A 144,179-nucleotide genomic window follows, 5' to 3' on the forward strand; every position below is an offset into this window, starting at 1 on the left:
GTGAGGTCCCAGCAAACAGGCAGAAGCTCACACTCCCATGCACTGGACCCCCGGCCCTGAGGGACCCTCAAGTGACTGCAGTCCCAGACGACACCGGAGGCCAACCACTCCAGACACCCCGAGCAAGAACTGTCTAGACGAGTCTTCCACAGATTCCTGACCCAAAACGTTAGGAGCAGAAGGAGGGTGGTGTAAGCAGTGGGCCTCTGCCGCTGCTTTTTCCGTCGAATCGTCACTTTCTCTAGAAAGATACCCCGATTCTCCAGGCCAGCGTAGGTTCACAGTGCAGGCACCACGCCGGCGTCATCGTCACCACAGATGTGCTCGTCCAAGTGGCAGCTGTCACACAGGCTCTCCAAGGCCAGACTTGCGGTCTCTCTCACCCCTGGGCTACCCATCCATTTATTTCTAGCATTTGCCGGCCGAGTACCCACCTTGGGGTCAGAAAGGTTGGTTTTTATTTGCTCCGGGGGGCATCCTGTCTGTCTTTTTTCTTTCATGTGAAAAAAACCACCCCAAACACTGGATGAGAGAACAATGAAAAATCAGCCAACAAGAGGTCTAAAAAGAAAGAAGCAAAGGTAGGAAAAAAGAAAGACGACTCTCTCCTTTGTAACGCTTGTTGCTCAGGGGGCTCGCTCACTGGCATCTGCATTATGGGGTCTTCATCTGTGTCCCCAAAATGGAATGGCAAGGAGGACGTGCGGAGCAGGCTGCACAGGGGCAGAGCTGTGAATGACACACTGCAGCCTCGCTGGGGACAGGCCTTCCTGCTGGCTGACGGGAGGAGCGCGACAGGCTTTGTTTAACACCCAGGAAGGTCACTTGTGACGGGCGGCCATTCATTTTCTGACGTAGAGCACTTTTTTTCCCCCTCCTTCTAAACTGGGATGATGATTCTTTTATGTACTTTGGCTTTTCACTCATTAGCTTCTCGGGGATGGCCAGGGCGGGCTGCGAGTGACAGCCGGACTCGGAGCGGGGAGGGACGCTCGCTGGACTTTGGAGGAGGGATTCCGTCCCTGGCAGGCGGCCAGGCCCCCACGGGGCTCCGGCAGGCCTTGTGCTGGGGAGATCTAAGGCGCACAGCTGAATGCTGGCACAAAGAAGGACGAGGTCTGGGTCCCACTCCCAGTGGAGGAAAGACCACAGCTCCTTCTTGGCTTCTGACTTCCAGAATAAGCCTCTTGTAGTCATCATCGTATTATTAACAGCTCGTGCCAGAGCCAGTGTCCTCGGCCCTTCAAGCCGTTTTACGCTCAGAGTGTTATTTCGGTGCCAAGTGAACATGAGCAGAATCGGCCCCCTGGTGGCCAGGTAACAACGTCAGCACTTCCTCCTGACTGTGTGCGCGTGCCCACGCGTGTGTCTCACAAGTGAGCTTCCCTCGGCAGGACCTGTTTTCTCCAGGTTTAGCGGTCACCCCTCAAACTCAACCGTCTTTTCTCTCTCGTCCTCACATAGCCACGAAGTGACCCTGTAGCCCTCATTTCATGGCTGACAAGGATAATTCAATGCATGACGTTCTCACGGTGGTGTGGGATGGAAGGAGCCAGTTTTCAGGGCTGGTGGGCGGGGCACCCTTGCGGATTTTCTGGAGAGTGACAGTCCTGAGCCCCCTCTGTGCTTTCAGCGAGACAGGGCTGGGCTGGGGAAGAAGCAGAGCACAAACCACCCAGTCCCTGCTCTGGGGAGGCTTTTGTTCACTTCCCGTTCATGACTATTTTCCATGGTTCTAGAAAATATCATTGCAAGAAAAATGGTTTATTCCGCGGATGAAATAAATCCCGTAGCCATTGTTTTTCCTCTCTATTGCAAAAAAAAAAAAAAGCAGGAGGCACAAGTTCAAGGTGCATCCTCACGGAACATGATTAACATCCACGCCACACATTAATTAGTATGCTGTGAGCGACGACATGCTAAAATGCAAGATTTTAAAACGAAAACCGTGGCGATGGGAAGAATTTTTGAAACGGTTTTGAAACATGAGTCAATAGTTATTTGGGTTAATAGATCTGGGACTGTTTCTCTTTCTTTTCCATCAAGAATTATTTCTCTTTCAGTCCGTTCCAGTCCTGTAGTAGGTCCAAATACCTGTGATCCACAGTTTATTGTTGTTCATAATTATTAAAAGTCACACGTGCCAGGATTGAATAGCTTGGTATCACCTAAATGAAGTCGTTTTGCATCTTAACAAGACAGTAAAGAAAGGTAGTATAAACTGAACGCTTACACGAGGAACACAGAAAATGGGATCGTTATTCCCACCCCTAGCCCGAGTCTTGGCCCCTAACATCATATCCGTTCTCGTACGGTGACCCCAACTGTGTGTTCATGTTTCCAGGATGTTTTTCCGGTGTTGTCATATCATAACTGCAGCAGACCATTCTGCGGAGCGTGGGCCCAAACCCCAGAGGCAAACATTTACTGCCAAGTAACTTCCTAAAAACCACACTAAACCTTTCTAGGACCCATGCGACCAGTTCAACCACTTTTGCCCTTTTCATTTGCAAATATCCCGCTTCTATGATGTGATTAGCAGCATGGGCTCCTTTGTGTTCTGTAAAAGGGAACCACCTAAAGCAACCTGTGCATCGCAAATGAGGACCATCATGTAATGTGCTGAGAAACCTAATAAAGGCTGGTCCCCCCCCTTGGGAGAAAAGCCATGCTGTCCCTTTTCCTCCACCGGACTCGGTAGTCCGTGTAAACGTCTCATTTCATCCATAATGATGCGGACACTGCAGGCCAGTGTCCGCATCAAATAATACCCAACCCGATTGCCTCACCAGCTTAGAAAGAAACCCTGAAGTGCCACAACAATTTGAAATATAACTGGCTAAAAGGGAAACTAGTTACCCAGAACCCTGACTGGGTATTCCAATGGTCGCATGTCAGCTTCCCATCTGTACCTGTTTACTGGCATCTGCACTTTTACCTAACACAGATCCCACTGACAAGATGTCTTNATGACTATTTTCCATGGTTCTAGAAAATATCATTGCAAGAAAAATTGTTTATTCCGCGGATGAAATAAATCCCGTAGCCATTGTTTTTCCTCTCTATTGCAAAAAAAAAAAAAAAAAAAGCAGGAGGCACAAGTTCAAGGTGCATCCTCACGGAACATGATTAACGTCCACGCCACACATTAATTAGTATGCTGTGAGCGACAACAAACTTCCTAAAAACCACACTAAACCTTTCTAGGACCCGTGCGACCAGTTCAACCACTTTTGCCCTTTTCATTTGCAAATATCCCGCTTCCATGATGTGATTAGCAGCATGGGCTCCTTTGTGTTCTGTAAAAGGGAACCACCTAAAGCAACCTGTGCATCGCAAATGAGGACCATCATGTAATGTGCTGAGAAACCTAATAAAGGCTGGTCCCCCCCCTTGGGAGAAAAGCCATGCTGTCCCTTTTCCTCCACCGGACTCGGTAGTCCGTGTAAACGTCTCATTTCATCCATAATGATGCGGACACTGCAGGCCAGTGTCCGCATCAAATAATACCCAACCCGATTGCCTCACCAGCTTAGAAAGAAACCCTGAAGTGCCACAACAATTTGAAATATAACTGGCTAAAAGGGAAACTAGTTACCCAGAACCCTGACTGGGTATTCCAGTGGTCGCATGTCAGCTTCCCATCTGTACCTGTTTACTGGCATCTGCACTTTTACCTAACACAGATCCCACTGACAAGATGTCTTGTCCACTTCCCTGTGTTTCTGAGTAATCGCTGTCATTGTCATTTCCATGGGCTGTCATGTCATTTTCAAAGGAATTCAGCTATTTTGACAGCTAAGAGCTTTTTGGGCTTTTAAAATATTTTATTTATTTATTTTTAGATACAGGGGAAGGGAAGGAGAAAGAGTGGGAGAGAAACATCAATGTGTGGTTGCCTCTCATGTGCCCCCTACTGGGAACCTGGCCTACAATCCAGGCATGTGCCCTGACTGGGAATCGAACCAGCGATCCTTTGCTTCACAGGCCCGTGCTCAGTCCACTGAGCGACACCAGCCAGGGCGAGCTTTTCGTTTTTTTTTTATATTTAAAACAGGAGAAAGGTACAAGGTTTATGCCAATTAGATACCAAATCACCTACGCAGAGCTGCCGGGGAGATGAAGATTTGGGCAGACAGATTAAAATGCTAACTCGTCTGCACTGAAGTGGGACTTTTCTCCAATCGACACCCATAACTACAAATGCCACCTTCCCGTCTGCTCAGGTCACTAAAAGTAAACATTGTCTTGTAAGCCCAGACCCTGGGAAGGAGATTCTATGACCTAAGTCTCCCTGTAATCTTTACAAATCTATGAAAATGTTTTAAATACATTTTGAACTATGAGGATGGCTATTAGGATTATTATTCTGTCAACATCCAAAACATAAATCAGTGACAAAGAAATGAGTAATGTTTTCCTTGAATATGTTCCCTTAAGCGTGGGAAGAGTCGCTTTGAATGTTTCAGCGCGATTGAAAATGTATCCATTCAGCCCTGGCTGGTGTGGCGCAGTGGATTGAACATTGGCCTGTGAACCTAAAGGTCGCTGGTTCGATTCCCAGTCAGGGAACATGCCTGGATTGTGGGCCAGGTCCCCAATAGGGGGCGTGTGAGAGGCAGCCAATCAAGGTACTTCTCAAACATCAATGTTTTCCTCCCTTCCCTTCTCCCTCCTTCCCACTCTCTCTAAAAATAAAGAAATAAAATCTAAAAAAACTGTTTACAAAATTTATCCATGCAAAAATATATTTTCGTAGCTGACTTTATTAATATTTCAAAATTAAAATAATTGCTGTGCTCTACTGATTATGAGACATAAGGCTGGCTCCATCACCCTGGTCCTCACTGGAATGAAAGCATCACAACATGAGCTCTTTAGGGGCAGAGTGAGCTGTGAGACAATAAAGGGAGGTTGGCGTAAACCGGTCATTCCTCTCTCCCTGCAGGAGCGCGTCCTGTGTGTGCAAAGAGTCTGTGACAAGGGCCAAACTGTCCAAATCCTGTCCTCGTGGAGCTTAAATATTTCAAGTGAATCTCTGGGAATCGAAGCCTGTTGGGAATGGTAGCAACCACATTTTTCTGTTACGTATGACAGGATTTAGGTGGGCACAAACAAAAGAAGATAATAAATATTTAATTCTTGTTTACTTGTACCAAGCGAGGTCCTTCCTGTGAAGGCCTGTCAGGAAAAGGAAGATCTCCAGATGCAAATATGTAAATGTTTTGCATGGGTCACACTGCTCCATGGGGATGCGTAATCTCAATTTGCCAAGAATTTCCACTGCGTGGCCGCACTTGGCTCCTGCGGAGATGGGCCCGTGGGTGCCCGAGCGGTCAGCTCCAACCACGTGAGCTCAGCGCGGCTCCTTTGCAGGTGGGCGGCGGAGGTGCCTGGTCTGTGGGGTGTGCGCACAGAGGCTTCTTTGCTCACATGCCACAGCCGTGCTTTGCCATTTTAACAAATGTTCTCCCATGTGTGTATCCACACGGGCAGTGTGGCTCTGACCCAGGAAGCTCCAGATTCGTGCCAAGAATGGGGACAGCGATCATCTTCTCTGTAGATGCCTGCACCTTACGCCCTGAGGTCTGGGGACCCAAGGGCACCGTTGTTCCATTTTCCTACTCAGGTCAAGAAGACACTGTTCTGTTTGCAGTGCTTCCTGTGACAAGTGTGTCCCACCCACTTCCACATGCGTGAATCCCTCTTCAAGGGATGAAGCTAATTATGCTCCACATGTTTTTCTTACCGGATTCGTAGCCGAGGGAGACAATCACACAAATACCTTCCTCGGAGAAGATCGGTGTAGGGGACCCCCCTCACCCACTGAACCCCGGCTCTCTGTTACTTTTCCTCCTCTTGGTGAGTAAAGACGTTCAGCTGTGACTACACCACAACGCAGCACCGTACGATCGGGGGTTACTGGATAGAACGTGTCTGAGACGGTAGATGTACCTGTTCCACTAACGAATTCATCTTTTTTTTTTCACTTTTTATGTCATGCTGCACCTGGTTTTTCATGCAGGTATCTGTTGTCTATCTAGAACTCCAGACAGAAATAAATGAAGTATAAAACGCGTGTCTCCCAAGAGAGCTCACATTTTAGCTGAGACAGGCACGTCTACACACCTACTCAGGTGCCCTACTACAGGCCCCCCTGGAAGTCTGGTTGTTTGCAGCTTGGGTGAGCTGGGGACACCTACATGGACACGGTTCCTTTGTCTGAGTCAGAAAGTCCAGTGCAGACATGTGGGACACACCTGGAAATCCATCTGCTGGGACCTCCGCTGTCTGGGGTCACCCTGTCCCTGAACAGAGTCACTGCCATTGCAGTTAACCCCACAGCCGCCGCCTGCTCTTTCTGCCTCTCGTTCTCCCCATTCCGAGCTGAACCTGACCTCTCCACCCTGAGGCCCGAACAATCTTTCTAAAACATGTCTGATTCTTGCCTGTGCTCCCCGCTTAGAGGTGCCCCCAAATCCCACCGCTGTGGCCATAGAGGCAAAGCCATGAGCGGTGCTGGTCTGGTTGCCGCCCGCCTCTCAGGCCCTCCCCGCTCACTCCCCCGGAGTGCCCCACCCTCCAGGAGAAACCAAGTCTGGCGGTTGGCAGGTCTTTGCACAGGGCTCCTCCCCCTCTGCAGTCTTCCCACCTGGCTGACGGCCTCGGGTCCACAGTCTATCTCAGGTGGGGCTGCAGTTCATCAGACATTTCTCACCCAAACCCCGAACGCCAGGGCACGCTGCTGGCTCCCGGCAAGGAGGGCGGCGGTCTGAGGTGGAGGATGAGAGGCCGCGGGGTCCCTGAAAGGGGAAAGCAGGATTTTTGCCAATGCCACGGCCGCCCCTCCGAATTCAGAAACGGAAGGACAACGCAGAGCTGTCCAACCACAAGGGCCGATGGCGAGAAAAACACAGATGGAGCAGAGATTACTGCCATGCGTGGCCGAGGCCACCGCCAGGCCGGTGCGTGGTGCCCGGACCCAAGAGCAGGAGGCCCCAGCGCCACCCGCCACAGGCAGCCGCACACACGCCTACCGGAGGGCTGGGGGGAGGTGGCGGGGGGGGTGTACAATTGGCATTTAAAACCGGCAGATGGAAGAAAAGTATGTAATCAAAGCTGACATTTTCCTTTACTCTCTAGGCTTGTTAATTCTATTATCATTCGCTGGGAGATCGGTGCGGAATGGTAATCAGCCCGTGGCAGCTTGCAGCTCCTGCCAGGGGGGACGCCCGTTCCTGGGGGCCGCATAGATACTAATGATAAGCAGCAATTAATCAACCACAAGTATGTCACGGTCTGGAGAGGTGTGGGGGGGGCATGACACGGAAAGGTGTGACATGTGGAATCTAATGAACGAAATAAACTAACAAAGGAAATAGAAACAGACTCATAGATAGGAGACTGGACTGGCAGCTGTCGGGGGGAGGTGGGCTGGGAGTCTGGTGAAAAGGTGAAGGGATTAACAAAAAAATACCCTGGCTGGTGTAGCTCAGTGGATTGAGCTCGGGCTTGTGAATCCAAGGCTCACGGTTCGATTCCCAGTCAGGGCACATGCCTGGGTTGCAGGCCAGTTCCCGACAGGGGACACACCAGAGGCAACCATACGTTGATGTTTCTCTCCCTCTCTCCTTCCCTTCCCCTCTAAAGATAAATAAATAAATATTTTTAAAAATACCGATAGACGCAGACAACAGTGTGGTGATTACCAGAGGGAAAAAGGGGGGTGTGGGAGGTAGAAGATGGGAAAGGGGGGGGGGAAGGGTGACAGAAGGAGACTTAACGTGGGGTGCTGAACACACACACAGTATCCAGATCGTGTGTTATAGACTCGCACCCCTGAAACTTACGTAACGAACATCACCCAATAAATTAGATGAAAACGAAGGTAAAGCTGAATGTGTGGAGGCTCAGTCCACATCGGGCCACGGGGATTTTTCAACAGCCTTCTCCTGGAGCTGGACATTCCAGGAAAGAAAGGGAGAGATGGAAAGAGGAAGAAAGAGAGAGATTTTCTGTTCCACTTTGCTCCTTCCTGTTGTCAGAATTCTCGCCTCTGTGTCGGGAGTGAACCAGTATTTTCTTTCCCATTCCTCTTCTCTGTTTTAATCAAAAAGGCAGCTTTCAGGCAGACAATTTTCAGCCAAAGCGTGGCTTGGAGGCGGACCCCTTCGCGCGTTCACCACAGGTAATGAAACACGAAGCTGAGGTTANCTCCTTCCCTTCCCCTCTAAAGATAAATAAATAAATATTTTAAAAAATACCGATAGATGCAGACAACAGCGTGGTGATTACCAGAGGGGAAAAAGGGGGTGTGGGAGGTAGAAGACGGGAAAGGGGGGGAAGGGTGACAGAAGGAGACTTAACTTGGGGTGCTGAACACACACACAGTATCCAGATCGTGTGTTATAGACTCGTACCCCTGAAACTTATGTAACGAACGTCACCCAATAAATTAGATGAAAACGAAGGTAAAGCTGAATGTGTGGAGGCTCAGTCCACATCGGGCCACGGGGATTTTTCAACAGCCTTCTCCTGGAGCTGGACGTTCCAGGAAAGAAAGGGAGAGATGGAAAGAGGAAGAAAGAGAGAGATTTTCTGTTCCACTTTGCTCCTTCCTGTTGTCAGAATTCTCGCCTCTGTGTCGGGAGTGAACCAGTATTTTCTTTCCCATTCCTCTTCTCTGTTTTAATCAAAAAGGCAGCTTTCAGGCAGACAATTTTCAGCCAAAGTGTGGCTTGGAGGCGGACCCCTTCGCGCGTTCACCACAGGTAATGAAACACGAAGCTGAGGTTAAGATCTGGACGACTCCCCTGCTCCCAGAGGGCCGAGTCCCTGCGGCTACCGTCCCTTCCTGCTCGGGAGTCCGGGATCTGTGCGGAGGGCGGGGCCTGGGACCTGAGCTGCCCAGACACGCCTGCGGGCAAAGAGAGAACTGACATTCCCTCGTTTCTCTAAACATATTCGGCACGCTCATTTTAAACTCGATTCCCAGCATTCCAGGCATTAGCGCCTTCGGGCCTTCTCTTCTGCAGACTCCAGTCTCTGTGGTGGCTGGTTCCCTGGGCCTCGGGGGGGAACTTGACAGTGACAGGGACCATACCTGGAGGCCTTTCTGCTTGGGGAGAAGGGGTGCTTACCTCTGTGGGGTGCTGGGGCACCACCAACCGTGGCCACTGGAAAATGATTCTTAGGGATCGTATTTGGGGACCACCGAACAGAGTCCCATGTTCTGAACCCAGGCTTGTGGTTCAGTGATCTCGGGAAAGTGCTTTTCTTTTCCAGTGCACTCAGAGGTCAAGTTCACTCCTGCCCTCAGGGCCCTGTACCAGCCTTCTCCTATGCTCCAGGTGTTCCCATGGAGGGTCTTTCTTACCTGTCACAGCTTAGCCCAAATGTTGCCTCCTTGCTGCCTGACTGAACACAACTATCCAGTCGCCCTCTGAATCCACGGGCACACGCGTGTGGCTACTCAGCACCCACCTGTAATTACACCAGATACATAACACTTCGGCCTGTGGTCACACCGCTCAAAGGAGACCCAGGGATTTTCACCGAAGTTAGAGACTGTGGCCTGACTCTGGAAGGTGCCATTACCAAATGAACTTTGTGGAGTGTGATCTTGCTCACACATTTCCACTCAATGTCCGCTCTCCTCTCGCAGACTGTCAGCATTTTTGCGACACAAGACACCTTAACTGGTTTCCTTCTTCTCAGACCTGAGGAGAAAAGCAAAGGCGCAGGGTGTCCAGCTCCCCAGCGGAGCGCCCTGAGCTCCCTGCAGGGGTCACACCTGGACGTGGGGACGGACTGGGCCAGCTCGTGAGTCCTTGCACACTCGCGCCAATATTGCAAAAGACATCTGCCTGGTAATTGTTTAGTGAGGAGAAAGTAAGTGCATTTTGATACTGCTCTCCCTACGTGGAAGATGATTCGGCCGCGTGCGCTGAGTGTAGGGCGTATTCTGACCACCCGGGCCTTCTCCGGACCTCTTCCTCGTTCACCCTCCACCTGCACGACCCGGAAGTAGCTTAGAAGGTCAAGTTACCAAGTCCCGTTCAAAACAGCATCGCAAGTTCTTTTTTACAGTCTGTTATGTCAGCAAACGTATTTTACCTTCTGAGTCGTTTTGCCTTTTTTAAAGTTTTCATTGTTTTCTTAAATTTTGTGACTGAGAAAGCACCTGGCAGGTACAGGAAAGGTTCCAGGTTTAGGGGAAGGAAACCCCTCTCGCTCCCGAGGCAGGACTGTCAGCTCCACCTGCGGACGGCAGGCGACTGTCGTGGGCTGTTCGCAGGGTGGCTGTCACCTGTTGCAAACCCTCCTAGGAGACCGAGATCCATCCGCGGAGGCCAAGAGGGGCTTGTTCTGTTTTTGTTTTCACCCCACAGTGCGCTCCTCTGGGGCAGAAACCAAACTCTGAAACGAGCCGACGGAAGCAAGGCTTGTGTGTCAGAACCTGACCCAATGGCCCAATGACCCAATGGCACCTCGTCTTTGATGCCCCTTGTACACTGATGCCCCCGGCATCCCCCCACCTGGCTCTTTTCCACCCCACAGGGTCCACAGGTGACCCTCCGAACCTGACGGCACCCTTCTCCAGAACCTGGGCAACACGTTTCACCATGCTGACCCTTCCCCGTCGGCGGTCAAGAGGCCAATGCACCAGGCCTATCCAGGGACACCGGTTACATTCTCACACTTCTGGGCTGGTGGACATGGGGGTTGGGTCTAGCGGCGTGAAAGGAAATGAACATGGATGGATGAAGGAAAAAGGGTCCGCACCAGGGGGAGGGGGAGAGGGTCCCATTCAGGTGGAAGTGTTGAATTGCCCTCTGATGAGCTGAGTTCTGGGCCCTGGAGCCCCCCCCACCCAGGGGCCTGTCCGCCACCCTGTGCCGCCCCCTCCCCCCGCCCCGTGGCCTTGCTCATCCACTGAGAACCCCTCAGGGGCTGCACGCACACGCTGCTTTATTTGTCGAAGATTATTTAAAAAACCGAAGGCCCCGAATGAGGTGTTCTTATTCCTACTTTAAGAATTAGGGAACCAAGGCTAAGCCGGGTTCTTCTCAAAACGTCCCATCTCGCTGGTCGTCAAAGCCAGGCCCGTCTGGCTGGGGAGATGGAGGCGTCTCAGCCCGAGACGATGAGCAGCCTACCTAATGAACCCAGGTCCGTCCGTCCGCAGATCCCCCGGCGCTGCAAACGGCCGCGCTAGCCCTCCTCGCGAAGGGGGACCTGCACCCAGGTGAACCGTGGTAAGCCGTCACCCACCTTAGCCGGAAGCCCAACTCCGAAGAAGAGAGTCCCCAGAGGCCGTGGACCCCTGGGGACCGGCCAATCGTCCCCATATAAGTGACACTGAGGGAGCAGTGTTGACACCGTGCAACACATGGAGCTCAACGCGCTTTCTGGATGACTGTGGTTCTCGCTTCCACCCGGTCCGAGGCAGAGGGGTTCTGTCATGCTGGTGTTAAAGTGGAGGAAAGAGGCTTAGAGGGAATCAGTAATTTTGACTGAAAAGCCAGGTCTTGGAATCAGGCCTTCTTCATCATCTCACTTCAAGTCACACCTGTCCAGGGGGAGGGCTTTAATGTCACCTTTTGTGATGCGAACTCTTTAGGACCCTAGTACTTGAAACCTTTGGCTCTTACCTGGGACCAGAATCTTGGGTGGAGACGAGCAGGTGGATGGAGCAGCCTACAGCTCCTCCTAGTGGCCGCGAACATTCACTGCCGGGTTTCAGCTGTGGGAACCCAGGACGCCAAGCAGCACCAGCTGGGGCTTCCTCCTGAAACACCTGCAGTCACGCCCATCCTGAGCCCCAGGCCCATTAGACATCTGACGTCTTGTCGCTACTGGGGTACATTAGCAACTGGGGATGAGCATCACGCAGATGAAAATGATACAATTACCCCCACATTTGTTTGGCAGAGGTGGGAGCAGGGACGCCGGGAGCTGTGTTTTCCAGTCTCTTCCCCCTCTGCATGGCAGGACGCCTCCAGGCTTCTCATCCCCGCTGATGACACAGCTGTCCCTCACCGTGGAAGCTTCCTTCCCCGGTCCCTTCTGATGCGCCACATTCTGACGCATCCCCGGTAATGACCGGCTTCCTCCCCTTGTAAGAACAGAGAGCTTCCAGACACACAGCTGATAGTTCAAGAGGAAGAGCCACTCCATCCTCCAACCGCGATGTCTTGTAGGGTTGAGACGTAGGGCGTGCGCTGATGCCAGGAGTTGGCTGTCCGGACCCAGTGGCTGTTTCCAGAGCTGTTGACAAGACCACGATCTCAAACATCTGTCGACCAGCTCCGACCGATCGCCTCCTGCTCGGGAACAGGGAGGCTCAGAGACAACCTCTGCGGGAGCTGGTCCATCCGCCCTGTAGCTGAGTCCCCGCGCCTGCCTGAGTCTCAGGAGAGTAGCCGCGGAGCCCCTAGACCAGGTGTTGGACCACGTGCTCCCAGAATTAGGTACGAGTTGTCGTTCGTGTGGTCAGAGACAATTTAGCGCTGAATGGAAAGCATCAGAAAAGCTGGCAATCTGGCAACGTTCACACGCACCGGCTTTCGGAAGGGTAGCAATTACAGCCTTGGGCTCCTGGGGCCTGCTGACCCTTCTTCCGGGGGCCCATTCCAAGCTCGGTGAAGGAATCACTTAGCTGTGGGTTTTTTTAAGGACGACTCAGTGCGTACATCAACTCCATATTGTGCACTTAAAAGCTATCGAAGACAGTCTTTCCAAATTGCAAGTGATTTTTAGCCATGAGTTCATTCTCTCGTTTTTAAAATGCACATTGCACCCTGGGTGGATGATGTCATCAGCACTTAAAAAGCGAGGCGTCAACCTGAGGGGTTGGTGGGTCCAGGATGACAGCCACGTGGCCCCCAGGCTGCCACCTCTCAGATGGACTGAGGGAGAACCTCTCACACCGGGAAGGTCAGTGCCAGGGGTGGGCCTTGGGAACCGTTATTCTCCCTGAAGCAGGTTCCCTGGAAACAAAAGCAGCAGGTGTTTTCGAGGGCTGCGGATTTGCAGTACGTGAGTGATAGATTGCACATGTGTCCTCGCGTATTTTTTTTCTCCAAAAGAACAGTGGTTAAAGAGATCCAAAGACTTGCCCGAAGCAAAGAGTGGAGACTACGGCATCACACCGATAAACATTTACCGAGAGCCTACTATGTGCCAAGCAAGTGCAGTTCTGCTCGGAGGTGCACTGGCACCAGCAGCCTGTGCCTCGCCGCTTGTGCATNCATGGCCTTGGGCTCCTGGGGCCTGCTGACCCTTCTTCTGGGGGCCCCTTCCAAGCTCGGTGAAGGAATCACTTAGCTGTGGGTTTTTTTAAGGACGACTCAGTGCCTACATCAACTCCATATTGTGCACTTAAAAGCTATCGAAGACAGTCTTTCCAAATTGCAAGTGATTTTTAGCCATGAGTTCATTCTCTCATTTTTAAAAATGCACATTGCACCCTGGGTGGATGATGTCATCAGCACTTAAAAAGCGAGACGTCAACCTGAGGGGTTGGTGGGTCCAGGATGACAGCCACGTGGCCCCCAGGCTGCCGCCTCTCAGATGGACTGAGGGAGAACCTCTCACACCGGGAAGGTCAGTGCCAGGGGTGGGCCTTGGGAACCGTTATTCTCCCTGAAGCAGGTTCCCTGGAAACAAAAGCAGCAGGTGTTTTCGAGGGCTGCGGATTTGCAGTACGTGAGTGATAGATTGCACATGTGTCCTCGCGTATTTTTTTTCTCCAAAAGAACAGTGGTTAAAGAGATCCAAAGACTTGCCCGAAGCAAAGAGTGGAGACTACGGCATCACACCGATAAACATTTACCGAGAGCCTACTATGTGCCAAGCAAGTGCAGTTCTGCTCGGAGGTGCACTGGCACCAGCAGCCTGTGCCTCGCCGCTTGTGCATGTTTGGAAAATTCTCTCCGTGAAACGCAGAGCTCTGCTCCCCCTGGCTGACAGCCGGTCACCAGGCCAGCCTCTGAGCCGTGAGTTTTAGTCATTGTTGAAGCAAGAAAGTGCCACCCAGAGAGGCGAGTGACGCGGATGGGTCTCGTCCAGAATGCCAGGAACATGTCCCACACACACACAACACACACATGTGCATACCATGTATAACATGCATACCACACACAACACATGCAGGTGTGCAGGCGTGAGCCTGATTTTTGACGTCATTCCCCAAACCTTCTCTTAGGATATTCAGATAAATTAGTTTCTTCATTTAGCTCCCTCTCTTGAACAATATGTATGCATAGATATATCCTCCCCCAAGGATGTTATTTTTCGTTGCTTTTAGAGAGAGAGGAAGGGAGAGAGACACACATTGATACAAGAGAGAAGCATCAGTTGGTTGCCTCCCCTATGTGCCCTGACTGGGGATCAAACCCACAACCCAGGAATGTGCCCTGACCTGGAATCGAACCTACCACCTTTCGGTTATGGGATGACACCCCAGCCAACGGAACCCCAACCAAGCCCCGACCAAAGGCTCTTTGTTTTCTCCCAAACACAGGTCCTAGGAAGGAACATAACTTCAAGCCAACAGAGACCTGCAGGATTTATAATGGAATTTTTAAAACACATGCATTTCCAAACACAGTTGTGGGGGTTACAGCAACTAATAGAAATGCAGAGAGACAGGAAACTTGGAGTGGAGACAGGCCCTGGGGAACCCCCAAGGACTTCGCTGGAGGGAAAGACCCCGCTGGTTCAGGGGTGGCAGGCAGATTAAAATTTCCTCCCCAGGCCATGTGGCAACGAGCTCACAGTGTTCATCCCTCCTCCTGTTTCAAAGCTGCCGACGCGCTGCTCTCTCATTATTTCTGGAAGCGGGACACCTGCTGCCAAGCAGGGCGCGAATCCCGGGGTCGTAGGAAATGCGGCGCGGGATTTGCAAACAGCGCACATGACAAGATTTGCCTTGGGAACCTCAAAATCCGTGGGCAGCGGGTGGCAAGACGGAACACAGAGACAGGATAAAAAAAATTCGAGCACCATTTGGGCTCTTGAATCTCAAAAAGTGTACGTGTTTGTGGTTGGATGAAGAGTTTCCTCCGGGGAGCCATCTCCAGCGAAACACAGGCAAGTTATCGGGTAATTCAGAAGAAGATTTTATGCGCTGATTTATTTACATCAGTGCACCATTGGACAAAAACCTCCGAATGAAGCTCTACAAAATCTTCATCTACAGTGACTGGGAGATGCCTGATGTAGGTGGCAGGTGACGTTCTGAACTACTCACCTCAAAAGAGACCGTGGTAAAGGAGCACACGTTTGAGAGACGGCAAATTTTCCAGATCTTTATTCTCCATCCGGTTCAACAAGGACTGAGTGCATCCCGGGAGTCCTTCTCTGGCCTCAGCCGGTTCCTCGCCCCCACGCACTCGTGGGCACTCTGCGGAGAAGGTGGGGGTCTGCTTCAGTCTCTGGGGGCTCCTTCCGGGCGGCGCTCTCCTCTGCAGCCCCCCCGGAGAGGCCGTCCCCACGCCTCCTTCTGTCCTCAGATTCTGGGCCGTGTGTGTCCCTCCAACTCAGATGTTGTCCCCGCTCGGCTTGGATTCTGCTCCATGTCTGCGGCAGTGAGCTAGGGAAATGACGGGGGCACACGCTGTCCCCCACCCTTGGGGCATCACTCCTGTCCTTTGCTGCCCGACGCTCGTGCCTTGGGAAGCCCTGTTCCAAGTGTTGCCCCTTTGTTTTCTTTTCCAGGTTCAGTGGTAGTTCTGGTCTGTCTCGGATGGCAGCGAACGTCCCTGAGCGTATTCATTCTGACCCCAAAGGACAGCCTGGGACCCCAGCACATGGGCAGTGAAGGAGCAACAGTGACAGTCACACAGTCCTGGTGACTCCCGGTTTCCTCCGCCAAGGAACCCGGACAAGAAGGAAAAGAATGTCTTCGACCCGAACGGATGCTGTCATTTAATGGGGCACTGCTCTCACTAAGTATTCTGTACTGGAAAATAATTTAAATATTTTTAAAATGTCTCCTTAAAATATTTTACACTGGTCTTGAGTAGCTATGGTTGTTACAATGCCATGTGCTGATTTTATTTTTTTCTGCCCGTTTAAAGCTGTTCTCAACAGAGTATAGAGAGATATCTAGAAGTTATTCATTTTACATTCTTCCTCTGTAAACTCAACCTCAGAACAATCTACAGGACAAATCAATGGAAATATTTCATAATAAAGGAAACACGATTTGTGTGCGGATAAAACATAACTTACGGAACGTCCTATTGATCGCGGACTGTACCTACAGGTAAAATCACTTGAACTGCATCGCCTCGGTTGGTGGCTTGGCTGTTTCCAACTCCCTAGCTATCTAGTTACATCGGTCGGACCATCACGGAACGTGAAACTGACGGGTTGTCCCATGGAACTGACTGGGTCAGACAAACACGGCCGAGCTGGTTGTGGGTGGAGCCACGGACCCCCTGGGAAGAGCACTCCGCTGAGAGGTGGCTCGGGGTCTGGGGAGCACGATGGAAATATTTGTGATTTCTCCCTTTTCCTGTAATGTTTTTCTCAAAGGACTTTGAAGTTGCAACGGTATTGAAGCCCCGTAGATCTAGGGGGCCTCTGTTGTCTGTGGCAGGACATCTGGGATCGCGGGCGTGTCTTGTTGGCGCCGCACAGAGAAAGAAAACCACAGCCAGAGTTTGGCGTCGTCCCACCCGCGTCCTAAACAGAACACCCAGATTAACTCACGGAAACATACACCAGAGGAAAGGAGCCTCCTGGGCACCCAGTGGCCACTGCAGAGCGGAAGTGCAAGTCTCGGGGGGCATCCCATAAGCGGACCTGTACCTTTACGCTGGGCTTCCCAAGTAGAGAGGGCACTTCTTGTCACTAAAGGGTCAGTAGGTGTCACACTACCAACAGGCCTGCTGACAACTTCTCAGTGGCAAGGACTGAAGTTTTTGCTTAGGGAACGATTTCGTGGATTAAGAGACGTCAACGAGGACGAACTTGGGAGGACGGCACAGCGCCCCTACCATCCTGTAAGAAAAAGAACTCGTGCCAGTCAGGGCACATGCCTGGGTTGCAGGCCAGTTCCCAGCAGGGGACTCTCGAGAGGCAACCGTACATTGATGTTTCTCTCCCTCTCTCCTTCCCTTCCCTTCCCCTCTAAAGATAAATAAATAAAAATCTTAAAGAAAAAGAAAAAGAACTCGTGGACAGGACCAGCAGAGTGATGAGGGTGATGAGTTGGGGGGAGGAGCAGGAGGATATGGGGGGGATGAATGGTCTCAGAAAAATACAATAAAGTACCTCACAAATAAAATAAAATAAAATAAAATAAAATAAAATAAAATAAAATGCTGTTGACCGTGGCCCCTTACAATTCTGGCTCTGCTCCTAGCTGCACGTTTTGGTTGAGAAGAAAGGGCACAGGCTGCACTGAGCATTAGGAGGAAAAGAACGGTATCGGAGATGGGGGCTGGGTGAAGCCTCATGGAAGTGCATCATTTTAACATTAGAAAATACTTTCATGCTCCCTAATTCGGCAGGTGTTGCAGGAGGGGCAGCGACTGCACAGGTGCGAGGAGAGCAGCCCACCCACTCGGACCTGCGAGTCTCACCTGGCCGGCCATCCAGCTGCCCACACTGTGACTCCCGACCTCCCCTGCACAGCAGCTCCTAAAGATGCCTCCGCCCCGCTGTCCATCACGGGGCTGATCTGGATGGGGGGACGCTGCTCTTCCTTACGAAGGGCGAACGCTTTGGGGAAGGGCAAAGGGACTCGTGCTTATTACAGATAAGCCCAGAAGGTCTCCAGCTGGGAGGGCCGTTCAGGGTCACGGTGACGAACACAGACTCTGGGGTGAGCCACCCAGATGGTCATGTGAGACTGTACAGCTCTGTCCCTTTTCCAAACCTTTTCCAAGTGGGGGACATGTGACACCCTTCAGCTGGGCTCTGCGTTTTCCGACCTTTGGGCAACTGGTGTCCGGTGGCTCTCATGCATGTATCACCACCCGCTCCCAACGAGATGACGCACTGGACTCTTTGTTATCCTGTCTGACAAAAGGTGTCTGAAAGCCAAAAGGAAGAAACTAACTCCGCTAAATCCGTGATGAAGTTTCTCTGTCGGATCGTTAACGCTGTTTCCACGGGGGTACGGCTAACCCAATCAGGAAGGAGACCCATTGCATCGCCTAACGGGAGGGCACGGCAAATTACAAAGGGACGTGTGACCGTTGGGGCTCGTCGCTCACACTGGCTCTGGACGGAGCATCGTAAACAGCGTCCGAGGGTGGGAGGTAAAATGAGCCTTAGAGCGAGTCTTTCTGAGCCTCATGTAAACACAAGCCTCGAAGGCGAAGGCACATAACCCTGGGAGTCCAAGAGCTCAGACTTTAGTGATCTCATGTGTAAGTTTTCCACTTCAGTGGTATTTTCGTGGTAAATGCTTATAATCAGAGATGATGTCTGTCTTCTTCGTCATTAACGTCACCACTGACAAGAGTGGCTGGCATCCACAGATATGCAGAAGACCTGTTATATTGAGCAACACCACAAAGACCAGTAATGGTGGACCACAGAGGTGTATATGGGTTTTGCAGAAGAGCACCAACTCCAATGCTAGGCGCAGGCTGGGTTTGCCAGGCTGCTTCGGGTCCCTTACGTCTCTGCAGAGTCACAAATGCCTAGTAACGTGCTTTGTGAGGGGCCTCCCTTTGCCAGGAGGATGAGTGGACGGATGTGCCGATTTTAAACATCTTCTACTTCTGAAGGTTCAATCTGAAATAATTTAACATCATGAGCACAGGCAGGCAGGGGGTGTATCCGTGTCACGCAGCGTGTGACCACAGTCATTATTCCGCTGTCACCTCTCACCATGCCATCCCCCTGGCCTCCAAGTCGCCTCTCTGTGTCCTCCCTTCCCTCCTACTGACACGTCCCCTAAAAGGCAGGGGAGGAGGTCTCTCTTCTCCGCCCAGAACTCTCCAGGGATTCGCCTCTGTCTCAGAATGCACTCGAAAGCGCTTGGCCTGCAAAGGCCCCTCCCACTGCGATCAGGCCTCTGTGACCTCCTCCCCACGGCCACCCCCCCCCCACACTCACCTGCCCCAGCCACGCTGTTTCCACTGCTCTCAGAGACCAACGCAGCCTCCAGGTTGGGGGGAAAGTCCATCCGCATAGTTGAAACCACCCAGTGTGTGGTCTTTCGTTGCAGCCCTCGCAAACCGAAACAGCGTTCTTATGAAGAAAAATACCAATTCTGATGCCCAGAAAAATTAATAAACATGCCCAAGGTCGCACAGACAATGAATGAGTGGTTAATTCCGATCCAGAGGTTGAGCTCTGAAGCCTCAGCCTCAGCCATTGGCAGGAGGGCGCCCGGCTCTCTGGCCCGCAGAAGTGGGTGTTCGATGTGCCCAGCGGGTCCCCCCAGCACACAGGGGCTCCGTCATCACTACCTGGGACGTACTATTGATCGGTCTCTTTGGAGATGGCGAAACGGATTAATGTTTGGGGTTACCAGGCATTAGAGGGAAATAATCACTCTGAGGTTACAGGGGACACGGAACGTGGGCATTTACGGTGTTTCTTGAGTGATACACACACGTGAGAACATTCTTGAGACATTTTTTACGTCATGAGGCAAATTGTGAAAGCTGCCTGTGATTTAGCAGCCCACGCCAACCCCGAGAAAGCCACTCAGCTTAGCAGTGGCTGAGCTGCGATTTACTCAAGAGGGGTAGAGAGAGCATTTCCACTCAGAATGGAAAATGGACAAAATTGTTGAGACCAAGGGGGAAGCAGGGAAAATTTATACCAGGAAAGTAAATTAGGCATTATCCCCCCTATCAATATATCATATATATCAAATATAACACATTACCAGTCTATACATCTCTATATCTATAATCTATATACCTATACATATATGTATTTCCCAGATACTGAAGACCCTTAGTTTTTAATTAAGCTTTTCCTCCCTAACTCACATAGGTACATCAAGATGATAAGTAAAAACTGTTTTAAATTTTTAAAAAAGGACATTCGTTTTTTAATGTTTTACATTAATATGTTGATTTAATTTACTTTTCCAAAAATCAAGTTTCTCAATTTTAAAAAGCAGTTTTCTGGGTCGAGGGATCTGTGACGACCTTGTGCTGAGGACCAGAACCTCAGGTGTCACCGCAGAGAACAAAGGGAGACCCTTTCCTCGTTCCCGCCACCGGCCACTTACTGGCTGTGACCGACGACAGTGACCTTTGGTACTTGTGGTCTATCTGTGGGATACGGGAAGGAAGCTATGGCAAAGGACAAAGGACAGTCACTTAAAACAATCTTTAGCCCCGTTTGGTGTGGCTCAGTGGATTGAGGGCTGGACTGTGAACCAGAGGGTTGTGGGTTCGATTCCCAGCCAGGGCCCATGCCTGGGTTGTAGGCCAGGTCCCCAGTAGGGGGCGTGGGAGAGGCAACCACACATTAGTGTTTCTCTCCCTCTCTTTAAAAGACAAAACCAAACCAAACAAAACAATCTTTGGATTAGGAGGTGAAAGTGAGGAGAGAGGAGACAGCTCTGATTCTGACTGTTTTCAAATAACCAAGACCGGGACCCACCACAGAATTTGCGGGGCCTGGCGCAAAATGAAAGTACACAAAATGAAAGTGCAAGGCCACTTTCTGAAAGATGATCGACTTCAAGCCGGACGTTCGCTGCCAGCCGGTCATTAAACCAAGGGCCGGGCCCACGAAGCCAGGATCCTGGAGGACCATCCAGATCCCGAGCCGTGAGGCCAGTTCTAACTGAGACCCCAGTACGTGGTTTCTTTGGGAACGCAGGGACCGAGTCCGCTGACCTCCAGGCTCCCTTGTAGCTTTTAGGGTTCTCTTATGACTATAAGATACTTTACGCTTCTCACATGAAAAGATCATAATGTTCACCTGATGGAGCAGAATGCTGCGGATTTTTTTCTCTAATCGGAATTAACGACCAAAATGTTTTCGATTATTTGTAGCCTTGACTTAGAGGAGAAAAACCCCGGAGCCCTAAATGGGATTCTTCATGACTCTCCTTCGTCCCAGGTTCCCGAAGGAACCCTCCGGGAATCCACCTGTCGTAGAGAAGGGACAGCGTAGGACCTGCGCGCGGAGAAGAAAGAAGAAAAGGCAGCTGCTGTCTTTTCGACCTTCAGGCTGATGAGTGGATGATTACGGGTCTTTCGCTCCCGCGCTCCATTTTAGTGCTTCGGAGTGCACCAAACCACCCCAATTATGCCATCAAGCCATCTTGGGTTCTTCGGGGTTTTGTGATGTAATAATTAAACAGAGAAGTGTGTCCTCCATGAAAGGATTGAGTGAAGCCCATTTCCCCCTTTCTCGGAATATCAGAATCTGACGCCCTCACAGTGGGAGGTGTTTCAGCACGACAGAGATGTGCAGGGGCTTGGAACACCAGGGTGCAGGAGCAGTGAGGGACGGGGACAGAAAGGGGGACACGTGAGTTACAGCGATGTCACTTTAAGAGGAAGCCTTATTTTAGAAGGAAGACCTTCCAAAAGCTAAATTAAGCGACCGCAATGATACCTTCGGAGAAACAAATAAAGGGAGAGATACCTGTGGGCCCTTCAGGAGTGGCTCTGGGCGGGGCGTGAGGTCTGAGACCAACCTGACAACATCTTGGGACACGCGGCTGTTCGGTCTGCGAGTCCCCACGGGAGACGCTGGGGAGCCGGGAGAAACGGGATTTCCATTCTGTCACCCACGGCTCTGACTCACTGCGCATGGAGACAGTTATCTGCCCCTACCCTGCTTTCCCTTGGCTTTCCTCCTGGGACACGGATCTTCCTCGGTGGAAGCTGGGTACACCAATACATGTGAAACCCTGCAGTCTCCCCTGAAACTCCAGCAGGTGCCCGGCCACTGGGTTCCAAGCACAACTGTGTACTCCAGTTAGCACGGATTCCCATCGGCCGGTGGAGTAGGTCCATTTCCTGTACGTTGGCGCTGAGGCGATGCGCTTTATTTGTTTTATTTCCCCTGCAACTCTGGCTTCCTTAGCCTTCAAAATTCTGTCCTCCCCCCTTACATTTTAGCAGCTCCTTTCCAATTTTTGCTGCCTCTGCTTTAGTTGAAATCTCAGTAATCTCTAATCTGTGCTATAGCAGCGTATCCTCAATTAATCTCCAGCCTCGGACTCAAATGCAACTTTTCAGTTTTTTACACACAGAATCACCACATTCTCCCTGATTGCCTTGAACTAGCACGGAATAAGAGCATGGGAGGCAGAGTTAAAGAATCATTGTTATTACCGTGACTGTGTTATTTCCGGTTGTAGACATGAGAACTCCAGGAACCGTGGGACNTGAGACCAACCTGACGACATCTTGGGACACTCGGCTGTTCGGTCTGCGAGTCCCCACGGGAGACTCTGGGGAGCCGGGAGAAACGGGATTTCCATTCTGTCACCCACGGCTCTGACTCACTGCGGATGGAGACAGTTATCTGCCCCTACCCTGCTTTCCCTTGGCTTTCCTCCTGGGACACGGATCTTCCTCTGTGGAAGCTGGGTACACCAATACATGTGAAACCCTACAGTCTCCCCTGAAGCTCCAGCAGGTGCCCGGCCACTGAGTTCCAAGCACAACTGTGTACTCCAGTTAGCACGGATTCCCATCGGCCGGTGGAGTAGGTCCATTTCCTGTACGTTGGCGCTGAGGCGATGCGCTTTATTTGTTTTATTTCCCCTGCAACTCTGGCTTCCTTAGCCTTCAAAATTCTGTCCTCCCCCCTTACATTTTAGCAGCTCCTTTCCAATTTTTGCTGCCTCTGCTTTAGTTGAAACCTCAGTAATCTCTAATCTGTGCTATAGCAGTGTATCCTCAATTAATCTCCAGCCTCGGACTCAAATGCACCTTTTCAGTTTTTTACACACAGAATCACCACATTCTCCCTGATTGCCTTGAACTAGCACGGAATAAGAGCATGGGAGGCAGAGTTAAAGAATCATTGTTATTACCGTGACTGTGTTATTTCCGGTTGTAGACATGAGAACTCCAGGAACCGTGGGACATGACGTACCCCATGTATATATGGCCATTGAATTTTTGACAAAGGAGCCAAGAACACACAATGGGGAAAGGACAGTGTCTTCAGCTAGGGGTGCTCGGGAAACTGGCCCGCCAGCCACAGGCAAAAAGGATGGAATCGGACCCTGTTGTACACCATACGCAAAGGTCCACTCCAAATGGATTAAAGGCTGCAATAGGGGCCTGAAATGGTAAAACTCCTGGGAGAACAGGGGTAGGTTCCCCGATACTGGTCTGGCAATGATGGTTTTTTTGATTAAAGCAAAAATAAACAAGTGGGATTATTTGCAAACCACATATCTGATAAGGGGGGTGACTATCCAGAATGTATGAGCAACTCATACTACCTACCTAACCTCAGCCGAGTTCTGCTAATTGCTCACAAGTCTGTAAAAAAATTCTGATGAAGTCTTATCTCGAGACCCCCTCCCTCTCCTTCACTCCACTCCCCACACCTGCCTTTCACATTTTACGGTGCATCAGGCTTTTCCCCACCCCAGGGCCTTTGCATGTGCTGTTTCGTGCAGCCCCCAAAGTGCCCCCTTGGCTTCTTTGGTTACTTCTTATTTTCTGGGTGCTCGGTCGTCCTTCCTGTTTACTCAGCTTAAAATTGACACTCCATCCCTGGCCGGGGGGCCAAGTTGGTCAGAGCATTGTCCTGTACACCAAAAGGCAGTGGGTTCGATCTGTGGTCAGAGCACATACCTAGGGTGAGGGTTCGATCCCTGGTTGGGGCGCATACAGGCAACAACGAATAGATATTTCACATCAATATTTCTCCCTCTCTCTCTAAAAATCAATAAACATATCATTGGGTGACGATTTAAAAACATCGATGCTCCACGTTATTCTCTTCGTTGTCTCTGCATCGTAGCGCTCACCAGTTTGCAGTTTTGCATTGTTATGGGGTGTCCCTCAGAGAGGACATGCTGAAGTCCTACCCACCCAGCACCTCAGATTGTGCCCTTAGTTTTAAAATAGGGTCTTTACAGAGGTGGCCCAGTTCAAACGAGGTCCTTAGGGTGGGCCCTCATCCATTATGACTGGTGTCCTGTGCACAGAGCAAATCTGGACACAGAGACGGACGCTCAACAGGAACATGCCGAGGGAGGAGCTGGCCCCGTGCCTGGGGAGACACCTCCATCCGAGGGACACCAGGGACGGCCAGCCAACACCAGAGGCCGGGAGAGGCGGCGGGGGGGGGGGGGGCGCTCCCTNTCAAACGAGGTCCTTAGGGTGGTCCAAACGGCCCTCATCCATTATGACTGGTGTCCTGTGCAAACGGCCCTCATCCATTATGACTGGTGTCCTGTGCACAGAGCAAATCTGGACACAGAGACGGACGCTCAACAGGAACATGCCGAGGGAGGAGCTGGCCCCGTGCCTGGGGAGACACCTCCATCCGAGGGACACCAGGGACGGCCAGCCAACACCAGAGGCCGGGAGAGGCGGGGGGTGGGGGGGAGCTCTCCCTTACAGCCCTCCCAGAGAAGGTGGTGCCGCTGACACCCTGACCTCAGATGTCCTGCCTCTGAAACTGCGAGACAGGACATTTCTGTTGGTTAAGCCACTTCACAATGGCTGCCCTAGAGATGAAGGGTGCATCCACTGAGATGTATTTATGGGCGAGGCTGGTGTTTTCATGCCACTGTGAGCTCACCGAGGGCAGGTCACCTTTCTCTTATTTACCGAGACTGTTCTCACTGCCCAGGTGACGGTGTCTGACCCCTACCGGTGGTGGGGTATGTGGATTAGCACAGGAATGGATGCGTGAGTGGGGATTTTCAAGGCAAAGAGGTCCAAAAGATTTTGCAATCTCAGATGGTTCCAATGTACCACTTAAAAGTGATCATTTAATCTTAAAATCAGTAATCATAATACTTCAACCAGAAAGAGAACATCTTTTGTGCATAATTATCAGATGCCTCATTTAAGCAGCTCTGATGAGCTCTTTAAATTGCACATTCCGGGATGATTCCCCCCCAAACGAGGAAGCATTGTTCTTCTGATCTTACCCCTAAATTACCCTGTTATGCTTTAGAATAAAAAATACAAACAATCTCTTCAATCTTCACGGCTTACATTAAGAGAAATATAAACAGGAGCTGCAGAAGCTCAGTTCTGACCTTTGGAATGTATGTAATAAGAGTGTCGTCCCGAGAGGCCAAGGTTGCATGTTCCATGCCTAGTCAGGGCACATACAAGAATCAGGCAATGAATGCGTCAATAAGTGGAACAACAAATTGATGTACAGTTTTTCTTTCTCAAAAAAAAGATCAGTCAATAAAAAAAAAACAGTTACATTTTGCTGAGGATGGTGAACGCACACACACGGCTGCCCTATTTGAAAGGATCTCGGTGCTCAGTAACCTGACGTCGAGGACCATCAATGCATCGTTAAACCTCGCAGAGCTGGGTACACGGAAAGGAGGCGGGACCGTAAGAAGCAGTGTGCTTGCCGCTGGCTTCCTGTGTTGGGGACCGCTCTGCCTGGTTTCAGGAACTGTAATTGCCCCCCATGGCCAAGGATGAGTGAGCAACCTCTGAAAGGTGAGCCACAGGAGACAAAGCTTGTCTCTGGCAGCAAGCGCTGCTTCTGCTTCTTCCCCTGCCCACAAAGCTTGGTCGATGTCCATGACAGGTAATATTCCTCACAGTGGGGGCAACCTAAGCCAGACACGATCACTTGGGAGGCCATTGTGGAAGGACTCGGGGGGCTGCAACAAAGAGGGAGTGATGGACCCTCGCCCCCCCTGCTATTCTGACATAGCCCAAGTCCCCATGTTCTCTGGGAGAAGTGCTTCCTGGCTCTAATCCACTTAAGCCTGAAAACCTGATGGGGGGTGGGTACAGCTCCTTGCCTGCTAGAGCGAATCCGGGGAAATCTGGCATCAGAAAGAATTCCTTAAAATCCTGTGAAACCTGCTTTGCTAAAAGTATTTTCATTCATATGTTAAGCGTCCAAGCAGGAAATGAGTATGTCTCCCAAAGTTTCTGCAAACCCTTTTCCTGACAGACTCTGACTCAGACTAAGCCCTCAGATTTCTTCGAAACGTTATCTACTGTTTGATCCTTGCCGCCCTGTATTCCTGTGTATTAGAACCCAATAAAAGCCCCTGGAGGAAGGGGCTCGAGGCCTTTTTCCTCTGAGAAGCTGGCCACCTCTCCTCCCCAAGCAGATCATGTCTTGGTAGTGTTACTTCCATCCATGGCGGATGGGGGGACTTGCGGGCAAAGTCACCCCCACATTCCTGCTCCAGCGATTTCTAATTCCCATGTCTTTCCAAGAATCACCACACACCCTGACACACTACACATGCACACACACACACGTGTACATAAATAAGAACTCACATATGTGTCCATGTTTATTTATAGTCACACGTATGCATTCTATGTGGAAACTTTTTTAAAATATACCTTTGCTAGCGATGACCATTAGCCTGCTTTATCTCGGCTTGAACTCATGGGTGGGATCTCAGCTTGAATTCATGGGTGGGCATTGGGGTGTGGGCAGGGAGGGGAACACGGGGAAAAGCCGATGCAGAATGTAATCCTTTTTGGCGGGGGGAAGTCAGAGTGAATAGCCTAAGTCAGCTGTGTATAATGTATTCTCGCGCGTCCCAGCAATGTACATCTGGCAGATTAATTCCCCCTTTCCACAGATGGGAGATCGGGGCTCCGGATTTCAAATGCTAAAATGCCTTTATTTTCTTTTTACAGTACGCTCAGAACTTAATTCTATCCAAAGCTGTTATTAAACACCCGGGACCATTATCTCCACGTTTGTGAGCGGGATGTCAGAATCGTGCTGCAGGAAAGGCTCCGCCTCCAGGCAACTTCGACTTCTCTCCGAAGGCGGCCTGTCACCCTACCCCCGGTTTTTAAAAAGTGAGACATCAGGACCCTCTCCCTGATCAGCTGACTACTCCGCTGGGGGACAGGAACTGGACAGAATGGGCTCTGTGTTTTGGGAAGCAGCTGTTGGAAGAAGGCACGTGTTGAATGAGAGGTGCATGTCATCGTGAGGGCCGATCTTTCTTCCAAGTAAAAGGCAAATGGGTTATTCTGTTGTGGTCACAACATGACAGAGTTCGATGCCGAGGTGCCCAGTAATCATATTTCATGTTACTGACAAGGCCATCACAGCACGTGTCGCAACCGGTTCAGGAGACCTGAACGCTGGGCGCTGCAGGGACCTGTCCCCGGGCTGCAAGGATGACAGGCGGTCTCCCCAGCAGATGGCGCTGGGACAGGTGGGTGTCCACATGCAAAGGGACGAACGTGCACCCTTCTCTCACATCCTGCACCATCACTAACTCCACGTGGGTCCAAGTCCTGAACCTGAACATGGAGGCTCTGAGGAGAAAGCACTGGGTGCCTCTGAATAACCTTGGACTTGGTGGTAGACTGCTAGACACGACACCAAAGGTCTAGACAACGAGAGAAACACCAAATACACGGAACTTCGTCAACATGAAAAACATCTGTGTTTCAAAGCTCACTCTCCAGAAACTGAAACAAAAACTACTTGCAAGTCGTAATCTGATAAGGCATTCAGATCTAACTATATAAATAACTCACAACTCCATAATAAAAAGACACAACTCTAAAAATGCACAAAAGATTTGACATTTCTCCAGAGAATGCACAGGATGGCCAACAAGCACATGAAAAGATACAACAGGAAGGGCCACCAGAACAGCAGGGAGACATCCCGCCACCAGGATTTTGATGACAAAAGAGCAGAAAACAGCAGGTGTGATGGGGGGGGTGCGGAGTCAGAGCCTCTCACGCGTCTGGTGGGAATGGAGAACAGTGCAGGCCCCTCAGAAACAGTCTCACGGCCCTGGAAAGAGGGGGGGCGAGATTCAACCCCTTAATTTCGCTTCTAGAGTATTCACAAATGCTGCAACATGAACGAACCTTGAAAATGTCATGTTAAGGGAGCAGGCGACAAAGGTCACGTACTATATGATTCCATTAATATGAAATACCTAGAAGAGGCAAATCTAGCTGGGGAAATAGACAGAAAAAGCAAAGGAGTGATTTCTTCCGTTGAAGAAGTTGGGGGCAGGGTGGGGAGTGGCAGGCAAAGCGTAGGTGATGAACAATTCCACACTGAGAGGGGGTTGTATAGTTTGAACTGCCTCCCGGAGCCGCACAAGGGCGCCCTCTGGCTGTCTTAGCAGCTGCCCCACGTGGGCGGGTGGGAGGGGAGGAGGGGGCGAGGCTTCCAGCAGCCAGCGGACACGGAAAAGGGAGCCAGAGTCGCCACTGCGAACCGTTTGACCTTCCCACAGGCCGGTATTGAAGGAGAGGGTTGAGGATTGTATTTGCAAATGTGCTCACGTCTCTTGTTTTGGTTAAGATTCTTCACACGTCCGGGTTTGTGTGGGTGGCACTCACTTTAGGGCCACTACCCGAAGGATGAAGTCCACGGGCAATGCCACATGTGGGACCCAACGCCTCCGGCTTCACTCAATGTCTGGAGCAGTATCTATTTCCCAAACTCAGCGAATATGCCATTACTATCACGAACTCGGTGTTCAGACCCAGCCATAGAAGGAACAGGGCATCACTGTGCATGGTCACGAGACCTAGGACGTGAGTCTGGAGGGCGGAGGAGGGCGCTGGGTCTTCCTCATCCCTGTGGATCCGAAGCCCTGGGACCGAGCCTCCCCAACAGGAGGCACAGTTATTTAGTTTAATAAATAAGTGGAAGAACAAATCTGATAAACGCCGTGTACCTTAAGAAGAAAAGCTAGATGGGAGTAGTGGAGACAATGTAAAAAAATACCCAAACAATTTGACGAGAGGGAATGTGATGGTGTAATGGTGACTAATAACCGAAATAATAATCTAAGCCTAGTTTGGCACCTTTTTGAAATCGTGGAAAACAAGTACTTAACTTTTAACGAACCAACTTTTGAACCGTTATCAGTGATGTTTAATAATATGAAACCGTTTTTATATTTATTTCCAATTCCTAATATCACAGGGACTCATAGTCCAGAGAAAACGATGATGAAATGAAGGTGAGTGCGGTTTCTTACCAGAACCCGCTCCCGAGGCCTGAGCTCCCTGTAGAAAAAGAACACGCCACAGCCCGTCCTTTCGTACGAAACTTTTTATTAAAATCGAGTCTTTATAATTTATTTAAAGTGACATGTCCCACAGACAATGACGCACGGAAGAAATTTCTATAGTTCATTATTGGCATACAAATTTGAGAACATAATTAAAACTAAGTCAAATATTTATACATATACATATATGTATATATAGACATATAGATATACATATCCGAAATACTTGAGCTCCAACTTGTTGGTTTTCCAGATAGCGTGAAACATCTCGCGCCCGCTTTGTCAAGGACACGACCCATCCGGAAAGAATGACTTTGGCTAATCCGTGCTGCCTCCCAAAGGTCACGGAATCTTCCGCAGGGTCAAGGATTCTCCTCGCAGGGCTCTTTGGAGGAGAGGTCGCTCTGCGATGCGAGGAAGGACTCCCACGTGGCGAGGCACTGAGTGAGGAGAACACACAGCAGGAGGAGATTACCAGCAGTTCACGGTCAGTGCCCACGGATGGAAGCCCTCCCCGATCTGACTTACGGCAACCTGCCGCCAGCTTGCCAGGGTGCTCGTCATTTTCTACACGTTTTCATTCTTAACGAGGGGAACTATTGCTCAGTAAGGGGGGACCCTATACAAGGGGAAAAGATTAGTGTGGATTCGTTGGCTGAAATGATACACTGTCACCCCACTGTCCAAGGTACACAGGGAGAGGCGGACCTTTGGGGTCGCAGGGGGCAGGCGCGAGGTGCGGGGCAGAGGGGTGGAGACTCGGGTACACCGTAATCAGACCCGAACCCCACAGGCAGGATGAGTGTGCGCCCGTTGACCATCTCTATTAGAGTTTCTGCAGCGATTGCTCAGGTTAATGGCAGTGTGTGCTAACCGTGGAAGCAATTGTGAGGAAAAATTAAATTCATGTCATCTGTATAAATCTCTAGGCAGAACGAACGCCCAGCACAAACCAAGTACTCAAAAACTGAGCAATTAGGGAATGGTGGTCTGCGGGGATTAGGTGCTGAGGCTTGGTTGATAACGGGCCACAGGGAGGGAAAGAGGGTCGGGAGAGACGGGAGACGGCGAAGGCGCACGCGCAGTGATGTGGCCCATCCGCCACTCTGCCCAGGGCTCATCTTTGCCCAGTGGCCTGGTCTCGCTTGTCTGTGGGACGTTTCTCCACAGAACGATCCGAACAGTCTGTGTTTTATACACAGAGGATGAAAGACGAGGGCCACAGCACTTCTCGTCCAAAATAATGTGGGACGAAAGTACAGCAACATTTCCAAAGCGGTAGAGGGAGCAACACTGTGAACCCAGCATCTCCCTCAAAGACAAAGGGAGAGTAAAGACATTTTTAGACTTTCAAAAGCTACAGCATTTATCACCAACAGACCAATTTGTTTTTAAGTCTGTAAGGTGGAGAAGAAATGAGCAGATAAAAAGAAGGATCCGTGCAGAGGAATAAAGAGTCCTGGATACAATGACTGCATGGCTGCAGACATAACATTTTAGTACTTAAATATGTTTAATATATAATTGACTACCTAATTAATAAGAGTAATAAGATCTTGTGAGAATTATAATAGATATGAGTGAAATGTATGACAAATGGCATATAAAGGAGGAAGAAACGGAAGAATATAATTTCAGGCATGGAAGTGACAGGTAGGCGGCCACAGTATCACTTGAAGGCAGAGGAGAAGACTCACCCGAAGAGCCTGAAGGTAACCACTAAAATGATAAAACAAAGAGTTATACCTAACAGACGGACAAAAGACCTAAAATGACCTTGTGCAAAATTGCCTATTAATCCAAAAGAAGGCATAACCAGGAAAACGGGAGCAAAGAACAGAAGGAACAAATAAAAAATTAACAGCAAAATAAAAGATTATGCAAAAAGTCTCCATAAATTTAAGAACAGGCAAATCATATGAAGTTTATTCTCTGAATATCATAGAATTAAGTTAGGAACCAGTAGTAGAAAGATATCTGGCAAATCCCCCAATAGTTGAAATATAAACAGGACATTTACTAATAACCCCCTGTATCAAAGAAGAAATTAAAAGGAAATTTAGACGTATTTTGAACTGAATAAAAATGAAAATACAACATACGGACATTCGGGGATGGCACCAATGCAGGACACGGACAAACTTATGGCACTAAATGCCTACACGGGAAGAGAAGAGAGTTCTTCAATAAATGATTTAAATTTCTACCTTAAAAACTCCAAAAAGAACAAATTAAACCTAAAGTAAGCAGGAAAACCAACCAACCAACCAACCAACCAACCAACCAGAGAAGATGAGAGTGGGAATCAATGCAACATAAATGAGAATAACACAGACTACCAAAACTCACTCTGGCAACAACAGATGACCCAAGTGAATTTGAATGTGGTGTTAAATATTTCACACGTGCAACTCCAGGCCCAGCTGGATTCTATCAAACATTTAAGGAAGAATTCATATTAATTCTACACAGTCCTTTCCAGAAAAAACGGAAGGCACAGAAATGCTTCCAACTTACCCAAACCAAAGATATTACAAGAAAACTACAAACCATTGCCCCTCATAAACATGGATGCAAAAATCTAAACCAAATCTCAGCGCGTCAAATTCATGGCCAAGTGAGCTGATCAAATTGCGCCCTTGGATAGAGACAGATTCCCTACCCGCCTCTCGGAAACTCTCTGTTTCCATGAGCACCTCTGTCCTTTGAAGAGGACGGAGTTTCTTCTCCACGCCAGGCACACAGTCAGTACTCAGTAAACGCACATGACTACGGAGAAGGGTGCACTGGGCACCGAAAAACCTGCATTTTCAACCCAACCATTAATCAGTCCACACGCTGGCTTGTATGGCTCTCTAACTTTGTTTTCCCAGAAAGCCTGTCCCCCGCTCGGGGCGCTGATTAATGGATGGGGTTGCCAGGCCAGCGAAGGTGACGGTCTGACCCTGACGGTCTGAACCTGACGGTCTGAACCCGACGGTCTGACCCCGACGGTCTGACCCCGACGGTGCAGCTGCTGACGCTACCAGGTCTGTTTGGGAACTCTGGCGGCAAACTTTTTTACTAAATAAATGGGAACTGCCACCTCCTGCCAATGTTGACTATTAAGGCGTTACACATTTACCCAGTTAATACACATAAATCTGTTTCAAATAATAGAAGACAATATCTAACACTTGTCAATCTTTTCACATGCATGCTTTTTCGAGCATGACACAGCTAAGTAAACACTTAAGAAGTGGACCGTTTACACAACACAGGGAAACAATTTAGTTCAGTTCAGGACACTAATAACAGGAGGTTAAAAAGAATCATCAAAACAGCAACAACGAAGATCTAAAAGCCTCGAAAAAGAATCATCAAAACAGCAACAACGAAGATCTAAAAGCCTCGGGTGAGATTTGTTTACCACTGCAAATTACATTTTTAAAAAGCCATTATGCTTCTCCTTGTTTTCTATCAGGGACTTGGTGTTTTCCCACGTTTAAATCTTCACAATTGGTGAAGCGAGCGAACATCTACCAAAGTTAGGGTAGCACCGGGGGGTCCCTGTGTGACCGCGGCAGAGGCAGCCCCAGGAATCCCACTGCCAGTGGCGTCCACACTCGTCTGTTTGCTGCGGTGCCAGATGAAATCGAGGACCTGCACCTTACAGCCCAGGCAACTGGGACCCGTGGATGTCAGTGGCCTCTGCAGGGTCCTGTTTCCCGAGGACACACAGCAGGCCAGCGCATGTCCTGTGCATACTGCTGGGCATGTTCATCACAAGTCCCCCCTCACTGGGAATCCAGCACTTCTTCCCCAGGGGACGGCGCCAAGGGCCCCGGACTGCAGCTTCTCTTTGCAGGAGGAGCCCAGGAGCCACGCTAAGCCTGAGCTAGGGAAACAGACCCCGCAGGTGAACGAAAGCCCCTGGTCCCTGCACACCTGCTTTTGAAGCCCCTGAAAGACACAGACAGGACACTTAGACAATGCTTTGATCGGAAAGTAAGTTTAATTCTACATTTAAGAATAGTGTTTCCAAGCCGTGGGAGGTGAGGAGGTTCTGTCCCTCCACATGACCTCAGGCAAACCTCTGCCCCTCTCTGGGCCTATCTATGTGCTCCCAGTCTCAGGGGCTGGGGCCACAGGTGCCCATTACCTTTCCTCCTAGAGCCAGAGGGGCAGGTTCCCAGGGGCTGACTGATATCATCTACAATCCATAAATACGCCTTGCTCAGGGGGCATGACCGAGTGTGAATGCATCAAACGCAAAATTTTACTCCCCCCCTCGGTCTTTGATACCTGTGAGATAATTGTCATGATGAAGAATTTCCAGTGATTCATACACAAATGAGACATATTCTCAGGTACTGCGGTTGCTAACAGCAGTCGACACTCACTGAAACCTTCTCATGAGCTGGGCACTGAGTTGAGGATTACATGTATGTTATCCACTGAGCAGCTGGGACTCACTGGGTTGGCCAGGAAGCTCATTTATTTTCCCTGCAAGATGGCTCCAGGAGTGCTTAGTTGTCTTTAAGTTCATTGGAAAGAATTTTGTTACACTGTATTGTGACAGCTGTCGTATCAGCCTGCATTTAAAAAAATTGTATCAAAATTGGTGAATTTTTGTGTAGCCGTTTTAATATTGAAGATGGAAGAAGATAAGCAAGAACTCAGTGTAGTGTGCTTTATTATTTCAAGACAGATTAAAACACAACTGAAATGCAAAAAAAAATGATGTTGTGTGCAGTGTGGAGAAGTTGCTGTGACGGACTGAACGCGTCAGAGGTGGTTTGCGAAGTTTCACGCTGGAGATTTCTCGCTGGACGATGCTCCACGGTCTGGGAGACCAACTAAAGCTGATAATTTGATCATTTGATAATGATCAAATTCAGACATTTACTGAGAAGAATCAATGTTATACCACGTAGGAGATAGCCAACACACTCAAAATATCCAAATCAATAAAGTGATCGATGAAAATGGAAAATGTTGTCATTTATTTTACGGAAAAAACTAAGCGGACTTTTTGGCCAAACCAATACTTCTCATGTTGGCGGTTTCACGCTCAAGGGGAAGAAGTCCTGACTTAGAGGATAAGCTGAGGCTCCAGAAAAGTATTTCCGAGTATGAAAGAATCAAAACCAGTCATGTCAGTGACTTACCAAGAATACTGAAATTTGCTTCTAGGCCTTTCTTCCAGCTATCTTCACGCTATTCCCTACACACACACCTAGGTACATCTTCACACCCAAACACATCTATGGTGTGGGCACCATCATTTTTAGCGCCTTGGAGAAGAGGACACTGGAATAAGAAGTCTTCAAGGTCTCTCAGCTCAAGGCCACAGGCTACCTGTCCGAAGCCCACGCCCTCAGCCACCATGTGGTAGCACCAACATACAGTGTGACATCCTCACGGGTGAGGCTGCAGCCCCACTCACCAAACAGCCACCAGGAAACCTGGTTCCGTCCAGGCAGACTCACAGGCACACAGAACAGACCGGCAGTCACCAGAGGGGCGGGTGCTGCAGGGCTGGGCGGAAATGGGAACAGGATTAGGAAATACAGGTGGGTAGGTACAGAACAGTCACGGGGATGTAAAGTGGAGCTTAGGGAGTATTGTCAATACTGTTGTCATAACTGTGTACATGCCAGGTGGGAACTGGAAATACGGGAGGGACCACTTTGCACAGGACATGACTGTCTAACCACTTCGCTGTTCACCTGAAACTACTACAGAATAACACTGAATGTAAACTGTAATTGTAAAATAAAACTTAAAAAAGAAACTTTAGTTTCACCCAAATTACCCCCAAAGTTAAATTAATAAATACTATCTCTATAGCCCTGTAACAAAGTAAAATAACCATACATTTGCCTAACATGACAGTACCTACGGTTATAAAACATGATATAAGCCAAGCCTTACCATATATATTTTAAATTTTTATTTATTTATTATTTTTAGAGAGAGGGAAGGGGAGAGAGAAGGCAAAGGAGAGAAACGTGAATGTGAGAGAGAAACACTGATTGGTTGCCTCTCTCACACGCCTTGACCGGGGACTGAACCTGCAACCCAGGCCGGAGCCCTGACCCGGAATCGAACCGACCGCCTTACGCTTTGCGGGACGACACCCAGCCCACTGAGCCGCATACCCAAGAAATAACATGGTGTCAGTCAGGACCCACATATTTCTTTCCAAACCAGGAACTTCCACAGGAGAGCACCACCTGGCGTGCTTCCCATTCCCCTCTAACGTGCACGTCTAGAGGCGCCTTTTGGACAGGGCCATGCTCACTGAGTCTCTCTTAATAAATTAAAAGTGAGGGCAGAGCCTGGGTGTCCTTCAAGTGCTTGCCCGCTGTCTCCAACGACCTTGGGTGCTCACTCTTATTTGAAGAAATACTGAAGCTCAACTATGTAAACGTCTCTCCAGGAAGCCAACCTCACTGCAGAAGAAAATTCCTTATAAAAACTGTAGACCGTGCCCCAACTGAGGGCAAGGGGCTGCGAAAGGTTTTGGGAAAAAAAAAAATTTTTTTCCCACCTAACCCTAAGATTCAAATCAGTCATGAAACCTTTCGGGAGCCGCATATTTTAAAATTATGAAATCAAGCTCGAAAGAAATCAGAGAGGATGTTGCTAGAGGGAAGCAACATCGATCATTTTTGCAATAGTTCAAAATTCCTCAAAAATTTCATTTTTTGGAAAGGTCCGAATTCAGCTTCTAAGAATCCCCTGCCTCCGTATACGTTTAGAAATAGCAACAACTAAAAAGAAGGGGGTTTGTATTTTTTTAAATATTGCTTTTACATCTCTCTCAAGAACAAAAGTAAAAACTGTGCATTTGTAAATAGTGCAAAGAAGGAAATGACTGCCAAACCGGAACACCAAATGTTGGACTCATTAGCTACACACGCCCTCTTGTGGTCATTTCTTTACGATTTGTCCTCCATCTCCAGCCCACGATCTGCTAAGAAGAGAAGGAGCCTCGGATTTCATTCATTCCATTTCCCGGTTTTACAGCTGGGGAAACGGACTCTTACAGGGTCGAAGGCGATCAGAATCTTTTTAGCAAGAATCAACCCTCCAGTCAAATTTTGAATGCGGACCTTTTGCACCCAGACTTTTTCTATATCATATCATTGTTTCCGACTCACAACAAACCAATTCTGTGAGTGAAGTCGGGCCACTTGAGCACCAGACGCTGCGAACATGGAGCGTGTCTCCGTCTGGTTAGCCGGACCCCAGAAAGCTGACGTGAGCACGTTTACCTCCGAATTACTGGACAATTATGGGGGCGCAGCTGGGGTGTTGGACGGCGTTGCTTTAAGGCAGTTGATGTGGTTTCCAATTTCGTTTTCCAAACGAGTCGTGAGGACCATGTGTGGAGGGGAGAGAGGGGAGGGGAGGTAACGGGAGGGGGATCGACCCCTCTATTTGACGAGTGAGGACACTGGGTACAGAGAGGACCTAGTGAAGATTTCAGAGGAGGGCATCCTGGCCCCCACCTTGATTTATTTATTTTTTATCAGCCAACCCATCTTCTTTCTTCAAGATCCTGTATCTCTTCAAATACTCCAGATATGAGGTCCCTGTCATTTATATTTGCCTAAATCTTTCAACTCTCACTTCCACTCCCCTTGGCGGGAACAACGCGAGGGAAATAATTTGAAGTACAGTAGTTCTGTTTGCTGTTTCCTCAGCACGGTTTCCATGAGGAATTCATTTTGCTTATTTTATTAGCGCTCCTGAATCCCTCTTCCTCCGCCTTCCCAGAACCTATCTTGGCCTCTCCTGGCTGGTTCACAGGTGCAATCACACGGGGCGGGGGGGGGGGGGGGCGGTGGCGGNGGGGGGGGGGGGGGTGGCGGTCCCATCTGCTTGTCGTCAGCTCCCCTCCTGCTTTTACAACTGGCCACTCCTCTGCGTCATAGTCCCTCTGAGAGTCCGTGACTCTGAAAATCACCACGACCTTTTCTGCCATGTTTTTAAAGAAGTGTTTTAACAAAATTCAGAAAATAGGACCGAGAATGGGCAGGGGTTCCTTCCTTTGCTTCCACCTCCCACCTGGAAAGGACCCTTCCCCCCAGAACGGTTCCCCTAGGCTGGGCGACACTCAGCCTAGGAACGAATCCGCACGAGGGCCACATTAATGTCACGATCACTTCTCTTCACACAGATTAGCACAAAGGCCACCATGTGTCTGATTCCCAGTGTTTTTAAGAATGAATGAAGTTTCAGCGGGTCATCAAAACTCCAGCCACGGGAGTCTCGCCTACCAGGCAGTATAAGCACTCTGCAGGGATGAGTCCCTCAAAGTCACTGCAGGGGACTATCTTTGCTTGGACCAGGGTGTTTGACATATTTAGGGAACTTACAAAATGGTCCCAAGGGGGTAGTGCACCAGTGAACTTAACACTAGTAATTCTTTCACTGGACTCTCTCCATTCTCCAACAGAACAAGGGAGACATTTCTAAGGGAACACAAGTGTCCTTGAAAGGCGTCCGGGACAGTCAGTGCTCATCCATCAGTTACTCCTTGAAGGGTTGCTACAATTACTAGCTTTTAACATAATTTCTCTAACTTTACATGGTCCAGAAGTACCATATTTTTCGGACTCTAAGACGTACTTCCCCCCTGAATTTGGGAGGAAAAGCGGGGAGCCTCTTCGAGTCCAAAAGCAGCTTTACATCTACCTTGGTGAAATGTCATGTTATTTATGCTATTAAATACTTTACCACATTTTTGCTTCAAAATTTTTTTCTTATTTTTCTCCTCTAAAACCTAAGGGCATCTTATGATCCAAAAAAATACGGTCGCTTGCCTTGGAGTTTAGGAAAATAAGCTGGATCATTCGTTTGGCTACATGGTGCACCCTTGATCATGACTTCATTGTTCATTTACTTTCCAGAAAGTAGCATCCACTATCATTGCGTCCCTGCTTCCCAGAATTTCCTGCAGATATGGATATTTTTATTGTCCCACAGTGATGACTCCTTTCTATTAAGACTGTGCATTTTGGTTCAGGTAATTTAAATACTCTTCCCTTAAAACTTTGATTGGCTGTATAGCTGTATGAATCAAGTGAAAAATACACATCCTCCTTCTTCTTCCCTAATAAACAGTAACTTCTCTAATGACAAGATTTAAGTCTGAGTTTGGAAGCTCCGTAATGCTCAGCGCAGGGTTTGGACACCAATGGAAACTGAAGTGAATGATTTCACAGGAGGCATCTGACATCATAAACAAGACTAGGAGCATCTGAATGGAGGGGCCTCTGACCTGGTGATGCAACCGCGCCTGTTTACGTTGGCGCAGTCAGAACGGGCCTCGCGGACTTTTAGTGATATTCTGACCACAGTGACTGGCTTTCCTGTAACTGCACTTGAACGCACCGAGTCTAGGAGGAAAGGTCGTGGGAAGACGGTCCGTTCCTTCAACTGTGAGTGTCCTTAGCTCTGTTCCTGCCATTCCTGCTTGTTCTCAGCCTGCCTGCGTGGGTGTCATAATGAGGAAAGGAAGCCCAGGAGAAAAGGACCTCCATCCGCCGACGCGTCTGCGACACCCTGGGCACAGGAGTAAGTTCCGTCGCTTTAAGCAGCATGTTCACCTAGGAACACACTGTGGTATTCGGCAAACGCTCGCATTATGCGTTCCTTTCAGGATCCTGATGTTAACATTAATGTCGGGATCAAAGGGTATAGCTCCTCAATCTGGAATCTACACCGCCTCCCACACCTCCCCACCATCAGCAGCAGCAGCAATAACGTCAGCAGGTGCTCTCTGTCCAGGCTGGGGCACAACCAGAAACGTCCCTGCACTTGACCGCATGCATCCCATCTCGTGGTCTTACTGTCCCTTCGTGTTCTAGCAGGAACTCCCTGTCTTTGGCTATTTGGGCACTAATAGACTTTGAAACGATCCAGTCATGTTCAATTGGATTTGGCGTCTTATTGGTGTGCTCTTCTCATTTTCAAAAAAAAAGATCCAATAAGATTATTCTTAATGACTGGCCATCCAAAATGGGAATAACTTCATTTTATACAATTTCTATTTTAGAGTTGGTGTCAACTGTCTCGAATTAAATCCACACATCGAAGCGCATTTCCATACGATAATAACGGCCTTCTGGGATGGACCTCCGCCTTATATTTATAATCTGATTTTCCTCCATCATTTTGATGTTTAAATTTAAAGTTATAAGCCAGCTGTGACCATTTGACTTCATAAAAGTAAGTCCAAAGGCAAATGGACTGTATTTCGTCTATCACATTAAAAACAACCCCCTTGGGGGTTTATCTGTGCAAATGTTGATGAAAACAAGAAATATTTCCATGAGAATGTGATCCCAGTTGCAAAGGGGATGCGGACGGAATACCTCGCTGCCTGTGTAACTGGGGTGTGTGGATGTTAGCCCATCACAGCACCTTGCGACTGGACCATGAACAGAGCACAGTCTGGGGCTCATCGGGGAGCCCCTTGGCTTCGGGGCTCCAATCCCCCGATCATGCGTGGGCCAGTGTGCCAAGCACTTAGGTTTTCACTCAGGAAAAAAAAAAAAACACAACAAAACAAGGAACTGGAGCCATGGTGTCTCCTGAAGTTACAATAACGAAAACCAAAGATTCCTGCCAAGTCACGTATCCGAGGTGAAGGGCGCCTGTTGTGCGCATATATTCAGGAACATTTAGAAATATAATTCACCGCGGGAAGGTGTAAAAACACAGCATACCGATACCAAATGGCGTGAAGAACACAATTTGCGACATGGCCACATGGCACGTGAGGTTAATGTAATTGTTTCTAAGAAAATAGTTATTTTGTATACATGGAATTCAACCTATGAGAACGACAGAAATGTGTATTTCTGTGAGAGGTATGATCAAAATCAAATACTTCTGTGGGAGTTCTACAGAATGGCTGTGGACATTTTCTCTTAAAAACAAAAAAAGAGCCTGGCTGGTGTAGCTCAGTGGATTGAGTGCAGGCCTGCGAACCAAAGGATCACGGTTCGATTCCCAGTCAGGGCACAGGCCTGGGTTGCAGGCCAGGTCCCAGCAGGGGACTCACGAGAGGCAACCGTACATTGATATTTCTCTCCTTCTCTCCTTCCCTTCCCCTCTAAAGATAAATAAAATATTTAAAAAATAAATAAATGAAATAAAATATACGTAGAAAGAAAGAAAGTCCTAACTTAGAACAAGTGTACAGATCTTACCATTTAAAGGGAAATACAGTAGGTGCATTTGTCTTGTGATTTTTATACCTTAAAACACTTCTATTTCATCATCATAATCAATGATGAGATATTACATATTCTAATCTTCAAGGCATTTCCTTAGGAATGATTTCAGTTGGTCGTCCACTAGCTCCTCCGTGAAGAAGTACAATCTTTTGGTTTACGTACCTTTAAACTGACCAGCGCCATAGACTATCAAGCGTAAAACAGTTTTCCTAATGTATCAGTTTCCTGTATTCATTAATTCAGCCAGAGGTTAAAGATACATGTTGAGCACATGCCTTCTAGAACATGTTTAGAACATGCTGGATGAAGAAAGTGATGGGATAAAATTCATTTAAAATAATAACTGCTTTGGGGAACTGTTAGTTTTTCAAATAATAATAATCATTTGAAAAAAGCGAAACAATGACTAAGTTCTTTCTTCGATGAAAACAAGTAAGCAACTGAACTAAACTGAACTAAACTAAAAGAAAAAGAACATTGAGCCCCTTCCCTGACGTTTGGATCAGCCACAGAAGGTCAGGCAGGCAGGACCGCAAGGGGCGGGACAGGGACGCACGTCTCATTGTAACCACTCCTTCTTTCCTCACTTTGCTGGCCCTTCACTGTACAAGAAAGAGAGAGTCAAGGGAAGGGAGGCAGGAGAATCATTAGGAAGCCTCACCAAGCCCTTGTGAGGAACGCAGATCCTTCCAGAACAAGAAACGGAGGGGCAAACCACCAGCCGCATGGCGGCACATTCTCTCCCACATGGAGCTCAATGGCTCGAGGCCCTGGGGGCTTGTGTGGAAGAAAATGAGTCATCCGCACCCTCGTTTCATCGCTCTATTACCCGGCAAGACCATTGGCACCGAGCCGCCAAGAGGCTCTTGAATGTGACACTTGTTTTCTTAATACTCTTCCAACACAGGACAGAGAGAAAGTGCAAGAGGAGATAACTTTGTAGATGCAAGAGGGGACACCCAAATCACAAATCACCTGTTCGTAATACTGGACGTTCCGCTCGGCCATGTCCTCGAACGCCGACTTGATGTCATTCCGCATACTCTGTCTCCACCTCTCCCAGTCTGCTTTCAGCGCATTATTGGCGCACTCCACCTTATCCTCGAGTTTTCCGATTTCTTCTGTGAGCTGAATCAGACACGGAGAGGGAGAAGTTGATCGACAGATTCAGGCCCCTAAGCCAAGTCACCGAATCTAAGCCAAACATTACATCCAAACAGCCTAAGAATATGTATTTTCTGAAGAGTGGCCAGAATTTACTGTGCCCGAACTGGTTACAGTTGGAAGAACACTGGATTCGGTCGGAGATGCTGAGTGGGGGTCTGGAGGTGGCCTCCAGAGAGCGCCTGGCCCTGGCTAACTCCCACCGACCTTGGGCTTCAGCTTCACTCGTTATAAAGCAAAGGCAACTGAACGAAAAGTTACCTTCAAGTTCTTCTGCACCAACGCTCTCATTGCCCCTGCTGTTTGTGGTGCTACCGTTTATGCTAAAGGGCATGATTCCATTGGCTTCTGCTTCCCGTTCCTGCGCCCTAGTTTTCAGTGTTTCTGCAGAATGCCCCACTAACTGGCGTGTCATGACTTCCGTAAAGATGGCCGCATCCAACCGGAAGGCCAAAGGAAGGCCAAAGGTTTGTCGAATTTTACTCAGACAGCGGGTGACGGAGCCGGGTTTCTATCTCAAGATGCTGACAGCTTTCCCACGCCCCTCCGACAGGCCGAGAAAGACACTTCCGCCTCCTCTCACCTTGCCCACCGACCTGTGAGATGTGACCCATCCCAGTGCCGTTTTATATTTGGCATATTTATATTCATGTGCATGCTTATATACTTAACCATACTTTGTATTCACTTATATTTATTTGTATATAAATATGAAGTTCTATTTCATTTCAGCCTATATTTGTTAAGCATTTTTCCAGGACAGAATAAAGGCAGGTAGCCTCATCAGCAGGCACTGGGTTTTAGACAGACTGTATGTCAGACTAGCCCAAGTTCAAGTCCCACTTCTGGCTGTTAGATGCTTTTCACAACGCCAGGAGGCTGTTTGGCCCTCTCTCTGCTAGTGGAAACGGAAGAAGCAAGCAGCCTTTTTTATTCCCCAGTAAAATGTAATACCAGAATAAGTAATAAAAGGTTGTAAGCGAGTGAAAAAAAAAGATTTATATTTAACGGCAAGGCTAATGGGTAATTTTTGGCCTCTGTTGTCGAGTGTAGCTAGAAATCAGCCACGCAAATCAGCCACGCCGTTAAGTGAAAACCATTAATACTGAGCGCTCCGGCAAACAACACTCCCCCACGGTGAGTGCCTACACTGGTACCAATCACAGCAGCTGGAATAACGACCACCTGGGAAGCCATACATTATTTCATTTCATCTGCACAATAATGCCACGAATTTGGTAGCATTATCTTCCTCCCACAAGCTGGGACCCCAGGAGGAAGGACTGAAAGAGATCGCATGGCTTTTAGCAGCAGGACGAGACAGTCCGAGTCCATCGGAGCGGACACAGGCCACCTCTCCAGGCTGACTGCGCAGAGCCGGTGGCTGCCAAGGTTGAGTGGATTCAGCTCTGACCTTGGGGAGACTGCCATCCGTGGGAACACAGACATGCAAAGATAAAGCAAATCCGAAGGCTGCCGTGTGAAGCAGAATGGCATCTGTATCCTAACAGAGGGAAAAATGAAGTGGTCTCCACGCTTCAGAGGAAGATTCATTCGGGCTGGGGTAGGGGAGGCTGTGGCTGTGAATTCAGTAGGCGGGGACTGGGGGTAGGGGTGGTGAGGCACCGCCTGGACGCTGCAGTGGGCAGAGAGGCCCGGAGACACAGGGGTCGGGGGGCTGGCGTGGCGGACCACTGGAAGTGGGGGCGAGCCTGAGCAGGGTGTGGAGTCTGCAGGAAACGAGAAGATGGGACAAGTTTGGAACCAGAGCAGGGCTGTACCTGCGATAGATTCCCGAGTCTGAGACACGCAGGAATGGTGAGCAGACAGGAGCAGGATGAAGGAAACTGGCCACCTGGAATGGAACTACGGAGACACAGGGAGCAGTGATGGGGAGGGTCTGCTTCATTTCCGCTCACTCCTCCGCCCTCCGCTCGGCCGCCCCTGCCCTGCGGTCCTTCCGGGAGCTTGCCCTCAAGGACTCACGGTTAAGGGGAGGAATGAAAAAGCGGCCGAGGAAAAGGTGCTTTATGTCACACGTAAAGCGAGTAGCAGGTGGCAGTCCTGCCAGCACGCTTACTCTGGAGTTTCTGAAGAATTGCAAGTGGTCTGTGACAGCTGCTACCTAGTATGTGACTAGGGGACCGTTGTGAGTAGGGGACCAGCAGAAGATGAGGAAAGAGAGGGACGCTTGTCAGACCCTAAAGGGTTTCCGCTGAGAGTATTTGGATTTTAACAGAAGTACAACAGAAACACTAAAGAAGCTTAAGGAAGGGGCAGGGCGGTTGTGGCAATCAAGTCTCTGATGCCTGGGTCCCGAGAGGAGGAGGGTTAAAATGCTGGGAGGTAGAATCACTGGGCTTTGGCAATGGNCCTCCGCTCGGCCGCCCCTGCCCTGCGGTCCGTCTGGGAGCTTGCCCTCAAGGACTCACGGTTGAGGGGAGGAATGAAAAAGCGGCAGAGGAAAAGGTGCTTTATGTCACACGTAAAGCGAGTAGCAGGTGGCAGTCCTGCCAGCACGCTTACTCTGGAGTTTCTGAAGAATTGCAGGTGGTCTGTGACAGCTGCTACCTAGTATGTGACTAGGGGACCGTTGTGCGTAGGGGACCAGCAGAAGATGAGGAAATAGAGGGACGCTTGTCAGACCCTAAAGGGTTTCCGCTGAGAGTATTTGGATTTTAACAGAAGTACAACAGAAACACTAAAGAAGCTTAAGGAAGGGGCAGGGCGGTTGTGGCAATCAAGTCTCTGATGCCTGGGTCCCGAGAGGAGGAGGGTTAAAATGCTGGGAGGTAGAATCACTGGGCTTTGGCAATGGACTGTGGGTGGGCGCTGGAGAATAAGGCTGCTTGCTGGAGGAGGGGGCTGGGGCCGGGGAGTGAAGGCCTGAAGGCAGCAGTCTGAGCCCTGCTGGGTGGGGTGCACCCCAGTGAAGGTGCAGAAGGCCCATTTGCATCCAGAGCAGCACCGGGTTTTTGGAAGTCAGCAGGCGCCATGATTTCACCCGTAAGCTTTGACACCTCCAAGGTGACCTGCTGCAGTGGTGTGGGAATTTGGGGGTGGCATCATCTAACCAGACACCCGTGAGCACAGCTGGGCATCTGAAATGACGAAAAATCAGAGCTCTTTGTCCGAGGCAGAGAAGCAAAACCGCAAGGCAACCACCCAGAGAAGGTTCTCTGCACCCCAGAGCAGTGGCCGGGTGATGCCACCCAGCCAGAGAGAGACCTCGCTTCCTTACCCAGGTTTTTAACTCGGGGTTTTCATGCTGCCCTAGAATTCCGTCTAGGACAAAAAAAAAAAAAAGAAAAGAAAAGAAAAAAAGGAAGTGATGCGGGTGCTTTGAAATCTGCTGGAAGACGCACTCCCATAACATGTCAGTTGCCTATGGTGTTAAGAAGTTGCTTTTGGCTCCTCCTCTCTAAGAAATTCATCATCACACACCCTTCTAGGTCGGTGACCTCAGAGCCTGGCTCTGAAGTTCTATATCAGTGCGACCTCATACAAGTTCAGTTCCTGGAAGGGTGAAGTTTGCTCATCTATATAGCGAGGAGAAAAGAAAATCTACTTCCCAGGACCGTGTTTGAATGATGCGCTCCCCTCGGGGCTCCCTCAGACTGCTGGGGTGCAGGTTCTGACTTCTCTACCTCCAAGGAAGTACTCGTTTTTGGTAAAAATGTTGGAACTACATGCGCCACGAAAACATGTGTCAGAAGCGACTCTGCCTAACCACCAAACGGTATGCTCTTGGCACGATAATTCCAGTGGGGTTCAATGCCACGATCGCCAGCCGTTTTGTCCAAGCATCATTTATAAAAACTACAGAAGGAGAATGCAGCTTCCCCGGGGTCTATTTCTGCAGCAGGAGCTGCCCATATGATAGGAGGACACAGACAACATTTTCCATGCTGTCCTCTCTCCTGGCAACGCAGCTGTCTAGGGGGGACCCTTTGCAGACTGTTTCATCACCCACCCTTCCTCACTGATCCCTGAGACGGTCATCTCTCACCCTTCCCGTTGCCGCCCCCAGAATGCATCTCCTTACAAGCTCCGCCAGGGGTGGGGAGGCGCGTGGGGAGCAAAGACTCCCCACCCCACAGGGCTAAACGGCGAACGAGGGTCTGCGCCTAATGCATTGCAGGAAGTCTCCTTCCCACAGTCACGAATGCTGGCAATCTCCCTCAAATTAGTCCAGCGGGCGGAAACATACGGTGCTAGCGTGGCCTTGATCCAAGAAGTGACACTTCGGGTGTGGGCAACGGCACTCACAGATCATTTTCCCCAGCTTCACTGAGGCATTACAGACAGATCTGTGTATGCTGGCTGTGTACCACGTGACGACGAGGCATTCTTATTCAGAAACATGGATACGAAAGTCCTGGAAAACTGAGCAAGCCAAATCCAGCACGGGCCACGCCGATTCTACCCCAGGGATCCACGGTTGGTTAAAATGAAAAAACCTCATAATGGAGAAACATCATACGATTCCATTAGTAGGTATGGAAAACCTGTCAGTGAAATCCAGCAGCCACTTACGTGTCTGGTCACACAGAAGCAGATAAGAATGGCCTTAATCTGATTAAATACACGTATGTGAAAATATATACACACACTATGCAAACATCCTTATTAACGGAACAAATCCTGAGAGCATTCCCTTTAGAATTTGGAATAATACAGGGAAATCCCATCACGAATAACATTATAATGCATTTTTTTAGCCAGCTCAATGAGAAGTGGAAAAAGAAATGCAAAGTACAGTGATTGAATAAATGAGACAAAACTATCACAGGTGTCTATGATAGAATTTTCTGCATAATAAATCCCAAAGAGCCTACACATTATTAAAATTAAAAATAACTTAGAACATTGCTAGATATAAGATTAACACGCTAAAGTGAACTACATATCTATACTCTGGCCAAAATCAACAGTGAGAAAATAAAAATTCCTAAATACATAATTTACAATAAATAAAAATAGGATAGACATAAATTTATCAAAAGATGTAGAAGACCTTTCTGGAAAAAAACATCTTAAAACTTTATTATTAAGAGATATCAAAGAAGACAAATAAATGGCAGGGGTGTCTGAAAAAAAATTATTCTATTTTTCAATCTTCAGGCTAATTCTCTTTTAATTCCAGCTTAAACGCCAGTTCCTCAGCTAATCCTTCTGAGAAGGGCACTTCTGTATAAGAGAGGTGGTTCGCGCTCCTTTTCCTCTCAATCCACTGCTCATTTCCCCCACACTCACTAGAACTAGCAATGATGTTATCTATTTGTCTATGTGCTTCCCTGTCGGAAGGCAAGCTTTGCCACGAGGGCCCAGGGGTCCAGGTTTTGACCACACAGTCCCCAGCACTGACGCCAAGTGGGAATTTGATAACTATTGGTGGAGTGAATGAATAATTTTAGAAAAGTAACAGATGAGGAAAGAAGCTAGGCTTATTTCCCTACTGCCTGTGCGTAACCCTAAAGGCGCGTGTCGCCAAAATTTTTGAGCCGCACAATATAATGTGAGGATAATAGCTATTCTTCCTTGAAAAAAAAATATCTTCATTGTGTTCTTTGTTAGAGGGCTCCTCTATTATTCCCTTTTATAGCATAAAATCAACCATTCAATCTATTTATTCAAATGCTAAAAATTTCTCCTCATAATCAGAAAAGCTGGGACATTATCATTTGGAAAAGTTCTTGAAAATAATATACCTAAATAAAAAAAAAATTTCGATTGCCACTCCATCAGAAGACAATAGGAAACTCAAGAATTCAATTCTAATCTGACAGCTACCTCTCCTTAGCAAGCATTAATTAAATTGCAGGAGAGAGATAAGAGCTCTTAACAAGAAAATTACGTTATTTTGCGATTTGCGGGAGAGGCGAGATGTGTCTGAAGAAATGAGATGTTTGATTATACAACGCTGCTCAGGCATACGTGTGATTACTAAGTAGCACCTTTGTCATACGCTTCACGATACACACTTGTCTGCAGCAAGGGACGCCCCTCCCCCTGAACCCCACGGGCGATGCTGTGAGCAACGTGGAACTTGGCGCCGTGAGACACAATGCACTTTCCAAAAATGACAAATTGAGTCATAAAATACCACGAACGTCGGTGACACATCACCTGTCACATCGGTGCCTCCAACGCCATGAACATCCCTCACGAAACAGAATAATCGGAGTCTCTTGCAATGCCAGAGGCAACAGGAAGTCAATTATTTAAATGGTCCCCTTTTAGGACGTGCTCTCCTTTGAGTCCTCTGCACGGTGGAGACACAAATAACACACATTCGACTGAAGAGGATTCATTTCTTTCTAGGTGCTTCCGTGAGTCCTGTTAATATAAACCCTCAAGAAAGAAGAGTGTGTCTCCTGAAAAATAAAACCAGTCCAGGGTCTTTTAACCAATTAGATATGACCATGTCCTGTATTGGTGTCTACAGAACATTATCTAGGCTTAGGGAAAATGGTGTGTTCACAGAAGGTGGTACTGAGGTTAAAAATTATTTCAAAGCTCAAATCGGAACTTACTGACGTTACAGAACTTTACGGGCTATATGATTTTCTGTCATAAAATATTTTAATTACATTCCACACTTAACCAAAGAGCAGCTCACATATTATCTCATCAAATGCTCATCATGCATTTGATGAGGTAACTATTGTTTTCCCCATTTTACTAACAAAGAAAAGTAAAGCTTATTGACCATTAAGTGACTTTTTTGGTAATTTCTTATGACCCAGGTTCTCTGATTCGATTCCCCAGAAAAAGCTTAGTCTCCAAAGCCTAGAACCAGATGAAATTAAACCACTTAATTCAGAGATAGGGCACCACGCGAGAGGAAAAACTATGGTTCTGTTCTTTGTGGAAATATAATGCTTTTTTTTTTTTTTTTGCTTTTAGAAGAACTATTTAGATGATTCAGAGTCTCTGGCATATTATTCTTTTGTACTTTTTTTCCTCTTAACAAAATTTTTTACTGACACAAGCTCTAATTTACACGCATTAATTCATCTTCAAAATATTTTTCTTCAAAGCAAGCATTATTTCTGCATGTTCGTGGCTAAAGAATAATTACTGTCTGATTAAGGTCACAAGTTAAGTAACGGTGAATCGAAACCTCCCCAGGCCTCAGACTCCCTGTGTGTTATTGCTCGGAGCATCATCAAATATTTATTGAGGTAGGGCCCGGGGGGAGAGAGAGAGAGATGTGAGACAGACCCTCGGGGCACATTCCTTATTAACAAAAAGCCTAAATTAAAAGGAAAATGAATTTATGTTGAGTTTCTACCTGGGACTGCTGTTGAAACTATCGTATGTAGGTAGGCAGAACTCCACACGCTACCGTTCTGCAATGCACAGGGGCACCACACGTACCTGCTCTCCAATCCTGGGACGAAATGACCGGGGTTTTCACTCACCCTTTACTCTTTCTGCAGCACGGCAGACGGGGGGACTGTTGCTGGAGAAAGTCAGAGAGCTTGCACGCACTCTGTCTGCAGGAACTGGGATGGCTGTGCTCCACTACAGTGTCCCAGTGTCTCTGCACACCCGCCCGCCCCTGTCCCCACTCACAGGCTCTAGTCACCCGGACTTTCCCGTGGTGTGTTCTCCTTCCACACCAGTAACCCTTAAAAACGCAATCACTTCCCTAGGCAAAATTCCCGGGGGGGAAATTTTGGAAGGGGCACGATTTTTTCACCTCGCCCTGATGTTCTGCACGGTAACAGCTGGTGCGTGTCAACTCAGGTCTGTGTTCCCTACAGACACAGGGTGTTTGTGGATTCCGAAGGGCACAGAGCTGAGAACACATTTGGGGGTTACGAATATGTGGTGAAACCTGTGTATGTCTCTGAGATAATTTGGAGTCCTTTACCTCTAGTTCTCATTTATTGATTTGTTTCTTCCTTGTTTCCTCTCGGAGTTAAGATGGCTTCCACAATTATACCATAAATACAACTAGTTCAGAGAGGTTCAGTAGATCAAAGACCCTAGGGCAAAGGGGATGCAAGAACAGGGGACACACAAGGTAAAGCTGGGGGTGAGGAGCACACACCCGGACACGGCTGGCAGAGAGAGAGGGTCCCAATGGCTGGTGGCCTGGGTGGCATGGAGCAGGGGTGTCAAACTCATTTTCACCGTGGGGCCACATCAGCCTCGCAGTTGCCTTCAAAGAGCCAAATGTAATTTCAACTCCTTGACAGTTAAGGAACAGTTACATATATCCAGTCCTAACATTATTTAGGCCCTTTGAAGGCAACCACGAGGCTGATGTGGCCCCAGGGGAACATGAGGTCGACACCCCTGATCGAGTGACTAAGGTGAAGAATCGGGGGAAGCAGGGGACAGCTGCAGGTATAAAACCTACTACGTGATGGGCTGGAGACAGCTAACAGCTCGGGAGAAACGAAATCCTATTGCTGAGACGAGAGTGAGACTTTGCTCCGGAGGCCTCACCAGGGAGAAACATAACGCAGCCCGTGCGGTCAGCACCACGCACAAAGTGGTCCACGGTTCTCCTTACAAAGTGTCCTCCTTACACATCAGCGGTGCACACCCAGGTGCAGTTCCGTTAGGTCCTGCAGAGCCCTGACACACCTTCCGACGGCCTGTACAAACTCCAGTGCGTGCTGAGGCAGCTAATCTCAAGCCAAGTGCAGACTTTTTTTTTCTTTATACAACATGAAGAAGGCCTAGCAGGCAGGATGACAGATACCACTTCCGAACTTCGATCTGGAAGAATGAAATGGCCGATCAATACTTCCAAGAATGTTCCTCTAGCATTATTTATAAAAACATTTATAAGCTAAGCCTGGTTAGGCTGGGTTACGAGTTTCACGTCCTGATTTAACCCCCCTCTGGGGAAGCTACCACCCCACCTTTCCCAGCTGAGCTGACTCAGCAGGACGGCAGGGCACGGGGTCCCCGATGACAAAGCAGACACACGGTGTTGCGGCTGAGATCACATGCAACCCCGGGACTGGGTTCCAGACCGCCCGGTTCTCAGAGGCCGCTCTGCGCGGAAGAGCCAGGGGCCTACAAATCAGTGGCAGGGGGGAGGAGTGACGAGGCCGGATTCCACAGGGATGTCCCAGGCTCATCAGACTCGTAGTCACCGGGTACAGCGGCTTCTGCTGATGTTTGATCGAACATTGATTATCAACCATCCTTTACGAGCCCGTGTGAACAGCAGTTCGTGGGAATCCTTCCTAGCACTCCAACTCGGATGTCCTGAGTGAGCAGCCCCCCCCCCCCCGGGAAGGCACAGAGGGGAGGGGTTCCAGGGCTGCCCAGTCCTGTCCTGCGTTCTGGGAGGAGGCAGCCACGGCCGAGGGTCATCCTGGGCACGGCATCACTCGTCACCCGGCCCCAGGTCCTGCCAGGCGTGTGTCCCCACTCCAACATGCTGCCGCACAAAGTATGCGTGGTGCCTATTTATAAGTTGTTGACCCGAAATCCATCCCCTGCTGCCCTTCTCATGATCCAAAGGAGCCCCACCTTTTGCCAGGTATTTGCCACAGGCTGCGTTGTGCGGCTGGTCCGAGCCAGCTCTGACGGTCACGTGCCCACCCCGGGGAGCCATCTGACCGTGGACTTCTCACAGCTCCGGCCAGGGAGATGTGAGGTGTGCTGATGCCTTCTAGGGCAAACCGATAAAAAGAAATCTACAGGGAGGAACCCCCTGCCCCCTGCACTGGGGCGTGTCCTTCACCCACTGCTGTGAGAGTGTGGGCGTGCAGGCATCTGTGTGTGTGTGTGTGTCTCACACACAAAAGGAGCGGAGAGAGGAAAATGAATACTAGTAAACGAGACATACAGAAAGAAATAATTTGTAAAAAGGTCAGGAGAGAAAGGTGAGACAAAAATATCTGAGAAAAGGCAGTGGCAATCTCATACCCTAGCCCCCAAACACACACACACACACACACACACACACACGCACATTTAAAAGCTACATCAACATTATCATTCTACTAAAGCTCAGAGAGAAGAAGGCAGTGTTGTTCTGTGAAGCGCGCAGGGTACTATCAAGAGCATGCGAAGATTAATAACCATTATTTGAAGATAAGAGTAAAATACTGGTTCAAAAGTAGCTCGTCACACTGAGCAAGGACTGGCTTGAATAAATTTGGTGTCTGTTTGTATCGACTGAATGTGGCTATATGCAAATCCAGACTATAATGATCTTCTAAAAGTGCAAATTTATTTTTTGCTCGCAGAAATACCCTGCTAACCAGCGACGGCATTATTTCCAGATCCAACGCTCAGATTCTGTGCACAGATTGCTAAATGTCAAATGTATTCATATTCATTTATAACTGAATGCTGCTTTGAGTGGAAAACTATAACTCACCCATTCAAAAATGAAAAATAAAAATAAAGTGGGCACGCGGCATTATTTGGCACCACCGATGAACCTTATTTATCTTACAGTTCAGCAGTGGAGTGAATAAGCTTTTTCAAGCAGAAGCTCCGGCTTTGAAAACTTACAACTAAACTGCAAAAACCCCGAGCTCCTCCGGACGTCTGGGCTGCCTCATTGTCCCGGTTCTCATCACACCTTCAGCTCCACGGCGACAAATTCTCCGCCTCTGACGGAGCGGCTTGACTGTCTTTTTCTCTGGGGCCCACGAGGGAACTGATGTCTCCCGAAATACTTTATCATCTACGCTTCCCTTACTCCTGTGGCCTCAAGCTGATTTGATAAATGCCTTGTAAATGGGGACGTGCTTAGGGAAGCTGAATGACCCCAGATACATGTTGAGTTCATCATATCGGCCCAGTGACCTCCCTATAACTGTCCGTCCCCTTTCCTGCCCCCACCCCTCCCCCCAGACATCCCCTCTGACTGTGCACGTTGAAATGGGCCAAGGGTCGGTCATGGGAACTCTTCATTCTCATCGTTTGGCGACCTCCACAAATCTCATTGCTTGAAATACTGCTTGTCTGCTGATGACTCCCAAATACATACCTCCAGGTGGATTCCTCCCCGGCCTCTGAATTTTTACACGGAGTTCTGTAGGTAACCCCCTCTTCAGCATGTCCACTCAGGAATCTGATACACACCTGCGCTTCTATGTCCAAATCTCATGTCTTTCCGAACCTGTTCTTTGCAAAGCCTTCCCTGTCTCAATGAATGCGACTCTTACTTCCCAGTGGCTCATTCCCAAACCCTGTTATCACCCCTGGCCCTTTCCCCTCTCCCAATCCACAGTCCACCGAAGAGCAAACAGTTCTGCCTTCAAAATATGCTCCAGACCTGAGCCCTGCCCAGGACTTCCACCCCCGCCCAGCTCCGCCGTCTCCGGCGCCGGCGTCCCCCCATCCCACACAAACACGGCACGCACATCATCCTCGTCTCTCCCAGGCTCAGCGGCTGTTTCATAGCTTCACGTCACTCCTCTGTCCCCTGCTCTTTCTGTCTCACTGAGGCCGCACCCCGTGGCTGGAAGACGCTATGGGATCTGACCCCTGGTTACCTGTCTGGCCTCACTTCCCACAGCCCTTCCGCTTGCTCCTTCCGCTCTAGCAATGCCCATTCCCAGGTTTGTCCTGGGACAGGCAGGCATTTCTGGCCTGGAACGCTCTGGGCCCAGGTGGGTCAAAGCCTCACCTCTTCTAGGTGTGACTTCATTCCCTGTTGGTAAGACCTTCCCTGTCCCCTCCTGTTAAATGGCACAGCTCCCCAGCATTCCCTCTCCTCCACACGCAACACGCTATCAATTCTCATGAACCCTTTATTTCTGGTCGTCTCTACCCACTGGAATGCAGACCTCCCGTCTCCCAGGGCTTGCCATGTGTCTCTCACGTGGTGGGTAGTGACATGGGCTGAAAGGTCACTTGGACACCCCTCCCTTAAATGTCATCTCACCATGACCGGAAACGGCACATCTCTGATTTTCTTCTTTTATGCTCTAGTTCAGTTTATCGAGCTACTGTCTGCCCTCCCTACGGGCCAGAAAAGTTAAGAGTCACTAACAGCTGGAAATGCTGGCTGCCCCTCATGCTACCGAGTCAACCTTCCACCTACACCTCTCTCAAGGTCATGGCCACCCCCCGCAAGTCCACGGCCACTGACCTCTTTGGTTCAAGCTCCCCCTGGGTCCTCACGGCCTCCCTCCCGACAAATGACGAGGCCCCCCCTTCCCACTGGACTGCAGCTGCCTTCACAGCACGGCCCCGCCTCCCCTGCGCCCTGCTCGCTACCCGACAATCTGGTCTCCTCGGGTCAGGATGCTGCTGGAGGCTTTCCTGCTTTCTAGCACATCCACCTACGTGACGTGTCTTCTATGTTCCTCAAGGAACAACAACCGGGTCACTAAACAGGACCCATCTCGGACATTAAAACAATGGCGGCTTCCCCAACTGGTGCGGCTCAGTGGGTTGGTCATTGTGCCACAAAGCAAAAGCTCGCTGGTTTGATTCCCAGTCAAAAGCGCAAGCCTGGGTTGCAGGTCTGGTCTCTGGTCGGAGTACATATGAGAGACAACCAATCGATGTCCCTCTGCCTCTCTTTCTCCCTCCCTTCTCTCCTTGCTCCAAAAATAAAATTAATAAAGAAAATAGCAGCTAATGACTTCTGAGTGCTTACCCTCATCCAAATAATCTCCTTGCCCTGTGTTATTTAATCTTTAAATAAGCCTACTAGGCAGGTACCAATAATTTCCCCAAATTATCCATGATAAAACAAGGCTAAAAGAAGCTAAGAAGGAGAAAAAAGAAGAAGAAAAAAGTAGCAGCTAAGAAACATGTCCTGGGTCACAGATTTCATAAGCACATGAGCTAGGATACAATTCTATAGCCTGAATGACCAGACTCTAAATGAACAGCTGAGCTGACCTTGACGTGAGTTTGCTCAAAGCCTCGACTGGGTTGGGGTCATTTTGAAGCCGTCGGTTTTATTGTTGTGAGGTAAGAGTTACACACCACAAACCCTGAGAATCCGCTCCTCTACAACTGCCCAGGCGATAAACCGCGAAATTCATTCTAAAACATTATTTTAGTGGGCAGGAAAAGACATCATTTTTGTGGGCATGTCTGAGTGACGAGAAGAACGACCAATAACGCCACCATTGCCGGCGTGCAGCCGGTACAACGTCAGAGCCCAGGTACAGACCGGCGCCTCTCACCGGCACGCCAGGAAGCCCACCTACAGCTCACCCGCGTGTCCAGCGTGACCTCCGGAAGGTTACATCGCTACTGCATTCCTACCCGATCATTCTAACTCGCCCTGGTCCTCGCCCTCTCATTTCAATGGCCTCTGCGTTCTGAGCTGCTTTGCTGGGTCTGTGTACAGCATCGCGCCCAGGGGTGACTTGGAGGGAGCCTGTGAAGGCCGCCCCAGCGGGTCTCCATAGAAATGGCCCCGGGGTTGTCTCCAAAGTGGCCTTGCTTGAGTTGCCATGGCAAACAACCGGGCTGGATTGCTCTATTCAGTTCTCTGCCAGGGTCGCCATGGTGACTGCAAAGGATGGCTCCTTAGAAGGACCTCACAAGGGTGCGTTTCCATGGCGACCCTAGCCTGCATCTTTCTCAGCCACGTCCCTTCGGTCGTTCTGTGACCAATCACGGCAGGTTCACGATGAAGGTTTCTCCCGAAGATGCCATCATAACGCATGGGGATTGCGAAGTGAGGTCTGCAAACAAATAAGCTGCTTGAAGGTGTGAGAGATGCCGTTTACCAGTCGTCTGATCAGTCCTTGTACGTTCTAGGAGGGAGCTGTTTTGACGGGTAACAGAAAAATACATGCGATGTCTCTGAGTCAAACGTTTATTGATTAAAAGTATCTTATAAAATATAATGCAGATGACTGAGGTTTCCAGGGTCTCCACTCTTACCGCACAGCAGCGACCTTGGCAAAAAAGAATTCTCTGTCATGTACCTGGCACACAGAGAGCCAGAAATACAGATGGGTCATTAGGTTATAATGAGATATCAAGGAAGTTTTTACAGAGCAAAAGACAAAATATTTGCAAGTCAAATGAAAAAAAAAGTGCTTTTTTAGCTGAGTTGGGAAAGCCGGGCCGTATTTGGGCCCGAGTTATTTCTTCCTGTGTTTTTGCAGTTGGAATAAACCCAGCTGTTCTTCTTTTCCACTTAAAATATGAATCTAAGCTGTTCTGAACAGATGCTTGGTTTTTTAAAGCCATTTTACTATTCTCCTGAAACTTGAAAATAATTTACTTTTTGAGTATTTGGTCAAAGGCACACTTGTATTTAATCACTAATGTCAATATCTTTAAAAATTATCTCACACATAAAAATATCTGTAGCTCAAAAGATACGATTACAATTTCTGTACAAGTGTCCCCTCCCCACTTTTGTTCCTTCTCATGGACTCTTCCCATAAAACTAAAAAGTAACACACACACCCCCTTACTGAATGGAAGAGGTTAATCTTGGGTCAGCCCCACCGCCTGGGCGTTTTCTGGTATTCCCTCTCAGAGAGTCCACTCCGCTCCTCTGCCCTCGGCAGCCCCCCACGCTGCACTCACCCCTATTCAGGAGCATGAACTTGAGTTTGAAAATGGACTTCGTCCAGAAAGATGAGGATAATTCACTGTCACGGTTTAGTGAAGTCTCAATGTTCTGCACAGAGTCTGAGTTTGTAGAGACGTCTTGCTTCGAGCCATCAATGTTGTAATGGGTCATAAAAACTGTTATCGGTCAGTGCAATTTTCATCCATTCACTCCCGCCCTGTGTACAGAGGGACTGCCTCGGACTGAGCCCTGCGCTAGGGGCTGAGAGCCTCAGGAGACAGATAAAAGTCTCCTGCCCGTAAGGTGCTTAGATTATAGACCAGGAGGAAAAGAAAAAGAGGGAAGGAAGGAAGGAATGAATGAAGAGAAGAAAGAAAGGGAAAGGAAGGGAAGGGAAGGGAAGGGAAGGGAAGGGAAGGAAGAAAGAGGGAGGAAATATAAAGAAAACTAGTGAGGGCATCATGTCTTGGGCTAGAAAATGACTGAAGCGAGGGAGCCGTTAATGCGGTTCCGACAGGGGATCTATGATACTAGGATGAGTGGGCGTTCCAAGGATGCCCATACTCATCTGCTATCAGTGTATTCCATACTCATGCACATTCTTGAATTTAAAAAAAAAAAGATGAAAAAAGTCTCTTTCACGGAACTCAGTAGAAGTTAGTCAAAGCACTAATCTTTCCCGGGTAAACTTGTCCTCCGAGGGACAGCGTGGTCTGAGGCAAGCAAGTGGTTCCATCACTCCCAACCCCCTCTCCGCTCCAAGCTGAATAAACTCAGCCACCTCCTTCCTTCTCCTAAGCCTCTGGCTCAATTTGAACATGAGAAAATGCATCCCAGTCTGATAGTATGACTCTGAGATGAAGTGTAGATACTAAATATTGTGGGTGCTAATCTCATGCCTGGAATTAAAATGTCTAGAACAAAAGTGCCCTTTGAAAATACTCCAGGAGAAAAAAAAGTGAGAAAAAAGGCAGAGGAAACAATTTGAATGAATGCGGGGAAATAACGAAGCCCCAGAGATAGGTATCTGAGTTCATCACATTATTGGACCTCTTTTTATCTCGGAAAATTTTCACAAAAAGGTATTTGAGGAAAAGATTAAACTTGAAAACAAAGATACTTCACCTCTGTACAAGTTTTTACATTATCTAGACAAAAGTGCGTAAGAACACTAACGTATTTTGTAAGAGTATCTTATAAAACTAGATAAGTGGATTTAAATACTGAATACTTACTAACCTTCTACAACAATGCTAGGGGCCTTTCATACCTTCTTCTAACACTCCAATCCAAAAATGTGAACTTCATACTTTACGCATCGTCAAAGCCCACTCAAGACAGAGGGGTAGGTGAGCATCACTGTTAAGCTCTCGGGCTCACTGGGAACTCAACACAGAACAAACTCTGGGAGAAGTTTTGAGGGGAATTTGGGAATCACTTGCCGAACACTCCAAAGCCAGCCTGATACACTCCTTGTAAGCGTTCTATTACGCGCCATTCTGTAGAGATGTATCAAGAAACAAACACTTACCAGGTCAGTATCTGCCCTCTTGTAGGTCAAGGCCTCCACCTTGGAGTCCAGCTCTGCTTGTATTTGGTCTCTTCTTTTCATAACGCCCTTGGGATTAAAACACACGGACTCAATCATCTCTGCATAACAGAAATACACGTTTTCAGCCCTGGCTGGTGTAGCTCAGTGGACTGAGCACGGGTCTGCGAACCACAGGATCGCGGTTCGATTCCCAGTCAGGGCATATGCCTGGGTTGCAGGCCAGTTCCCAGCAGGGGACTCACGAGAGGCAACCATACATTATGTTTCTCTCCTTCTCTCCTTCCTTTCCTCTCTAAAGATAAATAAATAAAATCTTTTTAAAAAAAAGAAATACACGTTTTCAGAATATAAATGGCCCTCATGACTTGAAAAAATTATTTTAATCTCTAAAAGCCAAACTGAAAGCAAGTATTTGGAAAGCTTTTTTCATAAACCCTGTAGTTTTCCCAGTGCACATCTCACCGGGGTAGGTCTGTTATACACAGTTCTTCAGGAAGAGCAAAGAACGAGACAGTCAGCAGGAGGCGTGCAAACTCGGGCTCTGGTGTAAGCTCACTACTGCTGGGTACACAGGCCGCCTTTTCATCTAGCTCCCCCCGCCCCAACTCCGTGTGGCTCGTCAGTCCACGACAGCAGGGAGTCGGAACACAGAAGAGTGCATTCGCATCTGAAGATTTTATTGTAGCTTAAAAAATATATATCTATATCAATCAATTAGCCATGCTTTGGATGAGAAATCATGGCCTCTTCTCTCACTGACAGGGGTTCCGTCCTGTTTTCTTGAAAGACCAAGATTTCTTGGGTCAGGGCCGTGGCACGGAACACGCCTCCGCGGAGGAATATACACGCAGAACTCGCCTGTAACCCTGACTGTGTTGGCTGGTCGTTTATAGCCTCTTCCCCTTGGTGACACACTCTCCTTCCAAGACATCCTGCTTGGGTTTTGTGGACGGAAGACTCCCATGATTTGCACTCATCTTTCATGGGGTGTCTAGTGGTAATCAGATCATGACACTGTCATTGCGAATACCGGTGGCCTCAACAGGTTAAGGAAAAGAAAATGATTTTCACCAGGGAGAGTTAAAGAAAAGACATACAAGACATGGGATTTCACGAGACACGGGTCTCTTGGGTGTTTTCAGAAGCAGGGAAGAACCTAGACGCAAACTAGTTCAGCAGAGGCCAGAGGAGAAGGGTCTACAGCACCCGTGTGAGAACCAGGAGGTTAAGGGGGGGGGCGGGGGGGGAGCATCCGGAAGATTGCCCGGTCTGGTTCTGTGCCTCCGGAACAGCCCTGAAAACATTCAGAAGAGACGACGATCTCTCCCGTGTTAAAGCAAACCTCACATAATTCAACTAGTGACCACAGCTTCTTTTATACTGACGTCCCTGGTTAACTGCCACCAATGTCACAGACCCCTTCCCTTCCCAATGACACAGATGACAGTTTAGTCCCCTTTATTTAAGGTCTGTTTCCATAAATAGGAAGCACTGTGCTTCCTGTAAGTAGGACTGTCAGGTACGAGGTTGAATTGATGGTTCAGAAGAAAATGGGTCAAAATTACCCCCACGAAATCATCCCATCGAAGCACATGCATTTTGCTCCTTTGGCTCACACTGAAGAAACCTCCCCGTGGAAAACAGAGGCAGATGGTGACATAAATGCCACTGATTGTACCCAGGAGTCTAACAAACAATACAATCGAGTGAGGGCCTGAAAACCAATTCCTCCTGGTTGCTATGATAATTTTCCCACACCTTTAACGATACATCATTTAAATTGCATAATTTCCATCTTGACATGATAAAGAGCAAAACCCCCTAAGAAGGGGGAAGAATACAGAATCCATGACTTTAAATAATACAAATCTGTCTCTTTGAACAGTCACACAAAGCAGGGATCAATGATGAAGTCAAGCAAGGGAGTGTCGCCAAGGAAACCGAGGGAGATGAGGAGGAGGGCCCTTTGGGAAGCGAGAGGGGTTTGTCCACAGCGCGACCCAAGGAAGGTAAGTAACAGCAGAAACCCGAAACAGCCTCCAAATAATGACTCCGTGAGAGGAAAACGGAGGGACGATGAATGCAGAAGGGGCCGATCCCCTACTGAAAGGGGAAGGCAGCTTTTCTTACTAAGTTAGAAGCAAAATTGAAAAAATACCCCTCCCCCCAAACAAGAGTGTGTGCAAACAGAAACCAGACGTGAAGTGGTGGGGGAGGTGGGCTCTGCCCGCACCAGCGGCGCTGCAACCCCGGGCCTGGGGGAGGCGCTGCAGGCCGAGCATCGTGCGTGAGCAGCCCAGCGGCCGTGCAGGCCGCACCGCTAAATCCCAGCTATCTTGGAAGCCTTAACTCGAACTGAGGAGGTTAAATGCAAACCTTGGCTCGAAGAGGGAGAAAAGCCTTTTCAAATAGTGGCAGAAAAACATTTTCACGGGAAGGATTTCTTTTCAGAGGCACCCAGAAGGCAGAACAAACATGGAGATCCAGCTCGAGTGCTCCCTGCATAATGACACGGACTGTGTTGCCGGAGCCAACGCGCCACCGCCCAGCAGCGGGGGAAGCGACGCTCTCACCAAGAGAAATGTCTCACGCGCTGCCAATTTTTGAAAATTATAAAAGGTTGGAAACACGACTCCCATTCCCTGTCTAACTCTGGTTGGTACTGCTGAATAGTCCTGTCTCTTACAGATGTGTTCTTCCGCCCGTCCATTCATGGGTGCAGTGGACACACACACGTAGGCTCTATCTGCATGCGAAGCCTCCTGCCAGGATGGGAAGAGAGGGGTGCAAATGCAGGAGTGGGAGGTGCCTTTAGGAAGCCTGGTTCCAGGCCCCGGACTAAGGTGCAGGGGTAATGCGCGCTCTTACCATTAACGTCTCACTGTAAAGCACGTACTCGTGGAGGACCGGGAGCAGGGCCTCGGGCAGTCCCGACAGACGCCTCTCGGTGGCGGTACAGCACCGGGCCAGGCAGCTGGCAACCCCGCTCAGGGTGTCAGCCAGACCTTCCTCGGACTCTGCCCACAGAGTATGAATTGGGCCGTACTCCTTCATTTCGTCCAAGTATTCTAAAAACAAAACAAAACAAAACAAAAAATAAGTTCTTCAGTTTATGGACATTTTTAACATCCTTGCTGATAGACAACAAGGAAGGGGCTCATTTTTGTCATCATCTTGCACATGTTCTTATACACAAACATGGGAAATGGGACTTCATCCTTCGTTAACTTGACCCATCACGCTGGTCTGCTCCCGTCAGCCGGCGAATGACGGCCGTGCAGGGCTAAGCATTAATGGCGTCCTCTTTCATTCTCAAAAGTGTCCTGGCTTGGAGGGTACACTGCATGGTCACCATTTCTTCACAGGCTTCTGCCCGACAAACATGCACGGCCCTTGAGCGTCTCCCGGCAACTTGACCTCCAAGAAAAACTTGTCTTCTTTCTCCCTCCTTCTGATTCATGTCTGACGGCTGATGTAGAGGGAGCTGAGCCAAAAGTCGCAGCTGCCTCCTGGGTGCCCATCTGCAGGACCAGGCAGTCACCAGGTCCCCTGGAGATGCATCGTTGCTGTGTGTCCATCGGGCCGCCTACCCTCACCTCCATTCTCATCAGCATCGCTAACCTGCACTCCCACGAAGGACTTTGACCTTGTCTGTCTCCTCCTTTCCCTTTGGGTCACAGAATATAAACAACTGACTTCTTTGGGAAATAGAATGTTGTATGATCTGTCCTCACCTTGCCTCTCCGGCTCCAACTCTTGAGATTCTCCCAAAGAGGTGTTTTTTTTTTTTTATATTTATCTTTAGAGGGGAAGGGAAGGAGGGAAGGAGAGAAATATCACTGTATGGTTGCCTCCTGTGCGTCCCCTGCTGGGAACTGGCCTGCAACCCAGGCATGTGCCCAGACTGGGAATCAAACCACGGTTGTTTGGTTCACAGGCCTGTGCTCACTCCCCTGAGCTACACCAGCCAGGGCTCCCAAAGAGGTTTTAACTGCAGCCCCAGTCCTCGCTCCTGTATGAATCTCTCCCGACTTCTGCTCCCTCAGACGCTGCCTGGACCCGTCAGCCATTGCCACCGTCCAGCCAACCGCACTTGGTCCTTTAAACCACAGTCTAAGTAAAGCCCCTCGGATCCTGTTCCAAAGGATCCGGAGAGGCTGTGTCCTCAGTGAGCCCCGCATAATGCTACAGCCCTCTTCCAGCCTGGTATAATTTTATGCTTCTACCACCCCACTCTACAAGGACGGCTTGCATACCCGACACACTCCTAGGCCATATGCTCCTTAAAAGAAGGGCTGAGTCTCATTATGTTTTTTAAGCCTCAAAGCCTGATGCATAACGTGCTCAATAAATATTTTCACATCAATGAAAGAATAAATGAATAACAAAAGGACTACTCAATGCTTGATAAGCCATTTATTCAAAAATTTGAATTTCATTTTAAAATCTGAATATTTTTACATTTTTGCTTTCACACTATCGACTTTTAGCAACAGTTTTTTTTAAATGGTAGAAAAATGTATAAGTGAGCTTTTTTTTTTTTTTGCCTGATAACCATATAAATAAAGCGAAATTCTCTATGTTTAATCATCCTCTACTGATTAGGGTTAGTTGTAATGCCATATTGCTAGAGATTAAAATATTAGAATTTCAAAAGTTTATACGATACCGTACACTGGAAAAATATTTCAAAAATTTAAAACGGTGGAAATGTTAGTGGTCACCTAATGGAGTTAATTAGGTTTCGTGACCTTAGACCGCTTCCCATATCACTCTCCTGACCTAGGCCTATCCTGTATTTTAAACAAGAGCCCAGAGTAGAATAATGTTCCTGGAAGAGAAAATAGTCTCCTTTATTTCTGTTCTCAATTTGTGTGTATCTCACCGTGTGTCACTTAATGTGTTCAATATTTATTTTTTAAATCATTTTAAAATTTTTATTCTACTACAGCTATCCCAATTTTTCCCCTTGCCCTCTTCCACCCATCCCACCCCCTCACCCCCGCTCCCACAGTCAGTTCCCACACTGTTGTCCGTGCCCATGGGTCATTCATGCATGTTCTTTGTCTAGGCCCTTCCCCTTCTTTCCACCGTTATCCCCCTCCCCACTCCTCCCTGCGCTCTGGTCTCTGTCAGTCTGATCCTTGTTTCCATCCCTGTGGTTCGATTTTGTCCTTTCATTTATCTTGTTCATTAGGTTCCTCTTATAGGTACGATCACATCATACTTGTCTTTCACTGACTGGCTTATTGCACTCAGCATAATACACTCCAGTTCCATCCATGCTGTCACAAAAGGTAGGAGTCCCTTCTTTCTTTTTCAATAATAAAATATAGAGCTTCTGTGAAATTCGAAACTATGCCCACAGAGCACTCAGGCACATTCGCTTGCAAACATTCAATGAGTTGTGCTGTGGTTGGTCCGTTAACGTGTTTGTTTCCCCCACTGGACGGCAAGCTCAGCACAAGAACCTCATCCCTCCTCTAATCTCCAGGCAGTGAGCAGCAGCACAACATGGGGTCAACACAAACTTGCCAAATAAACCGGGGAACCCAAAACAAACACAATCAAAGAAACAACTGAATTTAAAAATAAAAAGAGAGACCACTGGTTGTGATCACCAAATTCTCTGATCTGAATGTGAACACAGCACCCTCTACCACCTCAGCCCCTAGAGCCCCTGAAGAGGACGCTCTTCAGGAATCCTCACAAGTGGGTTTCACACTCTTGAGACAAGAGATACCTCAATGCCCAGGCTGGCGTGGCTCAGTGGATTGAGCACTGGCCTGTGAGCCAAAGGGTTGCCAGTTCAAATCCTAATCAGGGCACATGCCTGGGTTTTGGGCTAGGTCCCCAGTAGGGGGCATGTGAGAGGCAACCACACATTGATGTTTCTCTCCTCCTCTTTCTCCTTCCCTTCCCTTCTCTCTAAAAATAAATAAATAAACCCTTTAAAAGAAAAAGGTGAAATCCATTCACTCCCTGAGAAAGGAGAGCTCAGATTTCTCAAGCCTGTCACACGAAGTCCAGTGCGCCTTCTGAGCGCCGCCCAAACGGGAGCAGCGACCTGAGATTTCTCACCTCTTCGCTCGCAGTGGCCAACCCAAAGCATGCGGGTATTTTATAAAGCCCTTACGTGTCGAGAGCTTCCAGGGGCCTCTCTGAATTGCTACTCCACTTACCAAGGCATCAAGAACCTACTTAACAGAACTGGAATCACAGAGCCCCGTTAAAACAGGGAGCTTCTTGGGATTAATGACAAATGGTGACGACGAGGGCAGACCAAGAAGGCTTTGACACACCGTTAAACCACATTCTGTCCCGACCATGCCCTCGTTCAGGGTCGACAGACGGAGAAGGCCGAGAAGCAGCCGACTGATTCCCGATGAAGCCCGTTTTCCTGCTGCCACAACTGGTGCTCGTTTGTTTAGTTCTTTGGTCCCTGCACAGACTTTCACTGAGCGCCTTCTCCGTGTGAGACACTGCCTAGATCCTCGAAATACAGCAAACGTCTTCCCTTCTCGTCCTGATTGAACGTACAGTTTAATGGGGGGGAGGGGCACAACCAATAGAAAACACCCCCAACCGTCAATATAGGGACTGTAAATAGTTCATTTCTGAAGCCAATGTCCATTAGGAAATGTAGTGTATGACTTAACCGTCTGTTTGAAAAATAGGTAAATGCAATTAGGAAATTAGCAAAAGTCATCCTGGAATTAGGAAAAAAACATCACGGGATAAACTTTAACTTATAGACTAAAAACATAAAACAAACAGAAAGAAAGTAGAAAGAGGAAAGGGTGATAGAAAAAGAAGAAAAAAGTCCTTTTTTCTGACATATAAATCTCTGTCACCGTGGAGAGACACATAACACAGAGAGGACTTGCCCCTCCCCGAATCACTCAGACATGCGGAGATACCACTTCCCCAGACTTCACTGCTTTTACTGTAAGTTACGGTCCTTGTTGCACATTTAAACTAACTCAGTACAACTGCATCCCAAATCTTAAGCTCAGGGCTTACTTCGCCATTACTCTTTGTGAGTGGGAACAAGAACAGCTGCTGACCAATGAAAGCAAATGAGGACGGGCCGTGACTACCTTCCAAAGCGGGTAGGAGTCAGGAATTTGCACGTGGCGTCTGGGCGCAAGAGACACTTCGAAGGGGAAATTCTAACTTCATGTCATGTGACTCCTTATAGAAGGACATTGGAGATCGCCACCAGGTCCTAACAACCAGGAAAATGCTGACCAGGCTGAAAAATCAACATCTTTTCTTGGACCCGCAAGAGAGGGGAGGACTCGGGACCAACCGCTGTCCCAGGGAATGGAGTGACAGACAGGCATCACAGCCTCGGGAGTGGAAACCAGGTTTGGAAAGACAGGGGCAGGGAGACAGGGCCTGGGAATGAGAATCTGCCAGGGTCGGGTGGGTGACTGGGAGGTGAAAACTCCAGGGGTCCTAGTCCCCATGATTTTGTGAGGTTTACCCACCCCCCCGCCCCCCGGAGGGCAACTTGGCTAGGTTCCCGCAGTATGTGTCCAACACAAGCCACGCCTGCTTTCCGTGGGGACTGGGAACAAGCAGCCTGAAATAGCCAGACTACTCAGCTCTTTGCGACAAGGCCTGAGCTCAGGGGACATGGCTTCCAGGGCCTCACCTGCTGGATGTCACCTGGGCTGCACCCACCTGCAGGAAGGGAGATCCCCAGCTCCTGCCCACTGGGGCCAGCCTATTCCAACGAAGGGGCGGAGAAACCGAGAACCTCATGAAGGTCAGTTCAGAGGCTGAGACCTCATCACAGGGCCCGGGGACACCCCCCCTCCCCACACTTCACCGCCACGTGACAACTATTTAAACGGTTGTTCGTACTGGGTACATCGTGTCCGGCTAGCAAGGAAAGATTACTAGGTTTATAAAAGGCAAAAAAACACCATCTAAGGAGACAGGGAAAGCCCTGGACACGGCAGGGGTGCGATTTTGCTGAACTGTCAGAGTGGGAGACGTTGGTGACGGACACGTGGAGGGCAGCCGTGGGTAGGTCAGCAGCAGGCAGGACAGACGGGCAATGAGAAAGGACAGCAAAGGGGCGCCACCCTCCCACTGTCTGACCATGTTGTCGGGCGTGAAATCCACCAGAAAGTGAGCAGTGTTCCAGTCGCGAACTGGCGACCTACGTACCCCGTTCCTCCTTGTAAATCCTCTGAGATATTTTGTCTATCAAGTTTATTTTCTGGCTGAATGTTTCGATGAAGTCATTCATGTCCATGAACTCCTCGGGGCGGCTTTTCACCCCTCGCATGGACCAGGCCACTGCTCGGACCGTCTGACCCATCTTGCTGAGGAGCCCAGGCCCTTGCTTCTTGTGAGAAGACAGTTCCTAGAAATTTAAAAAAAAAAAAATTTTTTTCGTCAAGCAAGCAACAACATTCCAAGACCCAACAGAAAAAGAAACCTAATTAGAAGAAGAATATAAAGGTAACAAAAGTGTTTCATCCACATCTTGTTTTTTCACGTTCGTTGGAAACAGGTGAGTTTTCTGGGGGTCCAGGTCTCCCCGAACATCTCGGTTGCCTCAATAACACGCCTTGTCAAAGTAAATCACGTATCCGTGTTTCCTCAGGGCACGGGTCTTTGAAAGAACAAGGTTTATAGAGAGAATTGTGCTTAGGAAGATCCTGAAGAAGATGGGATCTTCTTCAGGGGAGAAGGGGATGCAACCCACATTTCATTGAGGGACTTCATGGGAAAGATGATTGGGAGAAGATTGCGTGGAGTCTAAACCACTCCCTGAAAAGGACACGGGAAAACTTCATGAACTCTTTAGTGGCAAACATAATAACAGCAGACACGTGTTGCAAGTTTTACATAGTCCAGGCCAATCCTCGCATCTTTCTATACATAACTGACGATACCATGAGGAAGGTTCTGTTATTACCCTCGTTTTCCAGGACAAAATAGAGACATGGGAATGTGAAGGAGCTTGTTCATGGTCTAAGAGCAGTAAGGACGGACAGGGCTTGGGGCCAGGTGGCATCTGACGCCAGAGGCTTCTCTGGGAAGCACTGACCTGCTGTCTTTGTTAGGTCCTCAGGATAATTTGTAAATGAATACAAACTATCCCTGACTGTAGCTAATGAACCTACTGAAGTGGGCCAACTGGTATACCACTTCCCTCCACTGGCTGGCTGTCTGCAGAGAAAGATTCTTCATAAGACACGTCACTAGCTGTTTCAGAGTTAACCCAGGAGGGACAGGGACAGACTGGTGACGTAGAAAAAATTTCCAAGCAGTATCATTCTGCATGCAAATGAGAACAGGCGCCCTGCCTGGCCGGGCTACATGTCCACCCAGGAGAGCTCCGGTGTCACTCGGCACGAACACCATCAGAGACAGCACGGGCCACGCTGGCAAGCTGTGACAGCCACTGCCGACCCTAGACAAGGTTCCTAACAGCTTCTCCGGTGCTGGAGTCGGGCCACAGACTCAACTCGCATGAGCCACAATGGGCTTGCAGGCAGCAGGGCTGTCTGTGAAGACGGAGGTGAACCGCTTCCTAGCGTCCATCACTTCGGCAACAACTGAGAGGTGGATTAAACTCAACATTAGTCAGAAATTGTTTATACTGACTTCTCATCCTAGGCAGGATCTTACTTGATGAATTCTATCCTCACAGTTAAATATAAAAAAGAAGAGGAACATATATTGTATGTATAGTAGAAATGAGAGTCCTCTCCCCCCAAAAAATAGTAATTGAAGGGAACTTCAGAAATTGCATTATCTATCTAGGTATCTATCATTCCATCCATCTATCCACCCCATCCATCCATTTAATAATGACTTTTACCCTAATTTGAAAAGCCCTAACTAAAATATTCATTACTCCTCAAAATAGTGTCAATAAAAGAAATACATATATTTGCATATGTTCAGTATTGGCTATGCATGAATTAAAAAATCAGCTACAAGAGAAATGTGAGTATGTAGGATATGAGAAGGGTACCAGGTTTTTGTAATGTTTATATGTACATCTGAAGGTACCCTTCCAATGTTTCAAAATTCTTCTTAATTCCAGGACCCTGCTGTCTGGTTTATATGGGTAGATAGGGGAAGGGTACCACCTTCTAGCCATGTAGGCACTGAAGGATTGCATAAGTCAAAATTCTTTACCCAAGCTTGTGCAGTAAGGAAAACTTTGAAGTCTTCATTGAACGTTAAAGTTGGATGATCGGCAATTCGGTTCAGAAATGCATGGAGCGCCTTCCGGCGCGTCTCGATGAAGTCATCATTGAAGCGCTCCACCATCCCCTTCACTATGAACTTTTCTGGCAATGGCTGAGAGAACAGAAGAAAAGTTCAAACCATATCTGAGTATCCGGTGGCAAAGGGTTGGAAGGAATTCCGCATGTTTCCATGTTAGAAAACTATTTGTACCTGTGATCATTTCTGGTAAAAATAATCCTAAAAATTCACAATGCTAAAACCAAAAATGACAAAATTTTAACATGATGACAGTTAGCAATAAATACATCTGTACTTAGATGGAGAAGTACTTAGATTGAAAAGTTTAAAAACAAATGTTTCCAAGAGAAATGAATTACCCTGAATGGCAAGGTCTGAAATTGGGTCTTAGGCATTTCTTCGATTCACAAGAGAGTAGCTATTCAATGAAAACCAATGTCAACTTACTGGAATAATCAGAGTGGGGTGTGCTTCTTCCAGTTTTCCTTTTAACCAAAGGAAATCTTGATAGCGCCTCCTAACTTCGAATTCACTGGAGTCAAATTCCCCACGAGACGTCTGCAGGAAGCGGGAGAATAGAACGGCACATGCGATGTGAGACGGAAGACATTTGCCTGCTGTTAGTTTAGACTTTCTAAAATAAATGGGTCTCTAAGAAACATTAACAAATTCTAATTATTCAGTGTTTGTCAGCCTGGGTTTTTTCATTTTTTTAAAAAAAAATTTTTGCAGTCATCAATTCATGTAGCAGATGAAACAAAGCGAACTTTCCAGTATTTCCAGAAAGAAAGCAAACATCACACTGAAATTTAAAATCCAAACTGAAAAAAATCTGTCTCAGAGCTACCATCTGCCTCCCACAAGATTTAATGACAATCAGCTTTGGCATGCCTTTCTCGCTAACGAGAAAGTGTGTTCTGAATTTAGGTTTCAAAGATATGTCTTCTCTCAAGATGATCAGAATTCAGAATTTGAGGAAAGTTCTATTATTGCAACTTGGAAAAGAACTTGAACATAACTGAGAAAAAAATGTTTTCCTGGAATTTGTGCAAATGGATTGCTTTGCTAAAACCTGCTTTCTGTATATGAAAATTCTAACATTTTATAGAGTGATTGTACCCACTGTTTTAAAAAATGTTATTAATGGAGACTTCATGTGGGGAAAAAAATGTTCCTGTCATTCGCAAGGAATTTTATTTGGGGTTATATGCTTCACTCCTAAAAATTAAGCAAATATATTAATGTATCTGTTCTCAACACACCAAAGACCTATGCCAGCACATATGACAAGAACATGGGTACAGTATTGTCAGCCTCCCTTTGACTGCCCAAACCTGCAGCCAGACACAAAAACAGACCCTCTCACGCACACTCGTCTCTCAGAAGAAGACAGTCTCACCCGCCGACTTTGTATTTAATGGAATTTTTGCATATTAGAGACCATACACAGTAACAGTAAGGTTGAAATGTTGCTACAGGAGGAAAGAAGACAACATGTGGCCCACGCGTTTCACACTCACCAGAAATCTCAGTCTCTCTCTCTCACACACACACACACACACACACACACACACACACACACACACAATTGTAAAAGGAAGTGGTTCAAGTCGCCAGCAACCTTAACTTTTGGAAAGAAGGCTTACTGAAGTTGTACTTTCCGATTTATTCTTTGGAAACGAATGTTTAGAACACCATACAATGTATCTTAGTAAAACATTCCCTTTTTGGTGGAAAAAGTGGAGGTAAATGAGATGCGGAAGTCTAAAGAACTAAATGCTCGCAGACCGTGGCACAATCTTGCCTGTTATGCAAAGTGGTGCACATTATAGAAATGGTAAAAATAGGAAGACTAAATTTAGTAGAAACACAGTTTAACAATATATATGAGTTGGTGTGCGTACACACATAGATACGCGAATACATACACATACGCACACAAACCATGCTTTAGAGTCGCTCGTTAGAAAGTATTTATTGAACACCTCTTGTACCAGGCATAGATGTGCGGGCTCACTGCTGATTTCCAGAGGAGGGGGATGGCATGGCTAAAAATACAAACACTCAAAAACTGAGCAGTAAAGATTGAGCTTCTTGAAAAAAAAAAAAGAAAAAAGGTTGAGCTTTTCGTGCCCTGAAGAATGTCTAGCACTTTAAGGAGACGTAAGACAAGAGGAAGATGTAAAATGAAGTCACAAGACAGTCGATTCTGTCCGCACCGTGGCTGAGGCCCCAAAGCTGTCCTCTCCCATCCCTGCAGCAGCAGGGTGAGCACAGGCCTCAAAGGCAGCGGTCCTTCCTTCCTGCTGTCAGGCTGTCTCCTGACCCGGAAAGGTTGTGAGCTACGTATGTGGCCATGACAAGGGAAGCAAGTAGCGTTGGGGGCCTTCAGATCATCGCTAATTTCCCCAGAGCACCGACAGCAGTCTGGTCCCATCAAAAGTGGCCAGTTGGGGTCATCTGAAGACACATGAAAGCCGAGTGATGGGATCTGATGACCGACCTCCAACTCCAAAAGGATGTGTGGTCTCAGAAGGGAATTTGGATCACAAACCACGTTTCCGGTCAAGAATGCAGTTTTCCATGGGTGTTATATTGGAAATGGTGTTTCATTGTTCATGTCTGGCCACGGATGCTTGGGTACTGGAGTTTAAAACTAACGGCCTCGTGACCAACACCCCAAAAGGCATTCACTCACTCAACAAACTCTGACCTTTGGTCAAGGACAGCGACTCTTCATGCTGAGGAAATAGAAACCTGTTTTTGAGGGAACCCCAATCTAGAACCAGGAACGTACATGAAGCCCGGCCTGCACTGGGGCGGGCATTTACGTTTTGTCTTCTCGATGAGCATGTGTGAGGAAAGACCCTCATTCAACGTCAGGTCTCACGTCCGTGTGCACTAAGTAAGTGGGAGGCAGGGGGTGGGCGCAGCCTCAGGTCCCCGAAACAGAGAGTACTTCCTTAGAGCGGTCCCTTCCCAGAGTCCCACCTGGAGAATGGAAGGCCATTTCCCACAGGGCCACCCACAGGCGCCAGGAACGAGGGCTTCCTGGTATCATTGTTTACAGTCAGGTCATTCTTAAGGGTTCCTAAGTGTGTGTGTGTGGGCCCATCCTTACGGTCTCAGTGCCCATCAATATCAATTTTTACGGAACAAGATCTCAGGAAACCACCTCTGACCCTCGAAATTACTTGGGGTACCCCATGCTCAACAAAGCGTCATTTTTCTCCACCATCACATGTTTAACTACAATCAAGTAATGAAGCATATAACTGAAGGTCCATAGTGGTGGGGGCTATGTCTGTTTTGGTTGCTAATGTTGCCTTAATATGCAAGCACCTGAGACATAACTGACATTCGATAAAGCTTTGTGGAGTACACGCATAGATGAAGCCTTGAATAGCAATGGAAATACTCTGTTTGATGACATGATTTACATCTACAAAATGTTTATACACTCGTATTTCTACCTGCAGTGCACAATGTGCTCTATCTCGTATTTACGCTCAGTTTATATCCTAGGATGGAGTTAAAAAAAAAAAAGAAAGAACTAAAAAGAGAACAAAGAAACTTGAGTTGGTAAGAGTTCCGATGGAAGACAGAGATGCACCAACGTGTAACAGGAAACACGTGTAGCATGAGTGTAAACTGTCCGGGGTGAAATCCCAGCTCGGCTAACCACTACGCTGCATAAGCTTCGGCAAGTTCATGCAGAGCTGGGTCCTCATGCACAAAATGAGAGCAGATCGTAAGGGCTACGGCCTGGGAGGGCCATGACCTTCAACTAGCTCCTAGGTACTTGGTGAGAGCGCCCCCTGGTGGGGAGGACGCATGGTGACGCACAGGAATTGTAAGCTAGAATCAGTAGGAAGTCCATGTGGGGTTCATCAAGAATGTCTTTCTGAGAGAAACAAATGATGAGAAAATAATTCAGGTCCATAGATTCTTTGCTAGAAAAGGTGCTGACAAGGGTTGATTATAACTACAACAGTAGTGACAGGAGAAACCTGGCACTGTTCTCAGTAGTGTGTCTGAACACATTAAATATTCACCGTGACCCTCCCACGTGGTGGCCGTCATCCAAGTGACAAACGAGGAAACAGCCTAGAGAGCTGAATTCAAGTGCCCAAGACAGAGAGCGAGGAAGGGGAGGAGTCAGGATTCAACGCCATGCAGCCCTGCAATGCCTAGGAGGCTAAAAATGTCTTCCCCCCACCGACTCATTCACCAAAATGACTTAGGATAGCCCAAGGACTGTGGTTGGAACTGTGGAAAATGAAGATACAGCCACCCTCCTTGGGGAGCTCACATACTCAGTGGGAATAAACACAAATACATGTCCCTGGCCAGTGTGGGTCAGTTGGTTGGAACGTCATCCTGTCACCAAAAGGCTGCAGGTTGGACAGTCAGTCGGGGCACAGACTCCAGTTGCAGGTTCAATCCCTGGGGGAGGTGTGTATAGGGCACGGGCGGGGGCGGGGGGAGGGGTGCAACTGACTGCTGTTTCTCTCTCTCTAAAATCAATGAATATATCCTTAGGTGAGGATAAAAAACAAGTAGAGGAAACAGAAGGGGCTGCCAGCGTGCAGGAGAGGGTGTGCAGGCGTGGACACCCTTCTGAGCGGTGTCTTGAGACAGAAACAGCAGTTGTTCCGTCGGAGAGCTGGCAGGGCGGACCGGACAGAAGGGACACATGTGCAGTGTTGGGAGAGTGAGAACCGCCTGTGGATACTCGGTGACAGACACAGATGTCCATGCGCGGACACACAGTGAAGGGGCCGAGGTGAGTCCTGCCTGGGGCTGAGAGCACGGGGCTGAGAGTGCTCCGGGTGTCAGACCATGGGGTGTGGGTGCTCTGTTGGAAACGGGGGGCCAGGGCAGGGCCAGGAGGCTTGGAGCGAAGAGGTCAGGCGTGTCACTCCCATGCAGTGACACACAGTGGAAGGGCAGTGAGAGCGGCACCGGATGGGCGACCACAGGACGACGGTTCCAAGCCTTGTCAGCTCCAAGAGAGACGCAGGGCTATGCTCCGTAAACAGAATATTAAAACTTAAAAATACAATTCCTACAGGCTGCCAGGGTACACAGGACCCTTCTCAAAATGGTTATACTGCAGGGTTGCTTTATTTTGTCAGAGGTCAAGTTGTTTTGTGGAGCTTGTCCTAGGGTTAGGGACCCCTGGGCTGGAGATCAGCCCTGGAATCACTGAAAACCAACACTACCTCCTGTGTAAGATACAAAGACCGCCGGCCCTTCTTTGGGAAACAGATGACGTCATTCATTGCAATCTTCGGGAGAAATGGGACTACACAATACCGTATCATGTCCTTAGCCTGCTGCTCTCTCTCTGAGCCAGCGGGGGCTCTTCGTTCCCAAAGATATTTCTTTCCCACTTTTTTTAAACTAAAAACTTAAAATGCTCTTCTTTTAAGAAGCACGACTGCTAAGAAATGAGTGACTGTTACTCGAGACACCTTGAGTCTGACTGATTCGATGCAGAGCTGGTGAAGTGTAGCTAAGACGCGATGTCCAAAAGGCTCGAGAAACACAGAAGTCGATCCAGCAAAGATTCTCGGAGGCTGACAGCCCCAGTGAACAAGAGGCACTTCCAACGGTGGAGAGACGGCCACAGGACTCAAGAACGTGTCTGCTCCGTGCTTACCTTCGTAATGACCCTGTAGGTGATGAAGGTTTCGAGGGTGGTGACATGGCTCTCGGGTTCGTCGACTGTGATGAAGAGATCTTTCAAGTCTGGCTCGTCTTCAAACTTGACCTGGTTGGTCATTGATAAAGGGGACGTTGGCATCCCGGGGCTGAGGGAATTCATGTCCATCAGGGAGGCATCCTGAGAAAGAAAACAGTCCAACGTTAACAGCTATAGGAAAAAGAGTAAAGATCCTCTTTTTCTTAGACGCCAAAACGGTGCATGAAATATGTCAGGAACAGAAAGCGCCATTGGACGCCTGGTTCAAGAGTGTATGCTGAACATGGTATTTTTTTTTTGTCTTAGCTTTCTCTCAAGCCCCACAAATGACAGTGAAGAGACAAATAAACGAATAAAAACCAAACCAAATCAAAAGGCATAAATCCTCAAGATAAAAAGAAGACACAAAGCGCAGTTTTCTTTTTGGAAACTGCAAGTCTGGTAACTGAAATGTCAGTGTACAGAACGCTGAAAAGTCAACCTAGGAGAGAATGGTAAGTTAGGAAGAAGGCAGGTTTATGACCGAGAATCCCAAAGACACTCAGAATTAGAGCCACCAGGAAGCGTGGGCATGGAGTAGGGATAGAGCTAAAACCAGAGGACTGGTTGAAAAGCTAATAAAACAAAAAAAAAGAGTTAGTACCTCAGATTCCCTCACCTACCCCAGGGATCAGATGACCTTTCTCCTCAATTCTGCAGAAAACTGCAAGTCTCCTTTCAGAAGTGTCTCTGAACTCAAGGGCACCAGGCAAGCTGGGGGGATGGCGGCCCTAGGAACATACGAAATTCAAGACCAAGTCCTACATCCTAGGTGGACCGGTATCCAGCCCCGTGCCTCGCAGGCCCCAGAATGTTGGCAGGAGGGCCCTCGTTTTTCCCTCAAATCAGTCCGAGTGCTTCGAAGCATCAGAAATGTCCAGAGCGCTGGTCTTGGGTGCCCCCTTCACCCCACATCGAGTTAGTGCTGTGAAGTTCCAGTTCAGCGTTGGGTAAGCTGTCAGTACAATAATGTGAGTGACGTTAGGGCAGTACACTAGTTGAAGAGACAAGAAAAATGGTTGTTTTATTAAGAAGGTTCAGGTTACTGTGACTACAGAAGGGTTTGTGAAAGAAAAGAGAAATAAATCATTTAGGCGTGGCATGGACCAAAAAAAAAAAAATCGAAGACCAGGGGCAGATGGGTTAGTCAGACAAGCAAAAGCAACCAGACAGGAAAAGTCCTGCAACAAAAGTTGCATGAAATAAACTATGGCATGTCCCTATGATGGGGTATAATGAAGTGATCAAAAGTAATGTTTTAGAAGAATGTATAGGAACTTGGAAAAAGGTTCACTGTGAGTAATTAAGAGAAAAGAGCAGGTCATAAAATGTGTGTGCAAGTAGATTCTAATGTGCACGTGTGTGTGACGGAGGGTAGCCAGAGGAAGGAGAGTAGAAAAGTGTGTGTGTGTGTGTGTGTGTATGTGTAAGAGAGAGTGTTTATTTTTTTTAATAAAAAATAAACGCGGATTTTGAGAAAACATTAAGCCCGCCAGAGTAAACACTGTATGCCATGCACAGAGGGAGAAAGAACAACTGATACAAATGAAAAGGGTCGCCCAGGGCCACTTTGGCAGAAGACCTTGGGGTCACATTAGATGTTTCCCTTAAGTCACCAAAGTGGCAGAGTTCCACGGGGAAATTTAAAACTATGCTGGAGACACACGAACGTGGGATTGTCAAAATAGATTATAGGATGCTAAGACAATGGAACCCCGAGCCACCGTCAGAAACAGAGTTTCGAGGTTCCAAAGAAATGTGGCATCAGCATGCACACAAATCCCCCTCCATAGCCATTCCATACAAGTGACAGTTTTTTTTTAGGCTGACAAATTTTGATTCGATGGGCACACGTCCTTTGGAAGTCCCCCGCCCCCCCCGCCCCGCCCCCGGCCTCCGGCTTTGGCGTTCTCCGAAGTCACCCATTTTACTCGCCCCAACCCACGCCTCGCCTCGCACCTACTACCTAATTTAGCAATTCTATGTCTCCTGCTTAAAATGCATCCCTTTGTGGAGCGGGGAAGATCTGCATGCATTTGCAAAGGCTCACAATCCCACTGAGTGTAGTGCCGTGTCATGAAAATAGGCCTCCACATGAGGCAACGGAAGAAAATTACAGGCTGAAATTTAGCAACATCCAAGATTTCAGCAGAAGGATTTAAATGACTATGAATCACTCAAAAACAGTCTTGAAACCTCAATAAAACTGACGATCCAAAGTGTTTTACATTCACTTCAAAAAAAAATGGGGGGGGGAGGAGAAAATATGCTGATAATACTCAGAGGATTTACATTTGGACACGAATAAATGAAGAAGTGTTTGAGACAACCCAAAAAGCACTTAAGCGAAAAAGGCTTCACTTAACCTTTGGTGGTTGATGCTTTTCAGGAGAAACGGATCATTAAACTTTGTTTTTTTTTCCAAGCAAAGGCCTCGTCCCCCCCCCGCCCCCCCCCCGCCCAGTGATGCACGCTAGTTCTCTCTCTCCCCACCCCCCTCCACTCTGCACACACACACCACAACTTCATTTATACATTCATTCACTCTTAGCGATTGGGCATGTGCCCATTATCTTATGAAAACATATATTTTCATTGTTTTCTTCAAGCAATTTAACCAAAAGGGCTGTTACCTATGTGGTAAATCTCTAGTTCTTAAATACCACCGAATGCCACCTCCCCCGTAGCTGGCAGACTGGAAAGACGCCCACGGACACACACAGACGCCCACATGCACTCAGCAAGGAAGTCGTGCCTGGTTTTAAGGCAAGAGCTGAATACGTGGAGCGGAGAAGGCCCTTGGCTGCAGGAAGTCATTGTCTTTTGTCCCCACGCCAACCCAGTCCGTCCACGGGAAGAGAAACCACCCAAGGGACCTGACCGAAGCGAAAGAAAAGGACATCGTTGGAACTGTCACTGGAGACTGAGACTGACTGACAAAGGCACGTCCAAGTGCAAGGCTTCCTCGCTGTTTCTTTTGGTTCATTGTGGGCCTTCGTTAAGTTGAATTGCGTCCTTCCAAACCGGATGTGGAAGTGGCCTGGTACTTTAGAACGCGGCCTCTTTTTGGAGAGAGGGTCTTTGTAGAGGTAATCGAGTTAAGACATGGTCATGGGGATGGGTCCTGATGCAATATGACAGGTGCCTTTATAAAAAGGGGACACTGGACCCAGAGACTTCCACAGATGGAGGACAGCATGGAGAGACATAGGCAGGACCATACAACCCACAAGCCGAGGACAGAGGCCTGGACACACCCCTCCTCACTGCCCTCGGACAGAACCAGCCCTGCTGAAAACCAGACTTCAGACGGCAAGCTCTGGGACCGTGGGAAAATGAACCTGGGTTGTCTGGGCCGCCTAGTCTGTGTGGACTTTGGTCACGGCACCCCACCCCAGACTCACAGCACTCCTAGCAGAGAGATGCACACGGTAAACATCTAAGGCAGTGAAGAGAGAGAGGAAGGAAGACGGCATTATGATGGAAACAGTTCAGCCTTGCTCCACTCATTGCTTTCTTACAGGTTATCCATCCACTCCCGTAATTTCTGAGAAACGTGGGTGCCTCCCTCCTTTTGTTCTATTAGGTGCTTCCAAATTGCTGTTGAAATACATAAAACGCACAGCTGGAATGCGGAACAAACAAGGGTTTGCCGATGCGTGCGTCCTCCAGAGGGCGACGCCAGGAGAAACAGGTCAGCAGGGGAGAGAGGGCCTCTCTGCGGGGTCCTTCCCGCAGGGACGACTGTGACCTGCGCACAGAACCGCTCACAGAGAGGCGTGGGTGGCTCGGGGAGCCCCACACCGTGTCTGCCATCTGTGCCGGCAGCTCGTTCGCTTCTGCACGTGGAGGGGGGTAGCCATCGGCACGCGAAGTGTGATCACCCAGAAAGGGCCTCGCGAAGAGGGCCGCTGATGCCCGCGGGGGGTGCACACCTGGGACGGCTGATGGGACAGCACCTCGCACGGGAAGGAGCCCGAGGAGCACGCCGTTCTCAGGGACACTGGTGTGATGGGGCTGAATTTAGACTCGGCAGCTGTGTTTGGGTTTACGACTCCTTCCAATCTGCCTGCGTGTAATCATAATACAGAATCGGAAAGGCCCGCCGCGGAAGGCTGGCGAATGTGCGACGAGGGCGGAGCTGCGGGCCACGAAGGCGCGCACCGCACCCGGGCTCATCTAACGCACATCCAGGCCCAGGGGTGCAGCAGCTGCGCCCCGCGCGCCCTGCTCTCCGCCCCCTCAGCCGCGTTTGCAGCGCTTCCTTTTTCCAGCCCGCACGTTGCCCTGCGTGCACTTGGACTTGAGTGCGTGCACACTCGGGTTTTGTGTGCTACAAAGCTACACTGACCACAGAAATTTTTCACATAACTTTATTTAACATGATTGTCCCCTCTGGCATAAAAAAAGAAAAAAGAAAAGAAAAAGAGGTATATTAAAAAAAAAGTCTCTGTCGCTAGGCAGAGCTAAACCTAGTTCAAGCTTAGACATATGCCACCTGCGTGAGCCTGGGCGAGTGGCACTACTTCCGAAATTCAGTTTTCTCACTTGAGACCTGGTAGAGAGGCCGTATCCTGGATCAGAAAGAATGTACCAGGGGTTACAGAGAGGTGAATACACGTGATATGTACATTCTCTGCTTGAAAGGTTTACGTGAATTAGCTTACACACACCTTACCAGGACCCGGGCCAGCACGCTCTGGTACACAGCGATGGAAACCAACCACACCTTCAGGCAAGAACAGAGGCAACCCCCGTACATTAAATTTGGGAGGGAAAAAACAAAGCAGAGAGGAATTCATACAGGAAGACATCACTTTTAGAAGTCCTGAACCATACAAGATCCAAAATCGTATAAATTCTTAAAATATAATCCTTTGAGATACGTATAGAAACTTTTATGAAAACCAAACAAATAATGAACAAAAGTCAGATTATCATTTTCCTGTAAGCAGATGAGAGATAATCTTGGGGAGGACCACACAGGGATATGAGAATGTGGGGTTGTGTTTTATTTCCTAAGTTGAGTAGTGGGGAACGCAGGAGGCAAATTTTATTATTCTATTACTAGGAGTTTGCAAACATTTCCCAAAAAGGGCCAGATAGTAAATTTGGGCCTCATGGGCCATCTGGTCTCTGTCACCTTGGCCACTGTAGTGAATATACATTCACAGGAAATCCAATGATGACCAGGTGTGGCTGGGTGCCAATAAAACTTTATTTACAAAGCAGACCAGATCTGGCCCACAGGCTGTCGTTTGCTGCTACCGTATGCCATGGATGTTACATAGATATGTAGAGAGACAGCCATAATATACATATACTTTCATATATAGTCTTCTGTATGCATGAAAATATTCTACAATAAAAAATCATTTTAGAAGTTTTAAGAAGCATTCAAATGGTATGATCAAACAGGGTAAGGATATATTCTTGATTATTAAAAGTAGGGCATTATTTTCCTCTCACAGTTTCCTCGTGAAACTTAGAAATGAAAAGAAAGCCCTCTTGACCTGTGCTAGGTCGGTGGTAAGTCCTCGCTGGAGTTTCGGCATCTGCACTTCTCTTAGGGGCTTTTTCAAGCCCCCAGACCCGCACGCACACACCCTCAGGAACCCACGGTGATAATCCCCTCCGTAAAGATGGCTGAGGCAAAGAGCAAGTGGGACGTGGGGGCTGAGAGCTGGGCAAAGCCCCCACTAACACATGCAGCAAATGCGTGTCAGACACTCCAGGTCGAAGCCGCCAAATGCACAGGTGACGAGGGGCCCCTGACGCTGCCTGAAACTATGCCTGGGGGTGACACCCAGCGTCAAAAAGCAATCTAGGCGCATTTCAGAAGGGACCCGACAGATACTTACGGCATCGGGAAAGGCGGCAGGTAAACCGGTGCACCGAGGCCACGCTGCTCCCTGGTGCTTCCCAGGGGCCTGGCCGATACCTAGCTAATGACTCACGCCGAGCGGAGCTCGGTACAAATACAGCCTTTAAGAAATGAGGCCGGAATCTGGGGAATGTTCTCAACAGCAACGGAAAGCACACGCCTTCATTATTTCCAATCAAAAGTGCCCCACCTCAACGTCATCTCCAGGGACTGCGTTGACTCTATAGGGTTTTTTCCATGATTTGCCGGCAGTTAGTGTAAGTCACTGTGGACGTACACATGTCCCCACCCCCCCCCCACCAGTGCACAACCGCGGTGACCTCCCTTCAATAGCAGAAGCTCCGTCAACATAGGAACAATGTTGGGATTCTCTGGAGAGCTCACTGCAAAATGCAAAAAGGATGCTTGTACCAGTTAAACACATGCACCTTAAATACAATAACAGCAAATACCGATTGCTTTCCGAGGGCCCTCGTGCCACGAGCTTGCCTCATCGCGTGGAACCCTCTCTACAGCCCGATGGGCTCCGGCGCCCTGGTCCGAGTCCGCAGGTGCCAGATGGCACTCTTCCAGCATGGGAGTGACGCTGCTTCTCCCCAAAGCACTTACTTAGGTCTGAATGGCAGAGCCAAGACCCTGCCGCCACCACCCCCGCCACCACGGCCACCCATACACACACAGCACCAGTGTGTCACAGTGTCACCCCATTTAACAAGCGGTCATTGAACGTCCCCCACGTGTCGGCCCCGGGCTGGGGATACAACAGGAGCCAAGTCCGACCTGGCTCCTATTCTCAGGAGCTTACACCCTGGTTAGGGGGGAGGGTAACAGCTAATAAACAAATACGCACAGGAGAACAATTCCAGGTATGACCAGGCGTTGGGGAACAAGGGGGTGAATTCCAGAGAAAGAGAAGCGGCCTGCACAGGGCGGGAGGGATGCTCAGGACAGAGCTGTGGGGAGGGGGCTGTTTTCACGGAGGAGGAGAAGCCAGCCACGGGGGACCACAGGGGACAGGGTCCCAGCAGGAACACACTGGTCTAGGGCAGGAAAGGACTGAGGGCCTTGGGGGATGACCCAGCCCCAGGCTCTAAGGAAGGGGGAACCCACAGAACTCCCGTGGAGGTTTACTGGGTCAGCACTGTGAGTAGTCCCGTTGTTATCACCCAGGTCTCTAAGGCGGGGAGGAGAGCGCCCCCTGGTGAACGAAGGCTGCACCCCCAGGTCAGGAAGTGAGACATTTGGTGCACGGTCTGTGGTCTTTGAGGAGCTGCGTGGTCTGACTCAGACGACTCGTGAGACGCATTAGCCAGTTGGAGGCTATGAATTATGACTAATGCCTTTCCCTGTACCTCGGTTATGCTCGGGCAATTTCTTGCCTGCTGGAAAATTTTCTTTTTCGAATTTGACACAATAGGAAAAAATTGGTTTTCCTCATTCTGAAAGGCCCGATGTGCCACTGGCCCATAACTTGGCCACCAGACCACGGTGGGAGGTGAGCTGATTGCTCCTGATGACCCCTCATCTTCCCACGGGAAGGTAACACCTCCTGGTCCATTTCCAGGTGGCTTCCAGCGTCTCCTACGGAAGAAAAGCTCGCCACCCCATGGGTTTGACCAGGGACTTGCTCTGGATAGCAGCGTGTGCGTCTGAGCAGGTTGGGGAGCCACGCCTGCGTCGAGGACGACATGTCCCAGGCAGGGGTGACTCCCTCAGTCTGGGCCCCAAAAGGGAGAAGACAGGAAGCAGACTCAAAGCCTGGAAGAGACGCCCAGCCCAGCCACAGCTAAGGAGCACATGAGCCAGAGACAAGTCTCGGCTGTAGGTCCACCACTGAGATCTTGAGGTTGTTCAGACTATGGCCTGACCTCCTGTGAGCTGATGACAACATCATTCAGTGTTCGATGAGATTAAACACATACATGTTCATGTGTGTGGACATATGTAGACACACACACACACACACACACTGAATCTGCTCAAAGTTAGCACAAATGAACAAATTAGGGACCCCAGTTTTGAAGATTCACATACCAAGGGTTTGGTGTGTGTTTTTGGTTACACATAATAAGGCTTTTACTTTAATTTTAGACAAGAGTTTCCACTAATGTGTCACCTTAATAAATTAAGCCATGTTTTTCATTTTAAAGCTTTACTTCGTATATCAAAATTTAAATCTATGACTAAAAAATAATAAAATCACAACAAAAATAAGCCTAAGATATTATGCTAAATGAAAGAAACCAGGCATGAAAGACCACATGTTACATGATTTCATTTATATGAAATTTCCTGAAAAGCAAACATATAAAGACAAGAACTAGCAGATTAATGCTGTCTGTGGTTCAGAGTGAAAACCGATTATCTATAAATGGCCTGATGGAAATGAATATGAATATGAATATGGATTTGGATTTGGATTTGGGGCAGGGGACATAAAAATGTTCTAAAGCTGGTTTATGATGATTATATCATTCAGAAAATTTACTAAAAATAAAACGTTCACCCCAAATGGGCGACTCTTATTGTTATGTAAATTATACCTCAATAAAGTTAGTTGAAAAACCAATAACAAATAGTATGTCATACCAAAGCTACGCTCAGCACACAAAAAAAATGAAATGATTTCAGTTGCAATTTTAAAAACTACTGGTTTAACCTGCTGCTCTATCATAAATGTGTGTTTCTGATTTCGATGTCACTACTTGCTAACTCCTTTGGTCACCCAAAGGCACCCTTTTTTTATTAATCCTACCGACAGCGCCGTGCTCCCCAGCACAACCTGTCCAGGCGGCGTCAGAGCCGGTCACACATTCCGTTTCCATCAGACGGAATCTTTTCACCATGCACCTTGTCACTCATTTGTTGAGAAACCTTAAAGTATATTCTTAAAGTGAGTAACTACGAATGTAAGTTTTCCCTTTAGCCTTATACCCTCTTTGGCAAAGGCTGGATACTGGCCAGTCACCCCGTAACCCGCAACGACCGCACAGCTGCTGGGCGTCACCTCCGATCCCACCGGCCACTCCTGAGACGGGAGCCTGCGTCGTCCGACTGTACTGGGGTGTGTACCAGAACCACGAGCACGGGGACCTCAAACTGCACCCGCACAACTCTGTCCAGGCCGTTCTTCCGAGTATGGAACGGGCACGTCTGGAATCTCTCGACATCGTTTTTCCAAAATATGTGTGAAAATTATCAAATGGAATGCTGTTGTCGGCACAAGCGGATGGCGGTCCCCTTCCCGCAGGTCCCCGTGGTGTGTTTCTCTTTTCCTTTTGGTGGCACGACATCCTCTGGCCTTTGCCAACACAACAATGGCTTCTGGTTTCTGTCTCTCCTTCTGCACCTGCGTTTGCAGCCCCCGCCCCCGCCCCGCCCCCTGGCCCCCACCCCGGGGTCTTCAAGGGAAGCTGCCTACTAGTCCTGCTGGAGTATAACTCTGCTCCTTGCAAAACCACCTGCGAATCAGAACTAGCACCCCGGATGGAGACAGGTGCTTACAGGTGCTGGAGACAGGTGCTTAAGGTAACACCTGGAGACAGGTGTTACCTTAAAGGGGTTTCTTTTCCAAAGTACAGAAAGGTTCCTAGATAATTCCCCTGGGGTTCTTTTGTTTATGCTCTGTGTTTATTTCTTCTAACACAACCCAAAGAGAAGACCCTGTCCAGGCTGACACTCGACATGGCTCTGTCACCAGGCCGTCACCTTCGCTCCCCATGTATTAGACCAATTCGTTTCAATTACATCTGCCCCAGCATCCTGCTTGGAAAGACCAATACGATACAAACTGAATTGACTGAAAGCAGATCAATGAGAAATTACAGTCATAATTGGGTCTGTACACAGGAAAAAGGTCACGGGCCATGCCCTCCGCTAATGTCTTTATTCCATAAACATTTCGATTTCCTACTCTTCTCCCTTCCAGGAGATTAATCTGTTGGAGAGAGACAAGCCACCAAGGTTTTGGAGGAGAGAAATACCGACGTGTAAGGTATTTATTTCACTCAGAATCATTTGAGTTAATGTATTCAGAAAGTATGAGATTTAAAACCCTATTATGAGGAGTAGAATGGAGAATTCATTCTAGCTGGAGATGAAGAGGCTCATAGGGAGGGGTCGGCTCTCCACGGGGCCATAGAAGACAGGAAGGACCTTGTCTTGTTGACCCAACCGTCACTGAAACAGAGGCCGGGACATACAAAGTTCACGTCGTGGCCCGTGGACCGACCTAGTTCAGGGCTTTTCAACTTGCAAGGGGCCAACGAATCACCGAGCCCTGTTCCACGGCAGACTCCGCCCCACTGGGGGCACAGTGGGCTCCAACAAGCTCCCAGGGGATGCGATGGGTGCGTGGGGTGGAGGACAGAGTGATGAGGCAGGGCAGCCAGGCGCAGAGCCTTGAACGGACAGGATCGGCACTGCAGGCACACAGGCCAGAGTCAAGGCCGGACTGCTGAGGCTGAGACTGGGGCCTACAGAAGGGCTCTCCAGGTAACCATGCTGACTGTAGCCATGGAAACCGGAGGAGGGCACCAGTTCCAAAGGTAGCCAGAACATTAAGCAGATGGGGATGTGGAGAGTGAGTGAAAGGGATAAGGAGAAGGTACCCTAGCTATTTCATCCCGGATATCTGAGGAACTGGAGAGAGAACAGGTGCGAGGAGAGAAATATGTAAGAATTAGGAAATGGCAGCACACAGTCCAGTGTGGGACTTGGGTTGATCGGTGAGTAGGACCATCTAATTAAGACTTTCCATGGCTCCGGGAGCTAAATTCCGTAGGTTAACGCTGCATGTGTGACAGCCTCTCCATGTTGGAAGGACAGTCCAAGCGTCACGCCGCCCTCTTTGCTGGGACAGTTACTCATCCGACTTGTACAGCGACAAGAATTGTACAACATTCCCAGCGACAGAATTCGTGACCGCGATGAGGGATCTCTTTCATGCTGGTCCTTCCATTAGAAAACTCTTCCTGAAATGGACCGACAACTTGTTTCCACGTATGTTTGACCCAATGGTTCTAGCGGTGCCTGCAAACCTCCAGGTAACCCACCTGGGCCAACCTATGTCCTTCCCCGGCCTTTCTTCCCAGCCATGGCTGCCAGACACACGGGTGAAACCCCTCGGTGTGGGTCCCTCCCGATGGCCCATGCTGGCAGCTCCCCATCCCCTCACTGAGGCCCAAGCCCTCCGCCTGCAGAGCCTGCTCCAGACCCACGGCTCCATCCCTGTCTGCACAGCACGCCCGGGCATCCTTCGCCACCAGGGCCCTGACTCCTGCCGGCAGGGCGACAGCCCTCTGCCATCTTCTGCCGTGAACTGTCCATTCCCCTTTAAGATTCGAGGGTGGAGGGACCGCAGAAGAGACAGGGACAGTTCCGATTACAGTCCACCAAATGCTCCAAGTGACCTTGGAAAGACGGCGTCTGTTTAGACTCAAAATCACGTCTTTGTGTAAGCCGATCTTTCCGTCCCTGAAAACCACGAGGAACGTTTGTGCGTAGAACGGCCCTGCACAAGGTCCCCCTGCCTGTTCTGAGATGTCCTCGTGTGTGTTACTTCCACCGAGAACCTGAGGATTTTTCTTTTTTTCCTTGCTCCTCTCCCCTTCCTCCCCTTCTCCGTGCCTCAGAGACACAGGAAACAGCACTGACCATAGACAAAGCCAGTGATGGCAGAGCGGAGCTTCTGGGGGTGAGAGGCAGGGGGGATTAGAGTAAATAGTCCAGATCAGCCCTTTGCCTCGTTGGTCCCTCTTTTTTAACCACCACGCTCTTAAGACCCTCTGAGCCAGCATCAGCCTGCAGGCGCAGGGAGCGGGACACAGGCCCTGCCTGCTGGAATCCTGCCTGCTTGCTCTTCAGTGAGCTGGGCAATGGAGACTGCATATACATGTAACACACGTGTATGTGCGCACACATATATGCACATGCTGTACATGCTTGCCATATGTGTGTGTGCATGCATGGGTTTACTGTGTGTGGGTGTGTTTGATACAGCTCAGCAGAGCCTCAGGGCAGGAAACCACTCCTTCATTCAAGGATAGTCCTCGTGTGTTCCTGAACGCGGCCCCGAGTTCCACGGCTACTTCCTGCGTTACCTGTCTTCATTTGAATGAATCACTGGAGAGAATTCTGACTCTCACTGGGGCCAGAACCAGTACAGGAACACAGCAGACAGTAAGAAGAGAGGGTTCAGAGAAGAGATGGGAAAAATCGATACCCAAACTTCCAATATTTTCTCCTAAGTATTTGACAGAATTGCTGAATGGTGCCCCTACAGCCCTGCACCGGCACACTGAATTTCTGGATTGGCCGAGATCCTACACGGATAGAGACTGCATGCCTCAACAGCTACATCCTACTATTCTTTCAAAAATAATTACTTCCATAAACATAAGGCTCTTTCAAAACTGTGTTCAAATAAACACGTTTGTTGTTATGTTTCTGATTAATCATGAAAACAATCTTAATTTTCCATTATTCTTATAAGACATGATCACCTCTTTGTTTTTTAAAGTGTTTGTAAACAAAAGGCTAAATTGTTCTGTAGCTCCGATAGTTTTGCTGGAGACTGAAATGAAGCCTAACAGTCTGGAACGCCCTTTTCGCCGATTATTTCTACAAAGACAGCTTATCCTAGCTTGCGGGCACCATACCTGAATTCTTCAACTTCTCAGAGGTGATTAGTGGCAATGATGATAATCATGTCTGTAAAGTCCCTGAATACCCTACAGGACAGAGACCTCATCTCATTTTACACTCCTGAACACCTTGGAAAAAGCCGGCAATCAGAGCTGCCCTCTCCTGCGGGCCAGATAGGTGTGTCTCGGTGTTTGCTGGGACCCGCTGGCCAAAGCTGTTTCAGTGACAGTTTCTTCTACATGTCACGTCACTGAGTAAACAGATAAAGTCAATTTATTTATTGTAATATATTATTTTCCATCCAAAGGAGAACCTTTCCCTTTAAATGTACAGCAATTGCCCCTCTTGGTCTAATTCAGAGGTTTGCAAGCCCCCTCTCATTTGCCCAGGCCCAAGGCCAGTCTTACACTGTTGTAATGTTTAACCTTCTTCGTTGAGTCATCAGTCACGCGCTCCTACCTTCCAACATCAAGACTAGACCTTTTAGGTCAATGCCTTGGGCCTGCCCCGAGGTCCCTGGAGGTAGGGCATCATCTCTCCTCCCTGGATGATTCCAGAACTTAGAACAAAGCTCGTCTGTTGCACTTTCCAGGTCTCTCCATTCCTTAGCCCGCTCAAGTGGGCTGCCCCATCTTCCCCCTGGGCTCCAGGAACGGAATCTCACAGTTTTCTTTTTCCAAAGAACCCTCATTAGCACAGCATCTTACGCAAACACACTTAACAGGTGTTTGCCAAGTACTTCTACTATACTGTGGGGTGGATAAAAAGAAGTCATCGTAAGTCAAAGATCCTACTCTGTCTGGACAGGGGCACAGTATAAACTCACAAATTATCTAAGGGAATAAGGGACCACGATAGTGAACGTGAACCGAATGTGACGGCCATCGGCGTGAACACACTACAGGGCCACATTGGAGCCTCCAGGAGCCATCCCGATGCCACGCCGGGGCAGGCTGGCCAGTGGCAGCTTGTGCAGAAATAGAGAGGGCGGCCAGCAGAGAGGACTTTCTTAAATGTGCCTGTTTGACTGCCTGTGGTTAATGGTTGAGGAATTCAGCGTACTGAAGGATATCAGTGGGAAGCTCATTTAAAAATCTCCAGGCATTCTTTTCTGATTTTCACCGGCACTATAGGCTCACCTTAACCTGTGTGGCCAGCTTCTAGAAAGGCGGTCCTTAACTTTTCTGGTGTCTGACCCAGGTCCTTCTAAAACACTGACAAGCTGGGTGGAGCCAGGTGAATGGGGCGAGGCTTACATTCTTTTAAAAAGGAATGCAAAATTACAAATGCAAACTCAGGCAGGAAAACAGGTTTACATTTAGAATGAAAAAAGATCTCAACCAATGACTGGAGCCTTAGAGATCCAGAAGCCCTTCTTCTGAGATAGCTGGAGGCAATTAGCAGAAATGTTTATGTACAACTACTTCTGGGTGTTCCCTTCTCCCTGCTTAATTCCTTCACCTTTTTCACCCACCCCTCCTCCCCCGCCCCAGCCCTCCTCCCTTCTGACAGCTGTCAGTCTGTTCTATGTGTCTATGAGTCTGTTTCCATTTTGTTTTTCAGTTTATTTTGTTCAAATGGTACTTGTCTTTCTCTGACCGGTTTATTTCACTTAGCATAATACTCTCCAGGTCCATCCATGCTGTTGCGAAAGGTAAAATTTCACTAGAAACCTGTATGGTTTTGTTGACTAATGTCACCCCAATAAATTCCATAAGAATAGAATAGAGAAGTGCGTCTGGCTGCAACCTGTCGTTTCCTTCCCCCCTAAAACACGGTCAGCACCCCAGTACTCTCCGTGTTTCCAGAGGCCTAAGCAAATGAACACCCAAAGATCAGAGTTCTTCAGCTTCCCTGAGGTCTGTCCCTGATAACAGGTGCTCATTAAGAGAGGGCTGGGGCACTTAGTATCTGGGGCAAGCAGTCACATGACAAGTCTGAAAGGATCCCAGCTGACTCTGATACACAGTCGCCACTCCCATCACCCAGACCCCCTCCCAGGTGGGAAGGTTCACCACGCAGAGCCATACCCTGACATTCACCCTGACATTCCTGGACCAACAGCCCCTTAGAAGGCAAGCAGGGAAGAGGCCAACTGCCCTTCACTGAAAACAAAGAATATGCAGAATAGAAAAGGCAGTGTTAACTTGCTACAAGTGAACCTAAATAAGTCCATTGTCTTGCAATCAAAACACCACGAGGGGTCAAATGACTTTAGCAAGAGCACGAAACTGCCACTGGCTGAACCATTTCGGGTAATTTTAAGGGGAAAAAAGTTTTACAGACTCCTCTTTGGGGGTCATAGAGTAATTGTTCCCTTTCCAATTTGGGTCGCTGTCCCAGAATAAAGCAATGGTTACATCTGTTGCTTTACCTGACACCTCAAGGTAACATCCACCCACCGCCCGGCCCTCCTAGTAACGAATACAAGGTCGTCATCTCAAGTCTTCCACCGGCCTCAAGGAAAGAAACCGGGTGGCATTCTACGGCCCGGCAAGAAAGGATTCCTTTTGCAAAAAGAGATTTCAACCTAGTTGAAAGTCTAGCACACACTAGTCCGCCGCGAACCCGAGACGGTTTCCCTCCAACTACACTATACGCTAGGGGGTTGGGGGATCCTAGACGTCCCCGGGGGCGGGGGATGGAAGCGTTGGCTGTGGGTCTAGTGGCCGCGGCTGGTGGTCTGAGATCCTGGGCTCCTGAGCGGAGATTCCCATTTGGACCCCCGAACCGGCTGCTCCCGAACAGGGAACTCCGTGGCACCGATTCCCGCCAGACTCCAGACGCACCTCGGGTGTCTCCCGGTCGCAACTGCACAACCCGCGACACTAAATCAAGCTGGCTGCGCCCGAAAAGAAGCTGCTAGGGGCGGGGCACTCTGGGCCACCGCCTCCCGGTTTGGGCACTGTCCCCCGAAGTCCGCCTCCGAGAAGGAAAGAGGAGATCCGAGGGGCAAATCACAACTTTGCAAACTCCTCGAAGCTACGGCCCTGCCCCGCGGGAGGTCAAAGTGCAGGCAGAGGAGGGAGCGCCGGCGGCCGGACCCACCCACCTCCAGCCCCCGGGGCGCACGGGAACTTTCGGGGACGCCGCCGCGCTCACCTTACTGAACACCTCCAGGTCGTCCTCGTCCCCGTCCAGGTCCAGCACCTCGGCCGGCAGCAGGGCGGAGGGGCTGTCCCCGCCGCCGTCCCCCGCCGGGAGGCCCGCGGAGCGCTCGGGAGCCGCGGGGAGCTCGCCCTCCATCCCGACAGTGCGCGCCCGCCGCCCGCCACCGCCCTCCGGGCCCCCGAGCGCGCCCATTGGCTCCCGCGCAGCCCGGCCTCCCGGCCGCTCCAGCCCCTCGGCCGCCGCGCAGACGCGGAACTGCCGTCCGGCTCGTCCCTCCTGGCCCGGGGCCCGCGGAGGCGTGGACGCCGCGCGGGCGCAGGGAGGGACGCTGACCTCGCGAGGCAGCGGCGGGTGGGCGCCCTGGCACCGCCCTGGCACCGACGCAGCTCCCCGCGGCCCAGCGAGGGTTTCCGCGCGCGCGCGCGCACATGGGGGTCCCGGCTTGGCGACCCGTCCACTCCGCGGATCCGGCTGTCCCGCCCAGGGAAAAGGCCGATCCTGTGTTTTAATGGTGGCCTTTCTTCCTGGCGTGGCTTTCTATTCTTTTACTAAGACTAGTGCAGAAAAGCTAAAAGGCGAGAAAAACTCTTTTCGGTTTCGGAATTGATTTTTGACCCAGTGACTGGATTGTGTGGTCATTTCACTGTCAAGACAGGAAAGTTGGGTTGAAAAGCTATTTTCAGCCACTTTCAAATGTAACTCTACTCCGGGGAGCCTTCTGGGTGTTCTTGAGCTAGAATCGGGGAGCAGGACCGCTCCCTGCCGCCAAGAAATTACCTTCAGTCTCTGCCACTGCAAACCTGTGATTAGTTGTTCGCTGCTTTTTATTTTTCAAGAAACCTAAGTTGCAAAAATAGTGGCAAAGTTGAATGCAAATGGACATATTTTGGAACTGACTTCAGGCTTTGCTCCCCTAGGCCCTGGAGAAAATGTCTGAACTGTTTGCACAGAGCCAAAGAGCGGACTGATTCAGACTTGAATTCTCAAACCGCTCCTGGCAAAAGATGGGTGGCCCACTGTTTAAAATTGTTTCCCTTTAAGCAAAGGGCAAGATAAACGCAAGATAATTGGGGACACACAGAATTGCCCTACTTCTGATGGGAGGACAGACCTGAATAATATATTCCCTCTGAACCATTCAAATGTACCTCTCATTGGTTTCTGTTCTTCTTCTCGCTCCTTGGATCAGAGCGACCTCAGGTCCGTGACTGTCCAATGTCCCTGTTCCCAAAGTGCCATCCCCTGCCCAACCTTCTGGAATTAAAGACAGCCCCATCTCAGTCTGCTGAGTGGGTGACCCAGTCTGCTACTGAGTCAGCCTTTGATTTTATTCCGTTGTATAGATTGCATTTATTTCATGTAAATGCCTTTCTTTGGCAAGGCGTCATATTTTTAAGGCCAGGGATCACATTATTTATTAATAAACTGCAGTATCTGATACAGTCCCGTAGAAAGCATCCCTGCTGAGGCCTAAACGGAATACAAGCTATGAAAAGACTATTTTCCTTCTCTCTAAGCTCATTCTGGCTCCTGAGGAAGTTCAAGGTTTTCTCGCCGCGATCTGAACCAGGAAATCCTTCGGGCATACGGGGACTCAGTGTTGCCAGGGAGCGCAGAGCCGGGCTCGGAAAACGGGCAGAACGAACCCGGCCGCACAGCGGACTCCACCGTAGACCTGCCGGGGCACGCACGGCGCTACTGTGGCCCAGTACTGGCCGCCGCACGGCCTCCACATCCTCACGCGTGCGGGATCCGGTGGGATCAGCGAGAGCGGCGCTTAAGGAAAAATCAACGCCACTAAACATTAATACTGGAATTGAATGAAGATCTTAACCAGCTACTTCTGGGGCAACCTTAACAAACTCCAACAGAAAAAGAGGAGCAAGTGAAACCCAAATGAATTAGGAGAAATAATAAAAGTCACAGGGAAAATCAGTGAAATATAAACCAGAAATGTTTATTACTTGAGATCAATAAGACTGATAAACCTCTATTCGGATCAGTCAAGTAAAACTTAAAGAAGGCACAACTTATCAATATCTGGAATAAGAGAGGTGAAATGATAATTTCTCCAGATACCGAAAGGATGAGGAAAGCTTATGAAAGCCTATATGTTATTTAAATCAACAAATTATAGTAAACCTTATGAAAAAAGGAAAAAGGGGAAGTCAAGCTCTAAAGAAACAATTAAAAAGAAATGTGCTCTCCAGGTATTCAATAGAGTGTCCAGTAGTTTAAATTTATTCGGTGTTTTCTCATGATGAGGCTGAAGTTTGGCAAAGAATACCACGAAGACCAAATGTTTCCCTATCTCATGTGCTCTGGTATAATGAAATCTCCCCGACCTGTGTCCCAGGAACACAGACCCGCCTCCTCTCTTTATAGTTTCCTTTTTCACAGAAAGTCATCTACAAAGAAGGTCATACCTTCCCAGCCCGCTGGGTCATACCCTCCCAGCCCACCACCACAATGGGGACACTTGGAAGGCGAAAACCTAATCAATTTGTAAAGCTGAAAAATATTTTTTCAAATGTGTAACATTGAAATCCTACTTATCTTTATAAGAATCCCTTGAATTTTTACAACTCTTATTAGAATATCATCTTAAGTATAATTCTTAAGGTCATACCCTTAGGTCCTTACCCTCCCAGGGTCATACCCCAAGGTCATACCCTCCCTGCCCACCACCACAATGAGACGAGCTAAGGGAACTATTTAGCTGGNAAGCGAAGTTTTTCGCTTTCCTTTTGCCTTCCTTTTTGGAAGGCGAAAACCTAATCAATTTGTAAAGCTGAAAAATATTTTTTCAAATGTGTAACATTGAAATCCTACTTATCTTTATAAGAATCCCTTGAATTTTTACAACTCTTATTAGAATATCATCTTAAGTATAATTCTTAAGGTCATACCCTTAGGTCCTTACCCTCCCAGGGTCATACCCCAAGGTCATACCCTCCCTGCCCACCACCACAATGAGACGAGCTAAGGGAACTATTTAGCTGGCCTCTCTCACTTAGCAAAATGCACGCAAGTTCTATCCACGTCGTTCATCAGCTCATTACTTTTGATTGCTGAGCAATAGTCCATCGAGTGAGAATAAGGAGGTTTGTTTAACAATCACTCATCAAAGGGCAACTGGATTGTCTCTGTTTTATGGTGATTGTGAATAAAGCTCTCAACATGCTTACACACACTTCCGTGTGAACGAAAGATATCAACTCGTTGGGATAAAGACACAGCAACAGGATCGCTGGGTTTGTCGTCTAAGTGTCTGTTTCACTTTATAAGAAACTGTCGAGTCATTTTTAATTTTGGTTAAGCCCAATACATTATTTTCTCAAAGATTTTATTTATTTATTTTCAGAGAGAGGGGAAGGGAGGGAGAAAGAGGGGGTGAAACATCAATGTGTGGTTGCCTCTCAATCACCCCCTGCTGGGGACCTGGCCTGCAACCCAGGCATGTGCCCTGACTGGGAATCGAACCAGCGACCCTTTGATTCACAAGCCAGGGCTCAATCCACTGAGCCACATCAGCCAGGGCCCAATACATTATTTTTTTATGGACTGTGTTCTTAGCATCATATCTAAAAACTCTGCAAAGCCCAAGATCATACTATTTTTTAAAGAAATTTAATAGTTTTACATTGCACAATAATACCTGCCATTCTACGTGAGTTCATTCTGGGGTCAGGGGCCAACAGTGGCTGACACCTAGGCCAGGCATGCTATCCTGCTTACAGTCATCTTAATCGTTCCTGCAAAGACTGGGCCTCTTCCATCGAATTGGCTTTGCATCTGTGTCAAAAATCAGTTGATTATATTGCATGGATTTATTTGGGGTTCTTTATTCTGTCCCACTGACCAGTGTGTCTACTTCTGTTCTCAAATAGTATGTGTTCTTTCTTTTCTTCATTACAGTACCTTTTATGTAGTATTAAAATTTGGTAGTGTGAATCTTCCATTTTAATTTTTTTTGGAAGTGTTTTGACTATTCTATTTCTTTGTATTTCTGTTTATAGTTTAGAAACAACTTGTAAATTTAAAATAAGCCTTGGGATTTTGATTAGAATTGCATCGATTCCACTGAATACATTGAGGGGGATTTACATATTAACAATACTGTATCATAAATTCATAAAGACAGTATATTGCTCCATTTTTAAGGTCTTGTTTACTTTCATCAATAGTTTTTAGTTTTAAGCATATAGAGTCTATGTGAATTTTGTTAACTTTATTCAAATGATTTTATACTGTAGAGTGCTATTATGAATGGTTTTAAATGTTCAAAGTTCAATATCTCATTGCTGGTAATAAAGAACGTGAGTTACTTTTGTATATTGATCAGGACGCTGAGACGAGCCTAAAAAAATGCTAACTAGTTCTAGAAATGGTTATGGAGACTTTTGTGGTTTTCCTACATATACAATCACATATTTGGATATTAGAACTATTTGAGACAGTACTTTGGGACAGTATTTTGGGAGACTGTGTCTCCCAAATAATTTACCTTTGGGAGTGAGACGACTACCCCCTGTAAAAAATTAAATAAGTAAAATGCATGAGATTATTGCATTGAGTTTGCAAAAATAACCTTAAGATGTGTTCATGTTGAAGGAAATGGGACAGGTTCTCAAAATTCTAATATAATAAAACTATCCTCTAACTGATATTTTGAAACCCATCTAGAGAAAATACTACTAGATATGGAATTTAGAAAAGATAAGCCAAAGGGACATGGTGGGTGAGCCAGAAAACCAGTGGCACATTTCAAGGAAGACAGACGTCACATCTGAAGGAAAATGAGCGAGGTTTCTCCTACGGATGGGAGAGACTCATTGTATCCCACGTGGCCTGGAGACGGCTGTCCCCAGCGGTGCGACTTCTGCAGCCCCATCTGTGCATTTACCCAGGCGATTCTCGGCCTCTCATTGCTGCTACTTTTTGAAGAGTTCAAAACGACAGGATGGACAAGCCGGGCATCCATCTTGGCCCAGAAGTCTGCCGTCAGTGGGATGCAGGGTGGTAAAGCCCCAGTGTCTCCACAATCCATAACTAACTGCCGTTTTGCTGTCTTCAAAATGTAGCCCCTTATATCAAGGGAATGGCCCAGGGCCCTGTTTATTGGAAAGCAATCCAAGCAAGAGTGATTTAGAGACAGAAGCTCCAGGAAAGATAAGCAAAGTCAAGGAGAAAAGCAAAGGTGACTTACAAAACTGACCCAAATCAGAAATCAAGAGGATGATAGGATTTGAGCTAATATTTACCAGTTGGTTAGAAAAGAGATTTCCCTGCAAGAAAAAAAAAAAACCAGTGTTTTAAAAGCTGTAAATTAGTGAGATATCTATAAGCATTTAGACAGGCATATGGAAAAAGAAAAAAGAAATGGAAGCCCTTAATCGCAGGATTTTCTTGAGTAGAAATCAGACTTTTTGCATCCGGTTGAAACAGCCATACCTATGCAGGGCTTCCCTTAGCTCGTCTCATTGTTTCATATAATAAAAAAACATCAGAGTTGCTTCCAGTGTTTTTAAACTTACACGCAAAAGATATCATTGGTGTTCATAACAGCTCCTTTCATGTTTTATGAACCAATAAACTGAGCAAGGGTCCAATCAGACCCCACGCCTGGGGACTCCCCACGCACAATAATTTCCCTCGGTGACTCCATTTTCTGAGCAAAGTGCATACCTGTGTCCCATTTGGTGTTTATCTCCTGAGTCACTCACCGGGTAGCGGGCTGGGAGGGTGTGGACGGTTCCCTCCTACTCTGTCCTGAGGGATGGCTCTGCTGGTACACGGAGAGCTGAGGGGAGGAAAAATGAACACCTTTAACTGATTGCACGTACGTGATTTTCATTGATGGCTCTCTGGTTCCGCAGTCAGGATATCGTGATTGAGCCCCAGAAGAACAGGACTTTTCATTTTTCAGCTTACTACACAATGAACCCAGCTGGGGGCCCAAAGTAAAACTTGCTGTTTGTCCGTGGCTCGGCTTGCTGTGGATTTCAAACAGGAACACCAAGTGCCGGTGGGGAATGGTGAACCGTCACTGACTGTGAGCTGAATTATCAAATACATCACAGAGACACGAGAGAAACTTCTGGCAGTTTCTGTTAACCCCCAAACGGCAAGACTCTGAAACCTCTCCAGAACCCTTCAAAGCCCCCCAAACCATGAAATCAGTGCCAGTCAGTGGTAAAAACTCATCCAATTTGCATTGTTAGTGGAACTAAGTTTGTTTATTTTCTCATTTAGTCTTCAGCCTATAAAGAAAAAATACATTAAGAAACAATATGCCTATCTTCTCTGACTTGGGCAATTCTGCCACAGATGTGATTATGCAGCTTATTTCCATGATTACCATTTTTACCATATTTTGATTCCATGAATCCTTTGTCGATCAATACTTAGAGCGTTTTTTCTTTTCTTTTCTTTTTTTTTGCAGCAAGTTTGAAAGTCTGCTGACAAATCTTAAGCCTAAAATATTTACCAGGTGAAATGCTACCAAGTCCTTAATTTTTTTTTTGTCAGGATCTAAAAACATTGGCTATGACACCCTAGAGCTGTTAGTATTGATTTTTTTAATGGGTACACTTTTCTCAAATGGAGTCCATCACTTAAATCCAACATCCGCTTCTTTGTCGAAGGAGCAGTTTCTTGTTTCCAAGTAATTACTGTTCTCCTTTTTGCCACTGATAATGCTGTAATATTTAAGAATCTATATATTCTCCCAAGGAAAGTTAAAGTTGGGCTTCTATGCAGGGAAGCAAAGAGGAGATTGGATGTTAATAATTGATAAGTTGTTGTGCTATTACGCAGAACTTTAAAACATGGAATTTTAAAGCAGAATTGTGAGCTTTATTCTGCATAATCAACGTATTTTATATCTGGGTATCTCCCCAGGTGGGGTGGGTAGGCCTACTATTTTTTTTTCACTTTGTATAGAGCTTCTCAAGAAGTCGGGGACTGCCGAGGCCACCAGGGGTTATGACGCTCTATTCCATGGTGCGAAAAAGAGTAAGTACATCTGTAGCACGAGGAAGTGAATCCTTTCAGCCCAAGTTCCAATCACTCAGACGGCTGGTCACCTAAGCACCAGGTATTCCCTAGTGAGTCAAGCTCCGTGGTGTAGAAGGTGACAGAGAGGGTCTTCTCTGCTGGATTTGCCGGAACCCTCTTGTCTTGGGCCAGGTCGGGTCGAGATGGGTCTGTTCTCGCTCAGTTCTCTCTAGCTCTCTGGATGAGGCGCCCTCGGTCCATTTTGACCCCTACTCCCTACCGTGGCCTTGCTCATAGAGCCGGGCTCCTCGCCAACGCTCAGTCATTTGAACAAAGCTGGCTGATCCCTGACAAATTCGAGGACAGCTCGGTCTGTCCCTGCACAGTGGGGGAGGGGCAGGCCAGCCAGCGGAAGCAGAGACTGGGCTCCCCGTGTCCAGGACGAGAGCTTGGCCGGGCTGAGCTGTGGCTGCAGGAGGCTCTGGAGGAGGCCAGGGCCCAGCAGGAGGCCGGCCAGCCGGTCAAGGAGGAAGGAAGGGGAGCCGTCAGGTGCCGTACCTGCTGCCCGTATTGAGTTTGGACCCAATTTGGAAGCTGGAGACCCACTGGGTGACACCAAGCAGGAGAGGAACGTAGGGACCATTGTTTTGTCTTGCTTTGTGAATGTTCACTCAGGAAGTCTAGGGAGAGAAGCTGAAAGCAGGGGGAGGCCATCTGAGTGGGTAGGAAGCTCCCGACCACCCTACTCAGACACCTGAGTGCACCGTCAAAGGAGCAACCATGGACCGATGTGGAGACGAGCGGAGAAGATGGGGAGAGAGAGGGAGAGGGGTCATGTACCAGCTGATTAGACACGGGGATGCAGGGAAAAGTTGGTGTCTAAAGTGGCTGCGGAATCTGCATTGAGCAATGGGGCGGAATTATAAATCTACCATTTATCTCATATACCAACACACAATTTTTCAAAAAAAGTTTAAAGTGACTACAAAGAATTATACTTAAGATGATATTCTAATAAGAGTTGTAAAAAGTCAAGGGATTCTTATACAGATAAGTAGGATTTCAATGTTACACATTTGAAAAAATATTTTTCAGCTTTACAAATTGATTAGGTTTTCAGCTGCCAAGCGTCGGTGCGTATTAATGTTCCAGCTCTTTATCTCTGATCTTCGGCAGCAGGTAAAACTCAAGCAACAGATTATTTTCTTCTAATGTGGATCACTCGCACTTGGTTTCATTTTAACTTCCCCATCAAAATTTATCTTAAGTTCTTAAACAGACTCAAAGGTGCTTATCCATTGGATTTCTATCAACTTCAAATCTGCATCCATTCAATGGTAAGGATTCTTAAAAATCATAAATGTCAGTTCAAATGATTAATGCTTTCAAAGCAGAACTTATTGTTACACAAACCACCCCCCAACAAATCCTTAAATCGTGTGTTTGACGAGTATGATGGACATGGGAGCTCATTTCAGTCTACCCACTCTCCCTGTCTACACTCAAAGTCCTACATCTTGAGACGGAGGGGCAGATGGGTATTTTAATTCCTGCTGTTCATCCCCAGAGTTTACAGATGAAGAAACCGATGCTCAGGGACATTAGGTGGCTTCTCCAAAGTCACAGCGTGATGGTACCATGTTAAGGGCTTCTTATCCTTGAAATTTTCCAAAAGCCCCAAGATTGATTCAAGGCCATTCTGTTACTCCTCTTCCTGCATGAGAAAAGANATTTCAGTCTACCCACTCTCCCTGTCTACACTCAAAGTCCTACATCTTGAGATGGAGGGGCAGATGGGTATTTTAATTCCTGCTGTTCATCCCCAGAGTTTACAGATGAAGAAACGGATGCTCAGGGACATTAGGTGGCTTCTCCAAAGTCACAGCGTGATGGTACCATGTTAAGGGCTTCTTATCCTTGAAATTTTCCAAAAGCCCCAAGATTGATTCAAGGCCATTCTGTTACTCCTCTTCCTGCATGAGAAAAGAGCGAAGTCACTTAGGATATCAGGTGACTCCTTTTTTGTAATTTTTTAATCTTTTAAAAACGATCGAATTTGCTTTTAGTGAGACCGGTCAATTCCCGAAATGTTCAAAGCCACCGCCAGTCATAGCAATAACGAATCGTGACTGAACACCTACCATTGAGTCTTTGGTCCTGGAGACAGTGGGCTTTACTTTGATATTAACACTTTACTCAAAAACAAGAACGAAATTATGTTGCTAAGTCCTACGAAGGGAAATTTAAGGGAAGGCCTTTGCTCTGAACCAGACAACCAACCGACCCACCAACAGCTCTGTGGACTTCCCACCAATACGTTTTCTACCCATTGCTGCCTTTACGTTCCCAGTATCTTCAGTTGTCAATACAGGTAATCAGGGGCAAGTACAATGTAGAGGCAAACTGGGACCCAACCACCCTGCTGGAGCTGGGCCTGCAAACATGTGGGTGACCAAGATTGAGAACAGATGGCGGGAATGGACGTGGACACCTCAGAACACCCCGGGACCAAAGTCATCAGAGGAATAACTAGAAGGACTTGAGGTGGCAGGGGGTGGACAGAGAGGAGGTCGTCTGTGATAATCAGGTGACCTGGAAATGAGGCTCCTGCCGAGGTCCAGGGATCGGGGCACGTGAGACAAGAGACCGAGAGGACAACACTGCCCGGGGCGGGGGCTCCCAGGCAGGACTGTTCAGGGAAGTGTGAGGGGTGTTCAGATCATGTTGAGAAAAAGCGCAGGTGAGGCCACTGTCCGGAACCCAATAGAAGGTTCATATACACTTACTGCCAATAAACAAGAAATTAAAGAAATAAATGTCAGTCAGGAAGTCAGTCAGTCCTGAGCTTTGGACAGTCCAGAGCCTCCCGGTGAGAGCACGTGAACGAATCAAACTGGATAAAGAAAAGAGAACCCATTAGAAGCCACTAGCCCCTGTTTTCTTTCAGATGGTATGGTTGGCTTTCCTCCTACTTAAGATGTATTGTTCTATTATGTTTTATTGATTTGTTTTTAGAGAGAGAGGAAGGGGGAGAGAGAGAAACATCGATTTGTGGTTCCACTTCTTTATGCATTCATTATTTGCTTCTTGTGTGTGCCCTGACCAGGGATCGAACCCCCAACCTTGGCGTATGGGGATGATGCTCTAACCAACTGAGCTACCTGGCCAGGGCCTGTATCGCTCTATTGTTATCAGTCAGTATTTGTGCGGCTGCCTCTGTAAATTGTTCTGCCAGAGAATGATGGTCTCAGACACAGTGTATGAGGTCAAGTGTCATGGCCTCGAGGTATTTATAACCCTGGGAAGACTGATAAAAACATCGGTGTTGCATACTTCAAAGTGCTCTCCTTACCCTTTCATACTCAAGACGTTTGGCAAAACAGGTTAGGACTTGCCGAGGGTCAGGATCACCTCCTGTTACGTATTATAACACGAAAAACTGTGGGCTTGATATTTGTCGTTTGCTGTCTTAATTTTTGCACCTCTGGAAAGATTTCTTTTTTAACACATGAACAATTTGTCTTCACTATTTTCCCTGAAACACTTTCCATGGCGAGCAGGAAAAAAAGTAGCATAATTTATATTCTTCCGTGAGCTTTCCTCAGGCTTTGTGGAGTGGGAACGTTGGATGTCTGATTAATTCTGCCCCTTGGGATTGTATCTTTTCATCCACCTGGGCTATCATGTCTACTTTGCGTGTCAGACACGCGCCCTACATGGTGTTCATGGAATCAGGTGTGTGCACGCAGCCCGAGAACACGAACCAGCTCACCTGATCCTTCTTTACGAGACTGATGTCCCTCCATGCACAGTTGCATCGTCACTGCTACAGAAGCAGAGTCTTCGATGTTCGTAAAGGGGGCAGTCAGTGTGACATCACAGTGTCTGATTCGTGCTTTACAGCAGGTGTAAGTTAATAGATGAGCTGGAAGATGGTGTTTTGTCGAAGAATAGAGTTTTATGATTTCTTCCCAGGGGTTGATTTTAACCTCCACTATTTTGGGTTCTGAAAGGTTGGCTTTTTTAATGGAAAACTTAAGGGTGGAAACATTTTTATTTCTTCCCCACAAGTTCACCATGAGAAGAGTACCATTTAATAGTGGAACACGTGACAATTTTTCTGATGGAGGAGAGTGAACGTGTACGCTCTGGGCCACAGTGCGAGGTCACTAACTCACAAGAAGAGTGTCCGTGGAGTCTCGTGAGATTTGCCGCAAGGCGAGCGAGCCTCCCCCGCGGAGGAAGCAGGACTGGAAGCTGATCCAGTGCTGCTGAGGGCGATCAATACCCAGCCTCAGCGCACAGTTACCCAGACGCACAAGAGTTTTTTAAAAAATGGGTCTGAAATCAGAGAAGGAAAGTTTTTACCAAGGTCACCAAACAGAGTCATTAAAAGGAAGCTTTTATTTTAAGCCCTCCTGGCATTTCACCGGGTGAGACTTTTTGCCTCTGCTTCCCTTTCCGATGAGTAAGTCGGATCACCCACAAATAATGTGGAATGATGGAATAATGAATAGTGAGTGTGACTTTAGGGAGAGGGGAGAGGAGCACTCAGAACTGGGCACACTAAGGTGCTTGGTGGACTCTCAGCGCCTGTGTGTCTGCCCGTGAATGAGGGAATAAATATCGGGGGAAAGGGGAGGGACAGGGTCATGGACACACAGCAGAGGTGAGGATGGTGAGAGGCATGTTTTGCAGATAAGAGGATGGGCCCTGTATTGGCTCCGTGGCTCTTGGCATTCAGCGTAGCCCTCCCAAGCCGGGGATCCCTTACAGGATTGGAGAGGCCCCCGCGCAAAGGGGATTTAGAGGCTCGCACAGGAGTCTCCATGTGTGGACAACCTCCCCTTGCTCTCGGGAGATCTCTGCAGTGTCAGAGCATCCAGGGTCCCCAGGGGAGAGAATGCTCACAACTCTCATGTGCACGGCCTTGGAACGGACTGGGGTTCAAACCTGGGCTCTCTTCCCGCACAGCTGTGTGATTTACCACCAGCAAAAGGCTCCACCATTCAGCGCTCAAGGGGGAGACTAGGTTCCAACGGCAAGAACCACCATGATATGCATGTAGTAGGCACTCAATAAATGTGTACTTAAAATACGCAGTTGACATAAATAAATACTTTTGAAAACAGGATTTCTATGTGCTATAGGTAGAACTTTCCCTTACATATTCTGATTTGCTTTTATTTCTGGTCAGGCTGTTCTGGGCTTTTTTCTGAACTGACGCAAATATCTTCCGACTTCTGCTGACCGCATACGCAATTAACCTACACCATTCTTTGCAGGTCTCGTAAGTTTATGGTTATCTGCTGAAGTAAAAAAAAAATATTCGTGTAAAAGAAAATCTGTTCTTACTGCTGATTAGACTGTTTTGACCACAGAGATGCATTTATTATGCACGATTTCACAAATAAGAATGATCTACCCACATTCAAATGTTCTGTTCACGCAGCTAAGCATCCAGCCCAAATAAAGGCTGTGTGATGGATTCTTATTCTGAATCTCCCTAACTTCCTCCTTCCTTTTTCTTATCTCTCATTCTTTATTCTAGAGGCTAGTATTCCGTAATAAAATCATGGGCCACGAGATCCCTGCCTCGGGCTGGGCTGACACCCAAGTGGAAATGTCTAGTAAGCAACTGGATAGACAAATACAGAGTTTAGGAAAGAGGTCTAAAAAGAGAGACTTTGGAGTTGTTAGCTGGTCGATCAAAGGGCAGCCTGTAGACGGACTCAGAAGCCCAAGCGAACGAGTGTGGCTGAAGGAGGTGTAGGGAGACTGGGAGGTGGGGCACTCCGTTATCCAAAGTTTGCAAGATGAAGAACAGCAGCCAAGGGAGCCGAGAGGGAACAGCCGGTGAGGTGAGAGGAAATGCGGAGACTGTGTGGCCTCTTAAATCCTAAAGAGCGTCCTTCAGGAGAGCAGGAAGGACGGCGCCGGCTGCTGCTAGGGCTGGAGGAGGATGAAGACGGGGTTTTGACCATTTTGTTTGTCCACACGGGGGCCGCTATGTTCTTGGGGAGAGATTTTTGCTGGGTTCTGGGGCCAAATTCAGACGGATGAGTTCAAGACAGGATGAGAGGGTCGGAGGTAGTTTCAAGGCGTATGGATAGATCTTCCGGTGCATTTTTCTCTTTGCATTTATTCTGCCGATGACCATAAGCAGTTTAAATGCATTAAATGCCAACTACCTATTGAAAATGCCCAAACACATATATCCAGCCCAGACCTCTCACCTCTTCTACAAAAGTATGTGTCCAAATACTGTCTCGACATCTCAACTTGGATTTCTAATAGATAGTATACATTTAAAATATCTAAAACAGACTCCTGATCTCTCGGGTCTCTCCCGAAAAAGCTTGTTCTCCTTTCGTCCTCCAATAGCTCAGTTAGTAGGCATTTTTTTTGTTCCAGTTGCACGTCCCCAAATCTTAGAGTCCCTCTCTCTCTCCGTCTATCCCATTACCTTTGTTAGTGAACTCGCTTTTCCATCCTGGCTGTTTCTCCGAGGCTGGGAACACTCTGCGCTCGGGGCTTTTGTGTTGGCTGTAAACTCTTTCTGGAACACTCTTCCACCAGGTAACCAAAACAATCGTTTCCCGACTTCGATCAAGTCTTTGCCCAAATGTGACCTTCTTGTTGAGGTCATTGGAACCCAACCCTGGCTCTCTCTGTTCCCTTATCTTGGTTTGTCATTTTTTTTCCTATGGTACCTGCACTTTCTAACACTTGTAATTCATTTCCTACGTGAGCTGTCTTCTTCAAGGAGAACGCAAGTTTTTTTGACAGAGGTTTTCATCTGATTTATTCTTTGTTGTGATTTCAATACCTAGAATACTGCCTGACATATAGTCAGTACTCAAAATGTATTTGTTAAATGAGTAAAACTTGTTATTGATACACACACACACACACAATGTATATGCATTTCTCAGGCAGAAAATGTTGGTAAAATTTTTTAAACAAGCTCGGTCTCATCCACATTGGATTCCTTGATCCGCCAGCTTGCTCTAAGACTAACGTAATCTTTGCATCGAGGATGTACAATTTTTGATGTCGATGTTCCAAGGTGCTTGCCAGTTCTGTCCCGGCATGCCGGAATGCTCTCGCTCCTGTGGAGAGCCAGAGATAAGGCAGCACCAAGAAGAGGATGAAAAGAAAGGTGTTGGACAGGGTTATCTGGGGACATTTGCTCACTGAAGACAGAGGCGGGGTATGTGGCTACGAGTTTCTCATTCGGAGCCAAGTTGAGCCACGCACCCCTTTTCCAAAGCTTCTTGCTCTTCCTTAGAAGAATGTTGCGAACCTTCTGTTTTATTGAAGCTTCTGGTGATAAGAATATTGGGCTCGGATGAATCTGACATCTCTTCTTTTTCTTGAAATCCAGTGAAAGCATTTTATCCCTTATGAGAAAGACATTTTACATTCAGATGAAAAATAGAGAGCAAAAAAAGTGAGCTTCTCACCGTGGGCCTTCTGCACTGGGTTTCAACCCATCACTGTTAAAGAACGCTTTCTTGCACTCTCTAAACAAAATATGTTATTTCCAAAGACACCTTTTATTCCTCCTTAGAGATGTTCTGAAACTCAGCAGAGAAAAACAGTTTGTTAGCGCAGGCCTTAAACGCGAAACAACAATAAAGCCCCCAACACAACATCGGAAGAACGCCTAAGAGAGAGTGCCGCTCCGCATTTTCAGCTTTGGTCATAGAGTGACACACGATGACTCTACAAGCGAAGACATCGTTCTTTAAAAAAAAAATTGTTCTTTCCAGGCATGGAGAATATTTTTAAAATGCGATGTGAAAGACAATATAAAACTGCAGGTGGGTGACTGGCAAAGACAACCCAGCATTGGAGATCAATGACCTTTACGGATGTACTAGAATAAACAACCCTTCCGCGGTCTCCTGCAGCCCGGTGGAGAGGCCGAAGGCCGAGCTGGCGGGGCGGGGCCTCTCTTCCGTGGCGTCTGGAAGGACCGCTTCACGCTGGCTCACGAGACAGGCTGGTCTACATTCCCTAGGACTTTTCCTTGTTCACTGGCGTGTCCCAGAGTGTACTGTTGGGTTTTTTTTTCCCCTTGTACTTTAACGTGTCCTCAGAAACATGAGCTCGTTTTTCTAGTTGGAGGAATGGAACTTTGCCCGGGTGACAGTGAAAACTGAAGCTTTCAATCATGAATCCGAGTTACTGAGTTACCGCCACATCCAAATTTGTTGAATGGCCAAATTCTTGAACGTTTTAGTCCCTGTTACTGTTTTACTACTTTTTCCTTGGGATTCTTTATTCTTATTTCTTTCTTCAGTTGTTTCTCTGTAATTTTATCAAATATTTTTATTTGTCTTTTGGGGAATATGGATTTGACATTTAATAAGCCTCAATACCTGTAACATTTACAAAATTGAAACCTGTCATGGGAGAACGAATGGCTTAATTTAAAATGTCGTTACATTATATTTATATAAGAATCTTATCATTCAAAATGATGACCTTATTATACAGGAGTTACATAAATAATTCTGTGTCAAATATAGTGAGAATATTTGATACGTTCATTTAATGGTAAGAATCATTTCTAGGCCTTGGCTATAGCATATGGAGGAAGCTATTTCTATATTATGTAAATATTTGCTCCAGGAACTTCTACAGTGCATCCAGTCCCAGGCAAAATGTAGCTCAACTTCCTGTCACTCCACCCGAATGCAAATACCAACCCTGAACAGAAGGCGCAGGTACACAGCCACCTGAGGACCGAGAGGAGATGGAGACCCTTGGGAAAGAGGCCAGAATCTGAGGCACCACCAAACCCGAGGTAAGTGTCCCCGCCCCCCCCGCCGCCCCGTTACCACCTGCTAGAGGCTACCCGAAAACCTGGCAGTGCCGCCCGGCAGGGACAGGGCAGCTGGAAAGAAGGCGCGTCGCGTCCAGGAAGAACAGGGCTCAGCCCTCTGCTTCCTCTTCTTCTTTCTTCTGCTGTCACAGTGCCCAGGCAATAGCTCAGTGGCACAGAGGCCGGGCACGCACAAACGCGGAAGGCGAGGGGCCTTCTTCTGTGAGGGCTCTGGCTCATGCATATTGAGAGGTGTGGCTTCTTTAGGTCCATTTTTCTGAACTAACTCGGTCCCCCATTGGTCCCCAGGGTCCACATCACGGGGACTCCTCATCACCCACCTGAGACCTGCACGGCTTCGTCCTCTCCCCATCCAGGCTGGGGCTGGAAGTCGAGGCCCTTGTTGTTTAAATTAGGTCACGTCGTAACATCATCACGTTTGACAGTAAGGCCTGGGAGGAAGGCAGCTGGGATTTTCACATACTGAGCCCTGAGCTAGCGGGAAGCATCCCTCTGGGACAGACCAGGGTGGGGTTCAGTGGGGAGACTGGGGGAGCGGATCCTGAGCAGCAGGAACCCCTGCAACCTCAGGGGGGCTCCAGGGGCCTGCCTGCCCTTCCGGGGATGAGAAAGGACATCGGTGTGTGGGGGAGGGTCACCCTGTTTCTGCCCTGGGACCACCTTGTCCTCCCCAGGGAAAAAAGCCTTCCCTTCCAAGATGAATTCTAACTTCCCCGGATCCTGGCCCCACCCTCCTTCACTGCCTTGTGGAGCAAAATTCTTCGCCTCTGCTTAAGGCGCAGGCTTGGGTGGCATTCACGGTGGAGAAACAAAAGCCTTCCCACCAAGGCACGGCACCTTCAACTCTGCCTTCGCTTCCACACCAAAGGGACAAAGAGGTCCCTGGCCCAGAGCTGCTGGGCCGCGCTCACTCCTGGGTCGTGTCCTTCCTCCCCCAGGGGGCTGAACCACTTTGCTGAAGGCAGTGCTCTCCCGCCCCATCATCTTACTTCCTGGCCAGAAACGCTGCAGGTTCTAGAGGGCGAACTTGAACGCTTCAAAGGTAAATCTCGCTCCACCTGCCCAGGCTCCACCTGCCCCGGCTTCTCCTCCCGCACTGACCGGTGGTTGAAACAGACTATGTCTCCATTGCCTGTCTGTAACAGGTGGGCGCGGCTGCGGCCATGCCGGGGAGCTCATGGCTGCCCTTCGCGGGCCAAACCCCGGAGTGCTGGGCCGCCCCCTCTTTGCCGTCAGGCCTCCGCGGGGATTGAATGAAGACGCGTTCTACCCAGAGCCTGTTCTTGGACGTGGAGCGAGATGTCACCTGTGCAGGCCCCGTTCTCGGAACGTAGGAGCCCTCAGGAACCCACCGCAACACGGCATCATTGACGTCCTCTCTCAGCGAGAATAGACACATAGTTCTGAATCAACGAGGGCACGACTGGAAGGCAGTGAAGGCGCATACCCTCCGTGATTAACTCATGTGGATACGCTTTATGCATATATATCGACAGGGGGTTTGCGTTTGATTTCAATGAGCATCAGGAGACCCCAAAAAGGGGGAGGGGGGGAGAATATGGCAGCCTCCTATATTTGTACTTTAACACTTATTTCAGCTTCTCCTCCTTTAATTAAACAAGCGTGTATGACTTCGGGACCCAACAGAAACGTGCTCCCGGGTTAGGCGCCATGGGTAACTGAAGGAACCAGAACATCCTTGTCCCGAAGGCGGTAGGTTTTGTTCGGATCATGAAAGGAGCCGAATTCATGCAAAGGGTCATCACATGGATTTCCGACTTTCCTATTACAACCTGTCATACTGCTGTTCTATACCTTTAGTTAATAATGTATGACAATTTTTCCAGTTAAAGACACTTTCAAGCTCACTGGCCTAAGAATCAATCACACAGGTTATTACTATTCCTTACTCCTTGTTCTTATATTTTAAAAAAACGAATGGCCCAACCTGTGCTACATTTCCTGCATGAAAATTACCATCTGGGCTGCAGGTTTCCCTTCTGGGTCTTTTTTTAAAATACGGATTTGTATAGAAGTCTGCCCTTCCCCTACTCCAAATAGTTGTGAGTGTGCCTAGGACACAGAGCCATTTGCGTGTAGTTACCATTCACCGTCTTTGCAGAAGGGTTGTTCCTCCCTGGTGGGCGTTGGGTGGGGTGTGAGGAGAACTCTGAGAGAGCAGAAACAATTTTGGCCTTTTCATGTAGGACAGTCATACGTGGTGGAATCAGTGGAATCAGAAGCTTGATGAGACTTTATTCGAATCAAAGAAGAATGCTTTCGAACAGGGACGCACAGCAAAATAAAAATAATGGTGGTCGACGTATAAAGATGCGGTATAATCGCCAGAGTGTGTTTTCATAACGATAGTAGAATAGTATGGCTACAGTTCCAGGACTCTCCCCTGCATGCCAACCCTGAAACTTTTATATCAGGCGCAACTGCTGATCTGGCAAAACCGCCGCGCATCTGGACATCATCGCAGCTATGGTATGGGGAGCCGATACTGTCCTCGGGGCGGAAACTTCTGGGACTGGCTGCTGGGTCTAGAAAGCTGTCACCTATGATTAGCAGTCCTCTCAGAAGCAACCCTCAGACCCTGAAAGCCATGCCCAAGAAGTTCTAAAGGCAATTCAGGCCAGGGTCCTGTGCCCTTTATTTCCTCAGGTCTGGGAGAACGGAGGATGAGAAGGAGTCTAGGACTCAGGGATTGAGACCTCCTCCACTTCAATAACAGGCTGTGGTTTTGCTAAAGGCGGGTTTGTCTGCAGGGAGGGTGGAGGTGCGGAGATAGAAATGCCTCTTCAGGAATGCAAAGGGAGGCAGGAATCCACCCTCCACCACTCAGCTGGGAAGATAAGGAGTCAGTTTTCTGAGGAAGTTGGTTGCTGCCTTGCGGGAACATCTTCTGAATGTTTAATCTTCTTTGATCTCAGCAGGAGCCTGCGGGGGGTGGAGGTTGGGGGGAGGGAGCCGGAGGTTCCCCCACAGTGCATGGACCCTGATACCACACAGGGCAGCGAGGCAGAGGGACAGGAGAAGGGGGTAGTCACGTGTGATTACTAATTCCCTCCTGTATGTGTGGGGAGTTGGGAGGAGAAGCAAAAGGGACCAAGGAGGAGCAACATGGGAATAACTTAATGAGGGGTGGACAATGGGAAGCTCTAGTCCTGAGTCCCCACTGGAGAAGGTGGGAAGGGGCTGGCTTGAAATGGACCAAAGAGGAGCGTGGTGTTTCGCTTCCACAAGGTGTGCTGTTTCCTGTGTGCACAGAAGGAACCTGAAGTCTGAGAGTCCCCCTGGAATGCCTGCCAGAGGGGACATGTAAAGGGATGTCGGGCTCTTTGGAGACGCCAGGGCGATGGACCCAGGCAGGGGCCGAACCATGCACAGCCAGACAGCAGAGGACCCGAGGGAAACCAAGATCAGGACTGGGGGACCACCGGGCTTCAGAGCTGAGACAGGTTCTTTCCCTGCGTGCTCCAGGCCACAGTCGCAGACAGCAATGTGCAGGTGGGCCAGGCACCTCCGTCTGCAAACATCCGAGGCGAGAACCAGTCCACCTGATCCATCAGGTGCCAAACACTCCGACCCCATCTCGCAGAACTCCTGGGTTAGGGATAGGATGTTCCAGAGGTAAGAAATGCCAAGAAATATATAATCAAAGGAATATCTCCCATCACAAGACTGGGCTAAGTTTAAGGTGCTTTATGTGTTTGCATGGTAGAATTACTTAAATTTGTCACCCAGTTACACGCATGTGTTAGTATATATAAATATCTGTTGTTATATGTTCTATGGCTTCTCTCTTAAAGGATTATAAGAAAAATGCCCTGGCTGGTATGGCTCAGTGAACTGATGTGCCTGCTTGTGAACCAAAGGGTCGCTGGTTCGATTCCCAGTCAGGGCACATGGCTGGGTTGCAGGCCAGGTCCCTAGTTGGGGCTGCTCGAGAGGTAACCACACATTGATGTTTCTCTCCCTCCCTTCCTCTCTCTCTAAAAATAAGTAACTAAAAGCTTTTTTAAAAAGATTGTAAGAAAATATTTGCCAAGCCCTGGCCAGGTGGTTTAGTTGGTTGGAGCACCATCCCTTAAACCAAAAAGGTTGTGGGTTCGATCCTCGGCTGGGATGTATGTGGAGGCAATGGGTTGATGTTTCTCTCTCATTCTCTAATCTCTCCCTCTCCGTTCCTCTCTAAAATCAATAAACCTATCCTTAGGTAAGGATTAAAAAAAAGAAAATATTTGGCAAGTTTGTAGGCAAAACACTATCATAAGACTTGGAGGACTTTGAGAAAGTATGCTATTAATAATTACTCAGCACAGCGCCTGCTATTAGTGCCTGCAACCCAGGAATAGTGCCTGCAACCCAGGACTATTCCACAGCATCTGAGACACCCCCTCTGAACAAAGCCGACTTCTGCTTAAGATGAAGGTTTTTATTTCACTGGGGCACAGAGAGGACAGGGAGAAAAGCCTTTGCTTTAACGTATATATCAATTTATACAATGGATATTTTCTTGGGCCTATTTTAGCTGAGAGGGTTTACACAAATAACAATTGGTCTGTTTAAGAAACCAACAGAAATTCAGTGGATATATGTTGTCTAAAAACTGGAGACAAGAAGAACTCTGAGACAGAAAGAGAAACCCGAGAGAAGAGCAGTGATGTATCACCTAAAAACTGGGTGGGGTGGGGAGGGCACATGGTAGGTGAGAAATTTCCAGTTGATGGACGTGATCACTGATACAGATTTTATTTTTGAAATTTCATTTATTGATGTGTGTATATCTGTGTGTGTGAGAGAGAGAGGCACTGATTTATTGCTCCACTTATTCATGAATTCTTGCAGGTGCCCTGACTGGGGATCGAACCTGCGACCTTGGCTATGCGCTGACAAACTGTGCTACTTCGCTATGCTCTCATCTCTGTCTCCATCCAGAATGCCCAAGTCTTTGTAAAATCTGGAGTGTCCTTCTGATTATAGTTTAGGAAATGGGAGTGAGGGAATGAAGGCATAAGACTATTTGAAGTGAGACATAAAGCCATTGCCACGTGAAAATAATTCATGAAGCCCGAGAAGTCAGTCTGGGTGGAAATTGAAAACTTACCAGCAGCAAGACATTGGTGAAAGACGGGGCCGTGAGTCTAGGAGTTATTCACGGTGCAGCGAGTGGGCATGGGTTCCACCAGTAAGATCAGACTTCCATCGAGTCTACCGAAATACTCAAGAAAACGTTCTTCTCTTAAGCCTGGAGACTTAGAAGTAACTAGGCTGTGGAAATCTAGCTTAAAGTCATTTTCACTATGTCATACAAGTCAGTGATAAATTTCAGTGATCAGTCGGCAACACTTATTAATTAGCCATTCCAAACAGGTTGTTGTATCCAACACAATGAATGTCTTTGAGCACACAGACTCAGTTAATTCCATAGGGAAAAGTAAAATAAGAAAAAAACATTCGCGCTAGCATTCTTGTGGGGCTGTTGAAATATCTTTTCCTTCTCATGCGTTACCTATAAATAAATAATACCAATTCTCCACACTCAAATTGTCTTTATTATTATTATTAAAGAAACCACAGCTTACAGATGGTGGTGAAGATATAGGCCCACTGGTTATTTAAAGTTTAAGAAACGGCTTCGGCTCCCTGGAGGAAATGCACTGAATATGTATACAGGAGTAATAAAATGATATTATGCCCAAGGATAAGCGGTGTTCCCGTGTTTTCAAACTGTGAGCATCCCAGGCACTTTTCAGTGCAGGTTGCCTATAAATGACACCCCCGGCTGAGACGGAGCCACTCAGGCAGAAAGGGGGAGTGGAGGGGGGGATAATCATCCTGATGACCATGGGAGGCTGTCTCCACCCTGACCCAGGGCGAGCTGCCTCCTCCCGGGGGGCGGGCGGGCGGGGGGGAGGCGGGGGGAACTGCACAGTCAGGAGCTCCTCGGAGGTACCACGTGGTGCATTTCCTCCTTCCAGGTACTAAGCGGTACCTGGATGCCTTGGAAACCTTAATGGGTGAGGGGTTTACTCTGAGAGTGTTTTATTCCCTCGGAGTCCACAGAGGATGCTGCCCAATTAAGTCTTGGAGGGCACGATTTGCCCTAGAAAGGGCGGTTCAAAGGTTTAGAGTTATCGAAGCAATATGAAAACTAGTCCCCGAGGTAGAGAAGAGAGAGGACTTCTCACCATGGGTAAGAGTTTCATTATCAGCAGAGTTATAACATTTTCCTCAGTGGCCAAATGGAAGGAGGAAGGGGTGGAAGCTGCCCTTAAAATGTGAAATGCATTAACCTTTTCTCACGTGGGTTTATTCATAGCCAGCCAACTATCTCTTGGTCTCTTCCGGAACATGCCACGTCACCTGGCCAGTATCCCCGTGCCTCGGACACTTCAGAAGGTCGCCACACCAAGTGAGTAAGTATTACGGTTTCCTCTAGAAATATAATTTCTGTGTTCAATGCATTATATGTATTCATTGAGATACCGTGGAACTCAAATGGGCTGGAGGCAATATTGGATTTTGAACTACATTTTTTTAATAGAGAAGGCTAAAATGGCATTTTGCTCAGCTTTATCTAATTATTTCTCCAGCTCTGTTCTACACTCGGGGCAATTAAATTAACAAAATTGAATAATGAATTTTTGAGGAGGGTTTTCTTTAAAGAATCTGATATTATTGTGGCTATTTAAACAAAATGGAAAAAAATAAACAAAATGGATCTACGTTTTTTTTATGTAGGAAGAATGCTTCAAGTGTCTTTGAGCCCAGTGGAAGTAAAAATGATCAAGTCCGTGGTCTCGCAGTAATTCTTTTAGGCTGACTCACCAGGAGGGCTCTCTGTTATCACCTGTGTAAGGCACTTTCATTTTCTGAGACACGGCCCATCTTTCGGTCCCACATTTCCATTGTTTGTCAAGGCACCCACGGCGTAGGGAGAGGAGAGACACGTTTCATTTGTCGGAAGCTGAGGTTGTAGGGCAGGAGGCCCCGAATGGCGGTGTCCCCTCCTCTAATGCAGCCCCGCTTCACGTCGGTCCAAGTGCACGTCGGAAGGAAAAGCCCAGTCATGAAACTGTAGCTGTGGAGGTGGGTGCACCTGTATTTTCACTAACACGATGACTGAGAAATGCATGGGGACTGCTCACAACTACCGCCTGTCACCGCCCCTTAGTCGCTGGGTAGTCACCCCCGTGAGCTTCAGACTTCTCGTCTGCCACGTGGGAAAATAGTCACCTCTACTGCCTGCAGGTGTCCTGATGGTTAAAAGAGGCCAATTAATTTAAAGCACTGAGCACACTGCCCAGCAATGACACTCCTCAACAAACGTGAGATGTTCTTGTCACGTCATTGCTGTCATCGTAAGTATTGTTCTAGCTTTGGGACCAGCATTGTCAAGGTTGTGGCGGGTATGAATGACACAGAACACATAGAATTTTGCTGTTTGAGAAAGTGATGTGTAACATGGGAGAATATATGAAGAAAATAAGCAGAAAAGGATGGTATATTGTTATGTGTACAATAATGTGGTATAGAGAATAAATACCATGGGGCATACATTTGAGAGTTTTATCAGAGCTGGAATCTCAATTCTGCCCCTGAGCCCAAATATCAAATTACACTAATTCACTCAGTAGCGTGTCCTGAAGAACCTACAGTGGAACAGACACTTTTGTTTCGTGGTAGACCAAGCTGACCCGCCTCTGCTCTTCCTGGACCTTACCCTCTGGCTCAATTCAGAAATTATCCCTTACCGATGGGACTCTTTCTCCTTTTTCAGTTCTGTTTCCAAAGGTACTGTTAGAAAATGGCCTTAAAGGCGACTGGAAATCGCCTTTATCTCGAATCTCAAGGACCCGAATCTCAAGGCATTCTTGTAACCCTCCTTCCTTAGTTTTCTCCCAGTCCCTCTGCAACGCTGGCTCTTACATTCCAAGGCACTTGTGGAATCCTTTGAGAAGATGGTATCTCAAATTCTCCCTCATCCTATTAGAGCAAAACCAAGCGGTAGAGATGGGAAATGATCCGCTTCTTCCTTGTTCTCCACCTGACCGTGAGATCCCGAGTCCTCTGGCCAGTTCCGAGGATGGTGAGTCCCAGCGCGCAGCACACCTGGCTGGAACACGGCTGCCCAGCCCCGGCCCCTCCCCTTTGCTCTCCTGCCCACGTGGGAGACTTGTGCGCATGACCGGCCCGGAAGGGGACTGTGTGAACAAAGCTTCCTAGCAACCGTGACTTAAAAAGACATGGTTCTTCAGAAAAGTGTTGTGTGCCCATTCCCAGAAACTGACACCCCGTTACTTTTTGAATACTTCCAAGTGAATTGCACGTGAGAGGTAGAAAACAACTATATTCACCAACATTTCTTCCAGGGCCACTGTATTCGTTCCGAAGAAAACGTTTTCACAAGCTGACTTGGGGCTGGGATGTCTCCAAAGTTCAGTCCTAAAGACATTCCCTGAGGGGCTGAGTGTTACTCACTGGAGTCAGGCCTCGAGGAAAGAGATAAGAACAGGGAGGAGCAGGGCGGGGAGGGGGGGGGTGCAGAGAGGTTGTTAGAGCAGAAAAAAATGGCTAGTGTGTGGTATGGGAGGCAGAGCACCACTGCATAATGTGAGCTGTTTTTGTACCTCTAATCATAAGGACAAGTTTAAAAAGTGATGAATCATATATATATATATATATATATATATATATATATTTGTGTGTGTGTGTGTGTGTGTGTGTTTGAGAGCATGCACTCTGAGGAGGTAGGCTCCAACATCCAGAGAGTCTTGGTTCAAGTAGACACAGCCATGATGTAACAGTACACGGACTGTGTGTTCAGTTTTGAAAATGGACCCTTTGGGAATATTGGGAAGTGGAAAACATTTTAAAACTTACTCTACACTGTTAGTTAGGGGCCGCTGCCTTGCAGCAGACAGGCCTGGGTTTGAATCTAGACTCCTCTTCTTACCAATTATGGGCTTTTTTGAATTTCTGTTTGTGGGATTTGAAACAGATAGCATAGCTAGAGTTCATTCCCAGATATGCATTCAATAAACAATATTCATGACAATGAAGAAGAAGAAAGAAAGAGGAGGAGGAGGAGAAGGAGAGAAGGAGAGGAAGAAGAAGCCCAGCAGCTGAGCAACTGAGCCCAGCAGCTGACAGGTTAGTACGCAATCATGATGGCAGACTAACAGATAGTTATTGGCATTAGCATAGCACAGTATTATTTGAATATTAAGCAACGGATTTTATGTTGACAAACATTCATACAAAGAAAAAGACAGAAGTGAATAGGAATGAGCAAAGACGTGTGTTTCTGTATTTGTTATTAGCAAACTTAATGGTAATAGAAATAAAATTCCTATTAGCAGCACTGTGATTTCCAGAAAGATATCTTGGAGTCATTAGGAAACCAAGAAAAGAAGATAATGCGAACAGTAAATGACTTCTCTTAAAGTAGCTTTGTTTCTAATGAACACTGACATGGGTTTTCCGGTAAATACTGACTTGGATTATTACCAAAAATGAGGCCATTTTAATTTGATGACTCAAGGGCATATCAGGTAGACCTTGCATGAGTGACTCTTGACCCTCCAGAAAAATATAAATCTGGATTGTCCTCTGGATGGGCACAAATATAAAACCCTAGGATTTTTTTTGGGGGGGTGGGTGGGTGCTGTGTCTTTATAAAATATCAAAAGAGAGGAAAATGTTGCTCTTTTAAAGAATATTTCCCATCAGATACCATGCTTCAAGGACTCTGTGGTTAATAATAAAGGTAACCAAAGCAACAGTTTGCCTGTAATATCACTTATGACAGAGAGCTCACACCTGTGCAAAAATCTTCATTAGTTACTGAGACTGTCCAAAGAAGTAAATGTCTCCAAGGTTTCACTATCAAGGCGAATGTTTGGCCCTGTCATCTCTCATGACACGGAACCGGGGCTGGAATGTGGCAGGTTAGCGTCCCCAAACGTTGACCTGTTAGAGAGACCCACGAATAAGGGTGTTCTTCCCCCTTTCTTTATACTTCTGCTAGTTGAGATCACCTCTTGGCTACTTATTAAGCCATGATTGATTCAAAGGTGCTCTGTGTACGTTCTCTGTAATTGCTGATATAATATATATTGTCTTTATTTCCATTCTTAGATGTATTCTTCAGAAAGATACACTCGCCGTATTTTAGGTGTGAATAATTAGGTGTAACTGAGAAAATAAAGTTGCAGATTCTTTATTTTCTTGACAAATGCAGTTTCTAGAATGTTCAGATTTCTACTGTATTTTTTTTTTTGCTATATTCCAGCTTTCTCCTCTATTTTTGTTTGAAAATTCTAACACAGAATTTCATGCCAAAAATATTTTTTTTCTCCGGAACGCTGAAAGAAATCATGTCAAGTTTCAAGACTGTGAAAATTGACTCTGCCTGACTTTTTCCAAAATGACTTGTAATGATTTTGCCAGGCAGATTCTAGGACGAGTGAGCTTATGTTCAAATCTCACAGACGGTAGGGATAGAAGGCTAGTCAGTAGGGCATTTTTCATGAACGTCAAGATCAAAAACTATAATTAAAGGTTATTTTGGGAAAAGCCAATGTCCCCATCCAACCCCACAGGGGAAAAAAGAAGAAGAGGAAGAAACGATTTTGTGACAAAGTAATTGCTGGCAAAAATATTGCAACCCCACATGCCATTTGAAAACAATTGAATTTCTGGTCTTTCCACTGCAGAACCTCAGCTTTCAAAGTGATGGCTAGGGTTATAATGTATAATGCTGACTTTTCCTCGAGATCATAGGTTACTTCTCAGCTGTCACCATTCTGCAGCCATCTTCCCTGTCACCTGTGACTGTAGCCCATCCTTGTTAGTTGATATCTTTATGCCAAACCCTGGTAGCGTCCCATCAGCGCAAGGTCAAGGTCGCGTGATGGCAAGTCCATGGTGAAATTTTTACCTCTTAATGACAGAAGCACTGAAGGTGTTAGGCACGGAGGCAACAGCAGAGAAATAATGAGTGTGTAGAGTGTCATTTCCACGTGCCGTTGCTTGGTGGCAGGGCTGGGACTACCAGGGTGGAGTAAGAGAGGACTTAGGGGGCGGGCTGGAGGTTTAAAGAAGAGAATTAATATTCATGATTGAAACTGCATGGATCCGTGCTGAGGGCTGCGACAAAGCGTCACCCTGCATGACTGTGTCTGTTTCCATGCCAGATAAGAAGCCTTTAAAAAATGTCATAATAGTTGCTCTGTTTCTTGTATAGAACAAAGTCCTCACTCCCAAGTCTTGCTGACAATAAATAAATTTCATAGATACCTGTCTTGAAAAAGAATCCATTTTAATTATACGTATATTTTATGTACTGAGTGATAAGCAGTTTTTCAATCTCCTTTATGTCAGCCAGCCTAATGTTGCATAGCTACAGGTTCCTCTTCCCCCACCCCTAATTCTGGAAAGTCAAGTCTATGACCACAAAGTACTTAATTAGTCCTTGAATTAATATTTGTAGTTCAAGTATATATTCCTTGATAATGAGGGTACATTTATAGTATTTGTTGCTAGGAAAAGTGGCAAAGCCTATTTTTCGTTATCATTTATTTATAGGTTGAAGTTTTTTTTTTTTTTTGGCTAAGGACCAAGTATAACCTTAAATTGCAACGTGCAAATTGTTCACCCAACAGAGAACTTATCGGGATAAATGAAGAATATGTGCTTCATTTGTACCAAGAACACCTCTGATGCAGAGGACGCTTTGAAAAAGCATCCCTCAATATTTATGCTCCCCGTATTTCCTTAGTCCTGCTTTTCATTAGACATCTGGGATAAAAACGGTAGCCTTTCAAGCAAAGACTGGTTTGCAACCCTGGAAGAATATTTAAAAAAAAAAAAACGATTTCATGGGTAGTGTGACTTGTCTGAGAATTCTTGTTTGTTTGTTTGTTTTTAATTTTAAAAAGGGACTATGCGTTCACCAAAGTAAAGCTCAGATATGAAGCTTTTTAAATGCAATGCTTTGTTGGTCAGGGAAGACCTAAGACAGACTAATTTTCTTGGTAACAGACAAATAAAACCCACACGCAGCTCATGTCCAGATCCGAGTTCGGAGCTGTGCTTTTGCCGCAAGATTTGGTACTTTTTCACTTGGTTTTGCTCAGAATCGAGGGCCTGAGTCACTGGTCAGCACTCGACACATGTTAAGTCACGATGACAAGTCCCAAATCCAATCTGGAGGCGGAGAGGGTAATGGAAGTGCCCAAAGGCCAGTGTTCTGTGCGTTAATTCCATCCTCGGAGGGGCTGCCGTTCCAGATTTTTACGTTCCCGAGAGGATTCGAAGGGCTCTTTTCTATTTTTACCTTCCTGATGGGCCAGGAGGTTTTCACACTGCAGATGACGGCTTCCACCAGGCTGAAAAGCCAGCCCAGTCCTGATGAGACACGCAGGGGTTGCCATGGCGACCCTGTTCCCTGGGACTTCTCTCTGTTGGCTTCACTCTGCCATTACAGCCTAAAAAAATCTAATGAAAAGGTGTGGTGGCTGTGAAGACAAACGTGAGGCCGAGAAGATGGAACTTCCTCATCTTTCCTTCTCCAGAAGAGAGAGCATGTGGTCCTAGATGAGAGATGGAGAGAGGGCTGGCTGAGGAGGCGCCGTCCTGAGATTTCATGGACACCCCAGGGTGGATTTCTCTCGGGCGGAGGTGGAATCACAATGGGGAGAAAGATGCTTAGGGCCGTTTGGAAGATGAGGGGGTCTTCGCCCCGAAAAAACCGAGGTCTGTTTTGTTGTGGCGGCAGTGGTGAAATTGTTTAGCTGTATTTTAGCAGAGGTTCGGTATGTTAAAATTTCACTTCAACCCGGGCATCCACAGCGAATGAATCCCACACCTGAACTTCTTTGACTGAGAAGGGAGTTGTACTCATTCACCTGGTGTCGCTTCGTTCTAGGTAGGCCCTCCTTTCGGAGATGATAAGCCACACAACGGTTTGTAAGGACAACCTCAGTTCGAGTCTCACGGCAGGCATTCTGTCGAGCTTTTTTTCCTAAGATCACTGAACCCTTCCCAAGCACCCCCGGGAGGTAGATACGACTGTCCACTCCAGTTTGCACTTGAAGAAAAGGAGACTCGGAACATGTAAGGGGGCTACCGTGGTTAGCCAATCATCTGGCAAAGGGAAGCCTGGACCCTAAGCCTGGAACCCATCGCGTGATTAAACAGAACTCTGCCAAAACTGGGGGAGGGGACGGGGTTCCTAACAATCTACTAATAAGCAGGAAAATGTGCAGTTCTGACACTACTGTGCAAACAAACCTCCTTTTCCAAATTACAAAATGAAACCGATCAGGAGACTAGGGAGGTGACGTATCAGAGAATCTCGTCGTACCTTGGAAAGAATCCATTTTGCAGGTTTAATCCAACAAAATGGGTTAAAATCCTTCATGGAAGTCCAAGTGGTTTCTGCAGGCACCGACCGACGTCTCGGACACCTGCCCGTGCCCCGGACGCATGTCCCCGTTCCTGGGAGAGGAGAGCCAGCGAGGAGGGGAAGGACCCGCCAATTCAGTGATGAGCGCATCTGGCTCTAAGACGGAGACTTTGAAGGACTGGCCCGAGGGCGGAAGTGGCCGTCAGACAGGTTCCATTTGTCAAAATACAATGTGATTTTGGACAGTTTTATTCCATGACCACAGTTAAAAATTGAGGCATTTCACTTCTTATTTAAAAAAATCTATCTGTGGACACGAAGTCCTATTACCATGTAGTAATACTCAGCTGGAGGTAACAGAAAGTGTCCATGCCAGCGGTGGTTTCCAGAAACCCCCACCCCGACTGCCCCTCCCACCCTGAAGTTCATTGGCAACTGTCATTCCTGTAAAGTTCCTGTTGTTATTCTTATTCCTGTTATATTCAGGGTGGGGCAAAAGTAGGTTTACAGTTGCTCATATGAAAACAACGCAATAATAAATAATAGCACAAGAATACTCTCTGTGTACCGCAGACTCACAACTGTAAACCTACTCTTGCCACCCCCTGCGTGGTTGTTTTTTTCTTCCTGGCCTCTATAGGCTTCTGAGGTTGTCGGTTTTGTTGTAAAGACTCTAAAGAGCATCTGAGACGTGGATTAGTCACAGGTAAGGACAAAAAGTTCGTGCTCCCGGGAGCAACAGAGTGTTCCTACTTTCTCTCTGCTGGTGTGAGCCTCTGTGGATGTCCTTCAATGCCTACGCAAGAGATCTGGCACAGGAATCGAAGTCGGGGCCACTACAGAGTTTTTCAGAGACAGGGTACACTGCAAAACAGTTCCGATTTCCTGCAGCCTGGAGGCCCAGGTGTGGCCGTGTGGTGTGAACAGGGACAGATCAGCAGTCATGATTTACCTCCACTGAAGATTCAGATTAAGTAGAGGAAATAAAATGGGGAAGGGGGCTGAAAGGAGGGATGGGGCGGGGGGAGGGAGGCCGAACTTTCAGAGGGTGAGGTCACAGCCCCTCACACCCCTCAGCAGCCCTTGGAGGCCCTGCTGGTCCTCACCACTCACCACCACCCCCTCCCCCAGCCACAGATCCCGTGGTCGGCAAGTTCTGCCTGGAATGACTTCTTTCTCTGCAAACCCTTCAACTCACCTAATTTTCTCTTGTTTGCACGACGCTAGCTCAAGAGGCTCATTTTTCCGCTGCCGTTTGGAGGAAGGACCTAGTTCCTCTGGGCTGCAGATCCCTGGTGTGGACTTCACTCGTGGGACTGACCGCATCTCGTGGAGGGGATGGATTCGCTCTCCTGCTGCCCTGGCGGAGGGCCTGCGCTTCCTCACCTCCGCCTCCACCGTGGCAGGCCAGACGTTCTTTGAAGAGTTGAATTAACACATTCTCCGAAGGGAGGCAGATGAAAGTGTTGCATTAAAATTTTCTTGACCTGTTGGCTGAGTAAGGAGCCGACACATCCCCCCAATAGCGAGTATACACCCATAATTACTCATTCTGTTGGGAATAATTGTGATCCTATCCTGAAGTCATATGTGAGCATATAGGCGTATACCCCTACCTGTGTATCTATAACTATAATTATAGAACAGGGTCTTCCTCTGGGGGTACTAAACGAGTCACTCCAGAGAGCATCCGAATGGAAATTGAATGACGTAATTAAATAAGCATTTAATTTCATTAAAAATTGCACCAACTGTCCTCCTTGTCCAGCCGCCCACTAAAGTTGCCCTGTTCTTTTGCATTAAAATATTAACCAAGACAAGGAAACAACAGTGAGCCTTCTGTCTGGAACCTGGGATAGATACGTCGCTTTACTGCCATGCAGTGAAGAAAAGTGCACACAAGGGTGCAGCTCAGCTGAACACATCTGAGTGACGGGCCTCCAGGTCAAGACCACAACGCAACCCCCAGCTCCCCAAAGCCCCTTCTCCCCGCCCCCGTTCACTGTCCTCTCGCCAGGCATACCCCGTTCCAGACTTCTAAAGGCACAGGTTTGTTTTTGCCCGGTTGCAGTATTATATGACATGTTAAAGGGACTTATCTGAGAAAAAGAAGATAAAGAATATGAACAGTGAAAGGACTGCAAACTCGCAGTTATTAACAACCACACCTAAAACAAAAGCAAACTCAGAGGACAGCTAGATCGGGAGCAGAGCCACAGAAATGGAGATCACATGGAGGGTTAGCAACAGGGGAGTGGGAGGAGGAGAAGGGGGGAGAAGGTACAGAGAATAAGTAGCATAGACGGTAGGTAGAAAATAGACAGGGGGAGGGCAAGAATAGTATGGGAAATGTAGAAGCTAAAGAACTTGTGACACATGGACACGAACTAAAGGGGGGGAATGGGGGGAGGGGTATGCAGGGGGAGGGGTGTGCAGGGGGGAGGGGTGTGCAGGGGGGGAAATGGGACAACTGTAATGGCATAATCAAAATATGTTAAAAAATAAAGCCAGGTTCCCTCCAGGTTGGAGGAGACAAAACTCCTTGTATCTCCCTGATCGTTGTGAACTGGTCTCACAGAGAGACCTTTAAATCCTCTCTCTGATCAGAGCCCAGGGGAGGGTAAAGCCCCAACTTACCCCCTGGGGTGGCTCCTTGGAGGAAGAGCCATTAATCAGCAGCCAGGGTCCTTCGAGGTCTGAAAGGTGTGTCGGGAGGGCTGTGTTTTAGAGCTACTCTGACTTACAGATAAGAAGCCACACTAATGATGAGTAAGAGTTTGGCTAGGAAGCACTTTTCTGTGGGTGGCAGATCACCCAGGGGCGCGCTTCCAGGCAAAAAGGCTTCTAGGTGGCAGAGACAGGTGGGATGGGGCCAGTCCGATTTGTATCTGAGAGGCGAGATAGCTACTGGCAACCAGGAGTGTGAGCTGGTGAGTGCGGTGCAGTTCTTCAGAAACGCCTTCTTCATGCTCCAAAGAAAAATCCAATGCCCCCTGTCAAACACTTGGGAGTAGAATGGCCCTCGTTCTGTTGAACAGTTGCGGCTGGAGGACCTGCTGGACCCTCTCACTCTGGGGGCCCATCGACCCGCGGAGCCTTGCATTCCAGGCTGGGTTTCATTCACACCTCCCATCCCAGGCGACTTTCTGGAGCAGGCCCTTCCTGACCTTACTCTGGTATCAGCCGAAGGAACCACTGGCTCAGTGTCCTCCCCGAGACCCCCACCGTTCCCCAACAAAAATTGTCTTCTTGGAGAAAAAGCGCCCCCTTGCGCGACCTCGCACACTCAGAGGCCATGCTCTCACAGCATCGGGTTCTGAGAACGGCAGTGTCGGGTGCACCTGGGCCCTGACCTCCGGGTCTGAAGAGCACCAGCCAGAACCAGAGGGACTGGTGTGCCGGTGTCCCTGTGGAGGAGGGGTCAGGTGCTGGTGCACACTGGGGGCTGTGGACCAGCCCCCCTGGGACGCAAGGAGGGGCGCTCCAGCCGCAGGACACAGGATACCACCACAGTAACAGAAAGGCACAGTGCGGACTCACCCTTCTCCCCCGAGCCCTGCTTCCTCTCCGCCTTCTGGGTCATTTGTCCCAGTTTTGCTTGGGGAGGCTTGCTCTCTCCCAGCCCAACTCATGTCAACACGGGTTCTTAGGGTCATGGGAAGGATGATTCATGGGAAGGATGCAATGGAAAAAGACCAACGCCAGAGTGCGGACTTGATTATGGAAGAAACAAAACAAAAGCTATATACATTTATGTAGTACTGGAGAAAGGAGCACACACACACACACACACACACACACAATATAAAGAGAAACAAAACATATCCAGTGATTTCTCTTTCTGGACCGCTAGAGGACACCAGCGTGAATTTTGTTCCCAAGCTCATCTATAATCAGAGAGTGTTCCCAGCATTGAACTGATTGTCCAAAAAGCCTGTGACTCAAAGTGAGTCAGGAGGCCTGACCGCTGTGCAGTCCCTTCGATTCCTGGGACGGCCGCGGCCAGAGCCCTGTGAGGGTGTCAGGAGTGTTATTTGCCTCTTTATAGAGCAAGGCAATAGACCATGCAGCTTATCTTTGAGTGGTAGTGACCGTAGGGACAGCTACTGTGAGAACTGCTCCAGAGAAAGTCGACATTTTCAGAGCGGTCCAGTGAGCGCCATTCCCTGCAGTGAGAAATGGGCTTCCAGAGCGTGGGACTTGACTGGTGCCTGAAACTCCCGAGGGAAACAAAAGGGGAGGGGATGGTGATGTCACACACACCATTGACTTTGTCTTCACTGGACATCTGCTCTCTGAAGACCTTCAAGAGAACTCTGGGATGGATCCCAAGGGCCCTTCTCCCCAAGGGAGGGGGCACTCTCAGCTCCTGGACTGTCCCGATGGTAAATGAGCAGGGACCCCCTCTGTGATGTGTCTATTATCAGACTGAGCTCGCACTTAAATCTTGCAAGACTGAGCTCTCACTTAAATCTTGCATTGCCTTCTTTTTCTTACATAAGTCCCTTTAACATTTCATATAATAAGGGCTTGGTGATGATGAACTCCTTGACCTTGACCTTACCTGAGAAGCACTTTTTCTCTCCTTCCATTCTAAATGAAAGCTTTGCTGGATAGAGCAATCTTGGAGGTAGGTCTTTGTGTTTAATGACTTGGAATACTTCTTTCCAGCCCCTTCCTGCCTGTAAGGTCTCTTTTGAGAAATCGGCTGACAGTCTGATGGGGACTCCTTTGTAGGTAACTGTCTCCTTCCTTATCTCTGGCTGCTTCTAAAATTCTCTCCTTCTTAATCTTGGGTAATGTAATTATGATGTGCCTTTGTGTGTTCCTCCTTGGGTCAGTGAAAGGACAGCAAACTCGCAGTTATTAACAACCACACCTAAAACAAAAGCAAACTAAGAGGACAGCTAGATCGGGAGCGGAACCATAGAAATGGAGATCACATGGAGGGTTAGCAACAGGGGAGTGGGAGGAGGAGAAGTGGGGAGAAGGTGCAGAAAATAAGTAGCATAGAGGGTAGGTAGAAAATAGACAGGGGGAGATTAAGAATAGTATGGGAAATGTAGAAGCCAAAGAACTTACATGTATGACCCATGGACATGAACTAAAGGGGGGGAATGGTGGGGGAGAGGTGTGCAGGGTGGAGGGATAAAAGGGTGAAAATGGAACAACTTTAACAGCATAATCAATAAAATATATAAAAAAAATAAATCTTACATCGCCATCTCATTCCTCACTTACGCGTGCTCTATCTCTCCAACAGAAACAGTGAGGCTTGGGAAGGTCACAGAACACGTGTCCCAGTTTCCATCCAGCACTGTGCCTTTCAGAGTCTCTGGTAGGCACTCAATAAATATTGATAGATCAGATAAGATTCAGCTGAAAACACCCAGCCTGGGCTTTGCCTCTCAGCTGCCAGTCCAATTCCATGACTTGCAAATTTAATTTTGAGTGAGTGCAAAGTACTCACTTATTCTGCAGAATGAACAACTGTGCATATTAGAAAGAATCAATCTTCTTCTGGCGACATCAAAATTCCAGATTTCCTTTCTCCCCGAAAGGCCCAGATGACACTTCTATGTTAATGTACAAGGACCGTCCCTTAAAAACTCAGCGTTGCAAAGAAGCACACCCTGAAAATATTTCTTTTAAATATGGCGCTTCTATTTATGACAGGTTTTATACCACAGAGAACGAGTGAATTTTACCTGTGAATTATAAACCATTCCATGTCATCCTTATATCTTGAAACACCAGAGCCTCCTAATTTTGAATTAATATTCAATATAAGTTGCATGCAGAAGGCAGATGGAATTTTGACTTCATTTGTTTGCATCACACAGGTAAAGGCAAAATCACATAGTATTAGGGAGGAGCTGAATATTCTCCATTTAGTGGAAAAGATGAATAAATGGTTGAATGTGTCAAACCTTTACGTAGCTTCAGTTTGGCAAATGACTTTAACAAGGAAATATTTGCTTGATGACAGGGACGGGTTATTCAGGCGAGAACGCCAGTCTAACCCATCAGGACTGCCTGGTGTCGGCCTCTCACCCGGCAACAGCTGAGACCCAGCGCAAAAGACACCTTGCGTCCAATCAGAGGGCAAGAAATGTAGCAGCGTCTGTTTTCTCATGCTCACCTTAACATTTTCAAACCGAATGGTGCAAAACTATCAAAGATGCTGGAGTGGCAAAAAAAAAAAAAGATCATTTAGAAGCACTGGAATATGAAACTAGAAGTAGCAACTTGAAAAGATAGAAACTTCATGCTCTTCAATAGCTCTCATATGCCATTTTTTTCCCCTTTCTCCGAAATAAAAAAAGCTTTAAAACAACATCCAGCCTTTGAGGGGTTTCAAAACACCAGGGCAAGGCTCTGGCCACTTAACTAACAAACAAATTCACACAGCAGCTGCTGTATTGTGGTTTCGAAATTACTGCCCATTTTATTTCGGTGTCTAACTTTTGTATCTGTTTAAGCAAATGCAGGTTTTCCACATTGGCCGATAAAATATTCAGGGAATCAGCCAAGTTATAGCATACATAGCTATGCCCATCATGTATCTCCCAGGACTGGATAATTTGGAGGAAAAAAATTAAAGCTAAGTGGTTTTGATAAAACAGAAATTTAATCCTCAAAATGAATGACATGTTATGGTTCTTAAGAACATGGTGGACATTTGCAAAACTGTGGTTTCATAGAGATACATTTTCTATGTACATGGACAGAGAAGGTGCCTGGGAAATGGCAAAATTTTGGAAATAAGACGACAGAAGCCCGGTCCGAGGCCTCGGGTTTGTCACTGTTGGCCACGAAGCCGCCACCCAATGAGGTGTAAAGACTGGACTCTGCCTGCTCAGCCCTCCTTCCGCCATGACTTCCTCTTTCTGATTGCTCTCCACGTGGTCCCATCTCCCTTTACCGGAGTGGTGTTATTTTCTTTTGTTCCTCGTTGCTCTCTTAAAACATGAATATTCTCTCAGAATGAGTTTTCTTTCTGCAGGCTTAAGGAGTTCTCCCTTTCTGTAAGTACCCTGGTTGGGGCAGAAGAGAGGAAGACTGGAAACGGAGGCCTGGATTCGCAATCATTATTTACGTTGCTTTGGTTTCAGGGACTCGAAGAAGGCAGAGCGTGTTTTCATCTGCTACCAGCGTGTTTGGAATAGGCTTCTTCAGAAACCTTGACAACGGCTTGCCTGTCCAGTGTCCACTAGATGACACTGTTGTATAAGCACAATAATGAGAGGCCACGGTGTGACAATAACCAATTTATCATATATATATATATATATATATATATATATATATATATAGTCAGTGTCTCTCTTTCAAGATGAAACTGGCTTAGCATTTTTAATTGGCTATGGCTGGTAACTACAACTTCATATAATTAAAGTAAAGTTACCCTCAAAGGTTAAAATGTAGGGGGGCGGAAAGAGAAACATATCTATTTCACAGCATTCATATTTTTACAATAGGAAGGTCTTTCAGAATCTGGCTTTTTCCCAGTTAAAACAGACTTCATTATACATTTTAAATTGGGCCGTTTCAAATTGATGGACGATAATTGTACTGATAATGTTGGTTTTCAAGTAGTGCTTGTCAGTGATCTTTTCTCTTTCACTCTCTCTCTTCCCCGTGTCCTCATCCTTGGGGACCGAGTGCAGTGCCCAAACCTGGGAAGAATCGATGATCCTGGCAGCCTCTGAACTGCACGGTTGCCAAGCCAGGAGCCAACACCCCAGGAAGAGCAGAGTTCAACGGTCGTGCCGACCAGGTAGATGGGGCTGTGGAAGGAAGTTCTGCAGTCGCATGTAAATCTCTGGACGTAGACATTGTCCTGTAAAATCCACGTTCGGAGGCAACCTGTAGATGACTGAGATGGCCTCTGGTAGGAGGGAGGAGTCCTTCTTCCCAGCCTCTCATAGGGATGCTCAGACTCACTGCTCAACGACTGGCTGTGACTTGCACTGAATAGGGCGCCGCTCCTGGTGCGTGTTATGATACCAACCTCGCACTGCTCACCTGAGAGTCTCAGAGGCCGGGCCGGCCCTGAACAGGAGTGACTCCAAGGGTGGGCGGCAGACCAGTGCGTTCTGGCACGTGGAATGTCTCAGGGGGAAGTGACAGACACGTCACATCGTTCTTCTCCTTTCCTGAAGCCAGGCCTGCTACAGCGAGGAGCGCAGAGGGCCCAATGCCCTGGAGCCCACGCCCCACGCCCCAGGGGGCGGGCTGCTCAGCCCCGGGCCGAGGCGTCCCTGGACTGTCTGACCAAGCAAACTGATTGGATGACGCCATCACGTTTCCAACCAGGTCTGCAAAGAGAGCCTCCGTCTGAAACTTGTTTTCAAAGACCTGGTCATCTCGCTCAAACGTCGGAGCATCCTCAGAGCAGGCGGATGCTGGGCATTTGGACCTGGAACCTCATGTAGAATTTACTTTCTCTTTTTTCCACGTCTCCGTGCTTTCTTTTTTTCCTTTACTCTTCTCTTTTCACCTGTTTTGTCTTCTTCTTTTCCCCTCTGCTCACTCCAGAAGGAACACTGTTCTCCGTAACTGAAACTGAAACTCCATTGTAGATAGGAGCACACTTTTAAATCAGCTCCTCCACTCTGGGCATGTTATACAATCTCACAGAGCCTTGGATTGCCCAGCATGGAATTGCACACAGGTTACGATGAAGGTTAAACAAGCTCATAATATTTGTGAAGCAGAGGGCGGGCATTTGATACACGGTAGGTGTTCAGAAAACGCTGACCTACAGGGGACTTCCTTTAAACAATCAGGTCCTCTCGTGGCCAGGTGGCTCAGGAGGTGAGAGCACCACCCTGACATGCCAAAGTTGTGGGTTCGATCCCAGGTCAGGGCGTATCTAAGAATCAACCAATGGGTGCCTAAGTGGAACAAGAAAGTGATGTTTCTCTCTCCCTAACATCAACACATTAAACAATGTTTTAGAGTGATTCGGAAGGCGGTGTAAGGAGAGAATCCAGTGTAATGGCAGATCAACAGGTAAGGCTGCTTCAGGTCCAGGCAGAAAGCAGGGCAGGCAGGACAGGAGCCGCAGAAACTAGAAAGTCTCCCCAAGTCAGTGAGAGGAGAGCCTGGAAACGGTGCTACGAGCAAAACTGAGAAGGAATAATGTTATGACAGGGGGAAGGACCGTTTCTGGAGTGACCGGCTGTTGGGGGCTAGGCACTGTTTCTCCACCCTCTCACTTAATTCCCACAATGCCCCATACAGAGTTCTTATCAGCATCTCCTTTTTCTGGTGGAGGAGGCTGAGGTCCACAGACATCAAGGGTCAAGTCCAAGGTATCCTTGGCTCCGACACAGTAAAATCTATTACATTTCCGAACAACTTTCCCCTGCCATTGGGACACCCCTTCCTCCCCACAGGTTGCAGGTGGAGCAAATGGGACTCGGGTTTCTACCTTCTTGCAGCCACACGCCGGTGCACGTGGTGTTGGAAGTTTCATTAACACGATCTTCATGGATGTTCCCGGAGGAGTAAGATTGGTAACGGGTACTTTTTAGGGCTTTTCTTTCTTAATCTAAAGATGGTTTAATTCAAAATGTAGCCAATGGATAGTGGAGGGCACTACAAGATACCACTTCAGGAAAACCACTCCCTCTTAATTCCAAATGAGCAAGTGAAAGCCTCACGGGTCTTTATCACTTCTGACCACGTAAGCCACACTAAGAGGCCGCGTCTCTGATCCTTGCCGTGGACAGAGTCAGTGCGGGTGGAGATGAAGAGGAGGGATGGATTTCCCAGGATGTTTAGGGGACATCACAGCACCCATCACTACACTCTGCTAATCGCGGGCTACCACCGGTCAGGTGAGTGCCACGTGTGATGGTAAATCAATGCAGGGGCTGGCGAACGTCTATCTCCACGAGACTCGGCCGTTGAAGGAAATGCACGGGCACAATAAGTTTAGTTCTGGCGCTAGTGCGATGGCCCCTCTGAGATCGGAGATGTCCCCGGCCTGGCATTTTCCCCTTCCCTGGCGTGCCTCAACAACCCAGAAACAGGGAAACTGGGTCTCGTACCAGGAAATTGCCGTAACAGTGAGGGAAAGGCAGCGCGACTTCAGGAGTTGTTTGTGAAACTGGGCACCCTCTCCTCTCCTCACACACATCCATCTTGGGGCCGCGGTCTCGATTTTCGACCTGTCCACCCACTCAGCTGTGGGCCTGTGGGTGTGATGAGTTTTTCACCACGACTCCCTCTGTCCCCAAGGCTCTGAGAGGGGTGCCCTGCCGTATTCCTTCTGAGAGGCCTGCACAGGATCGCCCGTGATGACCACACACTGGCCCGAAGGACCTATCACTGTCCTTAGTGCGCTGTCCACCAACATTGCAAGAGATGAAAATGCTAGTTGACATTAGCGACATTTTTTCTACCTTCAGCTAAATACCTCTGGTAACCCCCCTCCTGCTTCTAGACCCCCTAACATTTTCCCATTCACCCATAGCATCCTTTCCTTCTGACATTACCGATGATTTAAAATCATTTATTTTTCTGATTAAAATCGTTACTTACTCCTCTGTCAACAGGGTCCCCAGGCATGGCACCTGTTGGCTCCTTACAATGATAAGAACAGTTAGGAGACCCTAAAACGGGGGTGTCTAACCGTCTGGTGTCTCTGGGCCACACTGCAAGAAGAACTGTCTTGGGCCACACATTAAATACACTGTGACACATAATCACAAAAAAATCCTATAATGTTTTAAGTAAATATACGGTTTAGTGTTGGGCCAAATTCATAGCTGTCCTGGGTCACATGTGGCCTGTGGGCTGCAGGTCAGACATCGTTTAGGGCCTAAAAGATGCGAACCTCTTCCCAGGCCTGTGGTTTTCTGATTTAGTCCCCTGAAGACGTAAAAGTTGTAATGTGGTACAGGTGACAGGGTTTCTGGGCTGCTGAACCCAGGGATGACGTGTCACCCACGACACAGGAGGGGTCCAGTCGTAGTTGCTCCCTGGTAAATTCAGGCTTTGGCGTTCTTCTCTGTCAAGGCCTTTCGTGGGCCTGGATTCCTCGTTCACAGGGGGACCTTCGCAGTGCCCAGTCACATCTTGGACGTCGGATGGCTGTGGGGACCTCCTCTTTGTTCAGACTGACATTATTCCATGCACGATCTTCGCGGTCAGAGAAGTCACGTTAGAAACTGTTTCTTTTGGCAAAATGCTGAAGATTCAGAAGCAGTACAGTGTCCAAGTGAGCTGGCTCCTTAAACACAGAGACGAGCTTCCCGCGGTCTTTGTCCCCAAACCATAAGGGTTGCATACGTTTAAAAAATTAAAACATTTTAGACACTAAAGCTTTGCCTTTCTCTTTCATAGCCATTGGCTAATTTCTCGGTAATGGAGTGGTTTCATTTGAACAGGAAAGCATGATTAGGAAGCTTTTTTTATTAATTTATCAGGAGATGTGCACGAGTATGGATGGCTCTTATGAAAGCAGCATTGCAGGAAGACAAGGTCAAATGTTGGTCATAATGGATAAATGATCAGAAAAATAAGTACAGCTACCTGCCCCTCACCCAGCCTGCGTGGGCTGATTTTTCAGAGCAAACACACACACGCATGTATTTGCCATGTCTCCTTGGTGTATAACCCAGTCACCTGCCAAATGACTGACTCAACAGCTGAGACTTGGCCCCCTCATTTGGGGAACGGAGATGCTATTATTTTGAAGTCCCTCTGAGCACTCAGAGGCAATAGAAAGCATGTGGACATGATTTATAAAGCGGGGCGCTGTAACAAGTAGAGGGTATTATTGTCCTTTTCAGAGCTCCCCATCTATCCAGGATGAACTATGTTTAAAAGACAAAGTCAGAAACTAACCTTTGAGACACCCTTAGAAATTAGGAGCAGTGAAACGCAGTTTATTTTCCTCACCCAAAGGGCTGCTGGTATGTTGACGTTTTCTTGTTTGGCATAGACGAGTAAGATTTGGTTTCTAGGTAAGAAACGATCTTCTAGCTACTCGAGGAATCCACCCAAGCAGGTGGCTGCCTTCTGAGGCAGAGCGTCCCCTCCACTAGAATGTTCTGATGACGCTCCTGAAGGACAGGGGCCATGTCACTCTATTTAAGGTCTGGTGGTGAAATTTTTCATCCAAAAGAAGCATTTTTTTTTTTTGCACTTGGCTTTCCAATTTTACCAGCACCGTTTTATTGAAGGGGGCTTGTCTTCTCCATTGCATGTTTTTGGCTCCTTTGTCAAGAATTATTTGCCCATATGCATGTGGGTTTATTTCTGGGACCTCAATTCTGTTCCACTGGTCTTTGTGTCTGTTTTTCTGCCAACACCATGCTGTTTTGATTATTGTCACTTTGTAGTGTAATTCGAAGTCTAGGAGGGTGATTACCTCTGGCCCCATTCTTTTCTCCATTGCTACGGCTATTCGAAGTCTTTGGTGGTTTCATACAAATGGGATACTGAATCTGTGGTTCATATATACAATGGAGCACTACTCGGTCATAAGAATAAAGTAAGATATTGTGCTTTGCTACCACATGGATGACTCTTGAGCACATCATGCCATGTGGAAAGGGTCAAGAATCATAGGACTTCACTCCTATGTTGGACAGAAAATCGAAAGCAACAGATGAAAAAACAGGAGAAACAAATAAACAAAAACTCACAGACACAGACAACAGTATGGTGGTGACCAGAGGGAAGGGCCAGTAGGGAGTCAGTACAGGGTACAGGGGGGCAAATATGTGGTGATGGGAGGAGATTTGGGTGGTGGGCCCCCACGCGACATACAGATGACGTATCATAAAACTGCACAACTGAAACCTATGTGATTTTATCATCAATGTTACCCCAGCAAGTTCAATGAGAAGAAAAGAGGGAAAAAAAGCAATCCTCTGGCATTTATTTCCTAGTCCTTCTCTCCCTCCCTTGATAACTATCCTGATGGAACCACTCCTATACAGAATGTTACTATTCACCTGACTTACTGTCTCTCATCCACACGCAGCGTCCATACGGCAAAGGGTCTAATTTACGTTATTCCTCAGCATATTGCCCCTTCTTACAATGGGATGGGCCCACAGCAGGGACACCACGAATATGTTTAACATATGAAAGAGTGGATGAGTCTTTTAAAAATGAATTCATGTACAGAACTTCATTATACAAATGAGGTACAAGTCAGGGTTTCCTGACAGTTTAAAGCGTCATTGTTTAGCAGAAAATATCCCATATTTACTTAATATTTTCCCGCCCCTCAAAGCACCATTGTGAACCCCTGAGATGTGAGCCCCTGAGTGTCCTTGGACAACAGTTGGAAAATCACCCATCTCAAGAACAGTATTTTACGAGCAAAGACATGACGCCCAGACTTCAGATCTCGGGTTTAAATGGAGTTTTCCCCTGGGCTGCATGGAAAGCGAGAAAACTTCTTGAGAGTCACAGGAAGGCCTGTATTGATCCCCCAGAGAACCGGGGCACAGCGTGACTCTGGGCCAGTCACCGAACCTCCTGCTGTTTTAGGGCTCTTTCTGTAAAATGGGGTTGTGGATAGCTGCCTCCACCCCTCCACCCCAGAGATGCTGGCACCATTAATGAGTGGTCATTGCTAAGGCTTTAAAGGGTCCTTTGGAGAAAGGCTATAGGTAAGAAAAGATAACAGCATAATGTATTCGACCCTGCTCAGTGAATGCTCTCAGAGAGACAAGAAACAAATACCAAAGGCTCTAAGTGGAGAGGGTCAGCTCCAGTTTCCGTCTCTGCCCAACCAAGGGGTGCTCTGAGAGTCGGAGCAGGGTGTGGACTGGCTCCCTGGAGCCTGGGTGTGTGGAACGAAGCCGGGTCTGGAGCACAGGGTGCTCCATGGATGTCACTGAGCCCAGGTCCAGCGGGCGGGGTGCAGCAGTGAATTGGGGCGGGGTGGGAGCCAGGTGGGTGCTGCAGAGAGCAGGACTACTCCTCGTGCCTGAGCACCAGCAGCTGGCTCCAAGCCAGGAGGGCGGGTGGGAAGGTGCCACTGTCCCAGTGGTAGCCGGTCCTCCGGGTGTGCGGTGTGGGAGGCAGCAGCGTGGCCCACTGCACAGCCGTGGCAGCTAGCCAGCACCTCGGTCCAGCCGCCCCGGGCAGCATCTTCCCAACTCCAGTGGTCTTATGCACGCCGACCTTTCTCACTGTGGCAGAGAGGAGGGTTTGGAGAGGTGAGGGAGGGTGGGACAGCCCCGCCTGGGGCAAACCCCTTGGTCGGGTCTCCTTCCTTCCACCCCTCCCCGCGGCCCCCCGGGTCGGCTGTCTTCACGTGTTCACGTGTAGCCTGAACGGCAACTTGGCCGCCCGAATCTTTCTCCAGCTTCACACTAGTTTGGAACATGGCCACACGCCCGCTCTGACCTCGGCTGCTCTTGCCCTGCTTCCATCCCGATCCCGGACGGGTTAGCTTTGGGGTCGTGTTCAAGGTCCTTCGTTCTCTGAACCAGCTCACACAGACGGTCCTTCGGCCCCAGACTCTGCCCTCCCTCAGAGCACGTCCTCCTTCTCCTGGCTCTCGGAACTCAGTCCACGGTCTTCCGTTCCAATGCCTTCCCACTCACCGATGGAATCACTGAGACCCTACCCTCCCTTCGACCCCACGCAGCTGGCTGCACACGGACCCTGGCGGACTTCCCTCCCCTCTCCCCCTCCCCCTCGGTCACTGGACTTATTTCACCCGGGGCACCTGCAGCGGCCTTGGGGTCCAAAGTCTGGGCCTCACCATGAGCCCTCACCTGTTAATAGTGAATTGGGGACAAGGAATCCCTTTCTTGGAGCCTCAATTTCTTAACCTGTACGTGGAACACAACACTTTAAAGGGAGGTAAAGCACGTGAAAGCCCTTAGCCTTGTACCGGCACAGAGGCAGGTGACAAACCTGATTGCATAGGCGAGGAAGGAAATGTAAACAGGTGGGGCCTATAATGTGACAGGCAGCACCCGGACCCTTGCTGGGGCAGAAGGACACCGCGCCTTCTTGCTCTTCAATCCCGGGACGAGTGGACCCATGACAAGTGGCCCATCCCAGGTGGGGGTCAGCCCACGGTGGCAGGCCTTGCCCCGCCAGCGGTGCCCACAGCCACATGCATGAGGGCCCTGCACTCTCCCCTGGGCTCACGCGTGAGGCCTCTCGGGGTGTCAGGTCTCCACATCCAGAGTCTGGCATTTTGCTTGCACCAGACAAAGCGCGAGGATGGGCTTTGAAGTCCCAGGCAGCCGGGCTGTCAGTTTGGGGGGGACCCGGGGAAGTACTCGTGAAAGCGGGCACGAGAGGCGCGGAGATCAGAGGCCGTTCCAAAAGTGGCGGGGGCAGCTCAGATGGTCTCGCTTAACGGGCCGGGCTGTTGGATTCTTCTGCGCCACCAGTTGGAAATGTTTGTCGTTCCTCAGAGTCGAGAGGTCCAATCGCTGGTTTCAGGCGCCCAAGGAGCTGCGCGTGCTGTGCACCAGGTCTGCCGTTCCCGGGTAGGGGTCCGCAGGGGATCAAAGGGAAACCGGACCGTTTTTGGACTCGTTCGCTCCCGGGGACGAAGTCATCGGGAGGAGGCTGAGCTCCAACCCCAAAGCGCGAATCAGACATTCAGCAGACACTTGCAGACTGGTCTGCTGATTCACAGAATTGTGTCTCCACCCTCTGAGGCAGCGTACTCTTCTTCCCCATTACACATTTAAAGAAGAAACGCGGTGACCCTGCAGGGGTTCCTCTGACAGCCGAGTCTGACAACCGACAAGAGAAGAGACTCCTGGCTTATGTTTCACCCTGTGCAGCGTGATCAAGCTGAGGATGAGCAGACTTACTGAACTGAAATACTAAGTTGCATGAACAGGTCAATGGAAGATTTCCAATTTTCATACAGTTAGTTGCCTCTGCCTAAAAGTCTGTAAGGGGCATCGGGTGGAGAACGTCCCCGAGGGTTATTTCGCTTCCTTCCTAGGGGCGCAACCCTGGCCTGCCGCGCCCCGTGTGATGGCTGTCTTGTGATCCGAGCTTGTAGAAGCACGCACTCTGCAGATGACAGCGATGACCGGGTCACGAACTGGAAACTGAAATTAAATTTTACTACTTGCGGGTGGAATACCTCCAGGGAATAACGGCGTAGATCTTTCACACCTGAACCCCATTTCTCGGTTGTAGGCACCACAATGATGAAAACAACATCCCCCCACTTTCTCGTTTGCATCACGGCACTGTATTCTATTTTCGGGATCGGGAGGCGCAAACTTCGCGGAACGGAAAGCCAAACGCCCAGGTTGAAGGGGAAACAATGCTATGATTGAAGTCGGACTTCTTATGTCAACTTACAGTGTATGATAATGTCGTTGTACTGCATATTCAATTTTGATACGTAACCTTTGAAATAAATTGGAATATTCTTCCCTGCTATTCTGGGCGCACGCCGAGTGACCAGAAACAATAATCTCATAAAGGTCACCGGCTCAGCGAGCACAGCTTTCGGCGAGAAGCGTTCGGAGCTACTCAGAAATATTCCTCCATCTCCCCGAGAGTCTTAATTTATTCTTCCTTGCTTCTTTGAAAAGCTCCAAAAGAACACAAATTTCCTCACACCAAACAGACTTACCGGATTTCTGGCGTGTTTATTGTTTTTCTCTCTTTCTTATATTTTACTCTTTTTTTAAAACTTACATTGCCTGATGGAGAGCAAGCAGAGAAGGCTGGGGAGGGGCCGGGAAGGGAGTGTAGTTATTCAGCCAAAAATGAATTGGCTATTTCAAAGAAAATGATTATTTGATTTCAATTTCCTTTCTCCTCAAATTATGTGAATAGACGTGGCTGAAATAGGAATGTGTGCGTGTGTCTGTGTATAAAAATAAATATAATGTTTTCTCTTACAGAGCTTGTTCATTTACACAGTGCATTTCAGGAATCCCAAATACACCTAATAATGCTGTGCCACAGCCCATCTTGCAAAACTAAAAACTGTATTTTGTTAAATCCGAGCTCCAATCACGTCATTTGGGCATCTTACTCTCACTCCCCAGCAACAGAGCCCAATCGATATGCTACCGGCAGATAATAACTTCTCCGAGGACACGCCAATGCCATCTGCTGCCAGAACCATAGGGGACTGTCGCTCTTACAAGAGAGTGGCATAGAAAAGGACTTCCTTGCCACCAACCCACCTGAAGACATTCCCGTGGGTCACAGCCCTGGTGCCTGAACATCCGGAGAGCAGTGTGGGGGCCGCAGGAAAGCTAGAGGGTCGCACAAAACCTTTGTCCAGACGGCCTGCCTGCACCCCCAACTTAAAGACTGCCCATTTCAAAATCGCCTTACAAATTTTAATCACAGAATGGGGATAGGGCCCTTTAAGGATGACAGTCATAATACAAAACTTTTATTCTTATTCCCCTTGTTCTAAGTAGATTCGGAGCAACCCAAGACGCTTTGCTGTGATTTCGATGTACTGAACGCGAAGTTCGTCCTTCTAATCCTCGTGTTCACAGTCTGCCTCCCGGACGTCACAGGGCCACTTAGCAATGACCCTGGTTCTCGCTCCATCACCCCCTTCCTCACTCTTTTGGAACAGGAATGAAATACCATGGGTTTTGAAGTAAGGGTGGATTGGTTTGATTTCCAGCTAGGGTGCGGGTGAGAAAAAGTATACCATCGGTGGCACTTGGATTGGGCCTTGAAGCAGGAGTAGGTGCCAGGGGACACGGGGCCGAGTGCCACTCAGACGGGGGAGCACGCCCAGGGCAGCGCTCCTCGAGAAGCTTCCTTGCACGGCGTGTCAACCCTGGTATCTCCACAGTGTCCAAAATCTGGGACGACTGGAGCTCTTAGCGTGGGCTGCTGGGAAATGCCGCGTCTTGGGACGCGTTCCCGGGAGACCTCGCCTTCTCCTCCAATAATTACAAATGGAAACATGGGAGAGAAAACACGGGCCTTAACGGGAGCACACAGTTCTTACATTCTTTAAAAAAAAAAAAAACAACCCAGGGTGGATTTAGATAAATCTAATGGATGTGAAAATATAGCCAATACTGGGCACTGAACCATCTTCTCAGCAACCAAATGCTAGAAGAACACATGTCTAACAGAAGCCCCGCTGGAATTGACCTTGGGAAGGAGGGGAGCCTCGCGCGGCCTCTGGTAAAGGGGAGACCGCCGTGGCTGTGGCCACTTCCCACGGAGCTTCCTCTTTCGTTGATGGCTGAAAGTCACCGCTCCACGTGTGGTCCGACTCCGTGGTTTATTCCACTGTCTGGGTGATTTTAATCTCAACCTTAGGCACCAAATACCTATTCAAAGCATACTGATCCAGACGAATTCCCTCAGATGTTAAATATTTAAACAGAGGAATTCATATATTTGAGACAAGTTATGGTGCTGATATACAGTAGGGCAGAGGGACCAAGTACAAACTCTGAACCGGACACATTTCTGGGACCGTGAACACATTGTGTAGCGTACCTCCAATTTTTCATCCCCCCCATTGTTTCCTTCTTTATTTAATATGCCACTTCAGGTGTCTAGCACCTATAGGGACGTACCTAGAAAATGTGACTTGACTTTATGAATCCTGTAAGAATTTGCATATATTTTTGTCAAGAGGCTAGGTGAAGGCAGGGAGGATTCTGTGAAATATTCTAATTAATCCAGCTCACCATGTTTTTGTATTCTGAAAATCCCATCAACTCAAATTCAGTTCTCCTCTGAAGAGGAAGGAAAAGAGCAGAGGCGTCCCTGAGGAGGCGAGAGAGAAGCATTAAAATTTAAAAAGTGACGAGAACTCAAGGAAGGCACCAAAATAGGACACTTTTGCATAAACATCACCCATTTCTCTCCTTCTCTTCCAGCCACCCCTGACCTCTACCTTCCTGTTGTCAGGGAATACGGAATACTTTACTTTTCCAGGAAACCCAGAAACTTGTACCCGGTTGGCTTGAACTCGGCCATCTTGTTAGCTGGTGTCTGCATTCTGGCCGCCTCGTCGGTGGGCGGAGCTGTCCCTAGTGGCTGGTGGATGGAGTCCTTTCACACGCCAAGGACCTCTCCCAGGCCTGAGACCCGGAGAGCAGAGACCTGGCGTCAAGCAGAGACCTGTCTGCTGAGACGCCACACCAGAGCCTCGCTGGGAGACTCTGCCCAGAGGCGGGTGTGAACATGCAAATCTCAGACGGTCCTTCTCCTGATGAGCACGAGGCCAGGATGCCCGTGCGGCTGCCTGGAGGAACCCTATTGGATGCGTGTTGTATTTGTAAACAGAACTCCCAGTGTGGGCGAAATCCTTCCTGTCGGTCTGAGGGTGGGCAGCTGCACGTTCCGAGAGGACCTAGGTCCCATTTTGTAGCTTCTCACGGCCACTTTCTGAAAGCTGCCTTTGGCCCTGATGGAGTGGCTCAGTGGGTTGGGTGTCATCCCCCAAAGGTAAAGGTCATTGGTTGGTTCCAGGTCCAGGGACATGCCGGAGTTGCAAGTTTAGTCCCTGGTCAGGGCACTTACCGGAGGCAACTGACAAGATGTTTCTCTCCCATGTCAATGTTTCTCTTCCTCTTTTTTTCCCTCCCTCCCCCTCCCTCTAAAAATAAGTAGCTATAATCTTCAAGAACAATAAATAACAGGCGCCGTTGTCAGCACATTTGAGGTGGGACACGTCCTGCCAGAGGGACACAGTGCTTGGGTATCAGTGAGCATTGGAAGCTAACTCCCCAAATCCGGGAGCGAGTGCCCCAGTTGGCAAAAGGATTAGAGAGAGACCACACATGACGTTTGTGAATGTGGAAAGGACAGGCGGACCATGGCCCTGACGTCCGCTTTTCTTTGAATGTTTAAAAGTATCTCAAACATGTATTATTTGAAAATTGAGTGTACGCCTGTTACCGTGAGTACGAAATAGCCACCACTGAGAGCAAAGTAAAACACATGCGATCATTTAAATGACAACCAAGGACGATTCACAGTACGACAAAGGACCATTATTCTTGTTAAACAGTTATTCCGGGCGATTTCATTTTTGAGCCTCATTTATACACCTGAGAGCGCGGAGACGACGTTAGGGGTCTGCTTAAGGACAACAGTGACAACCGGAAAAATGCTACGTCCTACCAGAGTTGTTTAGTGTGGGAGACTCGAGGTCCTGCTAAAATTGCCTTCGAGAATGTCCAAATCTCCATTACTGCAGTTTGGAAACGAGGAGAGCGCGGCCGGCAACCTGATACGAACTGAAGAGAGACAGGCAGCGCTGTTTGCTCTTGGGGCACCGTTTGCCTAGCAGGTCCGTGACCCTGTTGAACATGGCCCGCTGGTTTACTCCTCAGAGCTTGTCCCTAGGACTGGAAATGACTGGCAAGTAGGAACAGGGCATGACTAACGGCTCTCTACGGCCACAGGAGGAAGATAATGTTGGGGAAAAATGCAGCTTCTGTTACAGCGCCCCAACAGCCCAGGGCCACACCTCAGCACCTCCACTCATTTATAACACAATTATAAGCCAAGAAAATCTCAAAGCCCCCACCCCTCCTTGCCAGTGTATCTCTCTACAGTATGCCCCTCTCCTTTCTTGGAGACCGAGTAAAAACTTGACTCTCTACACTGTCTTCTCTTTGAGAATTCTTTCCCAGTCCACGGGGCCGACCAACCTAACGTAAACGATGGGATCTAAATAGTATAATTCAGTATTTGTGATTGATACGCTTCTAGGAACTGAGCTTTCGAACCTTTTCAAGTTCATCGGGCCCTGCTTTTTTCATAGGCTCTTCTGTGGACACGTTATTTTCTTCTAAATTCCTTAGAATTGAGAACATCAGATTTAAACTCTGTCAGTTGAGTAATAACGCTCCACAAGCCAGATCCTGGTCATTCATAACTAATATAGTGAATCCCTCAGCCCACAACGAGAATAGAATCACTCAAATAAGGCATTTGGACTGTTACAAAGAACCAAAGTATAGATTGGCCCTAGATTTTTTTTTTTTTTTTTTGCTTAATCTGTCTAAATCAATTAGACATTTGAATTGTGGTCTTGTATTTCCAGGAAGCTTCATTGCTTTCTATTATCCTCATGACAAAAATAAACAATTCCTTTTGAAATCGTAAAGAAAAATGCCTCCCACTGAGTTGCTGTTATAGGCAAGAACACGTGTCATAAAAAATGAGAAATTATGGATCAAATAACGATGTTGGAGCCACTTCCATAAACAATAGAGAGCATTTTGGATGAGTTCCAAATATCATCACTGTTGTTTAATTTCAGCCCCAGCTACGCATCCGCCTAGGCTCGTGTCAAAGATACTGATCACACCAGATAGATATAAAACGCACCACTGAAACCCCACCGCTTCCTGCCTCTGCGTACACACCCGTAGCGGTAAAACCACGCTTTTCCAGCTGACTGGCCCCAAAGCGCATTTTGTGCACTGAGCTCCCTCTGGAATTCAGTGGGCCCATGTCTGTTTCCTTGTCCCTATCAGGTCATTTTATACCAATGTAGGAATACAGTACCCAAGAAGGAGCACGGATATGTGTGCTGTCTAGTGAATCTGTGTATTACCTTTTGCACTCTTGCCTTTCACACACGGTGAAGGTTTTTTAAAGCCAGGGAGGGCCGATGAGGAAGCCACAAAATGCCAATCACAGGAGACGGGCAGATGCCGATGGCCGAATCCCTCATCCATGGAAAGAGAGAAAGACAGGGGGAGCGAGGCGTTTCAGCCCTACTCATCGGCACAGGGTCCCTCCCCAGAGGGAAGGTCTGGAAGGTTCTTCAGGCCAGGACTCTGTCTCCCATTCAAAACCATTCATCAGAGGAAGTCTCCACAGACGAGACTAGTCCAAAAAAAAAAAAGGTAGCCAGAAACGTTCATTGCCTAATTTATGCCTCAAGTGTAAAGGTCATTTTGGACACTCTGATGTGTTGCTGGGAAGAGAATCAGACCCTTTGCTCAGTCACGGACCGAGGGACACAACTCTGGTTACTCGTTTCCCCGCTCAGGGAGCCTTGCCCTCTGAGTCGGATGGACCAGGGTCAGCCTCTCCATCACTGACAGTTAATAATTAAATCAAACATTATGTTCAGCAATAGAACATATGCATCAGCTTCTTTCAAATTGCATTTCCTTCCTGTTAGGTCCATTAGCGTAAACCAGACTGCCTTTCGAGAGCTTCTCCCGGCCGCGGTCTTTCAGCGCGGTTCCCGAGATGGATAATGCAGTGCACATTATGGGTAATTACACAGAACTCCCCAGCGATAGGGTTTTAGAGCCCCAGACTCAAACAGCTGGAACTACAGAGCCACCCGCTAATCATAAAAAAAGGAAACAGTTAAGAAATAAATAAATAACCCGGACAAAGGAAAAAAGAAAAGGAAAGGCCCAAGAGGGTTCTATGGACCCATTGTTCTCCGAGATGCTGCCTGGGTCTAGAAGGATCTCCCGGGTTCACGGTGCAAAACTCCCTAAATCGCAACCTGTTATTTCTTTAAATGCGTTTTGCTGGGTCTTTTCAACCACACGGTCTGGGAAGCACAGAACAGCCTGCTAGCAACTGTAAGGTGCCAGAAACGATGGCCTTTCTCTCTCCGACGGTATCGAAGCCATTTCTCCGTGTTAGCGGCGTTGTGAGAAAGCCAGTCTTCTCTTTCCGCTTTATTTCCACGAACACCTCTGTGGTACCAGAAGACGCGTTTTCTATTTCCTAAATGAGCCACGGTTATGATATTTTCATCTTGTTCTTCTAGGCTCGGACTCGGCGTGCTGGGCTTTTGCAGCACCGATCGCAAATGACAAAAATCTGTCTCCCCACTTAGCTCGGGGACGGCGCCTGGAACGTTCTGCTTGAAAAACCAGACGCAAACATTACACGCATACCTAAGGGGAACGTTTCACATTCAAAGGCGAAAACACATATTCCGATTTCTTCCAGGGTTTTAGGAAAGAGAGTAATAATGGGTTTTGATGGCAAAAGTGTTGCTTCATTTGGTTTTAAGTAAAAGGCAGTTTTCGCTTGGGCCGGCGGAGTAGTGTTTTGAAATTTCTCAGCGAAACGACTGTATGGCTTGAGAAACAATGGAACAGTCTGCAGAATAACTGCCGCGAAATGACAGGAAAGGGGGGCAATTTCCAAGTTTACATATAGACAGCAAACTATTTTCAAATTCGTCGCTGAAGCAGTCTGCAGAAATCTGAACATTAAGGGGGGAATATCTGTAGCACTCTCAGAGGGCTATTCTCGTTCCCTGAGGGGATATGGCTGACACAGTCTCAGCCACACTTATGCACTTTCAAAGGCCTGCAGTAGCCGGTGTCTGTTTCTGCGACGATGGAATGCTTCAGGAGGCAGGCTTAAAACCTGCTACGCAGTCCTTCCACTGTTATTAGTGCCCCCCCCACCAAGCCCCCTTTTCCAGTAAAAGCTTTATTATGACAAAGTGGAAGGAGGGGAAACAGGGATGTTAGCAAGAAAAAAGACTATGTGTCCTCCTGATGAAAAGCGATGCTCATTTCAACAGAAAAACCCTGGCTTGTTTTTATTCTGGAAGCTACATTGGTGCCCGTGCGATGCCGTAAGTGAGCCAGCCGGCTCTGAATTCCCCAACCCATTTGTTATGTAACAGAGTTCAGGAGACTTAATTGGAGGCTACGGCTTTGCGTAGCCCCTGTTTTTAATAAAGAGGGACATTAAACGGAGGGCAGACAGACCTAATAGAAATGGTGTCTGCACCAGGCAGAGGGGCAGAGAAACCAGTAACTGATACATGGAGAAATCCCTCCCTTTTCATTTCTGTAGAAATGTACCACAGGGGGAAAAAGTGTTGTTTTGAATTTCTGATACAGAAAATTTCCAGAAAAAAAATCCTTATTCTTCATATTGAAGAATTATTTTGGGGGGTCTCCCTATGCTTTGCATTTCTATTTAGACAAAATAATAGGTTTGGAACATACTCCTGCCAGTGACTGAAGACGCCCTTTGCCCATCTTTCTGATGTAACCCTCTGATCACGCCATGGTTTAGTGGCCGTCGTTGCTCCCATTTCGCAGACGAAGAAAGCAAACCAGAAAACGTACTGATGGGCTGGCCCCACGACCTTGTGAACTGGGGGAGCTGAGATTTGAACCCAGACAGCTGGACTCCAGAATCCGAGCTCTCGAGTGTTACGAGGTCTGTTGCCTTTGAAGACGGACGTATCGCAGGGCTTCGTCGTCCCTAAACCATCAGGGGTCAGAACAGTCTTCTCTCCTGGTTCAGGGGGGACTCACCAGCAGCGAGTGACACGCGTTCCTTCAGTCACTACGAAAAGCCTGTTAAGTGCTCCCATTCACCTTAGGCCTCGTTCAAAAAAAAAAAAAAAAGGAGGTGAAGCCCATCCTGCTGAGAATGTCCTACCTTAGTTCACGGATCTATCTGTGTATTTAAAATATTCTGCCTCGTTCTAACCAGCTCTCTTCAGAAAGCTTCAGACTCTCGGCTAGAAGGCTGGACGGCACACGGAAGAATCCCCTCTGGTACCTAGTGAATATGAGATATAAAAACACTGCCTCATTCTAAAGCAGCCCTATCATCTATAATAAATGGACTCTACTTTAAGATCTCTTAAACTTTACGATGTTTTCATTCTTCTTTAAATGTTAATTGCACGTAGAAGCAGTGGTTTTTTTAAATGAAAATATCAAAAGAAAATAGGGCAAAACATTCGTATGGTTTGAGGCAGGTGAGCTTCTGAGGCAGCCACAGCTCTCGGAATTCATAAAGAACAGGATAAATATTCTTGAACACACATAGCCGTTTTGAAATGTGTGCTAACGATCCCACAGATTTTAAAAATACCCCAGATTATAAACTGGGAGAATATGCGCCTCCCACATGACGTGGAAATGGCTGATATATGCGTCTATTAGCAGACGTGAAGTGCTTTTAGCATGGAGATTCTCTCTTAATGCACCTTCTACACTAGTATCTCTCAGCCTACCCAGGAGCCAGCTGGGACCGGGTGAGTGTGTGGTCTTCCAGGGGGCGGGGCCTGAGCCTGTGCCCTCAGCTCCCTGGGACCCCGGCTCCCGCCTCCCACTTGGAGCGGCATTGATCTCGGCCACTCCTGTTCGTGTAACATAAAAATCATCTAACCGGCTTTACACACAATCTTAAAGGCAAATGTTACGTTTTTATTCATGGAAGTGGTTTGAAATGGGTTATTTTGAAGGAATACATTTCCTTAACCTTGGATTAGAAAAAGGATTTCACATCCCCGTGGCCTAAGAGTGAGGTGAGAATTTCTCCTTTCCTACCTGCTCTAAATCTAATTTTGAAAGAAAAAAAAAAAGGAAAGACCAGGATACAACCCAACCGAAAATTGGGCAAATGATAGTCAAAGATAACTGACATTAAAGGAAGTTAAATGGACAAGGGGTTTAAGAAAGCATTCTTGATCTCAACTCTTAGTCATAAAGCACAAAGGAAAGGAGAGAGAATACACTTATTTTTACTTATCGTATTGGCAAAAAGAAAAAAGTGGACACAAAACATGTGCTTCCATGCAGGATGTACTAGGTTGTGGCAGGTCAATACACCTGTGACTTAAAAAAAAAAAGCTATGTGAGTTACATGTAGTAGAGAGGAAACGGACCTAGCAAAGGTGAGTCGTCTGACATCACACAACTGGTAAATGATAAAGCTGGGCTTTGAGCCTAGGTCGTCTGTGTCTAGAT

The 144,179-nt window shown here is 47.9% G+C and overlaps 1 protein-coding gene across 2 annotated transcripts; it reads right to left on the bottom strand.

Moving 5' to 3' along the window:
- Positions 1-29,180: 29,180 nt before the first annotated feature.
- Positions 29,181-89,401, bottom strand: SNX7 (sorting nexin 7). Of its 2 annotated transcripts, XM_037051357.1 has the most exons (9): positions 89,210-89,400; positions 73,498-73,680; positions 68,280-68,390; positions 67,761-67,925; positions 65,772-65,970; positions 60,459-60,658; positions 57,570-57,656; positions 41,362-41,514; positions 29,181-29,589 (listed from the first exon to the last, which is right to left on the bottom strand). In XM_037051357.1, exons 1-9 carry the CDS (start codon positions 89,351-89,353, stop codon positions 29,512-29,514), a joined length of 1,320 nt encoding a protein of 439 aa, XP_036907252.1. In that variant the 5' UTR covers positions 89,354-89,400; the 3' UTR covers positions 29,181-29,511. The 2 variants fall into 2 exon arrangements, with proteins under 2 accessions (XP_036907252.1, XP_036907253.1); XM_037051358.1 differs by lacking the exon at positions 41,362-41,514 and having other exon boundaries at positions 89,210-89,401.
- Between the last annotated feature and the right edge of the window lie 54,778 nt (positions 89,402-144,179).

The sequence above is a fragment of the Sturnira hondurensis genome, unplaced genomic scaffold, assembly GCF_014824575.4.
Source record: "Sturnira hondurensis isolate 20B ecotype Veracruz unplaced genomic scaffold, ASM1482457v3 Scaffold0007217, whole genome shotgun sequence".
Lineage (NCBI taxonomy): Eukaryota > Metazoa > Chordata > Mammalia > Chiroptera > Phyllostomidae > Sturnira > Sturnira hondurensis.

Excerpts from the sequence above, each read along its gene's own strand:
- SNX7 (XM_037051357.1), bottom strand. The coding sequence starts at position 89,353 with ATGGAGGGCGAGCTCCCCGCGGCTCCCGAGCGCTCCGCGGGCCTCCCG. Across the intron at positions 73,681-89,209 it reads ACCTGGAGGTGTTCAGTAAG|GATGCCTCCCTGATGGACAT; the intron begins GTGAGCGCGGCG and ends TTTCTTTCTCAG. Across the intron at positions 60,659-65,771 it reads GATTTACAAGGAGGAACGGG|AATACTTGGACGAAATGAAG; the intron begins GTACGTAGGTCG and ends TTTTGTTTTTAG.